General features: G+C 43.8%; 3 protein-coding genes and 1 long non-coding RNA gene across 12 annotated transcripts; 2 read left to right on the top strand and 2 right to left on the bottom strand.

Annotated features, from left to right (window-relative positions):
• Positions 1 to 26,411: 26,411 nt before the first annotated feature.
• Positions 26,412 to 76,747, top strand: PLS3 (plastin 3). Of its 7 annotated transcripts, XM_048318559.1 has the most exons (18): positions 45,242 to 45,331; positions 46,402 to 46,484; positions 56,144 to 56,230; positions 62,942 to 63,105; positions 65,470 to 65,599; positions 66,035 to 66,167; positions 67,427 to 67,508; positions 68,166 to 68,331; positions 69,413 to 69,555; positions 70,779 to 70,805; positions 70,918 to 71,013; positions 71,525 to 71,720; positions 72,366 to 72,444; positions 72,603 to 72,717; positions 72,831 to 72,964; positions 73,811 to 73,934; positions 74,527 to 74,651; positions 75,440 to 76,747. In XM_048318559.1, exons 3-18 carry the CDS (start codon positions 56,164 to 56,166, stop codon positions 75,570 to 75,572), a joined length of 1,914 nt encoding a protein of 637 aa, XP_048174516.1. In that variant the 5' UTR covers positions 45,242 to 45,331; positions 46,402 to 46,484; positions 56,144 to 56,163; the 3' UTR covers positions 75,573 to 76,747. The 7 variants fall into 7 exon arrangements, with proteins under 7 accessions (XP_048174515.1, XP_048174519.1, XP_048174518.1 ...); XM_048318558.1 differs by lacking the exons at positions 45,242 to 45,331; positions 46,402 to 46,484 and adding an exon at positions 26,412 to 26,494; XM_048318562.1 differs by lacking the exons at positions 45,242 to 45,331; positions 46,402 to 46,484 and adding an exon at positions 27,301 to 27,437.
• LOC125333052 lies at positions 42,486 to 44,230 on the bottom strand. Its single transcript, XR_007206743.1, has 2 exons — positions 43,888 to 44,230; positions 42,486 to 43,567 (listed from the first exon to the last, which is right to left on the bottom strand). It is a non-coding gene; the product is annotated as an uncharacterized LOC125333052 (long non-coding RNA).
• Positions 76,417 to 81,094, bottom strand: LOC125333049 (nyctalopin-like). Its single transcript, XM_048318564.1, has 2 exons — positions 80,940 to 81,094; positions 76,417 to 80,827 (listed from the first exon to the last, which is right to left on the bottom strand). Exon 2 carries the CDS (start codon positions 80,781 to 80,783, stop codon positions 79,578 to 79,580), a length of 1,206 nt encoding a protein of 401 aa, XP_048174521.1. The 5' UTR covers positions 80,784 to 80,827; positions 80,940 to 81,094; the 3' UTR covers positions 76,417 to 79,577.
• On the top strand, positions 78,384 to 95,492 carry AGTR2 (angiotensin II receptor type 2). Of its 3 annotated transcripts, none has more exons than XM_048318565.1 (3): positions 78,384 to 78,501; positions 88,287 to 88,497; positions 90,152 to 95,492. In XM_048318565.1, the coding sequence occupies exon 3, from the start codon at positions 90,225 to 90,227 to the stop codon at positions 91,341 to 91,343; it is 1,119 nt and encodes a 372-aa protein (XP_048174522.1). In that variant the 5' UTR covers positions 78,384 to 78,501; positions 88,287 to 88,497; positions 90,152 to 90,224; the 3' UTR covers positions 91,344 to 95,492. The 3 variants fall into 3 exon arrangements, with proteins under 3 accessions (XP_048174522.1, XP_048174523.1, XP_048174524.1); XM_048318566.1 differs by having other exon boundaries at positions 88,349 to 88,497; XM_048318567.1 differs by lacking the exon at positions 78,384 to 78,501 and having other exon boundaries at positions 82,733 to 88,497; positions 90,101 to 95,492.
• The last annotated feature ends 30,219 nt before the right edge of the window (positions 95,493 to 125,711 follow it).

The raw sequence follows: 125,711 nt of genomic DNA on the forward strand, positions 1-125,711 counted from the left end.
TCGGGGGAAGGGACTCGCATGCGAGCAGAGAGACTCCTCTTCCTAAATGTACTGAACAATATTTGGAAGTGGGTGGCTGTCTCGTTGTGATGATGTTTTCATAGCATGAGCAAGAGACACTCTTCTTTCTAAATGGACTGAACAAGGTTATTATGGAAGTGATAAACAGACTGAACATCTTAAGGGTTGTCTTTTTACATTGTCAGTGGGAGAAGGGAGGAAGGTGGGGGGAGGAGGAGAGTTCTGAAGGTATGGTATAATTTTTTTCCCCCCTCTTTTAGGTCTGTTAATAAACTCCTTTATATTCTTTCAAGTTTGGTGCCTGCTTTGCATTTCTCCTAATTCTTATCTCACAGAAGATAAACAGTAATGAGTATTTTGGACCAAACCACTACAGGGCAGGAAACTGTGAGCGTGTAGTGATGGGCAGAGCTGTGAGTGACTGTAAATTCAAAGCTCACATTTATCTTGCTGCACAACAATGATTTTTTCCCCCCACTTGCAGAAATCAATTGTGAATTTGAATTAATTTTTGAATACAACCTGGATTTGTGAATAAAACTTTATGTCTGGCTGAATTTACAGCAGCAGAACAGAATTAGGAAGGTTGCAAAGTCTGAAGTGTAGGCAATGGTGAACAATCCCTTGTACCTCCTTCTCTCTCTGCCCTAAACTTTTTTCTAAGTGAGGAGAAAAATGTACAAAGACTTCAGCAAGGTAAAAAACTCTGTGATTCCAAAAATCTGGTAAGAATAGGAAGAACTGGAACGCTTTTATTATATTAAGCTAAACCAAGACAGAAAGTTTGTATTGCAAAGAGTACTTCTTATCATGCACCTTTTTTTTTTTATTCAACAGCATGACACAGTTTGTTCTGGGCCTATCAGTCACAGAAGCATCCTTGATGGTTTCTAGTTGTTTCCAGTGATACAGGTGGATCTAGCAGCCACCTGTATTGTCTGTATTGTCTTTATCTCCGGGAGCACAGCTTCCTTGATGGGAAATGCTCTTTACAGTAGACTGTACTCCAGCAATCAAGACTTATGACTTATGAAATGTCCATAAAAGAAACAGCTGGATGATGTTGTGATATGTACTGGAAATATTTCCCTGGTGTAAACTGATGCTGCTTCACTCCTTCAAGCAAAGTTCTTTTATTTTACAATAGACAAATACAGAATTGCTTGTACTTATATAATACCAAGAGCCTCCAGACCTGATGACATGGTTAAATTTTGCACAACCAGCACTGAAACTCATCTTTAAAATAGAAAATGCCACACTAGATAGGTAAACTGCTAGAAAAATGTGACACTTTGTGAAAATCTAGATTACTTGGTAACAGGTAAGGACTGTCTAAACTCATGGAAGGTCTTAGTTCTGCCTTCACAGAACGACTGTGAATATTGTACAATGAATCTGGGATTTTCATTTGACTGAAATCTCTCCTACGTCATAAATTGATGGTGGATGAGCAATTGACCTGACCTAGTGCTGCAAAATGTTCACTTGAGATGATATATTCAACTACATGTCACCTTTTCTTGTCCCATTTGTGCAAACATTTGTGGGTGCAGGGCTTTGCCTATGATAATATTCACAGTGGCTGCTGCTCTGACAAATCAGGACACTTGTGAGACAGAAGGGACAATGGTTACTTGATGTCTTCCGGTATAAATGGGGTCAGACTGCTCCATGCCTGGCTGCTCCCTTCATTTACCCAGAGACAGGTCAGTCCAACCACACAGCAGCTCACAAACAACTCGCCATCTCAAGTATTCACAGCCTTTTCACTGAGCAGTTATGGACAGCAAATACATCAGTAAAAAAGTACCTATTCATTTGAGGATAACAGGAAGAGAAAAGCTGGCTTTATGCGGCCTGGTAAATTATTTGCATGAATCATTCAACCAGTCAAAGTGCATTTGCTAATAAAAGAGAATGGGAAAGGAGATGTGCTAGCGGCAACAACGTGTTGTCAAGCCAAGATGAAAATGAAAGCAAGAAGTAGGGCACTTTGTTGCCTTCTCTCTCTCCCCTGCATTAGTACTCAAGGAAGTTTAGACCCTTTGAAAGCCTAAGAGCTTTGCACTCCGGCAGGAAACTCCAGTAATAAAAGAGAGGGCACTGTGTCATATGGTTCCTTCCCTGGGACTCTGGAGTGTGCACAAACACATAATTTCTGTTATTGCACATTTCCACTGAGATGGTGCCCAAAGGCTCCAGTGGGGCTGGCTCATGCTACGTGAGGGGCTGAACAGCATCTCCCCCCGAGGCCAGGGAGGCTGAGGGTGACCAGTGAACACAACAGCTGTGCATGGTAGCAACTGGTGAGACCTGTCCTTTCTGCAGCTGTCAAGCAGCAGGACTGTGCAAACAGTAGCTGATTTCAAACTTGCTGCAGAGAAATTTAGGAGCAGCTGGTGATTAAGAGGAAGGAATTATCACAACAGGTTTCTTAGTGCTCTGTGTGACATGATCAGCTGGATGCAGCATGCTCCCCACCAGCTGAATTGGCCAACACTGTCACTGGCATCAGGGATGCTGCAGGTTTCTGACCCAGTGCCGGTCAAGATGTTGCTTCCATTTGGAAATGAAATATTAGCAAAACTGGCTGGGCATCTGCAGGACAGCATGCCTGGCCTGTGAAGAAAACTGTGTGAAGAACCAACAGTTTTACAGAAAAGATTCCAGGCTTTTCTTTTCCCTCTTTTCACCTTTCACTTGAGCTGTAATATTTAGGATGATCAGATAATTCAGGGGATGTTTCAGCTAAGTCAGAAGGAACATTTCTGTGTGCATGGTAGATCTCAATCTCAAAAGCTGGAAAGAAGAATCTCTGTGTATTCAATGTGCTGCACTGTCACCTTCCTTGTGACAGCATGTCATGGCTCATGATGCCAAGGTGTACTAGTTTGAAAACAAACCAGTGGGAGGCACCAAGTCAGAATAACAATTTAATGGGGAAATTAAAGAAAAGGAAAAACTAAAAGAAAACACTGGTTCAAATTGACAGAGTCAAGATACAACCTGACACCCTGTTAGTCAGGGTGGTGGTAGCAGTCTGGTAGAATGGTGGCTGCAGTCCTCTGAAGTGGTGATCCTGTAGAAAAAGGGTCTGCTCTTCCTCAGAAGGTCCAGTGGTGGCTGTGTAGCCCCTGTCCTCTAGAAGTCCAGTGGAAGGGTTGTCTCTGGTGTTCAGAATCTCAGATTATATCCAGGATGGAATGCTTGGTTCCTCCCTCTGGGTGGAGCATCTCACAATGGGGTAATGAGTCATGAGGCCAAGTGTTGATTAGGCTCATTAAGAGAAGATAGTCCAGAGGGAGTTATCTATGAGTCATGCGGCAGGACAATGATGGGCCATTAACAGCAAGATAGTCTGGGGGGAGGAGGCAAGGAAACACTGCCCCACCTGATTTCAACAGCTCATGAAGATGGTAATAGAATACACTGCAACCCAGGACACAAGGGTGGTGGCAGCCAGACTGTGGGAGCATTAGGAATATATAACTGAGGAATGTTGCCATTTTCATCACATTTTGGGCCATATGTGTTGAGAAGAAGGATTTTGCTACATGCACCTCTGCACTGGGGAGTGTGTGGGGGCAGAACTTGGTGTGGGACAGGAGCTGTCTGTGACTGATAGCTGGGTTTTTTTGCCCAGCAGAGCCTCAGTCTTCTTACCTGTTTTTTGAGCATATGGGGTATTAAACTCATTGATAAAGTGTTTGAGACGCACTGGGGAAATCCCCTTGATAAGATGAGAGGTTGTTATTAAAACATTTTAAATTCCTCCATGACTGTTTTCAGTGCCTGCTTTGCAACATAGTGGAAAAAAAATGTTTGTTAATACCTTTTTCTTCTGTTGGCTTCTCTGCTGCAACCCTGTGTCCTTGCTTTAATACTCTGTCCTTCATGCTCCAGTTTCCTTCTGTAGCCTACCACCACAGTTTGTTGTTACCTACACAATACATGGTTCACCTAACCATATGTATCATTTCTCCTAGACGGTCCTTGCTCCTGGGGCCACTAGAACAAAATATTGCTTGGGAAAAGACCTTGTCTCCTGCAGCTCTCATCGTGATACCTGGCAATGGTAGGAGCCTTCCCCAGGGCAGCAAGTCCTTTGCCGTGTTCTCGATGCCCCACTCCCTGGTGCTGCAGCTCTTCTCACAGCTGCCGGTGCATCTTAGCACATGTGACCTCAGCTGGGTCCTAATATTGACAACTGACAGAGGATGCATATATATCTACCCAATATTCACTGTGTGCACATCAGTGTGCATTAATTCTTTATTTTATGAGAGCTGCCATTGTTTGCTGACTTCCTCTTCTGAGAAGATGAGAGTGGAAGCACCGTGCCTCCTCACCAGAGCCGGACTCCGACCATCACTGCTGTTTGTTATTCACACACCAGAGACCACAACTAACACTGGCTATTACATACATTATTCGAGGCAAGGAGATAGCAATTGTATTAAACAGTGCATGATGAAACAGTTCAACAAAGGGCAACTTTCTCCAAATGAATCTTAAACATCTTAGTGCACTGCTGGGATGCCTAAAATGCTTCTGAATTTACCATATGTATTTCTTTTTTATGGGAGACAGTGTTTTTCCTAGCAAGGCACACAGATTGAAAGCACTTAAGAGCAAGAAAAGCAGGCCTGTTCACTTGATGACTGAACACAGGTTGATCCTGTGATATTCAGAAACAAAAAACCACTTTTGAAACAGAATTGCAGTCAGAGGCAAGGAAAGGGACATCAACCTGCTGTGCTACACAAGGCTATTAGTTTAATTGCCTCCAGGAGAGGGGCAACAGCTCCTGGTTCATGCTTCTCATCAGCCCCGTTTGGGGTCATCCCTGACTTTGCTGTACAGGCCATGGTACCCAGCCCAGAGGACTGGGCTGCTTCAGCTCCCTCCACCCGTGGCATCCCATTTCCCCAGCTGCCTCTCTGCACTGCTTGTGCTCCTTGCAGACAGATGGTGGTCAAGGTGATCTGCCAGAGTAAGATTTCAAACCTTATTATGGTGCACTTGTTCTCAGTCAGGATTTATGTGCCCAGCATACTCCTTTCTTGGCCTCTGCTTTCTCTGTAACCATTAAAATTAAAGGACCTGTGACGGTGATAGCAAAGAAGAGAGCATTAAGCATTTAAGGCTAAGGAAGAAAGCTATGGCAGGACAGCATATTCCCTCCAGGCCTGCAAGTTATTCCTATTTGCCGTTGAGAAAATACAAGGAATTAAACTCTTCAGAGCGCGTGAAAACTTCTTGCCCCAAACTCACATTTCAGGAGAAGCTGCTGGCCTGAGCCACTTCTGTAACCCAAGCCTGAGGCTGAGGCTGCAGCAAAGAGGTTGGTTTGCACCAGGAACCGGGAGACCCAGTGCAGCACCCCGACATCCAGCACCCTGATATCCAGAGCTTCCTCCAGCAGCATGTCTGTGGGGAGCAGGGCAGCACTCCCTTGCATGGCGTGGGTTGTGGAGCTGATGTCCCACGGGTAAGCCTGTCACAGCCATGTGCCTGCAGTGCCTGCAAGTACGCGGTGTTCCAAGGCACCACCTCTGCTCTGCTATTTCCTTCAGTTGACCCCACAGCACTTTCCCAGCTGGAAGCAGCTCCCTCACACCCAGTCCTGGCAAAGTTATCACTGAGTTCAGGGCCATTAGCACCTGATTTTTTTCCTCTGAACTGTCACAGCTTTGTAGCTGATCAAATCTGAACAGGATGCATTTTGCAGACATGCCCTCATTCTCCCCATATTCCCAGGAGCCGCCCCAGGGCCCTACCCCCAGGCTGCAGAGAGGCAGAGCACTTTGGGGGAGCTGCATGGCACTGGAGGGCTTATATGAGCTGGGTGGAAAATATGTTGAGCTGTGGGAAGCAATGGTCTTTCAATAAGCATTGAAAAGTGTACAGTCAGGCATTTAAGAGCAGCCCTGGCAGAAAAACAAAGAGAAACTCTGGGTGAGCTAATCCAAAAACAACAAAAGAAATTTTCCTTTGCCCCTCCTGGCTTAGAGCTCTGCCTTTCCATAACTTCTGCCTGTATTGCTGTCTCTCACACGCACCCTTCTACTCCTGCCCAAAAAGGTTCCAGAGAGGAAACCAGCTCTGCTGGGGAAACACTGATTTGCAGATTTTGCAAGAACACAAGAAGAGAAAGAAGTGGGGAGGAAAGACATGAGATGGCACCCTGTACAGGGTGGGTCAGCCTGCGAAGGCTGCCTGCACTGCTGGGGCCACCTGCCACCTGCTCCTCACCTTGAACTCCTCTGGCAGGGTGAAGGGAAAAGGCTGTGCAGGGAATGGGGGAAGGAAAGGCATCTGGGGAACTGTTAGTCGAGTCTAGTTTAGTTAATCAGTTGAGCTTGGTTTAGTAACTTGTAATCATAACATGTCATGAACGACACAGGGCATTGCCTCATGAACAGCTTGACCTGTGCTCCCACCCCAGACTGGACAGGGTTTGGTCTCCTAAATGTATATATTTGGTAAGGAAGAAAAGTTCACCTCCCTCCATCCTTTCACAGAGGCCTGAGAATGAGGAGCCTATTTGCTTTTGGGGTATAAAAGGTTTTTCGGAGCAAGTCCCAGGAGGGCTGTGATGACTCCGTCCCTAAGCATGGCTCAAAAATTGGACCATGAGCCTGGATCCTTGGTCTGGGTGTTGTTGTCACATGCTTCCTATCACACCACGTGGGCATTTCCAGGCAAACTCTGCCTGACTTGGAAAGTTCCTGCCTGCCTGGAGGTTATTTGCAACAGCACTGGCTGCTGCAGAGCGCTGGATGTGAAAGACAATGCTGCAAGGAGCATCTTCCTCCAGACAGCTGCTTTCTGCTCTGGGCTGCACAAAACACACCACATCTACACACTCAGGAACAACCTATGGAGATGTCTGACGATACCTGCATGGAAATGCCCTGTTCCTCCTGCATTTAGGTGCCTGAGTGCAGCAGTCAGAGCTGCTTTTAGGCTCACATAGCGACACAGAGCTCGTATAGCGACAGCATTCCCAGGGCAGTTCTGATTCCCTTGCATATATGCCTGCATCCCTCTGCTCCCAATTTAGCAGGTCATCTGCAGCCTGCTGCCTGGAGCAGGCAGGATACAGGAACACAGTCTGCCACTCAGTTCATCTCTCATTTGTCCAGCAAAGAACAAGAAAAGAAAATTTTTTTTTTCTGTTTAAACAGATTAGGGAAATTCTGGATTTTTTTTTTACAAAAATATTTTTGATGTCTGGCAAAATGAGAATGGTTGTGTTTGAGCAAATCTGAAGATTTAGAGAAAAGACTGACATTTTTAGCATCCTTTGCAATTCCACTTCCAATTTTGAAAAATGCTGACCACTTTAATCAAAATTTTAAAAAGCAAAGAATAATTATATATGAAACAATAGCTTTCCTGGATATTTCAAATCACTGTGGGAGATGACTTTTTAGTTTCAAGAGCTCTGAAAGAGACAAATTCCTTTGGCCTTGACAGCAGCAAGTGAATGTGACTCATGGCTGGGGAGCTGTAGCCAGAGCAGGATTTGTCCTTTAGGACAGCCAGCAGCTGTCCAGGGGTGCTTGGAGCTTCTTGGCTCAATAGCAGATCCATAACCAATGAATAATTATTTCTGCATTGGTATATAATGGCTATTATAATATTTTCATTGTACTTTTCTCTTTAACAGTCAGCAATGCTGATAAATAAATGAAAACTTCTCTTCTGTCGGAGAAAGGATGGTGGTGTCCAGCGTCTCTGCATGTTTATATGCTCCTGCCCCTTCACCAGGTTCTTTCATGGTCGTTATTTCAGTGAGTTATCTCCTTGTGCCATTTGTCAGCAGGGAAGGCTGCAGGGTTTCCCTGCTGGGTGGGACCATGTGTGGGCTCCTGTGAACACCTTCCCCAGTATCCTTGGGGCACACATCTTATAAAATAGTACAGAAATAGTCAGTAGACAACTCTTATAATACATTGGTCTCTTTTCAGAAATACTCAAGATCTGTTTGAGAGGAAAAGATCCTCCTGTGAACCTCCTCCCTTCGTGAAAACTGCTCCTTTGAATGACTTCCTGAAACATCCACGTGGCTCCAGGGAAAGTTTCATAATTCTGAATTAGAGAGGCTTTGCTCTGCAATCAAGACTTCAAACATTGTCATTTAGCAGCCTTCTGAAATAGAGTATTTCAGTGTCTTTTGCTCTTCTCACAATAGCAGTAATGTGAGGAAATCTCACAAGCACAGCTGGTCTAAATAGTGACATGTACGAAATAAAACAGACTACTTGGGCCTGGTACATACATCCTGCTGCTCTAGATGATTTCTAAACACAGAACACAATGAGCATCAATTGACAACTCATAAACTGTTGAAAGGGGATGCTGGGCTATTTCTGTATCCTGGAAGTGTGCACTGTCTGAAGAAAATGAGAAGGAATAGTTTTCATTTTGAGCTTACATCTACCAAAAGGATTTAGACAGTTAACTACATTTAAAAATATCTTGGAGGCTGTATTTTCTTTCCTTTTCTGGAATACCTGCTAAGTAACAACTTAACCATGTGTTAAGGCCAACACACAGACAGCCCAAGCTCAGAAAGGCTCAGTGAATTCTTTAAGTGGGAGAAAAAGGAGACAATCTATGGGTATGAATCTGGGGGAGGGTTCTCTCTCTGCTATTTTTTTACCCTCCATGGACCCCTTTCCTGTGCAATAGCTGTAGATGGCTGCAGAGTCTGCAGAGCCAGACTGTGTATGCTTCAGGCCCCGGACTTCTGCATGACCCATATGCATAACCCCAAGAAATTAGAACATTATATCCGGGGGATCAGCCCTGAGCCATTTCTGACAGGAGTTAATAAATGGCACAAGATCTGCTAAGGGACAGAGGGTAACAGGCTCATTTGTCAGCCTGTTCGAAGCAGTTGTCTTCTTTGTCTTCAGGATATATTTCAGCATCTCAAATATTTTGCAAGCTGCCAGCCCATGCAACTGTACTAAATTCTTGTAGACGCCACTGCGGTGGCTTCACTCTGGGTCAAGAGGCCACATTATGCTGCCACACTGTAAACCTGGCACTGGGGCACATGCTGAAGGGTTTTGTCCACATAAGCAAGAGTAACATTAGATATTCATTGATTTACTGAAATCACCAAATCTGCTGGTACATTGGACACTATAGGTGGGAAATCAGCTATCTTTTTTAGAAACATAGAATCTATCAAGAAATAGAAGAGGCTGTGGAAGTTTCTGATAAGGGAGAAATCCGTGTTATAATGGCAAAGTCCTGATTAGAGGATCATCTGCATCCAGATACCAGGATCAGCAAAACCAAAGAGAATACTGGAACAGCATTTAATGACACTTTTCTATGTAAGGATTCAAAAAGACAGCACAGTGGAAAAATATGAATTTCCTTGAGATGTGCCAAGAAAATGCTGTGCATATTCCTGGTGTGACTGTGTACTGTGCCAAACATGTGATGTGGGTACGTGCCTTGGGCAGCGAGAGTCTTGTGGCACAAGCCAGGGCACCTTCAATGATCAAATTGTCAGGAAGGGATTTCTCCATTCAGAGTGAGAGTTCAGTGACTTTTTTCAATATTTTGCCTCTTGCCAGAATATTCCTGGCAGAAAACTTGTTTATTTGGATATTTGTATAAGGTAAATCATAACAAAGGAACCACAGATGCAGCTGAAACAGGCTGCTGCTCAGTCCTTGTTCAGCAGCTCATTTTCAGAAAACGCCACTGATTTACTGCCATTGACATCCAAAATCCTATGGATGAATCAGGTCTTTGCTTCTCAGGTACTTGAGTCTGATTTTTCCGGCTATGCTGAGTAACAGGAGGGTTATTATTTAAATGGAAACAGTAAGTACAATGTAAAGAAAAGAAAGAAAAAGAGAGGGAGCATCATGACTGCTGTGAGACCTTCAGCATTGGCAGCACGAAAGTTGTGTGGTCTTTCTGCAGAGTATTAGGCCAAGCAGTGCTGCTGGACCTCCAGCTTACTCTGTAGTGCTGTGTAACACCTTTGCGGGGTTAGAGAGGAGAAGGCAGCATTCTCACCTCCAGCCCAGGGTGGTCCCTGCTGTGCTGTAGGACTGATGCTGGCTGCTGGTGATACTCTGAGGAGGGACTGTGCAGGTTCTTGATACTGTGGCCTATGTCCATAGAATACAACAGTATCAGGCTACAATTTCCTTGAACATGACATCTACACCTACTGTCTGGCAGCATCAGGAGTGTGACACAGCAAAGACTGTAAAGAGCTCGTCTGTTTTGGTGCTGGTGCTATGAAGGGTGATGCTTCCCTATATTTCTAGTCCAAAACCCAACCTGCATTATGAGGAAGATCCACCCTAAACAGCACAGAGTGCTCTGGGCACAGAGTGCTGTTTAGCTTCCTTGTTTAGCTGCAGATGCATATTGTTTTGGGCATCAGATGCTTTGTTTACAATAGAAGCCGTGGTCATCACAGGGTGTCTTCTATGGAGTGAAGGAGGGACATGGCAGGAAAAGCTTCTCAGGCTGCACTGGGGGAAACTGGGTGGCAGTGCTTGGGTTATGTCACAGGTTTGTGCATGTATTGGATTTTGAGGACCAGTTGTCCAGCAGCAGTACAGGGGTGAAGGAGCTCCCCACTGAGTGGGAGCTGGCCCATGGGTTGTGCTCCCAGGATCATTGTGTCAGACAGGGGGAGAGACAGAAGTGATTTCTCCTCTCCGTCACCTCACTACCATGTGCAGGAGTTTCCCCTCCCATGTAATGATGGTGTTGAAACTGAAAGATAATGGTTCAAGGAACTTCTGGCATTTAGCATATGATAACTTAAAATCTTATCAGGATCAAAATGCTTCTGATACAAAAAGCCATTATGAAATTGTTTTTAAGGCTTGACTTCCTTTTCCCGGCAGTGGATACAGTCCAAGGTAAAGTCCAAACTGAGACTGCCACACTGAGGGACACTTTTTCCTAATGCTGACACTGCTTTTCTAATGCATCTGGATGAAGCTTTGCTGTGGGAGTAGATGCTAACTCTGAAAGCTGCCAGTGCAGGGTGGGACACCTTTCCTGAGTGTTCCCCACCAGGCACCAGGATCCTTAGGATGCATGGCTATCAGGGGTGATGCCCCTGGGAAGGGAAAGAGAAAAAGCCTGTTTGTACCAGGATATGCTGTGCTGGAGCCCTGTACACACCCATGCTTGCTCTTCTCATCCATGCTCTACATAATCAACTCATGAATCTAAAACTGCTCTCCAAAACTCTTAATAACCAAAGATCCCTCTTAATTCAGTTGTTTGCTTCATGCTTTAGCTGTTGGAAAAGTTATATCTTTTTTCAGAACAGGAGGCAAAGTACTGTAGAGTAAGTTCCAAGTTCTCCCATTCAAGGAACCTGAAAAACACTGCTACAAAGTCCACAGGATGGGAGGTGTCCTGGCAGAGAGAAGGGAAGGAGAGGTGCCACATGTCGTGTCACACCCTTTGCCCCGAGCTGCACCACCGCCCTCAGGCTGAGCTGCCCCTCACTTTGCAAGTGCTAAAGGGTAAGTCCCACATAAACACTCGAAAGGAGATTAGGCCCCAGAAGGTGTGTCTGGCACCATCCTACCCTAAAAAACATAGAAGCCAAAACCCCCAGACTCCCCTGCTGGGCACATCCTTGACTCCTCCTGGTACCAGCAGCCTCTGAGCTGCTGAGCCTGTCTTGCTCCATGGCAAAGAGGTCCTGCTTTCTCATCACTGCCTCCAGCACCGAATAGTCCAAAAACTAAGCCAGAGGGGGCTTATTGGGTATGAGTCCTTGCCAGGTGCAAAGGCTGATGAACTCTGGCACCCACTGCTATTTGCAGATGCATAATTACATGTTCATAACAAATATGCCATCAGTTCAGGGCGGTCAGGAACGTGTTTCATCACAGGCACACTAGGGCACAGGTACAGGCTTGAGCTGCCTCCTTCTTCTTAAAATCTTTAATGATTTTTTTTCTTCACCTGGATAATCCTGGAGCTGCTGGCCATGAGTGGTTCTCACACCTCCCCTTCACAAAATGAGTGCACAAAGGCATTTGTGGAGAACAGAAAGTACTCAAGATTTTGACAACAGCTACAGCTGAGAAACATGTTTGATTCAACATCTTCTGTTTTTCCCTTTGTCTCACCTGAGGACCTCTGTAACTATTTGAATTTCCAATGAAAGATTTTTAAATGCATTTTTTCCATTACAAGTAACCTTAAGTGTAAGGGAGGTTAAATATAGAGTTAGGAAACACAGGAATGTTCAGGTTGAACAAAATGCTTCTGATTGCTCAAGATTAAATATTTTTTTCCTCCCTGCCTTGTTAACCCAGAAATGTTCTCTTTCTGGTTTGTTTTGACCTCTGAGCTGACAAATGCTCCCTCCTCTGTGCCTGCTCAAGGGTACAGTAAGTGCATCTTTAGTATGTTTCTTGTTTTTCCCCAGGCATTCTCATTTGCCTTGAGCTCTTTGAATTTGAAACCTTGATCTCTGCTTTCCAGCACATTTTCTCCCTTGCCAGCTGAGAAAAGGCATGTTCAGCACTGTGATGGTGGAGGCAGCTGCTCTGAGCCTCGTGGGCAAGTTGGGCTGTGGCAGAGCAAGCTGATGGAGCTGAGGAAACCTGCGGTCCTCCTGAATGCCAGCATTGAGGTTTGTTTTAGGAGAAAAGAAGGACACTTATACTTTCCCCTCGTGGATTCTTTTTGCTTGTAAAAGAGCCAATCTGACCTTAGCAGGTCTTCTTGTACACCTCACCTTGGGCAGAGCCAAGGCCATGGACCTGCATTACCCTTTATACCTTTCTTGTAAGTACTTGCATGGCAGGTGGGGTCACCATCCTCCCTTATCATGAGTTTTATATCACCTACTCATTTGTTAAGTCAGAGAACCTCTTCTGTCATCCTGACTGGGTGGGCAGAAGAAGAAGACACCCCATTCCCATCCTCCCATATGGAGGGTGAGCATGGGAGCAGCTCCAGCTCTCATCCCCAGTGAGTGGGTGGCTGCCTTAAAGCACCAATGGTGCCTAGTTGCATGGGTGTCCCTTGCCATATTGCAGATCAACTCTCACTCCTGAAAGCATCCTCACTTTGCAAGACGTCAGGATTCAGAGGATTTTGAGCTCAGCAAAGCATTTTGGAGATACATTGCGACACATTAAGATTCCTTGTTTTGTGGTTGGCTTTCTGCACTTTGATGGATTCCTGACACCCGTTCACTTTAGGACGGGTGGTTATCACACACTTAAAGCCTCTCTCCAACTCATCAGGGACAGCCAAAAGTGGCAGTATAAAGATACAGACCAGCAGACTGATGTGTGGAAGTTTCAACATCTGCATTGTTTGTCTAATTCTTCTTCTCAATCCCTCATCATGGAGTATTGCCATCCCTGATCCTCCTGCCAATGCCTTCTAAGGGTACAGAAATGTCATGGAAGAGTTCTCATTGACAAAACCATAAACATGGGCAGTTTTACAGGAAAGCTGGTGTATTATACATACAGCAGATAATTGTGCTGCTAGGAGAGAGATAGCACAGGCAATAAAAAGTAAACAGTGAGTGTTTGCCCAGCAGCTTGTGGACTCACAGCAGGCTGCTGGAGGAGGCAGGGAGCAGCTCAGATCAACTACTTCATGGTCAAGGCCAGAGAAGCAGTAAAGGAGATCCTGAGGAGGATCTGCTGACAGCTGGGACCCTGTTGGGTAGATCTGTGTTTGTGGTCCTTTACACACACCTGCAGCCTCTGGTCTCAACCATTCTGCTAAAACAGGCCGTGGACTGACCATGTGTGACTTCTCCCACTGCCTGTCTTCTTCCACACTGAGTGCTGTGTGAGGAAGAGGGAAGAGAAAGCTGATGCAGGTGCAAGCAGTAGTATGGACTGTCCCCAGCTGAATCATGATTTTCATACAGCAAGTGAGGAAGTACTATACTCTTGCATGAATAAATTAAGTTTTTAATAATAGCATTGAAAAATCAGTTTTGTACATGTGGGTGTGCAAGAGTGCTGAGAGGAGCAGCACCCCATGCAACAGGTGATTCCATAAGCCACCCTGGCTGGCCACACCACAGGCAGCTGCCTGCACCCAGGGTCAGCCTACCCAGCTGTTGTCCCAACAGCTGTGTCATCCTAATCCCCTGCCATGTGTTAGTGTTCCCCTGGCATGCCCAGAATTGCCAGCGATGGCTGCAGCTCCTCTTGGCCAGAGCATCTGGGGAAGGGTGGCCTCCAAGAAGTCTTTATTTTCATGCTGATAAAGATCAAAATCTTTCTCTCCGGGGTTTCACAGCAGTTCCCACTGTGGAGGAGGGCTTGCTTGGGAACTGAGTGATCTGTCCCAGGGTGGAGGCAGTGGCCACACTAATAAAGCAGAGCTGCACACGAAGCCAAGGGCAAATCGCAGAGGGCAGTTTGGGACAGAGGCACTGTCAGCCCCTGGCAGATCTGTGTTCAGAAGGAAAAGCTGTCATTAAAGGCCACCCAGATCACAGCATCCGTGTCACCCAGGGGCTTGTCTGCAGAACACATGAATTTGCGTTGCCATGACCTTTCACAGCCCATCACCCTCCTGTACCCCTTGGTGATGTCACTAGTGCCTCCATAATAATGGTTCAGAGAATCCGCATGTGTGGATCAGCACCCACTCTGTTAGATGGCACATGGCCAGGGGACATGATCATCATTATCCCAATTTATCTAGATACTCTGAATAAAGAGTGAAAGGTGGCAGGTAAAAACACAGTGGTGGATTCAAGGAGGTGGCACTGTTCAAGAAGAGTTCAAATTCTTAAAAATCGTGCAAAATATTGCAAGTCTTAACAAAAAATGTTGGGCTGTGCCAAGAAGAATATCCAACTCAGAGGTTGTAAAGATTAAGCAGCTGGGTGGCGTTAGGTAGGGTGGGACTTGATAAGGGAAGAATTAATAATTCTGTTTTGCTCACTTGGAGATTATTATCAAAATGAGAAGAAGGTGCCAGGGTCTCAAGTTGACATTTAAACCTGAGGAGCTGTGTATGCACCAGAAAGCTGCATGTATGTGGAAAAATATTCCTCCTAGCTGGGAATGTAAAACCATTATGGGTTTGTTTGAATTGCAGGGCAAAGATTTTATTTAGTGTGTGCTACACAGCACATCTTCCAGCTCCCAGGTCTGTGAGGCTGGTTCCCAGTGGGAAAGTTAGATTCTTTCTCCCAGTTGCAGGATGGGAAAATCAGAGTTTGGCTAGCAAAACAAAACAGAAAAAGGATAAGTTGTAGCTGGAGTGAAAATTAATAACTCGTTTTGCATCAACTTGAAGATTTTCACCACTTGCAGCCTTCTTTAAGTGTTTAACCTCACACTCAAAAAGACGTGTCAAGTGATTGTGCTTTAAAATATTGCACTTGAATCTGTGGTTAGTATTTGTATTCCCCAGGATCTGGGGTGATTTGCTGAGTTTGACCTGACTCCACACTTTTTGTCATTCACCTGGAGCAGCCTCTTCCTGAAGGACAGACCCCATGGAAGGCACCCATGCTGGAGCAGTTTTTGAAGAACTGCAGTCCATCAGGACTTCTCATAATGTGTGATTTTCAAGTCTTTGTGAAACAGCTCTTTCAAGATAATACTTCAGTAGTTGCATTAATACAGAAATTAAATCCACAGGGAGCACAGACCTTTACAATCACTTGTAAACAAGGTCAGGTTTTTTGAGCTGCCTTCATGGCTAGGTGGCCTGACAAAACCATCAGGCAGTATTGATGTCATCACCATCAAAAAATAGTGTGTTTCAAAAGATAAAGCAAATATGAGCCACTTAGCAGCTATGTGGTACAGAAAGCTACTTCAGATTTTCTTCCAGTACCAATTTGATGGACCATAAGTGTATAATGATTGAAAAAAAACTCTTTTCACAGATCAGGAGGGGATATTTAGTGGCTGAAAAATGGTTTTATGTGTTAATGCCCTTGGCAGTGCTTCATTCTCAAATTTCTTATGACATACATGTGTGAACGCAAAAACAAAGTCAATTGTAAAATCGTTGGGGACAAAATCAAAACTAAAGCCAAATGTTGCTTGCCCTACTTCTAGAAAAAAGCCTTTTATTCATAGCTGTCAGAGCAGTTGATGTTGGTCTGGATGAAACATCAAAAATATGAAAAGTGAGGACAGATAATGCTAAAATAACAGCAACAACAACGAAAAAGTGGGAAGTGATCAAAACTCTTCCCACTGCCAAGTCAAAATAAGATGAGATCTCTGTGACAGATATATGTTACTTTGTCTATCAGAAGAGTGCCCTACTCTATCTGGGGTACTTGGTGCTGGCAGTTCTTAACCCTGTTTTGTCTCCATGGGGAGCACAGGAAGTGCTGAGGTCGGGAGAGCTGTAACAGCAGACACCACCCTGCAAAGCAGCTCCTGGGGATGTGAACTGGGCTTCACATGGCCACCTCTCCTGCAAGTGTGGCCCTTGGAAAAGTCTTGGACCATATACCCCTTGTCAAAAAGCTGCATTTCTAAAGAAATAGAGCTTTGGGCTCTTCTGCTGGAGTGGCTGCTGAGGCAGGGACCCAAAAGAGGGGTAGAGGCCCAGTCCTTAAACACTGAGGTGATAAAATGCCTGGGGCAGATGGTTTGGGGAATATCCTTGGCTTGGCATGGCTGAGAGCAGTGCCATTCTGAGAACCAGTTTGTCCTTTCTGTACAGGTCAGTACGGCCAGGGCCTGGTTATTTCAGGTATCCTCCACACATGGCAGTTGAGGGCCTCTCACTGCTCTCATCTGCCACCCTTGAAAAGACCATCAGTGCCTGCTGCAGAAGCAGAAGGACATGGAATGTCCCTGCTTGAGGACAACACAGCCTGTTTTCTAATTCTGCCTGTGTCCAGCCCACTAGAGAACCTTTTTTTTTTTTTTTCTGCAAGAGTACTGTTTTCTTCTGTTTTTAAGCCTTGTCACAGTTATGAATTCCCTTTGATCCAGTATGTCCCTATCAGCTCTAACAGAGGGAGAAAGAGGAGCTCCTGGGATGAATTCCTGTCTGCAGCTGATGCTGAGAAACACTTTTTATGAACTGTTACTGTCCTTTTCCAGTAAATTTATTACTGGAAATAAACCTTTATTATAGAGCATATTGGTCAAAACCTGAGGACTGTTTTTGGGCTGGAATGTGAAATGCCAGGACAGTGTCCAGTTAAAAGTCCTGTGATGCAAATTATGTGAATGCAGAAGATGAAGTTTCTGCTCACCCATCACATTTGACACAAATGTCCTCCAGTGCCGTGAAAGCAAATATCCATGCAAAACACGTTTTTTTATGAATTCAGAAAAAATTTTCTGTCCAAATGAATTTTTAACTTATGCATCTTCTTCATTGCTGAGCCCTCTCCCCTCAGCCAGGATGCTGCTCTGGCCAAAGAGGATATTTTGGGACACAGAAGCTTTCTGTGAGCTCCTTTCACAGACTGTCCCAAGGCTGCACACTCCTCAGAGGGGTTGAAGCAATGTCTGCAGGACTGGGCTTGCTTTCAGAGGTGGGGACTGCTTTTGGAGAAAGGTTTTATGTTTTCTACGGTCATTGTCATCATAGCAGAGATGTTGATTTGTCCTCGTCTCCTCCTGCCTAGGAGACATTAAACACTAGCTACAGACTACTGGCTGAAGTGAAGGCATATGGAAAAGACTCTCTGCACTACTGGAAATAAGGGTGGTAATGATTCCAGAATGCAGACCAGAGAGAAATTGAGCTGGGCTCTTGACACTTGAAGGCAAGTAATTTTACAACATGGAAATGCATTTTCTTGTTCTCTTTGAAAAAAATATTCCTTGCAGGAGTTTTGATGCTGGTTAGTCATCAGAAGTGGGTATTTAGTGGGTTAACAGCTCACAGACCAATGCAAATGATTTCAGCAGCTGACAGTCACAGACTGCAGTGACCCAGCTATCTAATAACCTTGCCTAGAGTCAGGCACCAAGAGAAAAAGTAATTTTAACATGTCTAGATCAGCAAAAACTAGAACAGCAAGAGCTAAGCAAGGGGAATACAATGGTGGGGTCAGGAAGGCGAAAGCATTGCTGCCAGCTGGATGCAACACTCCACCTACTGCTGCCTGGAGGACTGATCCATGCTCCTGTGCCAGGGGGATGGAGCTAAACACCACTTATGGGGCTGGAAATGAGGTTAACTCCATTGCACACACAGCTTGCAGCTGCTCCATGCACTGTAGTTGCACCCTCTGTGCTGCCTGGGATCCTGCACAGATGCATGGGAGAGGAGAGAAATTCCAGTGTGACCAGCACTAAAACTTGCTTTCCTGCAACGAACAGGAATGACAATAGCAGGAGAAAAGGCTGGAAGTGCCTTGGAGAAGGTAGCTAGTCTGTCCCATATCCTGCAGCAGGATGATGTGAACCTGAACCACCCTAGACTGCTTTTTGTTTGCCCTGTCTCTGTAGTTCCTTATGTTCTTCTTGTATATCACAAGGAGTTCCTTTGCTTTCTGCCTCATCCCACACACAATTACCACAAAAGTCACATTATTTTCAGGCAGTTCTCTCTTTCCTGCTGTGTCCTTGGCAATAAAGTTTAGGGAATGCAAAGCATGGATATGTAAGTATGGGCTGGTGCACCAGCACCAGTCCATGCACTCACCTATCCTGAGGAGGCTGGTGTGCACCAGAGCCTCCTGGTTTTGATGAGCAGGATCATCCCTGCCCCAGCAGCACTCAGCTACCTGGAGATGCAACTCAGGGAAAAGCAGCTTCCTTGGATCTGCTCAGATCAAGGCACCTGGCCTGATCCCTGCTCTGCAGAGACCAGGAGAAGGAAACAAAGCCTTGCAATTGCTGGACCTGTTAAAGAAACTGCTCCACTGAGTTTGTTCTGGCCACTGCATTGGGTTTCATGTGTCCTGGGCCCAAGTGGAGCTACGCAGGGTGTTTGATTTGGCAGGTGTTGTGCAGCCTGGCCTCAGAGCTGGGAACAGCCACAGCCTGGGCTGTGAGACTACAAAGCAACTTCTGTGCTAGGCAGGGTGCAAGGGAGTGAGTGTGTCACAGCTACACCTCCACACAGAGTCCTGCTCCTGTTACATACAGCACAGCTCCTGCAGAAACACACACGTGGCTGGAGAGAGAGCATTGCTTTTAAGGATAGCTTTTTTGTTTCCCTGGGTAAATATCCTTATCCAAAATCAGCATAAGAGAATTCTGTGAGTCTTATCTTGTTCTGCAATTTTCCTGCCTTACACAGTCACTAATAGTTCCCTATTTATTAGCCCTGGCACATGTCCACACCATCTCCCAAGCCCTGGGCTTGCAGGAATGTAGACAGCCCTGCTTCACTTCCACTCACCATAGATTTTGGAAGCTGTGGGATGACTGAGTTTTGCAGGAGCTGAAGGAACTTTGTGCCAGCATGAGTACAAGGGAGGAGCAGGCAAAAGTTAGAGTGGCAAAAAAAATAAGAAAAATCAAGGAGAAAGTCCAGAGAAAATGAGAACTAAATATTCAGAAATATGTTACAGACTAGAAGGACTAAAAAGTCCAAATTAGTTAGAATCATAGTATAATCTAGGTTGTAAAAGACTTTTAAGATCATCAGGTCCAGCCATTAACCCAGCACTGCCAAGACCACAACTAAACCATGTCCCTCAGTGCCACATCTACAAGACTTAAATCTGTCCAGGGATAGTGACTCAACCACTTCCCTGAGCAGCCTGTTCCAGTGCTTGACAACTATTTTGGTGAAGATAGGAGCAAATTAGTAAGTATTAGAAACATAAGAAAAAGTGTCCTTGAGCAGCAAGAACACTTCCTCAGTTATCAAGCACAGCCTCCAGCTCTCAGCCTGCAGCGGATGAATATAATTCATTAGCTGACATGCAGGCTCTGTGTACCTCATTTTAACTTGAGTTGAGCCAAAGGAAGGCAGAGTGGAGAGAAAAATGAAAGCAGGGCCATTGCTGCAAGCCTGACCAGCATGAAGGTTAGCACTGTGCACTCAAGACTCCTCCTTGGAGGCCCTGTAGACGTCCCTGTTCATCCCATCCCAAGCTGTTGATACCATGCAGAATTGCCTGCATAAGCAGCTATTTTGCTTCCTGCCTCCAGTCTTGTCCCAGTGCAAAACCAACTGCATGAAGTATTGACCCACTCCTATCTTGCCAAACCACCAGGCTTTTCCCCCTTCAAACCCCTCCTGAAAACTTCAGTCCAGGGTAATGTTGTCCAGCTCTGAGCACATTGCCAGGATTTAATAATAAGAACCTGCATGCAGAACATCAGGCTCTGGTAATAATCAGGTTACTGCACACCAGTGTCACCCAAGATAAAAAATGAACAGCTATCAGCTACATGGCAGAGACTGTATTTTCTACAGTCTGCTTGGTTCTTCTGCCCCAAACTACCTGTGTCTGACCTTCTGCATCTCATGTTCTCTGAAAACATGATTTTCTTTGTAAGCAGTTGCTTATACCTTAGCTAGGAGAAAGGAAACGTAGATTCAGTAGCTTTTCAGCATCTGGTCTTGATGGGTTGATAAATCAAGTAAAGAGAAGAGACAAAAGCACTTTTTCATTGTCATGCTTTTTTTGATCCAGAATGGTGAAGGAGGGAAGTTCACCCTGTTGATATGAACTGGAAATAAAATCTCACCCGGTGTCCTGTGTGCTTCGAAGGTCGGTGAGGCCTCTATAAGCTCAACCCATAAAAAACTTGTAGTTAAGGGCTGTGCAAAGGCATCATATGTGTAACTCTGGCTTGCCACTGATGAGTTGGAACTGAAGAGCTCTCCTAATGCTGCATGGGTGATCCCTGAAAAACTCTCCTTGACAAGAAAGAACACAATTTTAAACAAATAAAACATACACTGGAGGATAGACACAATATGAGACCCTGGGGAGCCCCTTCACCAAAGTGAGAGCAGATTAAATAGGAGGCACTGGTGGTTTCACAACACAGTCTAGAGTCCCATGAGGTGATGTGTTATCTGGCAGCCAGGACAGTGAGAGGGAAGGCAGCCTGCCCACAGCCTGGCATGCTGTTAACTTTGGTGGGTAATCTGCACTCATGGTGGGGAGTCTCAGAGACTTCTGTAGACTTTGAATATGGATTCCCTGGACTGGACAAACTTGATGGATAAACTTACTGATATTTATTTCCCAAAAGTTGTTTTTAAGTAAAGAAGAGCCCAGAATTATTTGAGTAAATGTTTCTAGTGGGAGGTAAATTCAATTTTCAGTAGTTCAAAATATAATGCAGATTTCCATCTGCTTTCTTGCAATGGGAAAAAATAGTTCCAGATTATTAATCTGTTCACAGTACCACTCAGTTGTTCTCTTTGATTGATGACAAGTGTTTTTGACATAATATCCTAGTTCTAAGATTCTGTTAATGTTGTGGGTAAGTATTTGCAGAAAACAAAAGTCTAATTGAGAACAGATGCCTTAATTCTAATGAAAGAATTTCATACCAACTCCTTAAAGGCCTCTTCTGAACCCATATGAACTCCTACGGTGTGTTTTGCGGTTTCTCTCTCTCCTTGCCATACTATGCATCAGAGACGCAAGTTTTTAATTGCCCTGTCATGCTTCCTTTCCTTCTTCCTGATTGTCACCACCCCTCACTTACGGTCTGTGATGATTTTTATCTTAGGGCAGCTATCTTAGCCATGGGATATCAGCATTGTTCAATAACCCAGCTTTAACTTTTATACAATGGAAAAGAAGTACGGGAGAAGCATCGCTAAGCTGCCGGATAAGAAGCTTACATTTTAATAGAGATGGTAAAAATTCATTTGACTTCTCTAGGCATGGAGTCACACTAACATTAACCTGGCATTGGCAAAGTCTGTTAAGGGCCCATCCAGCTTCTGCTGGAATCAGTAGCAAAATCGTACTGGATGCAGGGCCAACCCTCCATCTGCCTGGTGATTATTATGGCAATAAACTGCATTTATAGAAATCCATATCCTTACAAATTTAAAAAATCCAACAGGCAGTCTCCTTCCATTGTGGCTCTATAGCCAGGTGTGCTGGTTTGGGCAAATTTGGAACTATATCCTCTGAGAGAAGGCAGGTTACAACCACCCCTCTCCCCACCAGGTTCAGGAAAAAAAGAATTTTCCTTGAAGGAAAGTGAAAGAGATAAAATCTATTTATTTAACAAACACACAGGAAAAGAATAATAATGCTAAATGATAAAACCTCTCGCTCTGCTGAGAGAAACCTGGGAAAATTTCGGAGTCCTTCTGCAGATCTTTCTCCCCCTCCTTGGAGCTGGGACAGGGTGGTGGGCCCACCTCCAGGGCCAAGGCCTTGGTGAAAAGTCCTCCCAATGTATTCTGATGTTGAAACTGTCCAGCAGAGAAGAAGGGAAAAATCGGATTCCCAGGAAAACAAAGTTCAACTCTCTGGAGGAGAAGGAGCTGAAAAACTGGCTGAAAGCTGGCTGGAAAGAAAGCAAGCTGGGTGCTTCCCTCCACTCTCGCTCTCCTGCCGCAGCTGAATGCAGAGACCCAGTGTCCTTGAAACATGAAAACAAACTGCAAAACTGCTTTGAAAAAGTACACTTTTCTCTCCCACCTCTCAGGCTCAGTTTAAAGGCATAGAAATTTCTGGGCATAGAACAGCAATATGGGATACAACATCATAAAGTCACCCCAAGACACCAGGGCATTTTCTAACACCTGTTAAATTCACTGTACTCTGCTGAGGAAGAGAATTAATTAAGGACTGTTTAAACAAGTCTTCAAAAAGTATGGCCCATTTCCTTCCTCCTAAGGAAGCACATAGGAGTGTGCTAGTAGTTAGTGAAGTCAAAATCCTCTGTTTGCATATTTTCTACAAGAATATTTCACTATAACTTCATTTAAAAGTCATACGAAATAACCTCAGTCATGTTGTAAGTCAGGTTGGAAATACCTGTCCCCTCTCTGGCCCTAAGCCCTCTATTCTCATGGGACTGTATGGAAAGTCCCTCTGTACAAACAGTACTCTTTGTCATTTTCTAAACAGTAATCTTTCTGAAAGGGCTTTAAAAATGTCCCAAATATAATTTCAGGAATTGGCTAACACTCATATACCAGATTTACTCTGTGCTTCGGTCTCTGTTTATAATCTCCATTGGACCTTTTATAAGAGGACTGGCTTTCCCCTGTGACCTTTGCCAAAATTTCACCTTTCCTTTCCTGGTTACATCACCTGTGGATGCAATGAAATAAGAATCCAACTGCCTGCTGTCAGGTGATCTTGAAAAAGTCTGCCCACTCTTTCACAAAGCAGTAATTGCTGAGCTTCCTGGAGAAAGGGAAACCAGTATCTGTGTGTGCTGGTTTGAGACAAATTTGGAGGAAAATATCCTCTGATAGAAGGCAGGCTACAACCACCCCTCCTCCACCAAGTTCAGAAAAAAAAAATTTTCCTTGGAGGATAGTGAAAGAGATAAAAAACCTATTTATTTAACAAACACACAGGAAAAGAATAATAATGCTAAATAATAAAACCTCTCGCTGTGGAGATAAACCTAGGACGATTAAAAGTCCTTCTGTAGGTGTGGTCTCTCTCCTCCTCCTCGGAGCTGGGCCCGTGTGGGCCCACCTCTGGCACCTCGGTGGAAAATTCTCCCAGTGTGTTCTGATGTTTTTGAAACAGTCCGGAAGAGAAGAAGGGAAAAGATGAAGTCCCAGGAAAACAAAGTTCAACTCTCCATCTCCCTCCGGAGAAAAGGAGCTGAAAGCTGGGAAAAGCCGGAAGGTGTTTTTTCTGCTCTTCTTGCCACAGCAGCAGAACACAGAGGAGTGTGTATTTGTGTCCTTGAACAACTGCTTTGAAAAGTTTGCTCAGTTTTTTTCTCTCCCTCCTCTCAGGCTCAGTTTAAAGGCACAGAAAGGCACAAAATTCAATTCTGGGCATAGAGTGGTGATAGGGGATACACATCATAAAGTCAGCCCAAGACATTGTGTTAGAGTGTTTTTAACAATAATCACCCAAGAACATGCAGTTGTGTTTTTGCAAAGAAGATGTTCACTAGTTATGTGTAAGTGAAACTCCACATTTTGACATCTTATTCAGAATATGGTAATTATATTGAGTACATAATAAAAATCTTAAACTGAGTTTGATGACTATATCACAGGGTATTAAGCAGTTGTAGCTGAATGAATTGATGTGTCTACTATAGCTCAACATTCTTTGTGTAAGAAGACAAGGGGAAATCCTAATAAAGAGGCAACTGGTAAGTGCTCAATATGTTTAATACTTTGCTGCCTCATTTGGAGAACAAAGAGTTGCCTGTTTCATACTACTGGTTTGGACAAAAGCAGGGCATGGAAACATGTAATCTGCATTTTCTGAGTAGTCAAGATTTACAAAGATGATTTAATGTCTCCCGTTCTTTTATGTTGGCATGCTAGCAGAAGTGGACAAGAAGTAATCCAAAGTATAATTTTTCTTTTGCTAAAATACAGAGTCAGAAACATTCCCAGCTCTCTTGTGTTTGTAATGTAGTGTGAAGCATTGGTCTAATCTAAACACAGGACTACCACCACAGAGTGTAAAATTGAACTAATTTTTAAAATCAGTCTAAAATTACCACTCCTATCTCCAAGAGCCAGCCTAACAAACTGATGAATATGTAAGAGCTTCTGATATCCAACAAGAAATCCAACTGTATAAAAAGAATAAAAGGATGATGGGAAGAGAGTCTGATTCTCTCAGGAAACTGCTCCTAATGTGATGAGGAAACTCCCACTGTGAGCCATGTCACTTCCATCATATGGGACAACTTTATGAGACTGTGTCATTTGGTAGCTTTGGAAATACACTGCAAAATGAATTTTCCTGGCAGTTTTGACAACAAAATGCATTTTACTTTATGTTATAATTATCAGACTGACAGCCTTTCTGTAAATAATTAATATAAAAATTCATAACATAGGACTATGCAATTCAGATGCAGAAATGTGCACCGCTAACATTGCCAACACAGAGAACTACGTACTAATTGCAATGGATTTCACTGGGCAGTTCTAGTTAAATATGCCCCACATTTATTTAAGTTTGAAAGAGAAGAGAAAGAATGATCTAATGTTGGTGTGTGCCTTATCTATTAATAGTCTGTTAAGTAACCGTCACCTTTTGGCAAGTTTAATTTTTCTGACAGTGGTGGAAAATAGTTAAACGGCAAAAAATGAGATGTGCTTTTACATTATACCAGAGTTAGCACCTTCCACTAGTGCTCCCGGTTGTTGTATGAATTTATTACTTTGTGCTGTTCTCATCTCCAGGCATGGGAATGTCTCATCTTTCTGGCCTGGAAAGGGTTTTTTGTGCCTGAATGCGTATTTGCTTTTCTCCTAAAACTAGACGAAGACATTATTATCCGAACCCATGTTTTTTCCTCGTCCTGGTGGACGTGCCAGCATTGGCCAAGAGTGTGAAGTTTCCCATTTGGGGAAACAACTTCTGCCTTTTCCGGCCAAGGTCTGAAGTGCAGCTCTGGCCCCATCTCCTTCTCTCTGTTCACCTCCTTCTTCCCACAGCAGGTGTTTGCTTTTCCTTTCTCCATTCAAGGCCTATTTTGGATTGAGTTCTGCTCTCCACCAAGCAAAAAGCATCCCTAAGGCCTTTGATTTCCTGAACCCTTGTAGCAATTTTCGGTGTGAATATCTGTGTAGCAAATGTAGAAATTAGGACAGTTATGAGGTCACCTATCCCAAATTGGACAGCTGGAAGCTGTGTGGGGAAAGGCCATGGCAATGCTCTCTGTCCAGAACAGAATGACAGGGTGCAAGGGATAGGCTCCTGCACTCTACTCACTCCCTGTGGGAGCCAGGCCCTGAGCCAGCGCCTGGCTCCACTCTGTGGGGAGTTCCTCGACCAATGTGCCCACCAGCGCCAGCTTTCCCTGGACATCCTCAGCATCACTCCGCAGTGTTGTTCCTGGGGAGACAAGCGGAATTTGCAAGGGAAGCCCAGAGCTCCTCTGTCTGCGTGGCAGGGCTGAGGCAGCCAGGGCTGCCTCTGCATGGGAGACAGGACACAGTCTTGCACGGAAGGAGGGACGCGAGCACAGAAGGAAGGGATGTAGAGAAGAAAGGATGCCTGCTTGGAGGAGAGTTGCACACAGAAGAATGAGGGATGCTTGCCGAGCAGGAGTGAGGCATGCGCGGGACTCGAGATACACGCAGGGCATGGGGATGAATACATGCAGGACAAGAGGGATGCAGGCAGAGAACAGCGGGGAAGACAGGACGGCAGGGCAGCCCGACGGCGGCAGGGACGAGGACGGGGCGTGCCCTGGCTGAAGCCTCAGCTCTGCCCTGCCCTGAGTGACTCCGCGGCCGCCCATTCGCAGCGCGGAGCACCGTGATGTGCGGACGGGCGACCCAATGGGGCCGGGCTGGCGGGGCCGGGGCGCGCCGAGCGCGGGCAGCGGGCGGGGCTGGCGTGGCGGGACTGCTCGGAACGGTGCGGACGGTGAGTGCTCCCGGGGTTCCTTCAGCGCGGCTCCAACTCGGGGAAAGTTGCAGGCGCTCGCCCCGCCGCTGGACGTGCGCCAGAGCATCCCGGGCGCGGCGGCGGCGGCGGCGGCGGCGGCGGCGGCGGCGGCGGCGGCGGCAGCGGGGGAGGCGCCGACCAGCCCCGGCGGCTCCGCGGGGCCCGGCCCGGCCCTCGCTGCCACCCGGCTCCGCTGCCGACCAGGCGTGTCTCCGGGGGATGCTGGGGCAGTGGGGCGGCGGGGCGGGCGCAGAGCCCGGCGCGCGTGGGTGCCCGGCAGGACGCGGGGGACTTGTCCGTCGGGCGCGCTCCTGCCGCCGCTCCTAGCTCCCCGCGGCGATGAAAAGGCACTTCTCCGATTCATCCCCCTGGAAAACTTCACCCCCGGGCTGAGCCGGGGCGGGCCTGGCGCAGGGGATGCGCTGCGCGCGGCCGCCGCCGGGGCTCGGCGCTGGGATGGAGCCCCGGCGGCGGCAGACTTGGGGCTTTGTGCGAGTTGGTAGAAGCAGAACCCGGCCGAGGGGCGGGGAAGTGCTTCTTCCCGCTGTGGGTTCCCGCAGAGCGGCACTGAAAAGGGGTTCGGTTTGCATTTCACTTTTATCTTTTGTGCAGGATAGTATTCCCAAGGCAGAGAGTGTGAGGAAATGGGAGCGACTTCTCATCTAATTGAAGCGGGGTGAAATGAAGTGAAGTCGTGTGACAGCTGTGTGGGTTTATTTTTATACATCTCTAATTTGGACCGGGAGAGGAAGTGTCACCCTACTCTCCTTAACAATGGCTTCTTGTTGGGAGCCTGGGAAGGGAAAGAGAAGAGCAGGCAATTTTTCAGGATTTAAACCTTCAGACTTTTCCTTTGCTGGGGCACCCCGATGCTGGCTGGAAGTATTCTAATGGATAACATCAAGTCCCAGTGCTCACAGAGGTAACAACTCTGCAGGCATGACTGTGCTCCAGTTGTAAGTTTTTATCTAAGTAGAAATAGTGGTGAAATATGTGGATGGGAACTGACCTCCAGTTAATGGTTTCTTGGGACAGGCTGCATGTGCCTGCTCTGTAAGAGCATCTGTACCTTCAAGCAGGGCATCACTTGGACTTACTGATTTCTTTTCAGGAGAGCTGCTGGTATAGATCTGAACAAATGCCATTGAATCAGCCTTTGAGGTTGTTATTGCTGTTACACAATTTCAGTGGAATGTGAGAGCTGGGTTTCCTGGTTTTGATAAATCTGTAGAAGCGACTATAAAAGATAATAGGTATCTCAAGTAAATTGCTTTTGCATGAGAACTTGGAGCCATTGTTCAACCAGTAACACTTGTGACTTCTCCAGTGAGGCTGGTAACCTGAGAAGCAAAACTCCTTAATGCTGGGAGACTTGCTCAGAGTAACTTTAAAGACAACAGCTGGAACCTGGATATAAAGAGGGAATAGTAACCGAGATCAGTATGTGCTAGTGCTGTGCATAGTGATGTATAGAAATTCAAGCTGTTTCGAAAAGAAACCCTGTGCAAAGGGGAGCTGCTGGTGGTTTGCAAGTGGAGAGCAGTGATTCAGGGGGATTACTGGACACGAGGCAAGTCCCCTGGGTGCAATATTCTGCAGCTGATTTTTGTCCTGGGGGTGTTTGATGGCCTTATGTGGGGTGTATGCATGCAGAGACTTTAAATTCCAGATCTCTTTGTTTGCATCTAAATAACTCTTAAAAAAAAGTAAGAAAATAATTTGTTAAGGGAAACCTTTTCCAAACACTGCTGTTATCACACCCTGTTTATCTTGCCAATAGTTTAACAATTTGAGGATGTTGTTTGGTTGTAACCAAGCTCCTCTGAAGGAATTTTTTGCTTGTGAAAGATGAATTGCTCATTCTTTGTCTGAGTTAAGAGATGTGATTATTAAACTCAGTCATTCAGTGCTAGATATAAAGAATTGTGTTTAATCAGGGTCTTTGTTCTCTTATGAATTTTAATCTGATGAAGTTTCCCCTTCCATAAAATATGCAAACATCTCCCTAGATTAAGAATGCCCCAAACTCCAGAAACCTATTTACCATTTTTGGCTAGATGAGCTTTACAGCGGACAGGGCTCTGGGGACTGATGACTTCGTTAGATATTTGGATAAATGCAAAGGAAGCCCTTCCCCTGGGGCTTCCTTACTGACTTCTCTGCTCCGGGTTTCAGGTGTTGTGAGATTCAGCTGGTGAGTGAAGGAATTGCAGCCTTGTTAAATGAATTTGTCCTTAATCCACTCATGCGGGGTCTTCTAGTAACTCTTTCCTGTGTTAACTTGGCTTTCTAGTGCAGTGACTTAAATGGCTTTAGAGGAGCGGAAATACAGCAGTTCTGACTTGAGGGAAGCAAAGGAGAGTGCTTGCTGCTCAGTGATTGATTGGAAGGGATGTTACGGACAGTTAATTCACTAGTTGTGCTTAAGCAGCTGCTGGTGATCAGAGTGATCTGTGTGCCTTGTGAACGGCTTTATCTGCACTTTTTGTGTAGTTAAACTGCAAGTGCTCCACTTGGAGCTTCAGTATAGTAGTTGCATTTATGACAACGTACAACATAGTGCATGGGAGAAGGTAAATACTTCTCTTTTACATGATTGGCAGTAAGTTTAGGGAGGGTGTGCCCCTGATAGATACTGTAATGCACTTCCTTATCTAAGTAGATGATGTGATCAGTGGCTCATTTCACACCTGAAATTGTCTTGCTGCTGATATTTTAGGAGGTAATTTATTTGGTGATGTGTCCCAGCACACAGATAATGTTCTTGGTGATCCATTTTACACAGCATTAAATAATAGGTGGCAAAACACAAAGGGGCTGTGTTTTCAGCAGAGCCAAAGAGCAGTAAGTTCTGCTTTATATCAGTATGAGCTATTTCTTGTTTGTGGTTGGGATTTGTTTTTTAAGTTACAATATTTTGCATCTCTTTGCTTCATAAAATGCTGACAGATGTGGATTGGAATTCTCTGGGGACATTTGTCCCTCTTTAGAAACAGGCCTGTTAGCTTGATTTTCTTGCATGTGAATTGCCTGTGGCAGAGGAGGTGATGGAAAAGCAGCATCAAGCCTGCTTGCATTATTCCAGCACAGATTTTGTACAGATCCATCACTGCTACAAAGCACAGTCCCGGCTCTCTAATAGTGTTCACAAGGGCAGCTCTCGACCTGCCATGTTCGGAGGCAGTTTAACCCTGTGCAGGTGTATGGTGGTGATTCCGATCACAAAGAGAGTGGAAAGCAAAGGTGGGGAAGGAAGGACGGAGATGGCAGCTGCTACAGTGTTGCTGTGCAGTTTGCAGAGGGTTGGACAGGTGAAATTGATGCAGCTGCTACTTGGTTTTTATCTGTGTACCACCAAGTAGCACTAAGCAGCAAAAGAAACATCGTTTAAGTTGATGTTTTGTTCAGGCTTTGAATATTACTCTGCCTCCAGATATATTAGAGCAGTAATTCAGCATAAAAAAAGCAGATTCTCATCTCTCCAGGCCAGATGTTTAAACATGTGACTGACAAGCTATCAACCTGCCTGGTGCAATAACAGATATTAATTGTTAGCTTTCTTTTAAGTTTCTTGTCAAATTTGGAATAGCCACAACATGAGATGTTAATATTTATCAACCAGTTACTGGCCTTTGCATGCTCAGCACTTTTTGAAGTAAGTACTAGTGTGCATTTAGTAATCTGTGTATCTTTTTGGACATTGACCTCATGAAAGTTATTAGAGTTGCTAATTATATCGAAAAAGCCAAATGTGAATCCAGAAACTCCTGCCAGCAGATGTGTGAAAGGTGGATACTGAATTTTAAAAGTTTACCAAATAGCCTTAATGCATATGCAAAGCAAAACATTCCTGAATATCTTTTCTTTTCAAGCATGTTGCAAAACTGAGACCAACTCTTTTAAAGAGGGTGATGCAAAGTTGAATTAAACCAGTATTTGTTGGGTTACTGTAACAAATGTCACAACATCACCTATCCCTGGTCCCGAAGCCCCTTGATAGGCATCTGTTGACATCTTTGCACATACATTCCTGTTGGGAATTGGATTATTGCACAAGTAGCAGTGGTTGTGTTTGTGGTGGGTAAAGTCTTAGCAGAGCTCTGCCTGCAGCACTGCTGGTAGGGGAGGACTTGAAAGGATCATTTGTCTTCTGACCATCCGAGAGAGTTGCTCAGACTCTTATCCAGAATCAGCTGTCCCTGCTTGCACCATTAAAGCCCTTTTCCACCCCAGAGGTACCTGCTGTCTTGCTGCTGGTGAATAAGTAGGTGGGAAGTATGAAAACTGAAAGCAGTTGGGTGATGGTCCAACATCTGGGCCCTGGGTGCTGTGACTGGGAGAAATCATGCTCAGTGGGCATCCTGGAGGTCCTCTGAGCAGCAGCAGCTCAGCTGACAGTGACTGGGCTGCTGTAATCCCTTTCAGCCATGTGACTGCTGGTCATGAATGAACTACTGTTGTGTCCCCTGCTCTGTACACAGGGGTTTGGGTGTTCCTATGGGTGTACTGTCTCTCTTGGATTTAGTAAATTAAAAACATATATCTCCAGTGTGGTCTGTGCAGGGAGTAGGTATGAGGCGGGTGATGTGTAGACACCGCAGCATTAGTTCAGCTTCAGTCTCAGCAGCTGCCCACTTTGTGCTCTTCAATGCTGAAGTTGTAGGTGATGGGTCAAGCCTGTCCTGTCCTTGCTAGTGTTTCCTGCCCTGGATGTCTTTCCTGTTTCTAGGTCAAGTTTCTCTGAAGTGGAGACTTGAATAACGCCTTTCCATGTGTTGTGAGATTCACTTGGAGCACTGCAGAATGGTCTGTGAAAAGTCTTCTGGTTTGTGCAGATACTTCCCAAGTGAAGGATTTCACTCAGATTTCCTCTACTTTACCTGGGGGGCATTGTCACATTGTGCCATCAGCATGGAGGCAGGGGATCCTGGCTGTCAGAAGTCCTCCTTCCTCATCTCACTGTGCTGCAACCCCCAGCCCACCCCATCTCCACTGGCAAATGGCACTGGCACACCTGGGATGGGTGTGCTGTGACGTTGGGGACATGCTGCCTGGGGAGGGTGATGGAGGCCCACTCTTTTAACTGTTGACTGAAGACATGATTTGATTACAGCCGAAAGATGGGACTTGTGTGTTTGTGGCTGCAGAGCTCAATGTGGGCAGCAGGCACTGCATTTGAGATTTCAGGTATATGATGTGTTCCTGGGTCATCTGCCAGCCATGTAAAGAGCAGCCTGTACCAGCTGAGCAAGCAAATGTGGTGAATTGATGGAGCTGAAGACAGAAGTCCCCACCTAATAGGTGGAGAGCGGGGTGGGAGGAGAACACATGCACATCTGCACTCTGCTAGTGCCACCACTAGTGTTTGATCTGGAGGTGGTGGCATTGGAGGTGATAGAGCTCTTCCCTGCAGTGGGCACATCTGACATCAGTGCTGACCCACAGCTGCCCTGTCAGCAGGACTGTTTGCTTGGCTCTTCTACCCTCTCCCAGCAGTTCTGTTCCCATCAGGGGTGTGGACCTCCCTGGGCAGGGTGCTGAGCTGTGGTGGCCGGCCAGTCCACTCAGTTATTGTGGCATCCACTGGTCTTCTGGGAATCTATATGTTGGCTTTGTTTTGGTAATAGATTAAAAATACCAAGAATGATAAGCAAGTCTTGTCTGGCCTGCTTGGAAGAATTATATCATGTGTGCTCCTCTAACAGCTAGGGTTCCTGTCTGGGTTTGTGGGTTCATGCCTGGGCTACTTAAAAGCTAGTTTTGCCGTGGGTTTGTGAGTGGCATGGTGATGAAAAGGGAGCTTCTGTGCCCCCAGGAGAGTTTCTATCAGCAGAAATAGAGCTATCCACAGTCATTCTTTGCCTTTTGTTTGTTTTGCCAGCTGATTCCTGTTAGTTTATCTCTACCTTTCAGCAGCTGAGCCATGAGGGTGACCACTGCCCATGAAATGCAGTATCTTTGGCAGGTGGGCTGCTTGCTTTAGGTCCCCTTCTTTGTGTTCCCCTGTGCTGACTGGTCTGCACTCTCCAACACCCTGTGCTGCTGGGCAATGTGCACATTCCTGGGGGCAGATTGACGACTCCTGCAACATCCTGGCTGTCCCCATGGGCTACGGTGGTCTGTCCACTACTAACATTTGAGAATTAGTATGGAAGTAATAAAATAATTATTGATTTGACATGCATCTGAGGATGTGGGGAGCAGGATAATTGTCTGAAATGGGAAGCTCTGGTTAGGACTGCTGCTGATTGCTCATGTCAATCCATATGGGCCATATGCTTCTAAGCAGTCTCCTTGTCTCATTTCCTTCTCTGAAATGCTTACAGCTGTTTTTCCTGCCTCTTCAGTAGGTTTTTTGTTCCTGTAGAAGGAGTGACAGCTCACAGATGCTGCTGGGAGTCCCAACTGAATAGCTGGGAAGACAGACTATTACTGTGATCTTCAAGAGAAGATAAAGTGTAGTGTCTCTGCAGGAGGCCTAATTACTGATGTTTTAAGTAAGCTTTTTTGGTTTTTTTTCTGTTTAAAGCTGACTATAGACTTTACTGTCTCATTCACAGTTTCCTTATCACATAGTGCCCTTAGTGGAGGAAGTGAGAGAGCAGGTCGTTGATGAGGTCACTTGTGTTGAACAAGGAAGGACAAAGTGAAGTTGTCGATAGTCATGTGTTAAGGTGTTCAGCATCCAGTTTTGCTGCTATGCTTATAATGTTTGGGTTAAATTTCATAGTGTTGCTTAATGTTGGCTTTTTTTTCTAAAGAAGTCTGTGACCAAAGTGATAGCAGTGCTTGAGGTTCATCACTGCTGGTCCTCCGCTTATCCCAATGTACCATCTCTTCATCTTGCCCTTTCTGCATTCTGCCAAGAGAAGTAATTGCAGACTTCTGTAGTTGGGTTAATGATCCAGCCCTGGCCAGGTGAAGAAGGATCTCTAGAGATGCTGATGCCTATGCAAGTGTTTCACAGTTTATGGATGAGTGGTAAAGGGATACCTGAAGACAGTGAGAAAAGCTATCTGTACCTGCTTTTAGACAAATGACCTGTGCACTGCAAGGAACATGGGGCTAATGTGGGAAAGTAAATGGCTGTGTTGAGTTGGCTTGAATGCCAAGTTAAGACAGGGTTTGTAACAAATAAAACCTGGTGGTATGTTACGTCTGAGGTCTGTGGGATCTTGGGTTTGTTTAGGTGCTGAGAGTACAAAAAATCTCTGCTTTAAGTGGATTGGTTGCCTGTTGACCATAAGCCCTAAATAAACAAAACTTCCCTTCTTTTCCAGTCCTCTACTTTGCCTTTTTTTGCAGTCCCAACTGCACAAAAGAGTGAGCTGTCCCAACAGATTTTGTACTGGTGTCTGAAATAGGAAACCTTGTATGGGATCCTGGTGGTATGTCCATGGCTGGTGACTGTTTTCCTGCCTCATTCTCCCAAGGGTCTCACTGCTGTGCAAGGACCCACGGATTGGCTTTTCCTCTTGTAAAGATATACTGGGGCTGTACTCTCCTCAGCCCATGTTATAAATTATAAACTCTGTGGGAAATGGAAAATAGAGTAATTCTCATTTGTGTTCTTTTAGATCCCTGTTCTTTAGACCAAAATACACATGATAAGTCTGGCCCTTCCCTCTATTCACTTTTCATAGCCTCCTTTGTTTTTAATTTATATATCTTTTTATTCCTCCCATCCCCAAAATAGAATAGACATCAGCCTGCAAGCAAAGATTGCCAGGCATTGGTCTTGTGGATTATAGTGGCTTTTTGGCCTGGTTGGAGACTGAGCCCCACCCTACATAGGCTTGGATTAAAAATAGTCTTCCTTTTAATCAGGCTGAAAACTGTACACAACACATCTGTGTCTTGGTTTCTGGGGTATTGGCAGCCACAGGAAGCCCTTCAGCTATAAAATACCTCAGAAAATCTGTTTGCTGCTAATTAATCCAAAAGTGCTAAGGTGACCACTGTTGGAAAGCTGTAGACCCAGATGTCTGACTGCCAGCTGTGTAGTTGTCATAGATGTTGATCAAAGTTTTAGCTGTGCTTCTTGAAGGACCTGAAAAAATTGAAAACTCTAGTACACAGCCTATGCATTAGGCTGCCACTGTAAGAATGTCTAAGCTCAGGTGCTGCAGGAACATCCAGTGGCCAGGAGACTGCTCCTGCCCCACAGCCTCCAGCTCAGTCCTGTCTGTCCAGGACTGAACTACACACTCCTCCCTCTTCATATAAAACAGAAAAAAAAACATTGAGGGCAAGAGGCTGACTGGTATCTGGTGTGGCGATTTCATTCCCCCACTTCCTATTGGAAAAGCCAAGCCTCAAACCCAGCCTTCTCAGGCAAGTCTGAGTGGTTTGCCATGAGATAGCAGAGGGAAGATCTGAGTGTCTCCTTGCCCTGGGCATCTGTTCTCTGCCTTATGAACGTCAAGTGTTGACTTCTTTTGTTGTTTCATTTGTTTTCCACTGTCCTTGGCCATGCTTGGTGAGGCAGCAAGTCATTTTACAGGATGGTAGGAAGCGCTGCTGGCAGGCTCCGGCCCACTCTGTGGGGAAAGGCAGGATGCGGCTGACCTAGGATCTGGAAACAGGTGGTGCTGCCTGGTAATTCCTTCAGCTTAGCCACAGCCTTTTTGGTTGTTTAGGGCAGGGGTGGGAGTAAATGAGCAGGGGAGTGTGATGGGAGGAGGGCAGAAAGACTGCCCAGTGCCTGTTCCATGGCTGTTTATGAATAGCATGCTCTGTGGGCCTGGTTTACGTGACCTTGGTGATCAAAGGTCTTTCTGTAATGAGAGAAAATGCTGCCTTCTCTTCAGTTTTTGTAGACTCTTCCTTGGCCTGTTCTGTTTCTGGTAATTCTATTCTATTCTAGAATAGAAAAAACATCAAAATGTTGTATTGTCTCATAAAACTTTTGTAAACAGTCATGAAACTGTCTGTAGAAGGACACTAGAAGGATTTTATTTCCCCCAAAGCCTAGGGATGAGCTTTCAGCCTCTGTCTAACTCAGTTGCATGTTTTTTACTTTGAGAGTCAAGGGGCTATTTATTCATATCTCGAATTCTTGAAGTGGAAAAACTGACTCCTACAGTTATGTCTTTACTACAGACTTTTTTTTTTTTTTTTTTTTTTTTTTGGCTAGAGGAAACTGATTTTTTTTCTTGAAAAAAATGCTAGCCAGGCTGTTTTTAAAAATTGTATAAATACAGGAACTTACACAAAGCAAAGTGAGCTGCTGCCCACTGCAGGGTCAGGTCAAGACAAGGAAAAACCTGCAAAACACCAACTTGGCGAAAAGCATGAAGAAGAAAATCTGATAATCTGGTAGATGAGACAGGCTGAGTAACATCAGAAATGCTGCTGGCTTGTGTCAGTGTTTCCCATACAAGGTGCAGAATGGGGCTGTGGCTCAGAGATATGCTGTAGGTAATCCTGCCCCTGGCCTATGCCCTGTTAGTGCAGCTTCTGCTGTAGTTGTGTGTGCTAGAACTGCTTCTTCTGCCTTGTGTCCAAATGATGGGGAGACTGTCTTGCAAGGGGATTGCAGAGTTCTGGGGACACCCTCTTAGATTGCTACTGAAGTGGTTGTCTCATTGAGGTGGTGGGAAAGGAAGCTTTAGAAAAATCCCCTTCGTTTTCTCTTGTTTTTTTTCCTGAAGGTCAACATATGAAAAGTATTTCTATACTAGAAAGCAAATAGGAAGGTGTGTGATTCTGCATTATATCTATGTGGTTTATTTTCTGCCAATATATTAGTGATTAAATTAGAGGCTCTCCAGAGCTGAATGCACAAGATGTTTGAAATTCAGGTTGAAGACCTTGGATAACAAAAGCTTGCATCCTGTTTGGGTTAGATGGAAGGTGATGTGCAGTGGGTTGTTCCTGAAACAAGTTTGCACAGTCACCTGTGTGCCATTTCTGTGTTCTTCCTTGCCTGTTGTGTTATCTGAAAACTATAGCTGAAGTCCTTTTTTCCTATGTGCGCATTCCCTCAAAGTACCTTTTTTTGATCAGATTTGGGGTTTTTTTAATGTTTGTACTGATCTTTGCCTCAGTGATGTTGCTGGTGCATGTGGTACTGTCCCAGCCCTGGAGGTAGGAGCCCACGTACCAGGACTTCTGCTCCATGGATTCTGCTCAAAATAACAAGGGAAGGGGGGTTGCTGATCTGCCTCTTCCACTCTCTCTTGTGTACTGCAAGGTAGAAGTGTCTTGCTCTACTTTCACAAACAGTAGGACTGAACTTGTTGCCTTTGACTCTGCTCTGCTGGGAAGGTCAGTAACTGGATGAGGTCCCATGGGTTTTCAGAGTCTCTGTCTCTGTTTTTGGGGAAGATCTTGGTGCAGCCCCTCTCGGCAGATGAAACTGCTGGGCAAGGACCTAAGTTCTCAGTTTGTCTGGTGCAGTGCTAACCAAGTGGAAACTTGAATTCAAGCTACCTATCCCTGTAATTGGCACTCATATTTTGTGAAGCAGTGCTTCAGCTGGGTCTGAAAGATCATGAATTCCGGTCCTTGTTTATGCTGCCATTGCAATGTTGTGCTCCCTTCGGCTAATCTGCCAGGAAAGGTCTGTGGAGTGTTGTTTGGGTGTGGAACAGGGCTGTGGTTTTGAGATTCCAGGATGCTTAGTCTTGTCCCAGGGACAGGCTTGAATGCTCTCCTGCCTTGGAGCCTCTGCAGCAAGATGTTAGTGAGCAGGCTGATATTCCAGCCCATCTCTGTTTTCCTTGGGCTAAACCAGTGTGTGCCTTCTGCTATAACTGTTGAGCAACTGCAGTGCTGTGGTAGTATATACACATATATATTCTGCTATAAATCCTGTAATTAAACATTTCCTTGACCCAGCATAGAACAAGGTGCTTGTCTCCATCTGGTCACAGAAATAAAGGAAGTGAGTTCCAAAACAATATTGCAATTAAGCTGTTTTTTCCTGAATTTTGCACAAAATGTTTTGTCTCCAAGAATGGATTGTGAGGACTTTATTTTAGGGAATACACAGGGTGTTGTGGGTGTATATAAAGTTACCATGTTGTGATTGGTATTGGGCAGGCTTTCAGGGAGAAAGTTGGCCCTTGCTTTTAAGAACTGTTTCTGAGCTAGCAACAATTTAAAGGTCCGTAGAGAACAAATGGAAATACATTTACAAAAGTATTCATGTTTCTCAGTGCTCCTGGTAATAATAACCAAGTTTCTGAATCCTCACTTAGATAGAATTCACCTTTCCATAAGGAGAGAGGGGAAACCGGGCCTACTGAAAACATTTTGAATAAGCAGCCTTAATGTCTGACCTAAACTTTAGCCTGTTCCTTTCTGCACTGTTTGGCTGAGGTTGGGACTAAGCTTTCTTTGGGGACATGGATAGGAGGTTCCTGTGCAGTCCTGGTCCTGCCCTTCTTTTGCCCACCCCTTTGTAATGTTCTCTTTGATCTAATTTCCAGCTGGGCTCTTGCCACTGTATTATATAAACCAAATGCTCTAGCAAAGGCAGCATAGTCAGACTTCTTGTTGAAAACTTGAAAAACTGACATTGCTTCTGCCCGGCTAAGAAGCTCCCAGAAGTCACTGTAGCTGTGCTGGATGGATGGTTAATGGCAGTACCCAGCCTACATTAGTTAGAGCCCTCACTAATGGCAACAACTTTTATTCCTCCCTCCCCTTCCCCCCCCTTCTCTAAGTAGTATATACACTTTTTATGGGTTATATAGGATTGTTTTAGTTGGTCCTGTTGCTCCCTGTGTTCTGAAGATCTGTATAAAAAGAGTTGTGAAAGTCATGAAATGGAGTGAGATTCTGCCCTGTACAGTCCTTGAAACCTGCTGTTACGCAAGAGCCTTTACAACCAGTACCAGTCAATGATTCACTTTAGCAATTAAAGTTCTGTGCATTGGTTTGATATCAACTTGGCACATAGCAAGGCATTGCACTTTCTTTAGTGCATTGCCCTTTCATGTGTAACACACATAACTGATACTCTTGCTCAGCATTTGAACCTCTTTGGTGTAATCCATGTTGAACCTTGTGGTGTCCTTGCTCCCAGCTATTGATCTACCTCTTCTGCCTGAGCTCCAAAGTTGCTTCATGCCTTCTATCAAATACCATGCCTTGTTTGTCTTTATGTAGGATCTGTAGATGTTTGGGTTTTAGTTTTGTTTTGTTAATTTCTAGGATGAGGGTTTCTTTAATACTAATTCATAAAGCATTAAACTCAACAGCAACAACAGACTAGAGACTATATGAAATCTGTCAAAGACTGGCTTCACAGCACAGAGATCAGTCTGCTACTAGTAGCTGTTTTTTATGGTCTGGAAAATGTGAGATGACTTACTAATGAGCATTGTAATGAGCTGTGTGGTGAAGATGGTGCTCAAGGGACCTAAAGGCTATGGGCAACAACTTACAGTGTATGTGTGAGTGGTAATCCAGCTCAACCCCACCTTTCTACATATTTGAAAAGAGTGCAGTAGTTGTGGGAGTCCCTGGAATTACCCTGTCCAGCAGGTCCATCCGGTCTCCCAACAGGAGACTTTCTGTTGGGGACTGAGATAAAAAGAGCAGTTGGAGGAAAGCCCACAAGCTTCCCTTGCACGAGCTAAATACCAGAAAAAGCTTCAATGTCCCTTGAGATGAGATTTTGGACTAGTTCAACACAGATGAATTTGTAGGCCCCCTTGCACAATATGATGAACCATGTGCCTCTGGCAGGATGTCCAGATGAGATACCAGCCTCTTCCTGGAGATTCTTGCTGGCTGGGCTGGGTGTGTGTGCTGCTGCCCAGGCTGGTCAGTACCTGAAACCTTTCTGATAGTGGGAGCTCACCTGCAGGTGTAGATGGGTTGTGTGGGACTGAGGAGCCACCCAGTGGCAATCTTCCCACAGCCTCCCACCTGGCCAGGAGTGGGTGGAGCAAACTGGTCTGCACAGTGGTCAACAGTTGGCCAAATGTCCATTTGGTGGCCGGAGCAGGCTGTGACTGCAGAGGTGTAATCTCTTCTTGCGTATAGGTGGAAGGTATTAAGCAGTTCCCGACCTCTGGTTCTGCATAATTGCCAGTCTTGCTACAGTCCACAGATCTATTTTTCAAACCACATCTTTTTTACTGTTGTAATCTTATTTTGAAGATTACCCCAATTTTATTAGTAATCTAGTAGGGTGCTTCTGTAGGCAAGTCCCTGGTGGTGTTTGGCATTAGAGAGCTCTTGTTTTCAGTTGACTAAAAAAAAGTTGAAATGAGGTGCAGTGCTTGGCTTTGGTGGCAGTATTTATGTTTTAGTATTTAGAAAGTGAATCTTCCCAGGGGAGAAATCTGGCTCAAGTAGCTGAAAACTTTACACAGGTGTTGCTGCTGCTCAGGCTGCAGAGTATTTATCACTGACAGAAAGTTAAAAGGCTTATGACAGACTTGTATGAAAATACGAACCTCTTCTGAACAAATCTGTACTCCTGTAATTTGCATTGTGCAACCGTTTGCATTAAGATTGGGTCTTTTTTGGTGCTTCTTAAAACTTTTGTGTATGTCAAAAGATCTTAGTTCAAAGAACTACATTCCTATTAAATGGCAGCTTTTCCATATTAATACATTCCATGAGGATGCAGTCCACGTGAATGCTGTATACTTCTCAATTGTAGATGTGTCTAAACAGAGTGTTGCCAGAAAATGGATCAGAACGGTTTCCTTGTTCAGAAATATTGTGTGAACAGTCACTTGTGTTCTGCAATAGTGCAGTTCTAGTGTAAAATGCTATTGCCTTGAGTAGGGACTGAAGGTGGATAGTCATCTAGAGCATGTTCTCCAAAAGAGCAGAGGATTGCCTAAGTCATGTCAAGGACAGACTTGGGTAATAGACAGAGCTGGCAGTAGAAATGAAAGACGAAAAAGTGTGTTTGTGCCTCCCAAGACCCTCCTACCAGACCTCCTGCCACTCTTTCTCCAGCGGCCTGGTCTGTGGGGTGGCTGAGCTGGTTCTAACTGGGGCGCTGTGCTAACAGTGGGCACTCTGCACTGCTTCATCTTCCTTGTGCTTGTGTCCATTTGACCTCTCAGCCAGCCAGGATGGTGGGGGACTGAAATGCTGAGGAGAAGGAAAGGGACAGGATGGCCTTTGGATATCAGCCCTACCTGGGTGCAGTTTTACTGTGTCAGGTCAGTTCTTCTTCCCATGTTTCAGTAACAGTCATTAGCCTTCATCTGATGCTGTCGTAATCACCCAAAGTGTTTTCTTTGGGGTGTGATTGTTGCAAAGTGCACTTCGTGGTTGGTTAGGTGAAGCTGCAAAACTGGCTTAAAAATATTCTCTATTCCAAGTTCCTTCCAATGGCTTCTCCTTTGGCTCAGAGGTGTAGCAGAAAGGATGGGAAAGTGCCTCAGGACTGGTGGTGCCCTGCTCAGGCCTGCAGGACTGGCCAGAGCAAATCCCAAAGGCACTGCAGACCCCTGAAGTGTTTTCAGTGCTGGCTTCTGCCCTGGGAAGTGCAGCTCATCCGGCAATTGCAGCTCATCTGGCAACTGCTTTTCCAGTGGATGTGCAAAAGGGTTTCCAGGTAATCTCTAATTTCGCTCTTCCTTTACAAAAACACCCCATCCAACCCTAGACTCCCCATGGCCCATGATCTCAAGAGAATAACTTGTTCACTTTTTTCCCACTTATCCCGTCTCCACACCCACCTTTTTTGTCTTTTGAATTTAATAAAGTGGGTGACTCAGTACTAAATATAAAGCCTACTGCTTCTGGCATCATCTGCCTCTGGCTCATTTCCTGGAGCTGACATCAGTTGAAGCCTCCTGATTTCCTTATGAAATAGCAAGACATGAAATATCCTTTGTGCGGTGTTCTGGGCATACTTGTGGACTTCTTTGGTGACTGCATGGCTCCCGGATCTAAGCTGGTTAATTGCTAAGATGAGCACTGGTGAAGAACAGGGTAAATCGGGTGAGTCCTCAGATCTGTTTTGCACTGCAAAATCATACTCAAGTTTGCAGCCATTTTTAAAATAAAGGCCAACTTTCAATCCCTCCTGCATATGCAGGGTTTTTATTAAATAAGTGTGAGCCCAGCTAATGTCTTGCTTTCTTCCAGATGAAAGGCTTGCTGACAGATCAGCTCAGGAAGCTTTTAAGGGGGAAATCTAGCAAAGATGGACCTGTTTTTTCTTTAAAAAGACTGTGATAAACTGAGGAGTTAAGGTCAAATGCTTGTCCCTCAGTTGTCACATCTTTCCATAGCTGTTTACATTGATGGGATGTACACTGCCATTGGTTGGCACTGAGGGAGAAAGCCAAAAGTGCATAAACCCTCAATTTGTATCAAAAAGTACAGGTGAGAGTCCTTCTATCTGTTCATAATTTCATTTAAATCCTTATATTTAAAAGAGAATGTGGACAGAACTGGAGGAGGGGAACATCTTGCACATGGTAAATGGTCACTGATGTCAGTCCAAAATGGGGTGGTGGCTGGCCACTCAGCTTAGCCCTCTAAAGCCCTGACTCGTAGATCATGGTGTTCTTTCTCTAGTGAAGTAGACTGTTTAAGTTACCTGGTTTTCTCTTTCAGTTAGGTATTCTTTTGAACCTCTCCTTCTTCTCTCTTCCGTTTTTTTGGGGGGTTTTTTTGTTTTTTTTTCTTTTTTTGTTTGTTTGTTTGTTTTTTTGTAAGGAGAGGGGATATTCCTGAAAACACTTGATTTGCAGCACTAGAGCAGGCAGAGGCAGGAGACTGAGCCACCTTTGCTACTCCTGATGGCTCGCCAAGGTCTGCTGATGCTCTGTTGGCTCTGGGATCTCCCAAGGTTGCTGTGGTCCAGCCCTCTGGCCATGGAGGTTTCTCTAGCATGGGGATGCTGAAGTGGACCAGCATGTCATATACCCCCATGGCTGGTTGACAGTAGACCTGGCTGTATCCCAGCAAACAGATATTTTAGGCAGGAGCTAGAAGTGCCCACAGTTAAAACCCATCCCAAAAATCACTAGGACAGTTGTAGCATGCCCAGGAACTTGTTCATCACCATGGATTTTATCAGTTATTTTAAACAACTTCCAACATTAGCATGGTATCTCTTGGCATTAGTGAGGAAAATACTACTTCTGGAGTGGGCAGGAAAACTTGGTGTCCAGAAGCAGATGGTTGTCCTCTTCTGGACTCACTGGGGAGAGCAGTGGGGCTGCACAGCCTGCCGTAGCCAAAGGCCAGGCCAGCACACTGGATGAGCTCCCTTCCTCCCCCAGAACTTTGCCAAAGGGTCTGTTCTTGAGGGTTTGTAGTGAAAGATGACTCCTGAATTTACCCTCTCTGCTCCCTTGTCACCTGGAAGGCAGCAGCTGCTGCTCCCACAGGCATCACTGAATACCTTCTGGAGAGCAAATGTGCATTAGTGGCTTCCCAGTGAAACTTGGCAGCTGGAGCTTTGGAGGAGATGTGTCCCCTTGTGCAATGATGTGCTAGAGGAATCCTACCAGTGCTGGAAGTTCTCCTTGTGCATAAACCTACATCACAGTGTGCCATGCAGGGGAGTGGATGTGTCACCTGAGCACCTCAGGCACCTTCTTCTTCCCTAAAAGGATTTCTTAAAGCGGGAAGAAGAGGAAAATACACTGGTATACTGGCTCTACCAAAAAATTTCTATTTTGGAAGAGAGTGGGGAGTGGTGTGTGACCAGGTGTGTCGAGGAAGTGGGCTGGGAGTGCCCAGGGAACTCGTTTGCTGCATGCTGTTGCCACACCCTGGTGTGATGAGTCTCAGGACATGATGTGGAGATGAGTGGTGCTGGCACTGCCGTGGTGCTATTTTAGGTTTGACTGTAATTGCAGGTTGGACCGCCAGGACTGGATTTTGAGTATTCAGAGAGCAAAGTGCTCTTAAAGCTCTGGAAAAACTGGCTATCTCTGATCCTTTGCAAATGTGGAAGATGGGTATTTCATGTGCACTGTGCGTGAATTGAACTCCTTGTGGTGGAGCCACTGAGGACCTGTGTTACCTGGTGACGGGGGTAGGGATGTCATTTCCTTGTCAGTCAGAGGGAATGGTTATACCTGGTAGCCCTGTAGGATGCTTTACACTTACCTGAAAAAAGAAAAGTGAGTAAGGAGAGGGCTGAAGACCCATGGGCTTTTAGGCATCTGCCTCTGCAGTGCCAATTTGCCACCTGCACACCTGCAGGTGCTGCTTTGCTGTTCCAGCAACACAGATGACAGAGACAAGGAGAGGAGGCTTTTCTTTTCCCCCCTCAAAAGCAGACATTGCTTGTGCAATGGCTCTGCCACTGATGAAAAGTCACAACCTAGTTTGGGAGCTGGGCTCTGGCATGCTCTCCCCAGGACCTGTCAAGCCCCGAAGCCTCACTAACCCTTAAAGGATAAATTTATGCTGTGCAGTATACTCACATGTAGGACAGCAAGTGGAGACACTAAACTTCATGAGATGAGTTTCTTCATTTTTGTTGCATGTTTGCCCCAAGACTTCACAGGTTCGATGAAGTCCCTGGTTTTGGTCAGAGCAGCCAGTTGGGCTTCCTGTACCCAGAGGCTGATGGGATGCTGAGGCCGGTTGCTGGTGCAAGTCAGAGCAGAATCTCGCTCTTCCGTAAAACCTGTCTGATGTGCACTCAGCCTGGTCTCTGTGGACTGCAGAAGTGTTTTTTCAATCCAGCTTCATTCCTTTTAAGTTGCAGCTGCAGTTCTGGGCATAAAACCCTCTATTTTGGTTTCCATGATGTTAACCATCTTAAGGAAGCTGGCAGGCTATGGGTTTGGGGTTAGGTTTTTTGTTTTGTTTTGTTTTTTGGGGTGTGTTTTATACCTCTTTTGGAACTTCACAGTTGGAAGCTAAATTTTTAGGTGATATCCAAGAAATGGTACCAGGCAGTGACTCACTTTCCTGGCTGATGTAATTTTTAAAGAGAAACAACAAAAAAACCACCCAGTGACCATATTGACCATAATTTTTAGAACAGTCATGAGTTTGTCAAATTTTTCACTAATTCAAATATTGTGTTTATTAGTAAATGGCATCACACAGTACATGATGTTTCTGTTGCTTGTGTCTTCCTGGCTGGCAGCAGATATCTGTCCCTGTTTCATCTAGAACAGACAGGGATTAATTACTGAGGTAATGCAATATATTACAGTATGGGCCAGTTCTGAACTCTGTATTTAATTTAATCTAATCTATTCAGACCACTTTTTTGGTTTTTTCCATTTTTGAGGAACTATGAGGTGAAATAGCAGGCAGTATCCTCCTTCAGTGCAGACTGAGGCCAAATAGGTCTGGATCCTTAGTGTTCTCTGAGCTTCCGGTTGTTTCAAAGACATCCATAAAATAAATACATAAAGCCAAATACAAGCAACTGCGTTGCTGTTTGACTGGACACGGTGAGAACTAGCAAAGAGAAATGCATTCCTTTTAAAGAGTAAAGAGCAGCAGAGGGTTGTTTTGGTTTTTTTTGCTTTGTTTTGGGTTTGTGTTTTGTTTTTTATTAAGGAAAAAAAATAGTTTGCTTACCTAAAAGCTCTGAATCTCACTGCTTCCTGTTCCCAAGTGCCAGACAACAAAAGAACAAGAGCTGGTTGTTGGGGAGAATCCCCTCTGGGTGCTTCATGCTCACGGGATGCTCGGGCCGTCGGGCGCTGGCCGCTGTAGCGCGTCTCTTCGCGACATGACCACATTCCCTCTGCGGCTCTCGGGGAAGCGACCTCCCATCGCTGGGCGGGGAGGGAGGAAGGAATGCTGGCTGCCCAGCTCAGGGCTCGGGGCGTGGGAGACGCTTCAACGCTGGGGCCGGGCGAGGGAGCGATTCGCCTTCCCTGGGAGGAGAGAGGAGGAGGACAGGTAAGGAAGGCTGAGGAAGGGTGTCTCGGGACGGGCTGGCATGTGGGTGCTGCCCGGCGGTGCGGATGCAGGCACATGCCAGAGATTGTCCTGCAACGACTTGTTTTGCTTTTCTCTGCAAAATGTCCTGTGATTGCTACTGCTGTAGTAGATAGACGAAAAGAGCTGAGGGCAGAACGAATTTCAGGTTTTGATGTGTCTAAGTTTGGAATTTATCAGTGCACTTGAAGCGTGCAAACAGCGGCAGCGAGGGCTGCCACCGACTGTGCATCACCGACGGTTTAATGTTTCAGGCGAAGGCTGAGGGTGTGTCTTCCCAGAACGCTGGGGCACAGTCATTCCATCTCAGTCTGCAGCAGGCTTTTACAAAGCAAAACTGCTTAAACTTGCATGTTAAAGTGTTAAATATTTAAACCTCTGCCTTGCAGAAGGTGCGAGGAGCTCAGAGTGCTTTTGGGAAATGGCTGTAGGCTGCTGGCTGTGGCGGCTCCTGAACTTTTTGGCGTCTTTCACCTGGAGAGGTTGGGCTCTGAATGCTGCCTTGCTATTCCAGCTGGAATGGCATGAGGCATTACAGGCTGGCAGGGTTTAGTTTTCTAACTAACAGAGGAGTTTATCTTGCTTGCTGTGGTTTCTGGCTATACCTGATGCTGGAAGCCAATGTAGACTCTCTCTAAATACTTTAGTAGTTGCTACTAGTTTGAAACACGTGCATACCAGTACTTTTAAGTATTGAACTGAAGTGCTGAATTTTTTGTGCTAAAAACTCAACTTGTCTGCAAACCGATAGAACACTTCTAGTATAGCTTCTTCATGTACCTAATTTTGTTTGTACTGCATGTATTGCTCTGAGGTTTTGCTTAGTTGTTTTGTTAAACAGATAATATACTGGTTCTTAGCCAAAAGGCTGAGAAGAGATATTTTACCCTGCATTTATTCTACAAAGCATGTCTCTAAAGAATGATTTCTACAGCTGGAGGACTCTCACACCCTCCTGAAATTCAAAGTAGTGATGAGGTTGCATGCTGTTTACAGTGCATATGTCTCTTTAACCACAACATCTGTCCTAGGGGCATTGAGCACTGGCTGAGCTGTGAAACGGAGGGAGAAGGAGGAAGAGGAGGCAAAGCAGCTTGAAGAGACCTAACGAGAAGTTAGTGCTCGGTTCCAGGAGTTCTGGATGCATTTTCCTAACCTTGATGCTGGATGCATTTACCTATCCTTGAAACATGCTGATTAGAGTGCGTTTTGTGGACATTATTAATGCTTATCCAAAATCCAAGACTCGTGAAGTAGAGAGCTTGCCTGATCCTGAATTGGCGACTGCTGCCTTTGGCTGCCTATTGCTCCTCCCCATATTAAGTTAAATTATAGAGAAGTGTGGGGAACACCCTGCAGTTAGACTAAATGTGATTTCACTGTCATTGCAACCTCCTGGGAGGCAAAGCCAGCAGCTTTCCTTCACTTCTAGCCATTTCACATTAATTTTTGAGATTAATGTTTCTGATTTTGCTAAGAGTAGATGGGATCTATACCATCCATTCTATAGTAAATAAGTGTTGAATTTACAGAGTTTTTTCCTACTTCATGAGCCACTAGGACAGCTATGCAGTGACACTGATTTATTGCAGTCTAATGTTGCTTTCTTGCTCTGAAACAAATTATTTTGACTTCTTTCCCTTTTTCACAAGTGCTTTCTAAACAAGATTACAGATAGCAGGGGAAGAATGGAAAAGGGTTTTTCTTTTATCAGTAGCTTTTTCTAGTTAGAGATCTGTTACTGAAATTCCTCTGGTTTAAGACACTTTTGAAACATAATTACAACATGCAGAGTATGGTTTGTAGTTTCTAGTGTTTTGTTTCTTATTTAAGAAAACATTAATTGACACATTTCTCTGAGTGCTTATCATCTGAGCAGCCAGAATTTCAGCCTTGGCTGTGCTCTTTCTGGACAGCTCTATTTACCTTCAACTGATAAAATAGTTTGCAAACTGCTTGACCACAGCTGTACCTTCTAAAAGGTTGCACAGAACCCACCCTCCCAAATTTAATAGCTGAAACTCCCTATTGTCCAGCTTGCCAGGAATCAGCACCATCATGCCGAGTATTTGGCTTGCAGGAGCTTGTTTGCTGGTGTTGAATAAGCAGTGACTGTACTGTGATTTAATTTAGGGATCTGGTTGATTCCCCCCACCCCGGGTGGGAGGGAAGTTTAACAGACTGAGTAATGCTTCTTGCTTTATCGTGGCACACTGGATATCACTCCCTTTACCTGCCAAAGGTGCTACCTGGGAGCAGAGCTGGAGGTACTGGGGGATGGAGAGGGTTCTGGGCTGTGTGGGCTTTGCAGGACTTTATCCAGCTGTTCCTGAACCAGGGTGCAGGCTCAGGTCTGCAGCTCACCTTGTAAGGAACTGGGCTCCTTTGGGGCTGAATATTTGGAAATCAAGAGACATATGCTTAAAGCATGTTGAGGGTAACCTGCAGGTCTCAGCAAGCAGGTCCCAATTGCTTCTGGGGAAGAAAGTTTGCACTGATTCAGCCTTGTGAACCTCATTCCTCCTTGCTTATGCTGGCAGGGAGCCCACTGTCTTTTACACTGTTGCTCTGAGAGTCTCCTCATAAAATGAGGGATGCTGAGTTTTTGCAGTGGATGGTAAAAGATAAGTACTTTCTTGAAGGCGTTTATGGTTAAGGTACAGAATAAGCAGAAGGAAGTGTTAAGGCTGCTCTTTTTTTAGGGAACTATGCAAGAATAAGAATTACTATCAACGTAAGAATTTCCTGAGAGGCTTGCATGACTTTTCTGTGCCTGAGCCAGGAATTTAAATGAAGCCTTCTGAGTTTCAGTCCATTAGCTGACCCCTGACCTCAGCCCCCCTCTCGTTTACCTTCTTGCACTTAAGTTTAAATAATCTCTGAGTCTTATTTGCTTTTGTGAGTTCCAGGCAGATGAGCGTTCAGCTCTTCCTTTCCTGTGAAGTCTTGAAAGGATCACCTGTTCCATGTTGTACTAGCTAGGTAATGAGAATATTGCTGTTCTGTTTCCACTGATATGAACAAACTATTTCAAAAGTTAGTTAAACCAATCTAGTGGGTTATGATTTCAAATGTTTTTTAACCTTGGAGTAGCTGCTCTACTAAAACTGGAGGTGTGTCAAAATGCAACACTTAGTAAGAGTATTTCTCAAAGAGGCTTTTAAGGTTCATTGGTGCCTTGAGCAGTATTTTATCTGTTTTCTGCTGTGCCCTGTAGATGATAAGTACTCTGTAGATACGTGTAATAGATTTTGAGCAAGGTCTGTGTGCTGTAGCTGTGAGCCTGCAGCATGATGGGGGTGTGTGAGTGCAGTTGGTCTCCTCTGTGACCATCCATCCAATCCACTTGGCCCTGGTCTTCCATGACAGGAGCCTTCAAAGAGTGTAAGGTCTGCAGAAAGCTTTTAGTGCTTCTCCCTTCCATTTGAGTCCCAAAACAGTTTTATGTTTCTGTTGGTTCGGCCTTCTTCTCATAGATGCTGGGACATGAGAGTAACCAAGCATCCATCCACTCTGTTCTAGGGTTGCATATCACCCCATAATGTGCATCAGAGGCAGCTCTGGCTCAGAGGATGGTGATGTATTGGCAGAAATTTCATTGAGGACTGGGGAAGCTTTATTTTTCCCTTCCATGGGCAATTGGAATGGAAGCATTTGTGTTCTTCTGACTTGTGCTTCCCTCCAGCCTCTGGGCAATTTGGTATCATGTGGCCAAGCATCCTCAACTGCTTGTTCTCTGTCTCTTTTCTCTATCTGTGAGACAGAGGGTTTGTATACTTGAATCCCTGTGAACTTCTGTTCATATCCTGAGCTTTCAGTATTCTGGATGCTGCCCTGGAGGACGTGGCTCTCCTGGGCTTTTATCAAGGGGCTGATTCCTATTTGATGCTGTGGGCAGGTTTGATGCTGATTTTGGGTTTTCTCTGGATGCTGGCTACAGCTCAGTTCTGTGTCAGGGTTCTGATCATTATCCAGGCTTCACTGCACCCAAAAGAGCTTCCTTGGCTGTGCAGGACTGTCAAAGGCATGTAAATTGGCTGATGGGTCAGCAGTTGTTTTTACTAAGGATTTAAGATGATTGAAGCTAGTGAATCTGGTTCTGTCATGAAGGGAGAGAAAACACTTTGGCCAGCATGCAAAAGGGGAAGGATCAGGTTGTCCAGGCTGTCAGTGGATGTTGGGGTAATGGTTAGAGTCTGAGCAGAAGGCATAGGAATACTAAATTGCTGCATTTGTTCCCATACTGTTGGAGTGCCCCTGCCTTCTCTGCAGCCCAGATCTCTGCTGGGCATCTACCCAAGTGCTGCTTAGAAAAATAGCTGGCATCACTCCATGCAGGTCTAGCTAGGAGAAATTGAGCTTCTAACCTGGATTTGCTGGAGGAACATACTTGTCCAGAGGTGAATACCCCACTGAGACATGCCTCCAAATCTGGAGAGAACCTCTGGCAAGCTAAGAGCAGTGACTAACTCCAGCATGTGTGTCTGCTCCTGATGGATTTGGCAGACTTTTCCCTTGCAGCAGTGGTGAGTTGTGCAACAACTGGAGCAAAGTTTCACAGTCCACTCCCAAGTGAACATAAGCATAGCAGGGAACTTGCCTCTCCCAGCATGACAGTTTCAGGAGTCTGAAAGAATATAAAGCAGAACCTGCTGATGGGACTTTTGCTGGTTTAGAGGTGCTTCAGAAACAGCAGCTAGAGGTAATCTCAATATGGAATTGGGATGAAGTGATGTGAAGGGTGCCTGTGCAGTGGGAATCCCTATCTGCGGTCCTGTGTCCTTTCCCTGTGATGCAATTGGTAGGCTACACAGCCATCATGGATCAGTCAAAGAGTATACCGTGTGTAAGGGCAGTAGCTTGAGGGAGCTGGAGAACTGGGTCGTGTAAGGTGGTCAATTCAAATAGCCAGGCAAGCTTAAAATAATTCAGAATTAAAACTTAATTTATGTAGTTGGCCTTGGCCTGTTGAGGTGAGCTTTTTGGTGCTTTGCATGGCCAAGAGAAGCTGGATTAAGATTGAAATAAAGCTGCATTTGGGTAATGGCTTTGCAGGTGTTAGAGTACAGTGGTGTTCAATAGTCAAAGCACTGCAGACCTTGAGAGCAGAGCTGTAGATTCATTGTGGTTGAACCTATTGTTTGTGGGGCTGGGAAAACTTCACTGAAGGGGAGATCCACAGATGAGAGACACTACTCAGCCAAATCTGGCACCACAAAGCAATACCTGCTCAAAGCATTGTGTGCCCCTTTCTTCCTGAGGCAGGGGAAACAGCTCCCTGAGTGGATAGGAACACCACAGTGTTTGTGTGCACAAGAACCACGATTGTGCAAAGAGCAATACCAAATTGATTTCAGAATCTGCAGTAGCAGCATCATGCTGATGCTAAGGGGTTAGACACCAACATGGTGCAACCTCTCTGGTTGGGGTAGCATCTCCTAATCACTGCTCTTACCAGGATGACATCTATCACCAAAGTGTGGTGAAGGTCTGGTTTCAGCCAGTGCCTCTGACCAATGGCTGTCTGGAAGGTAATTGCCAATTAAAAGATTATGTGCTTCTGTCAGCTTGATGTTTGCTAATAACCACATGCAAGGTGCGGGTGCTGTCTTGTAGGAATTTGATGAGCAAAACACTGTGATGAACGTTTGATGAGAACACAAACTGATTATGAGCAGGAGAGGATGGATTTTATGGATAGGTTTTAATTTACAGGCCATCAGTCCCTAAACTTTCCTGTCTCCCTCCAAAGCATTGGAAACTATTTACCTCAGGGGACTCATCAGACCAAGTCTGTCACCATAAACTTTCATGTCCTCCTGTCACCATCAGGTTTGGCAAAGTTGTCTGTAAAAACTCAAAGGCTTTGCTTGGACTGGACCAGTAAAAGCAGCTATCAGAGCTGATGATGGAGATGGGAGTGGGTGTATTTGTGCCCTCTCCTGCCTGCAAACATTTCCAAAAGCAGCATGAGCATAGGCCTGTGCCTGTGGAGGAGGGTTCCTGCAGTGTCAAGAGATCTCTGCAGCATCCTCTGTAGCTTCTTAGTCACCTGGGAAGGGATGCAAAGAAAAGGTACGCTTATATCCCTTGCCAGTGACTCTTGCCTCACTATCCTGAGGGTGGTTGCTCTGGGCTGTTGCAGCATCTCTGGAGCTTGCAGAGCCCTTTTGGGATGGTCGCAATGCTGCTGGCCCCTTTCAGAAGGGGCTGGGGAAGATGAAGAGGGGAGTGCATGCAGCCACCCCACTCTTCAATGCAGCTGTTGGCAGGGACCAGCCGTGCCTTCGAAACAGGGAGGAAAAGGAGGATTAGGTGAGCCACAGGAAGCTTGAGGGCTGGATCCTTTGTCAGCTGAATCACTGGGTTTCCTCCAAACTGGCCAGGCAGCTGCATCAGTGCCCAAGCCTGAGGGCTCTGGCACTTGCTGTGGGTTGTGAGGGGACTGAGTGCCTGGCTGTCCCATTGCTTATTCCTAAAGATATGTGCTGGGTTAGTGGTCACAGATATGTGGAGTTTGAGTATTTTTAATTAGCTAATGCTTAACTGACTTGCTTTCTGATGTCAGGAGCTTTTGTCATGAGAAGAGAGCAAAACCACAGGTTCCTCGGAAATGGAGAATACATACGGAGTGAGTCACTGCTCCGGACTAGGTCTAGCTTACTTGTGTTGGATTTTTTTTTAAATAGGACATATTAATACCTTTTTGTTGACACTTTAATGTATCTCTGCATTGGCCTGTTTGAGTAAACAAGTTGATATTGTTAATCAGTCATTGTAGAGATATTAAAGTAAGGCAGGCCTGGAAGGGATGAAGCACTCAGTTTTCAGAGTAACACAGAGCTGCTAAGAAAGTAAATTCTTCCATTTGGATCAGCAGCAAATTCCAGCTGTTTCTGTTGGAAATGTTCAAGTGGCTGTGAGGAAATATTTGGTTGTTATGTGCTTTCAAATTTGAATTAATCTGCCAATTTTCAAGATGTACAGATATCCCCCCTTCATCAGTTTTCTACCAATCCTCTGTGTAGGATGCAGCTTCCAGGGCTTCCCCTCTTGGAGAAGAGTCTTGAGAACATTTTTCTCTGTGCTTGAGTGTTTTTAAGTTGCTGTCTGGGCAGTTAATCTACCCAAATATCCTGGTTAGCTTCTGGCACTTGTGCTGGAAGTGCTGAGTGCCTCAGCAGAGACATCCCTCCAGTGACAGCCCCTGCAGTGGCCTGTCCCCAGGTGGCTCACAGCTGTCAAAACACACTCTGGGACAGCTTTTCTTAACCTGCCCCTATTGCAGTTCTGCAAATAAACTAACTCTGGTTCAGTGACTGCAGTGTGTTTAGAACCTGTAAAATTTGTTTGCACAGGAGCTTTATACAGCCTGTCTCCGGGAAGGAGTTGATATTCCAAAACCTGACGTGTACTTAAAGCAGCTCTGATCTGTATCACAGGTAGAGTCTTCAGAGGAACAGGCTGCACTGTCTGCCAGCCATGCTCTTCTACGTAGGTGCCTTTGTGCATCCATGTGTTACAGAGCTGCCCTTGCTTTTCTTCTGTGGGGTGAGGGATGAAGACAGGATGAGGGATCTGGAGCAGGGATTGCTTCCTTGTACACTTTATCTGTGCATTTACTAACGGGCTGTCAGCCACCAGACTAAAACTCTGCTGTTGTTCTCTTTTTGTCCCTCTAAAATGGTTGTTTAAATGTGAGCCGTTCCCTGGCTGTCATACCCTGGTGGAGTCTTTCTTGCAGCAGGAGTGAGCGTGACATGGTCAAGCATGAGCAGCGTGGTGTGTCCCCACAGGGCTTGGAGTGAGGCAGCTGATGTGTGATCCCTGTGCCAGTGTGATAAAAGGGCCTTTTATGTCCCACAAGACAAAGCCTCTTGTTTAAAAATGCAACTGAATGAAAAACATGATTCTGAATGCCCCAGACTCAGCTACTAAAAGCAAACAAACATAAAAACTCCCACATAACAAAAAAAAAGAAAAGCTCCTGTGCCTTCCAGCCCAGTGTGTCAATGATGGTGTAATACCTCTTCATTGAAGAAAAGCTCTGTAAATTGCTTTGGGAGCTTAACTTTGTGGCCCACTAACCTTTCCATAGACTGTTTTAACATCCTTTCCCCTTCCCAGACAGCACTGACAAGGTCAGGTGTCTACTTTTTCTCTGTTGGTTTGAATTCTCCCTCCTTCTTCTCAAACAGAGAAACAGAAGGAAGAAGTGGTATTATAAAAACTGAGAGGGAAACCTGTTTTATGGACTGAGCTGAACAGTCTAGGGACTGGAAGGAAAAGTTTTTTTAAGTCAAGACCCATACAAACAACTGCAGAGCATATCCAGTGCATATCTCCCTGATAAAGTTTAACAGAGCAGTATTTTTAAAAGCTCTCAGCTTATGGTGGTGTTTGCTGGTTCTTTTGGTGTTAAAGATGTTAGAGATAGCAGCAAATTAAATTCCGATTAAGTGGTTAGATAGTGATGCTTTGGGAAATACCTTTTTAAGGGAAATCCTCATGGTTTGAAAATGAATTGGTGCAAATGAGAATTAGGAAGAAGGCAGAACTTGTGGAGGAGTTTTGGCTAAATTTTCAGTCTGTAGCTCAGCCTCTCCTGCCTGGCAGCTTATGCAACCTGCCTGCATAGCCAAATCTGTCTCTGTTCTTGGTAGCGTTCCCCAAGTGTTTTTGCCAGTTGTGAAATCCATCTCCTGTATCGTGCAACAAGCTTGCCCAGAGCTGATTTTCTTGCTAAGCAATGCCTTTATCCCCTGGAAATAGCCAGGTTCTGGTGGCACTGAGGGTCGGCTGAGGCACCCATGGGAGTGCTACAGGGAAGGAGCTGCTCCAGGAATGGAGCTAGATCCCAGACTGGATGTCAAGCAAGACAGTCAGTGCTGCACATAGCATTCCCGCATCTTGCAGGGACCTGCATAGTAGCTGCACATAGCATTCCTGCATCTTGCAGGGACCTGCATAGTACCACTGCCTTGGTCAGCTAGCCTGACTTGTAATCCATGAAACAGTAAAGAAGTTTACTTTTATAAAAATTTATTTTTTTTACCTCTGTCAGTCAGATGCACCTTTGCTGTGATTCCTCCCCCGCCCCATTTTTTCAACTTGATCCCAGTGATGAAGTTTGTTGTCTTGCTGTTGGTGGCTTTTACTGACTGTTCAACATCTTGTTGTGCCTGCTAGTGCTGGGAGGTGGAGTCTGATGTCTCTGCAGTGATGAAACTTCTTGTTGACTTTCTCTGCTGTGAGCACCTGTCTGAGCTGCTTTCCCAGGCTGCCACACCTGGCCATTGCTCTCATCTCTAACAACTTCATTCTTTCCAGACTGAGTGAAGTGTTACAGAAAATGAATATTTACAGCTACAGGCAAACTTGTATTCTTAAGAGTGCTTGTGAAGGCAGCTGGGAGCCTCAGACAAAAGAGGGTTGCTAATCAGAGCACAGGCATTTATTAAACTGAGTCTTGTTGCTTGAGCCTCAAGCCAGAGCCAGCCCGTTCAGGATCCTGCCTTCTGACAGTCTGTAAACCTCAATCCACTCCTCATCCTTTTGCTTACAAAGGAGGAGGCAGCTGTGTCTGTTCCCATAGGCAGAGGAGGAACCTTTTATTTCTCAGCTTCAGGGATTGTAGTGAACAAAGTGGGAGCTGGAAAATCTTGGGATGCAAATCTCATTTGAAGTTGCACTGAGACTGCCTAAATCCCTATTTCTACAGACCCTGAGCTACAGCTTGCAGTGGTGTTAGAATGTGCTTATCAGTGCCTGTGTTTCTGTTCACACACAGGGCTTGCCCTGTAAGCATTGTTGCATCTATTGCTGCTCTCTCATGGTCGTGTCAGCCAGAGTGCCACCAGGGCATCTGATGCCCTGTCACAAATGTCTGGGAAGGGGATGTGCATAGGTGTCTAGCTTTCTCCCATCCCTGTGGTGACACCTCCTGTCCAGGCTGGCTGGATGGCACCTAATCAGTGCTTGGAAAGGAGGATGATGGCAGATGGGTGGAGGAACTCAGTGCTTCATCCTCTCTGTTTCTTAAACACCAAGCAGATCTGATCCAAGTGGAGTACTCTTTCTGCGTACTCAGGGTTTCAGTGTTTCTCATGCCTGCTGTTCTGTGCTTGCTCGTGATGCTCCTGCCATTCAGGGGATCAGTGGCCATGCAAACAGTCTGTTCCTTGGAGTTTTTTGGGAGTGTGAATCTGGGGAAACAAGCAAGTGTTGATTCAAACAGCTTTCTTGCAGAAAAGCAAACTATTTCCTTTTTGCAAACAGTGCCAGGTATACTACTGTGTGCTGAAAGACACTCTTCATGTACTGTTCAGAATCTTTTTTATTTGGGCTTGGTAGCTGTGTGAACTTGAGACAGATGGGCAAGCAGAGCATTCAGTATTTCTTGCATTAATATTTTAACTCTGGATTCTGGTTTTGTTCAAAGTTGTGGAAAATCTCTGGAGCTGTGAGCTTTTCTGACCTACAGAATACACTGACAGCAGGTACCTTAATATGTGCAGAACAGCATAGTTGTAAAATAATATACAAAGCTAAATATTAACAAGGCTAATAGGCTTTTTGACTTGTTAAAGAGCATTATTGTATTTGTATTTCCATCTTGTATTTCCCTTCTCTGACACATCTGTTTTCTTAGTGGAAAGATAAATGTGGTTCTGGTAACTGTGGTGACACTGGTACTGATTGTTGCTATGCTGCTGTTTGAAACTGCATGTTGTTGAATGCAGCTTGGTTTCACACAGTGTTCTTTTTCTCTAGGTACTTCCTAAATCCATGAGATGGCCAACACCATGCAAATCTCCAAAGATGAGCTGGAGGAACTCAAGGAGGCTTTTGCTAAAGTTGGTAAGTCATAGTGAGGAGGTCACCTTGCTCCTGTCTGCTGCACATTTGAATTGGATTTATCCCACCCCTGTGATAAGCAGCAGTGCCAGCAGGATGTGGGTATTCTGCTGCTCTCGTGATTGTCTCTGTGCAAAGGAGTCCCTTGCGAGCCTTGTTGCTTCTGGCTTGTCACTGTGGCCAAGGATCACAAAGGCAGGGACACAAGCCGTCTGGCTATCAGGGAGCACTGGCAGACAGCCTTGTGCTGTTGCTCCAGGGTGGGCTTTGTTGCTTCCTGATGGCAGAAGAAATATCCAAACAGGTATTGCATTGCTTTGGCCTTGGCAGCACTTCAGGGCTTGCACAGTGCTTGGTTCTGGTGGTGTTGGTTTGGCAGATTGGCTGAGCCATGTGGATGGTCAGTGTAGGTGCTGAATTTTTGGTTTGTGCAGGTGCATTTTGGGGCTTGTAAGCAAAACTGAATTTGTTTACCTGGCCATCATGGAGCGACTTGCGGTGACGATCAATACCTTGTGCTGAGCACACCTCCATTGCCCTCTGGTGGCTCCATCTCTGCTCATCTCCCTCACCCTGTCGTGCTCCAGGGACTGCAGAGCCCCCAGCTGCTCCGCCTGCCTCCCAGCTTTCTGCCTGTGCTGGCATTGCAGAAGCCTCTGGCAGGCTGCTTCAGGAAACTGAAATGGGCAAAAAAGTGACATAATGGAAAAAATTGTTTTCTGTTGGTTTAGTTTCCTGATATGGCTTACTGAAGGATCAGAGAACTAGCACGGAGGGGTGGGATGGGAGTGTAGCCGAGGGGACTGAGGTCAGTGTGTGCAGCTGGGGAACCACACCCAGGACTGGCACTGGCCAGGATCTAGTTGCACAAGTGGTGAGAGCCAGCATTTTGTTTTCCTAACTGGACATGGGCATCACTTGAGCACTGGCTGTATATACAAAATCATAGTTGCCTCTTATCTGTATTGGGTGTTACCACCCTCTAGGGCAGGGTGACTGTGAAAACTCTCACTTGCTCAGAATTTCCAGTCTGCAGAGAGAATTGTGAATTTCAGAGGCAGCTGATTCTCGTGGAGCAGTATCCCCTGTTGGAACTTGAAGCAAGTTGCATTTTAAAGAGTTCCCTCTCCTCTCTCGCTCTTCTCAAGACTTTTGCAGCAGGTAGAAGTGAGTTGCCACAGAGGGAGATGTTCCTTGGGAGGAAGCATAGTGTTTCTCTCTGCCTAATGTGCCTCTCTGTCTAATGTGCCACTGAGTGCAGATCTCAATAAGGCTGGGATATAGGCAGCCTCTTCTGTCCTTGGATGCATTTAAAATTATTAACCTCTCTGGAATGTGGTGGCTTTTTGTCATTAGTGTGGGGGAAATTATTGAGATTAGGTTGGCTGGCTGCCTTTGTGCTGGAAACATGGAGAAACGCAGGTCAAATCCTGGTTTGTTTTAGGAAACCAGCTCACCCTGCCCAGGAGGTGGGTCCCTGTTTGGTTTTAAATTATAAAGGCAGTGTCCGAACTTAGATATTAATGAGAAATGAGCTAATTATCCTGGACATACCCACAAATGAGATAGGATCTGCTAGTTCTTTTCAACTGCCTTTTTGTGTGCTTTAGGCATGGTAGAGACCGCAAGCATGTGGGACACACCTGCCAGGAGTGTCTTTAATGGTCTCATTCCCTTTATTCTTGCCTAAAGGAGCCATGTTTGCCCTGGGATATGGAACTGGTCACTGGCCGGGTGACTGACTTTCACTGTGAACTTCTAATAGCATCTCTAGTGAATGTGAACAGAAGTTGGGCTAAGACTGCTATATAAAGTGAAGCCTGTTTGTCGTCTCCCAGCTACTTGGAAGATTTGTAACACAGCTGAGAAGCATGGTTATAGCAAAACTCAGTTGGTTGGCTTCTAGGATGTCATGAAGGAGATGTGGGGAGAAGGAAACATTTCATAGGGTGATTTATGCTCACCAAGATGTGCCCTGCTCTGATGCATGGCTGGTTGGGCTTCCTGGAGACCTGCTTTAACTCCAGCTTGGGGTAAGTTGCTGCTCTGGATGTGCAAGTTGATGGGACTTTAAAGGTGTGTGTTTGACCAGCTTTTCTGTATACAGCTGGACTGGACTGAGACATCTGGGGATGCTGGAAGGCAGTGAGGTGTGTTACTATGTACTCTATCACCACTTGCCTTCCACACCACTTGAAGGTATTTCCTCTCTCTCATGCAGCTGGTGTGCTGTTCTCTGACAGCCAGCAAAAGGCATGAGTCCCATAGACGTCCTACTGCTTATTAAAACAATCCACAGGTGAGAAACCACTGTTTAAGGTTATCACTAAAGTCAGCTACAGCGCAGACAAGCAGCTCCCACCATCCTACAGGCAGTTACTTGTCTTGGAACTGATCCAACTGGTAAAGAGCAGTGAGGAAAAGAAGCTTTGGTAATGTCTGAAAACAGTCATTAAGTGTGGCATTGGAGCTGTCTAGGCTTTAAGTGACCCGCAGGTTAGTGGAGAAGAGCAGGTTGCTCCAGACCTCATTGGATCTCTGAATTTGTTCTGTGGAACAGGGGCCTGTTAGTGTGTACTTGGCCAAACAGTGGCACTTCAGAGGGGAGGTGTGGCAGAATAAAATCTGCAAACTTGCTCTCTTTATTTGTCTTCCTGCTCATTCCTTCTAAGATAAGCAGAAATAAGCTTCTTTTCTGGAAACACGACATACGCAAAAATCATAACTCAGCTGAACACTTTGTTCAGCGCTGCAAGGTGGTAAAACAATGGCTCTGAAATGTTGGCTTAGGGCAAATAGGGATCTGTGATCCTGCTAGTGTGTCCTGCTGAGCATATGTCCTTAAAAGGAAATGTGTGGGTTACTTTCCCCTCTTGCATCCTGTTATTTAAGCTATTTTAAGTACTTGTCCTCAGGAGGAAGCTGAGGCAGAGCTTGAAGCAGCTTTTGGGATTCATTGCGGCTTTGCTGCACCACCTGCACATGGCAGAGGCCAGTGCTGTGTGTTGCTGCTGTGACCTTTCTCAGGTTTAGCGTGCGGGCATGCATACATCTTTCAGTAGAAATAGGAAACTTCAGATGTGCTGTAGTTTCCTTTCCATCAGGCAGACTATAATGAATCCAGGCTGTAGCTTGTCTGTTAAAACAATTTTGCTTTCTTCCATTAGTAATTCTGGGCAGGCCGCTGAACAATTTCATTTGGGATAGCTTCTATTTTGACAGCCTCTTCAGCTGTTGAATACCATCTCAGATTTTGTTAGAGAGGGATTATAGACCACCTTCTTTCTGAAGTCTGGTCCTGTTGCAGGACATCCAGCAAGGCACCATATGGTAGGCCTGCAGTAATGCTGGAAATAGTTTTGGAACTGGCTGGTACTGCAGAAGTGTGGGTGTTTTTTTTGTTTTTGTTTGTTTGTTGTTTTTTTGTTTTTTTGGTTTTTTTTTTTTTGGTTTTTTTTGTGCTTTTTTAAAATGCTGCTTCTTTGTACATTTGATGCCAGAAGGGGAACAGAGACAGTAGGAAGGGAAGCAGCTGCCCTATGGGATAGGGGTCTCAGGCCTATTGTAATGTCAGGCTTTTTGACATGTTAAGAACAGGTTCATTTTCCATCACATAGTCAATCAGTGACTACTTGACTCTGCTACCAAGCCAAAACCACAGGCCAGCACCACTTTATGGTAAAACCAGCAGGCTTTAACGCTCAAATTTGTCAACCAGCTAGAACTTGAAATGAGAGCATCTTCAGTGCAAAACCAGTGACTTGGTGTGTGGTCTTAGAGTTAAACTAACAGACCTGATTTACTTGTAATTCTCACTCCCAAGTGTCTGGGACATAGATGCCGTTTTACTCTGTGAAGTTAAATTGGTGATCAATTTTTTTTCCCAGAATACTGTGGAAGAGTAACTCTTACAAGTGGATATTTGGGATATTGTTAAGAGTTGCAAGACCTTAGGTCCTGAATCTGAGAATCAAAGGTTTTGAGTGAGTTAAGGTGTGTCCTTCACACTTGTTTTTTTCTGTTTGTCTGAGCCCAATGCAGCGTGATGGGCAAAATCTTTCTTTGTGCCATGCTCCTGACTCATGTGAGGTCCCATGTGAGTGTGTTTTTCAGATGGCTCTTTGTGTGGCAGAGCTCCTATTTCTTATTGCTTTTTTTTTAGTGAGCAAAGGTAAATCTTCTTTGAACTAGGCACACCTGGAGGACTGGGAAGATGCTGATTGCAGGAGTGAATGAAACCATCAGACTGGGCAGATGTTGGCCTAGCTTGGAGTAAATTCCTGATACCAGCCCTGCAGGGCTTCATATGTAGAACCAAGCTCTAAATAGGTTTCAGCATCCTTTTATCCATACGTTCCTTATTGGAGTTGCAGACTTTGGAGCTTGGTTTCCTGATGTCTCACCTAACAGGCCTCTGCCTCCTGAAATACCATATAAGGTTTTATTCCTTTCACATCTGAATAGGCTCAGACATGCAAGCCTGAATCAGAAATACTTCTGAATGCTTAACCTAGACATGTCAAGAGGAAAACCTTTACCAAATCTGAATCAAAATCAGATCCTATCAAGGATACAATATATATTTTGAAGTCTTATTTTCTCTGTTCTTTGCCTGCTACTTACATCTACTCTAACCTTTGGGTAGATGTAGAAGTTAGGTGGTGGATTGATTGGAAGAAGTGATGAACTGATGTTTCTGGATTTACATGCTTAATTTTATCAGCATGCTGAGGGATTGTGGTTGGTTCAGTCAGGCACAGGCAAAAGCAATGGAAGTTGACTGTAGGCTGAGGGTGAAAGCAAAGTTTTGTTTTAGGTTCACAGGCTCTGGAGATTAGGAAATCCCTTCTTGACTTATTTTCCTCACTGGCTGTAAGGAGGGGAAAAGATGCATAATTGTAAAGTTAGATTCAGTAATAAAAATACCGTAATAGAAGAAGCTGTGATTTATCTAGAGGGGAAATAGTTTGCTCATGACATCTCACGCTGGACTGTTAATAAAGCTTGCCTTTGTAAGCTTGTATTATTTTGGAATAAAATTCTAAAACTGAGGGCCAGACAGCGGCCTGTTGGTATCATTAATCACTGCTGAAAACCACTTTATTTCATCAGCGCTATTGTAAACACTGGCTTTACATAAAGTAGTTTAATGTATTTTTTAATCCACTGGAATTGATGCTCTGCCTTAGCCTGAGACTGGGGTGTGGGAGGGAGTACAGGTTTGCTCTGGTTACTTTGGATGTTTGCCACTGAGCAAAGTTTCACTTTCTTGCTAACTGATAAAAACAATTTTAAAATCCCATATTCCCATATGGATCTGGAAAATGAGAATGGTTGGAGTGGTGGTGCAAACGTGCTGCTTGCTGGAACATTGCTGTGAAACAAAACCTAAAAACCACAGACTCCTTATTGAAAGTAAATTGACCTCCACAATTTGGTTAAAAAAAATAACCCTGGACCTTGGAGCTATCCTGATTGTTTTCTTTTATTCTTGAAAATATCTCCCTTTAAGCATAAATACTGACCCCGGTGGCTGTGGTGAGATTCCGTCTTGAAGAAAACCAAATTCTGGGGCTGGTGCAGCTCTTCAGGCACTCAGTTAACTTCCCTGGGCTGTCTGTAGCACTTGCCTACAGCAAAGGGATTTTAGCATCCTGTTACTGAGCCAGTAACAGTACAACATATCTTGAATCCCTGCCTCTCCAAAGATGGGGCTGGAGGGTCATGCTTATGTTTTGAGGTGTGAATCTGGGCTGTGCAACTACTTCAAATACTCTGTCTCCTTGTGGACCCCTCTCTGCTGAAACCTGGGTGCCAGCTGTGCTGTGAGCAGCACTCTGCTCATCCTGATTAGCTTGGGGAAAGGAGGCACGCAACCCCTGTCTGTCCATAGTGGCGGGAAAATCTCACTTCCCTGAAGAAAGGCTGGGGCTGCTGGATTTACCATGTGTGGTGAGTAGATGTGATGATGTCCCCAAAGAGACTGGGATCTGTTGTATGCAAAGCTCCAGTGTCACAGTAGATTCTTGTTTTCTTCCTTGGTCTTGTGGGTGACAATATCTCACTAAACACATGGTGCTGCTGTGGCTTGGTGATAGACTGTGAAAGCAAATGTCTTTGCAGAGCATTCTTGGGCAGCAATAAAGCACCTGGTTGCAATTTGCTGTCAGTGTTAAATGGAGAACATCACTGACAACATGATAAAGATGCAACTGCAGAGCTGATTTGGTGTTTTCAGTTCCGAAAATAAGAGGTGCTGTGTTTCATTACCATCTGTTTTTAACGTGCAAAGGCAGTGGCAGTTAGATGTAAAAAGAGACATTCTGGAGATTGTTTATGAAAATGCAGATGTTCTGTTGTGAAACTTCAACACCAGACTTGTCACATGTGCCCAGAGTCATCCTGGTCAGACTTGCTTTGAAGCTGCTGTTGCCCAGAGCTGCAGGGTTCCCATGGCTTGTGTTGAGACCCTCTCTGAGGATGTGCTGTATTTACTGCATGCCTTTGGTTCCTAGGGGTGTCCTTTGAACAATGATATTTTTGGTGTGGCCATCCTGCTGTGTGTCCATGCCCTCCATGGATTCAGCAAGTCCCCAGTGTGCAGGTTGCTCTCCATAAAGCTCTTGGACATGGGAGTTGCCCCTCTGTTGGGGGTCATTTCTGTCAGGTACAGGCACATTTCTAAAACCTTCTGCTGCCTCTTCTCTTCCTCAGACCTCAACAGCAATGGGTTCATCTGTGACTACGAGTTGCATGAGCTGTTCAAGGAAGCCAGCCTGCCTCTCCCTGGGTACAAAGTGAGAGAGATCATCCAGAAGCTCATGATTGATGGTGACAAGAATAAAGATGGGAAGATTAGTTTTGAAGAATTCGTCTATGTAAGTGAAATTTCTGAATTGCCAGCAGCCTGGGGGACCCTTTTAGACTAAGCTAAGGAAGACCGTAGAAGAGGTCGAACCTGACTTCTTAGCCACTTACCCTAATCCTAATTTTCTTTTGACAAACTGATCAATTCTGAGGACTAGCCATGTAAAAATCAGTTCTTTGTACAGGTATCTGTATATGATCTGTCTTTTGTGCTGTTATTGACAGCCTTTAGATTTGGACAGTGGAGAAATATTGGTTGGTTTTTGTTCAAAAACCAACCAAAAAGAATCCATGTGGCTTTCCTGTATGATAGCTTCATTGGAGGCCAAAATACTGTTTTTACATGAGGTGACAACTGGAAAAAAAGACTTGAAATGGTCCAAGCTTACAGTATTTACTGGAAGCTGTTCGGTTTTTCCAGGCACACAGATGAATGCTTGTTTTCCCCATGTATCAGTATAATTTCCTTTCTCTGTTTAATGGGACTACAAGTATTTACTGAAGACATGAAAGGGCATTTCAGGACAGACTTGGATTTGTGCTAGGTGCTGATCTAGGAAAATTCAAATCTGTTGCCTTGAAAGGGAAGAATAGGAGTAAGGTGATAGGAAAAGTTGGAGGATCAGTCTTTTTTGGCAGAAATAGGTCAGAATTTATTTTCATAAAAGCACAAGACTTCTGAGATAATGGTTTGATGTACATTCTTCATCCTTTTGATGCTCTGATGACTGAATGCTGAAGGAGTAATTAAAGTATATGCAGTACATTGAGGGAGCTGTTTTCATGTCAGTTAGTTTTCTTGATATTTCTTAATTTATCTTCACCTTAATTGTTCCTTAATTGTTTTCAGACCCTCTGAACTTTTTTAGTTTGGAGTCAACTAGTAAGTTGGAGTTTGCAGTTTGTAAACACTTGCATGCTGGCTGCCTGTTTCAGCTGTTGGTTTGAGCTGGTCCATTACTCCTAACTTTGCACTAGGAAGGAAGAAATAAATCTCTTCTGTTGCATTTGAAAGGTACCAGTGATTGAGTAAACACAAAATGTCTTAGGGCAGCTGAGGTGTACATTAGCAACAATGCTTAGCTGTATGATTTTTACAAACTGAACTCTTGCTGTTTTCTAACTGAGCATTTTTGCTGCAGTTATGGTAGAAAGAATGACATGAACTGACTTTACATTGGGATAAAGTGATTTAGTGGTACCTCAGCATTAGAGCACATCTTCTCAAGAAGATATGCAATACCAGTAGTTAACACAGGAAATCTCAAAGTAAATAGATCTGCATCAAAATCCTTGTGGTTAAAGCCAACCAACCAGAAATCCCCCAACTTTTGGGCTCTCAAATCTTCAGTCAGCTTTACCTAATCGACCTCTGCATGTCATCAGGAGATGATTTAACTGCACTGTATCATCATCTTGACTTGCCAACTTCCCTGTGTTTAAGGGACGGGGACAGTAAGGTGTGACAACCAGCAGCCTGGACCTGTGGTGACACCTCTGCAGCCTGGTGTCCTCTCCTTTTAGCAGAAGCACATTTTTGCCCTGCTTTACAGTGCTGTTTCATTTTCTTTTTCTGCGTAATGTTTAGAGAACCTGTATACATTTCATTTGTGTTTTCAGCTTTGTTGAAACTAATTTAGTTCAGTTTTGAGGGAGTTACAGTAGGCTTTCCAGCCACTGAATGTGTTTTTTACTAATAGCTGCTCAGTTCTGTAGGGCCTTGGGGCTGCTAACAGTAACATCCAGCCTGTGCAAATGGCATGTGCAGTCTTCCTGTGCTAAAGCATCTCTTCGGCCCTCCAACAAGAGGGTGTTTTGCCAGTTAGCCCAAGCCTGCTGTTGAGGAAGGGGGAATCTTTACCTGGAGCAGTCATTGTTACACTATTGCAGATTTGACTGTTATATGCTTAAAGAGAATTGTTTCTTGGGTTGTGGACAAAGTCTTTTGTGTGAACTAAAGTCACAGTCCCACAAAAATCTGGCTTACACAGAAAGGTTAAAATTGCCCCACAGCTTTCTCAAGTTTGGCCCTGCAGGAACTGCTGCATGTGTTACCTGTACTCAGACTGCAAAAGTTTCATGTTTTTTTCTTGTGGTCTCTTGAAATCTACTTGTAAAGGTAAATATATGCAAGGTACTTCATGGCTAGTGCTTCTGTTTCAATAGGCACTTGCAGTGTGTGTTTGAGAAAGTGGGATGACTCTGCCCACTATCCATGTCAGATTTAATATCACTACACCCTTGCTGGGCCCTTCACATTCACTGATCTTACTGTGAAGTTTGCTTTGAAGCTGAGAAGAAATAGCTCCTTCTGTGGTCCTTTTTGTTTTATGAAGACAATTTTTTCTTGTCTAACAGAGCACTTTAAATTGTAGATTTTCCAAGAGGTGAAAAGCAGTGATATCGCTAAAACATTCCGAAGAGCCATTAACAGGAAGGAAGGAATCTGTGCCATCGGGGGCACCTCAGAGCTCTCCAGTGAGGGGACCCAGCACTCCTACTCAGGTACCACTCTATCTCTTGGGCTTTTGCATGTCCTGTGCCAAAACCAGCCCATTTCTACCACATCCTGTGCTGTGCTCTAGTTCTCCAAGAGCTGAATGATCTCATGTCAGGGTGAGAGCAGGACAGAATTTATATGCTGCAAATTTAGCAGTGTATAAGTTAAATGTGTTCTTATTTTCTTCGTTAACTGTGCTTGCTGATGAAGTCCTTGTGTCACACTTGAGTATAATAAAGTTGAGTAACAGGTAAATAACAGGAATATTCTGGAACTTGTAAGTGAGAGTCTTCTTTCTTTAAACTTTGTGTGACTAATAAAATGTATGGTAATGATAGTGGGGCTGTTACTTCCCTGGGCTATTGTACTCTGCTTCTTTTAGGAAAATCTTTGCTATGTTATGAAAAAACCTGTTTTAAATTTACAATTGGTTATCTTAGAGGAAGAGAAATATGCCTTTGTAAACTGGATAAACAAAGCCCTGGAAAATGATCCTGACTGTAGGCACGTTATTCCAATGAACCCAAATACAGATGACCTGTTCAAAGCTGTGGGAGATGGGATTGTGCTATGGTAAGTCATGATGGCTTCTGAATTAAAGAAAAAAAAATTAAAAATCAGCAAAATAACGTTCCAAAACTGTAGTTAGGGGAATTTTCATCCTATTCTAGGCTGGTTTTGTGACTGGTGTGTGTGCATAATGTTTTGCAAATATAAAAAGAGGCTCAGTCTTCCAGGCTTTCACTGCCATTTTGTGATACCTCAGCTTTGGTGCCAGCTGATATTTTCATCCAGTGCTTTTGTTTGGGCTTGAGACTTGAGTTTGCTGAGGGGGCAGAAGGTATTTTGTGGGAGCAGGAGTTGTCCTGGTGCAAACTCAGCCTGGTGCTGGGTAGCTTGAAGGTGGTTACATGTGATAAATAGCCCATTCTCTTGGATGTTTAGACAGGCCTTATCTATCCTCTGTGGGAATGTTAGTGACCTTATTATGCATTAACCCAAAAAAGGATTTTCTGGGAATCCTCTTGTTCTTTTTGATAACTGCACTTAGTAAGGCTGCTAAATGCCACCAACCTTCTGTGTATGAGGTTTTTGTTGGTTTTATGGGTTAGGTTCATTTGTTTTATTGTAAGTGAATTAATATAGTGAAGAACTGGATCAACCTGGAATTTCAGTAATTCTGTATCAATACACAAAGTAAGTGTAAGTCAGTTAGCTGTTGTCTTTAATTTTTTTTATTTTTTAACCTTAGCTGATGATACATATTTTTAGTTTATTTCCCAAGTTTCAAGTAATTCATGGCTTTAGGCAAAGACTGAACTGAGTAGGAAGTAGTTCATCATATAAAGTTTAAATTTGCCTTATTTTGTGTTGATTAAAAATTCATTATGCTCACATGTTCCCCACTGAGCTCTCCAAGTGTTTGTTCTTTTTTGGGGCATGTTTTCTTGCCAGCAGTAGTAAACCTTTACAATAGGAGGAAGTTTGTTGTCTTACTAGAATGTGCAGTGGATGTCAACAGAGCATTGAGTCTTCACTAGTTCAGAGACTGCACTGTGAATTATTCATGTGCTCTTTTTGCTCCAGCAGCTGAGATCAGCAGTGGCTGGGAACATGTTTAAAGTTTCAGGCTTAGCTATTACTTACGAATACATTCTCGAGAATGTAAATATTAACTTCTGATTTATACAACCTTCATTTTATGAAAAAAAATTACACAAAACGAAGCAGGCTAAAGGAAATGTGCTGTGGTGTATTGTCACAGTACACTGAGTTTTGTTTGGATTAAATACTAAATGTTGTTCAAATAGAATTGTTTTTCCCCCTAACAGCAAAATGATCAATCTTTCTGTTCCTGACACAATTGATGAAAGAGCAATTAATAAGAAGAAACTCACACCATTCATAATTCAGGTATCATGCGTTTCTGTATTTTATTTTCTGAAATTCATAGTAAGATAGAATTAATGAATGCAGCATGGTGACTCAAGGCATTATTGTGGAATGTTGGAAAGGAGCAAGTTCTATAACTTCTGTTTATTATTAAATGCAGTTTTGTACTGTGCATAATTGACAGTTCTGTGGCCATGGTTCAAAAATGCTGAATTAATGACAAAATGGGTAAAGTGGCTGAAATGCTGTGCACACATGATATTGCTGTGGTGATAATGTACAGCACTGTCTTTTTTAAACAATGTGGTTATTGATGTTGGCTATGAATAATTTCATACTAGGGCAGGTTGTTTTTGTGAGGATGCCTGTGTGTGTGTATAAATTAGCACTTTTCTAGCCTTATTCTTGTTGATACCACTAGATGCAACTAACTTGGAGGCTGAAATTAAATACCAGAGGGTGAAATTAAACCCTGGTGTCTAGTTCAGTTCTCATTGATTCAGCCTGCTGCCACCACAGCTTCCTTAAAACTTCAGGTGGAGAGTGGCCGGGAGTGTTTCCTCTGAGCTACTGCTGTTGGAGCAAGGACAAGGGGCAAACCTCCACTCCGCTGGTGCTGGATGAAAGGGAAAGCAGCATCTCCTTGGACTGTGTCTGACTGGGCTTTGCTGTTTGCAGGAGAACCTGAACCTGGCCTTGAATTCTGCATCTGCCATCGGCTGTCATGTTGTCAATATTGGTGCAGAGGACCTGAGGGAAGGAAAACCCCACCTGGTCCTTGGACTCCTCTGGCAGATCATTAAGATTGGCTTGTTTGCTGACATCGAGCTCAGCAGAAATGAAGGTAATTTAAATTCTAAGTTGTTACTTCTAAAGCATGAATACAGCATTGCTTGTGCTGTCAGCCCCAGCCCTGCCGTTGCCTTTTCCCTCCCTCCTCTCTGCTGGAAGAAGGATCATGTGCCAAGCTGAATGTTCTCCAGCCTGTTTGTAGCTGTGCAGCAGGTTCATGCAGGTGGGTTGTGCCATCCTGGTGATGTGTATCAGCCTTGGAGAACTGGCTGAACACCAGCCTGTAAGTCAAGATGTAGCTTGGCTTGAGCCTGGCAGTGAAGGAGCACATTGCTTGGTGATGCCCTAGGCAGCTCCAGCTGCAGGTACCTCACAGTGTTGGGATGTGGCAAAACTGCTTGCATCCTTTTAGGATTATGGACAACTGCATATCTTTCGCAAAAAAATTCTTAAAAGGGGGCTTCAGCTCTGTGGTAACCATTTGGTTCTAAAATCCTCCGTACTACTGTCAGTGGTGCAGCTTGAGCTCTTGCCTTGTCCTAGGTAGTGAGAGACTGGTGCTGCAGATGTCTCCCTGTGCTCACTTGGTCCTGCGTGACAGCCTCCAAAATTTAAACTTTCCAAATTGTCTGAAGAGCCCTGACATACCTGCATGTGCTATCAGAGCATCCAGAGGGATGGAGGGGCTTCAGTGTCTTTTATTTAAGCTTTCCCATTGCGAAGTGTTGACGTTGTTTGGCTTAGATTGAAAATTCATGGCAAGAGAAGCACTGGCCAGTAGAAAGGGTGCTTATCTTGGCTCCTCTGGGTTTTTTTAATGGTGCTTATGAAACTGCTTGGAAGCATTTTTCATTGAGATAGAAGTGCATTTGCATTTAGCTTCCTGTCATTAGCTAAAAGACTGCACATAAAGTCCAGAGAATTTTGTTATACAAGAAAATGGAAAATACTTTTTTACACATATTTTTCTAGATCATTTCTACTCCTCTCTGTGTAAGAGCCAACTCAGGAAAAACTCTGCTTTACCCAGAATATTTTGACATAATCAGTAATTAGTATTGTACCCCCCTGAAATCTTGCTGCAGCTCTGACATGCAGGTTTGACTCTTCCCTCACAAGCATTTTTCTTGTAGCACTGGCTGCCTTACTTCGTGATGGTGAAAATCTGGAGGACCTTATGAAACTGTCCCCAGAAGAGCTGCTCCTAAGATGGGCCAACTTCCACCTGGAAAATGCAGGCTGGCACAAAATCAGTAACTTCAGCTCAGATATCAAGGTACCAAAGCTCTCCTGATTTGCAATGCCTGGGAAAAGACTGGGAGCCAGACAGGGATGTGTTTGCATGTGTAAATGAGGCCTTTCATCCTCAAACAGGACCTTTCCTGACCCTAATAAACTGAATGGTCTTACCAGGGGGGTTTGCATGTTATATTTGAGGTCCTGCAGTGCTGTTCTCTCTTGCCATGAGGATGAGCCCAGTGTTGAACTGAGTGTTTCTCTTCCAGTGCTGCTGAGGTGTGTTTTAATCAACTACAAAACTGGTATTACTTACATGTTTTCGAATGTTCTTAATCCATATTTTGATGAAGATAATGGGGGAAAATGCTTCACTGTAGAGTGAGACTTCCACATACTCTTGGCAGGTGATGGCATTTCATCTAAAATGTCATGGGCTGGAGAGAGGAAGGGAAGCAAGACCTCTTATTCTTCACTTGGGTTTAGTAGGAATGGGAGTGGGGACTCTTAAAGCTGCTTTTCAGATGTGAGGGGGGCACTGGTGAGAAATGGACTATGGTGACTCCAGGTCAGTGTGGGGCATCCAGACACTGGTCTCAGCAGTTTTCTGGAGCTTGTTCACATGGCCAGCAGTTTCAAGGAGGAGAAAGATTGAGATAGAAAAAAAATTGATAATTGAGGTGTATGGGGAACATAGATCTGACCTGTGTGTGTGCATGTGTGCATAGTCACTCTTATTTCCAACTTCAAAATTACAGTTTTGCTGGTAGCTGTTGGCTTCTCTGGTGCATACCCTAGGCTGCCATGATACGCTGAGGTCCTCCTTAATGCTGAGGACTAAAAGGACATGTAGTTGATAAATAATCACTACAGCTATTGGCTCCTCCTGGTTTGACCATCCCTGACCTCTCTCCTCTAAGCTGTTCTAGCTAATGCACAGGCACAGAAGAAAACATTCAGACATCTTATAATCAGCTTTTTGCTTGGAATTTGTCTTCACTGAGCCATTTTCATTATTGCTGTAGCAGTAGGAATGGCTGCCTTGTTTAGAGGTTAGGGCTGCCTTGGGGCATCTGGGGGCCATGAGTGTGAGCAGCATGGGGTCATTGCCTCCTCCAGCCACTGCAGAGGTGGTTTTGACACCAGAGCATGCAGCAGAGGCAGCTTTCAAACAGTCAAACCACATAATTGTCATCCTAAATATTTCTAACCTATTCCCTTTGTTTCCTTTCCTGCTGCCTGGATTTCTACCTCTCTTTTAAGCTTACAGATTTTGGCAATTCAGTAAAGGTACATAAGCCAATTATGCATGGTGACTTGTTAAAAATGACCTTTAAATGAACTGCTGTGATGTATTCACTGCTGTGCAGGAGAGCTGAATTTCCTTTTTCATTCATTTCAGGATTCCAGAGCCTATTTTCACCTCCTCAATCAAATTGCACCCAAAGGGCAGAAAGAAGGAGAGCCTCAGATTGATATTAACATGTCGGGTTTCAATGTAAGTATTCAGGCTGTCATGTCCTCATCCTGTAGAATCATGAACTACCTGTACCCTATCACTGCCCCATGACATCTGGGTAACCTGGTATCTTAATTTCTAGAGCGTGTACAATGTCAGTGGCCCTGTGCACACCTCAGGTGTGTGCTCAGTGAGTGCTTGCTGCCAGCCTGGTCACTACCCTCCAATTAACAGAGGTGATTGAGCAATTCTTTGTAGGCTTGCTCCATTCAGAGGCATACTGACTTCTTTTGAACCACCAAGTTCCAAAAGCATGAAAATTTGACAGCATGTGAGCTTGGAAAGCACCATGCTAAGAAAAATAGCAAGACAAGCCATGACAGTGGCACAGCAGCAGGAGTTGGTGTGTGTGCCTCATCCCTTTGCTCAGTTAGCAACTGATGCCAGACGTGGACTTGGGACATTGCTCCAGGTAGTGGTTAGGAGCTTCCCATCTGCTTTGTAGCCCAGTCTCTCCCATGACAGCTCTTGTCTGTTACATCCCTGGCAGGAAAAGGATGACTTGCGGAGGGCAGAGTATATGCTGCAGCAGGCAGATCGGCTTGGCTGCCGGCAGTTTGTCACACCGGCTGATGTGGTTAGTGGCAACCCCAAACTGAACCTGGCCTTCGTTGCCAACCTGTTCAACAAGTACCCAGCGCTTACCAAGCCTGAAAACCAGGACATCGACTGGACCCTTTTGGAAGGTGATGGCCGTATCAGTCACAAAATTAGCAGGAGGGGACTATCTAAAGTAAACAGTTGTGTCATAGGAGGCTGTGCCCTACAGAGGTATCTCCATTGAAGTAACACCTATGATTTGAGGCTTCAGTGCTGCAGTGGTTGTTTACTCATTTGGGGCAGATGAGGAGGGCACTTGGCAGCCTGTTCAGCTGCTCTGACGCTGTTGTGGAGCCTGAACCTCTAGGCACACTGACAGCTGCCAGTCGCAATGCCAGAGGATTTGGTTTTGCCATTTCCTGTGATGGGCAAGGAAACCTCGGTAATGGTGAGATGTTCATGGGGAGCGCTAATTGTTGGCCCAGCTAGGACTGGGGCTGTGACAGCAGTTAGCTAACACCCATGTGAAAGACCTTTCTGCTCCTTTTTCTTGAAGAAAGTGCAAAAGGCATCCTCTTCTGAGGCCTGAGGAAATCAAAATGATAGCTAAGACTAGATAGCAGGGTCACCCTCTTCCTTTGAAAAAAATTATAGTAGAAAAAATTACTCTTTCTCTGCTTAAAACCTCGTGGTGAGCTCTGCTGCTCAAAGCTTCCTGCCTTGCAAAGTGGAAATCCCTGCTCAGCTTTGAACTTGCAGAATTTGCAATGAACCTGTTTTCTGTCATGTAGGAGAGACACGTGAGGAACGGACCTTCCGCAATTGGATGAATTCTCTTGGTGTGAACCCTCACGTAAATCACCTCTACGGGTAAACTTTAGGCTCTTGGGAGACCCAGCTTTTTTTTTCTTTTTAGGGTTGTTGAAATTGCAACAATCTGTAAGGAATAGTAATTATTCATGATGTGACAAAGTCAGAGTGCACTCAAATCTTGAAACATTAGACTTAATCCATGTTTTCCACTTTAGTGATCTCCAAGATGCACTGGTAATACTACAACTGTATGAAAAGATCAAAGTTCCTGTTGACTGGAATAAGGTTAACAAGCCTCCGTACCCTAAACTTGGAGCAAATATGAAAAAGGTAAAAATGTCAAAAGACTTTAAAAGAAGTCATGGACACTAAAAATTCCTATTCGAGGCTTTCAGTCAAGTGAGTGTGAGTGATTTTTCTGTTTGAACTCTTGTCCTGTGTAGCTAGAAAACTGTAACTACGCTGTAGACTTGGGAAAGCATCCAGCTAAATTCTCCCTGGTTGGCATTGGAGGGCAAGATCTGAATGATGGAAACCCAACACTGACACTGGCCTTGGTCTGGCAGTTGATGAGAAGGTAGGGCGCCTCTCGAATATGAATGGAGTACAGAACTGGGGAAGTTTTTTCCATGAGAGTGTTGCTGCACCTGGAACAGGTCACCCAGAAAGATTGTAAACCCTCTGCCCTTCAGGGGGTGTCTGAGACACACCTGGGAAAAACTGTGATAGAGCTGCACATGAGAGGCTGGAGCAGACACCTCTGGACAGCCCGTTGGTGGACCTCTGATCATCCTGTGACAAGGATCACCTCTCTCTCACCTGCTCAAGTCTGGTCCACATGCAGAAACTCTGAGCAGGAATATTACAGAACTTTTATGTTCTAATTTTTAATTGGAAATTGAGAGGGAAACATTCTGGGGCTGCTCTGTGGCCCTCTTTTGCATTGGAATGGGGGAAAGAAGAAACTTAGTAACAGAGAAAGTTGATCTTCCTGTTTCTTATCTAGTTCTGAAGAATTGCAAGATTATGCACTTATATGTCTGGAAAAAAGGTGCTTGGGTAGCTCCTAATTTGGCGTTAGAGGTCTGAATGCCAACTCCTGAGTAAATACACACCTTTTAGGTAATGTGTTACCCCTATGGAGCAAATGCTCAATGGTCAAACAGTTTAACAAGTGTCCTGAGCCCAAGCAATTTTGTGAGCTCCTATTAAAGGGCATGAAACGCTAGAAAGACTAAATGCTTTAACAGAAATCACACTTCAGATGGTTCTTTCTTTTTGCTAAAGGAGTTTAAAAATACTCCCAAACCCAGAGCTGAGACTATGTAAAGACTTTCCAAGCTGCCGTGGTTCATGTTGCATCCTGGCTGCATGGCTTTTCTCTGGCTCTGTGCCTAGTCTTGTTCTCTCTCCTGGTTCTCAGGTACACGCTGAATGTCCTCGAGGACCTGGGTGATGGTCAGAAAGCCAACGATGACATTATAGTCAGCTGGGTAAACCAGACCCTGAAAGAAGCTGGCAAGTCCACCTCCATCCAAAACTTCAAGGTGCAGGTTCCCTTCTTGCATACAAAAGGAGATGAGTGCCCAAAAATTCTTTCCTTGGCTGGAGGAACAGCAGGGACATCTTAGAAAGGAGTTTAAACAGGACAGGATTCAGTCTGTGCTGGGATGTGCTGGGAACAGAGTGGCTTCATGCTAAAGATAGGAGACTGTTTAGGACTGCCCATAGCAGGGAGTAGTGGCAGAGGAGGGGAGGGTGGTCAGGATCTGGGGCAGAGGTGGGAGTTGAGATGCTGGCAAGCAAAGGGGCTGGAGCTGGTGTGCGTTTGGAGGTGAGCACTGTGCCTCGGGCTGTGCTCAGCAGGTCAGACCTGCTGCCTGCACAATGATTACTTCTTTGTATTTTCAGGGCACTGGCAGTAAATTGGAGTAATAGTATTGTATTATCACCAAAGGTGAGGCAGCAGTTTGGTTTTCCCTCTGGTCCACCTGGGAATAGTCACTAACACTGCTGCTTTGAAAAGGCTTACTTAAAATTTCTTCGGTTGCATGTTGCAGAGCAGCTGAATTGAGGTGAGAATTATGCTTTAAGGATTGGACACTCTCATCTTTACTTCTCTGTCCCTGTATTCTCTAGGACAAGACTATCAGCACGAGCTTGGCAGTTGTGGATTTAATCGATGCCATACAGCCTGGATGTATCAACTATGACCTTGTAAAGACTGGTCACCTGTCAGAAGATGACAAGCAAAATAACGCTAAGTAAGTTTGCTCTCTCAAAAGCTGTTTTGGATTGAAAGGGTGCACATTCAATGTGCTGGCCTCAAGCTGCAGGTGTTTTGACCACTGTTTGTTGCTGTGGTTTTCAGTCTCTTATAAGGCACAGTACTTTTTATACAGGCAGCACTTACTGAAATCCAGTTGCTGTCCTTGCCTGTGACGCTGGAGGGAGCAGTAGGCTGAACTGTAGCTTGCTGAGAGAAAAGCAGAACAGCTCTGGCAGTTCTTACCAGTGATACTCCATTTCTCACCTGTTTGTTCAGGAGTTTGAAGTGTTTAGCTGGTGGCTTACAATTTTGAAATTGAACCCTTGTGTGTCTTGTGTTGTTGAATCATCATAGATTGTCAAGTTTAAAGTATGCCTATTAAAACATGCCTTTGAAATGTGTGTTCTGTGACTGTTAGCAGTGGCAGAATGACAGCAAAATTTCTGGCAGATAATAGCCTCACTTTGTTATTCATAAGGAGCAAACAGAAGAGGAAATGTTACATAATTAATCCTTCATTATATATGCTATTAGCCCTAACAAATTTTAATTAAGATTCTTTTTTAACTGTTGGTAAAGTGGACTTGACATTCAAAGGTCAATTTGCACATCAAAAAACACTTTACTGGGTGTAAACCAAATGATGTGGTGTGATTAAACTGTTCCACATCTTGAATCTTAATAAAGAATAGGTGAAATTGTGTTGGATGGGGCAGGATTTGACTTGTCATTTACTGGTAGCAGTCTTGGTGCTGACCACCTCATCTTTCCATGGTGAAACAGGTATGCTGTGTCCATGGCAAGAAGAATTGGTGCCAGAGTTTATGCTCTTCCAGAAGATCTTGTGGAAGTGAAGCCAAAGATGGTCATGACTGTGTTTGCCTGCTTGATGGGCAGAGGAATGAAGCGAGTATAAAAGAGACGATCCATGTAAAGAAAAAAACCCCAAAATGCAACAAAAACCCAACCTGCCACCGTGGGTGCATGAGTAGCAGATCAGCTGTGATCATGTTGAAATGCTGTTGGCCTTGGAACTGTTGAAGTTCGAAGGACTTTGTTTTGCTTTGCAAGACAAATTTATCAAAATTCTCAGGGGGAAGGAGTTTTAACCAACAGACGTGCTCTTTTCCCAAAGGAAAGTTTAACTTATCAAGAGCTCACAGAAATGCATTCATAGCAGACCTGCATCTTGCAGTATTGCTCTGGAGCTGTTTTCACTCCATTATTTCTCAGATACTTGATATGTGGTTTTTTACCCCTGAGGGCTATAAGGTGGTTGGTATGAGTTGTAATGGAAACAAATCTAATTTCTATCTGCAGTCCACTTTAATTTCTATCATACAGTCCAAGCATATTCTAGGTTTGACCACATCTTTAATTTTTCAAATAAAGCTACAGTACAAGTTGGGACCTGCAGGCCAGCTCGCAATGCTAAATGAGAAATGTGTGATTAGGAAGATGTACTTTCTCTGGTATTCTTTGTACATGGTGCTTTTTTGTACATCTAACTATTTTGATTACTTTACAAATAAAGCATGGCAGGTTTTTTTTCTCTTGCTGCTTATAAAAAGGGTTTTTTTGGTTTGTTTGTTTTTTAAGGTTATACTACATATGATAATACCACCATCCTTGGACCTCTTCCAGTAACATATGATGATGTTGCTGATGGCACAGTTACACCTGAGAATGGAAGTGAATGCATTTTTGTATGCATCTTGGCTCAGTTCTGTGCACCTAGAAAAAAAATTTTTACAAAAATCTGCATGAAAACTGTAACTTTTTTATTTAAAATGCTGTTAGATACAAAACCATACTACATTGTGGAGAGGTTTTGTGCAGGGAAGAGGCAAATGGTGTAAACAGCAGCGTTCAATAAAGTGAACAGCAAATATGCTGGAACACAAAATTATTTTTACAGATAAACGGAAACATTGTCACCAAAGAAGGAAGATGCTGTATCCATAGGATTTAATACTCTCTTGCTTTGGCAAGCTGTTTGCTATATTTTGAGATCATATTGCTATTCCAAGCTATTCAAAGTGATGTAATATGGTGGCAAAGCATTAGTTGAAATAAAAACATTTAAATACCTGCTTCTCTCCTTATTTGCACTGACGCAGCATAGCAGCCTGTCTTCAGTTGCAGCTGGTGCTTCTGGGCTGCAGTGCCACACACAATCTTTCTTCATCTTTAATGGCCTGATGTAAATCTGATACTAGGTACTGGTCCTTCAGAGCATGTTGAGGGGTTGGTGCTGCTGGGAGCACATTAGGGAAAGGTCCGTTAAAAGCAAAGGCAGGAGACATTTGTTTGAAGCAGCAGCTTCTGTATTGTTGTACCTTGGGGACTTCAGAGATTAACATTTGTATGAGGGCTAATTGAGTGAAAGGGATTTAATTTTTCTATGTGTAGGAGATGAAAAAAGGGAAGGTGAAAAGGAGGAATTTGACAGGGAGCTGAAGTGGGGCTGGTGCACCTGGGAGGAGATGAGCAGGAGCTCTGCCTGCTGCAGGGGTGAGGGCATGTGCGGCGGTGGCACTGGCTGGGAGTGTTCCCTGCTCTGAGTATAGAGTATCAGCAAACTCACCCCAGTGATTCCCTGCATGAAGCCTTGTGCAAAGCTGGCTGGAAACTTTCCACTAGTACAATTTTTTTGTAAGAAAAGTATGTTAACAAAGCTTCCCACAGGAAATTGCATGTTTTCACTCAAGATGGAGCGATACACCGTAAGTAGAGTCACAGCCATTCCACTGAAACAGTGGTCTGGTAATTTATGGCACTGGCTGGGGGTGTGATGTAATTAAGATCAAAATTCTTGGACTCTGGAAGTGGCCATGTGCATCTGTCCTGTCTTGCCTCTTTTGCCTCCTGGTACCAGGTTAAAGGGGGAGAAATGGGTACTTTGACAATTACAGAATGGGAAAGCATCTCCTCTTTGTGCTGAATGTATTTAAGAAAGAAAAGTTTGAGGTCCAAGCAAAGCACATCTCTCACACTGAAGGTCCAGTGCAGGGCAGTCAGGAGAAACCAAGTGCTTTCTCTCCACTAAACACTCTTAACAAGCAGGTTTTCAAATAGTTTGTTTTGTCAAACACACCTAAAATTTCCAACAGATGTAAACTTTAGCACATTTCCTTCTTCCTGCAACTCTTTTTCCTCTTTCATATTAAATTATTTGTTGGTATTTATACTTGGTTTTGCTTCTTCAATTACATGCTTTTTGTTTCCAAGGTTTTTTTAGCAGTGTCAGATTTGTTCATAGTGAATATTTTTTTAAACAGTTGAACTTGCTGCTGCCTTTGTTGGGTGCATGTTGTCCTTACCCTTAATCTCAATGTCCTCCTTCAAATGACTTTTCAAGCCCAGACTGCCTCCTCAGGGCCTGTTTTTTTCTGGTCTTTTTCTTGTATTCCTTGCATGTTTCATTTTTTGTGGATTAAAAATGTAGCCACATGTTCTCCCTGAGCATACTGTGTATAACTTGTTAAATATTTCTATCACTTTTTATCATAGCACAGAGGATGCAACTTGTGCTCCTGTTACTGTTTAATGAGGTGGTGGTGTAAAAGTGGAAAGAATATTTTCTCAAAGCATTCAGAGAAGACAAGGTGCTTGTCCATATAAATTTTTTGCCAATTTACATTATTCAATGGAAAAAATCTAGTATTTTAGGGACTTAAACAATTGCTGAGGTGGACTTTGCTCGCTTTTTTGCTTTTGCCTTTTTCTATTGCAGCTTGATAGAGAGGAATGCAAAAGCAAGAAACCAACTGGAGTTTTTTTCCACTACTTCTCAAAGTATGTGAAGCTGAGGAGAGTGAGGATGGTGAAACAGCACCAACAATGTAAGCAAAAATTTATTGTATTGACCGTTAAATACTTTGCACAAACCTAATCATGAATATAATGAGGGTGAAGCACATGTGGTTTTGTTGTGAAGCCCCACTTCATCCCTTCCCTGGTGCAACAACAAAGGTTGGTCCTACTCTGCACTCCATGGCAGGTTTCCCATGTCAAAATGTGCTGGTATGTGTGTTTTCAGCCCTAAACAAGGGTTTATTTCTCTCTTACCTCTTACCAGCTTGGGATAATTCCTCTAAGGAATTATGTGATGTGTCTGGCACACATTCTGTTGCTTCCTTCTGCGAGCACTCACTAAACATTGGATAAGGGTTTTTAATATACATGCAGAAGGCTGATCTGTGTCTCCCAGCAGCTGGAGGGAGGCAGATTAGGGGTATGGCACTGGGGTGGTGCTGTGACAGACCTCCTTGATGGTGTGCAGGGAGACACAACTCATACAGACCATCCCTGAGAAAAATGACCTCTTTGCAGGGGTGAATGCAGAGCCACATTAGCTGAGGTTCAGTGCTGTGAGGAGCAGCTGAGCAGTAAAATATTTTACATGGTGATGTTTTTGCCCACACCTCCAACACTGTCTTACACTCTTAACAGCAGAGATACCTGTGTGCCCGCTGTGGGAAGGTACCATGTGCTCACAGTGATGCTGGTGGACTGGGCCTTTTCTAAGGACTCCAGATGTACTGGAGCATGTGCAATTTATTCCTATTTCAGCAATACCCACAATATGCCCAATATGGGCTGGGCACAGGAAGGCAGCCCCTCCCAGGGAGGTCACACCTGGCTGTGGTCAGTTGACAAATGGGGAGGACAGAGGGGAACGTGCTTCCCGGCCTCACATCACCAGCACAAGCCCCAGCCCTGAACTCGCCAATGTGAGCATTTGCATTGAATTCTGATGTTAGCATTTCAGATTAAAGTATTGCCCGTGAAGGAAATAATTTATTCCTATATAATAAAATCCCTTTTTTTCCGTATAAAATCCACCTGTCATGAAAACCATTGTTCATAAACAAATTTTAAGAAAATAAGTAGCCTCCACTTTATAATTGAAACACCATTAAAACATGGCCACCACGGTGCCCCATCCCCTCTCATTGTACCACATGTGGCAGGCAAGTGCCAGCAGGATGAGCTGGCCTGGCAGAGGGGGGGGCCCAGGAGCCACACTGGTACTGGCCACTCTGCACTTGTCTTCACTGGCCAGCTCCAGTGGCACTGTGCAGTCCCCCAGGTCCCCAGGGCGGGGGTCCTCAGGTGCTGTTGTGTTGGGAAGGCCCAGGAAGGTGCAGTCCAGCCCCTCAATGATAGCCCTGCGTGTGGCCGTCCAGCGCCAAAACCAGAGCATGCTGCAGTCGCACCTCCAGGGGTTGTTGGACAGGAACACATACTTCAGTTTGGTCAGTTTGGCAAATAAGCCCCTGGGCAGGGAGCTGAGGTTGTTTTTGCTCAGGTGAAGGAAGTGCAGCTTGTTTAAGTATAAAAAAGCAGAGTCTGAGATGGAGGAGATCTGGTTGTTGTTCAAGTACAAGTTTCTCAAGTTGAGCAGGTGTCTGAAGGTGCAGTCGACAGCAGTGATTCTGTTGGCTTCAAGGTGCATGGTCTTGAGCTGGATCAACCCATTGAAAAGCTGATTAGGCAAATCAGTGATGAAGTTGTGTCCTAAATTTAACATGCCCAATCTGAGAAGCTTTGTGAAAGCTCCATTTTGAATGATCCATATCCGATTCTTCCTCAGATTCAGATCGTATAGGGTTTCCAGGTCCTTCAGGGAATCTCTGCCGATGGCTTCTATGTGATTGCCCTCCAGGGACAGCCTCGTGAGGCTGGAGAGGTTCCTAAAGGCTTGTGGGACATACCGCATGTTATTGGAGGCTAAATCAAGCCTTTCTAAAGAAGGCAAGTGTGAAAATAAAAGTGGGTGGATTTCAAAGATATTGCAGTGGGACAAATCCAGGCTGATGAGGTTTAATAGTCCTCTGAATGTGTTTGCATGCAGGTAGGTGAGGCGTGAGTTCCTGCTGAGGTGCAGCTCTTGCAGCCTGCTGAGAGCATGGAAAGTTCCTGGGGTCAGGAAAGTCAGATTGTTCCCGTCTAGCCAGAGGCTGTGAAGGAAAGTCAGGTTTCTGAAGGTGTTGGTGTTGAGAATCCGCAAATAATTGTTGGAGAGGTTTAGAGAGATGGTGGATGTTGCTATTTCTCGAGGTAGGGTTTTCAGTCCAGCTCTGTTGCAGAGGATGGTCTCTTCAGGTGTACATTTGCACATGCTTGGGCATGAACTGGAGACATTCAGACTCAGCCCAGCCTTTGCTGCACAAATAAATACAAATATAACAAGAAAGAACATGACCAGCCACACATCAGCCACAGCATCTAATACCTGATGGATAGTAGAGAAGGAGGCAAGAAGAAGAGCATGTACCTTTTGGGCAGGTGAACCGTGGGCATGGCAGGGTCGGTTGGACTGCGCACAATGAAAATAGCTGGTTCTTCCTGCTGCAGCCCCATGGGGATTAAGTGTTTAGGTACATCAAAGCTGATTAAGTGCTGCCCTGAGAGGCAGGGAGATTTCTCAGCCCAGCATCATGCTCTGATAGTGGTTTTCCCAAATCCTGCCCTTTGCAAACAGCAACAGGTGACAGACTTCCCCTGGCAGCTGTCTAGGAGAAGCTCCTGCTCATGGGTTATCACCATTATCAGAGTCTCTTTGGCAGTTGGCTCAAAATAACTGTTCTGGGAGGAGTTTTTGTGCTTTTCTCCAGCTAGAGCTTCAGCAAAGGCAGTGGAAGGTGGCTCTGCCATCCAGGTGTGAGGTGAGGGCTCTCACCCCGGCGTGGTTGCACATATTGACAGATGGTCCGGGCTGAGACTCAGGGAAATGCAGCTGTGACCAAGCCCTGAGCACAGCCTTGGTGATGGCTGTGACTCCTCTGCAGTAAAATGGGATACTGCCAGGAGCTGTGCAAGCCTCATGTTCTTTGACAGCTGGGAAAATGCAGGGGAGTGCTGTGTCCTGGCAGTGCCTCTTCTTGGGATAAGCCCTGAGCCATCTATGAGTGGTGAAAGATGAACCCTGTGGTCGAAACATGGAGCACCCCAAAGGCACACTGTTCTTCCCAGGGCACTGCCTGTCTCCAGAAGGTTGGAAGATGCCACTGAGCAGTTGGAGCTGGGCTTGGGTCATTAAAAATCTCTGTCCTTGCCCCTGCCCTGGTTTTTGTCCTGTATCCACACTGTAAAGGGAAATTGCATTTGGGGGCCTGATTGATGCACTCAACAGCCAGGGATCAGCAATCTCCAGGCTGATCATTCTGCTTATGACGACAGGAAGACTAGACCCAGGGCTTGCAGCTGATGCATCATTAGGGCAGCCAGTGACACAATTGCTGCTCTTGTTTTTTGTCACTCTTTTAATTTGTCTTTTCCACTTCTCTCTGCTGGAGTTCTTGTGTTCTGATGTGCTTGAAGCACCTTTTGTCAGCCCGCTGCCTTCCAGTGCACTTCCTTGCTCTGAATTTCTCAGTCTGTTTCAGCTTTTTTCTTTTTTCATGTTTTACAGATTGGGTTTTCTTTCTCTCCCCTGTTCTACCAGCTCTGTCCAGACAGTGGCTAAACCCCCAAATGTATAGTATGCCCAACAGGAAGTGCGAACTGGACAAATTTGCAGCTCTGTTTTCTCAGCAGAAGCAGATTAGGTTTCCTGCGCTGTTAAATCACTATGTTGGCTTCAGCTACTTCTGTTTTCTTCGTCATTTTTTCAAGCAACGATCCCCTGAAGGACAGCTTCTCCCTGGAAGCTTGGCCAGGATGATCATGTTGTGTAATGGAGACCATCTTCTAGCTGTAAACAACATAATTTATTTAGTTAGACAGGCTTTGGTGCAGTATTACTGGACCAAAATCTGGTTTCCACCAAGAGCAGCAGTGATGGCACTGTGCCCAGGAGCTGGTCCTGGAAGCCCTAGAGGAAGGTGGAAATGTGCACTGCTCACTCCATCCAGCTGATCATGTCTGGGGTCAGGCCAAAGGTTTTGGTGGGTGAATCTTTGTTTTCTGTATTCCTGGCTCAGCTGGGACTGTTCCTTCGAGGACATCACCTTGGAGGGGTGTCCTGCTGCTGGAATCTCCATGGCTTCTCTTGCCTCCTGATGCAGCACAGCTAGGAGTATCCTGAGGAGCCTGTCCAGCTCCAGCTTCCTGAGCATCTCTACTACCAGTCATTGCCATGCCAAGTGCTGTAGAGACAAGGTAAGGACATACTGCTTGAGAAGAACTGACATGAGTTTTTTCTCTAGCTACCTTTTTAACAAACTTTCCCTTTATGGTCCTTTCAAATATTAGCATCCTGCTCTTGGGTTCCCTTTTCCAAGCTCAGCTCTTTGTGCTCCACGTGCAGGGATTTTGATTGTCTCACTCCATCTGCTGGGAGGGTTTCTGGAGTGCATCGTGTTTTGGCTGAGGTGGTTCATCCATCCAGCTTTACTGGAAAAGCTGAACCACTGCAGGTCTTCTGTTAAAATGTATTCCACCCATCACATGACCATTGTTGTGGTTTTGTCTTTTTTTCAGTCACTGATTTATCTGACATCTGGGATTTATAGCCTAGCATTTTCCCTTCAGAAATTGTTTGTAGCTGATGACAAGAGCCTTGCCTAATACTGTAGGTTTTGAGGAGATGAATTCTCTTTAGAAGATGGAGGCAGCAGTCAAAACATCTACTTTGGGATGGTCTTGCTGGTCTAATAAGTTAAAAGAGCAAGGTTTTCTTTCTTTAAACTTTTTGTTGGGAAAAGATGGAATGAGCAGAATCACTTAACAGCTTTGTTGGTTAAAAGATTGACTAAATAAGGTAGAATACACAAATGTCAGGAATAATCTGACACCCCCAAAGCTTTATCTAGCTGGTGAACTCTCATGTGTATCTCAGTATTCTTGGAACATAAGAGAAATTTCTAGTAAAAGCACTTAAAAAGTGGGAAAGCTATTTGCAGTGGTTATAGTTCAAAACAGCAAAGGAAGATTTTTGTTTTTAAAAGATCTCTGGAAAGAGACCCTTTGGGTGCTCTGTAACTCTATAAAACTTTCTACAGAGTCCTAACTCTTCCTAAATATCACCTTGAGACCCTAAAAAGAAATGTGAAGCATTCTCCCACATCCTTTAAATGCCAGGCTATATACAACTATATTAGTACTAATATAGCAGAAGTTAGACAGGAGGGAGCTCTCTCCCACAAGCTATGGGCATCAGTGTCTTGACTTCTGCTGCTCATCACAGCAACTGGTTTGAGAGAAGTGAGTAGGAGAAAATTACCTGTGATGATAAATTATGAAAGCTGACTGTGGGTTCCTGCTGTCATCTCAGTTGCTGAAATGCTGTGCTTTGCCACTGATGCTGCTATGGGCATTTAGGCTCTGTGCCTGTTGTTGGCAAGCCCTGGAGTCTGGTGGTTTATCTGTGTTAGGGGCATGACTGGGAGCTGTGCAGCACTCAGGAATGGAGTTTTGACCAAGTCCTGCTGCCTTCAGCAAGAGCAGGCATGCCCCAAGAACAGGCAGCAGTGCCAGGGTGTGTGTGCACTCCCTGCCTTTAATAGCAATGGGTGCAGCTTGTTTCAAAATCACTTACATGCTTGTTTTCTTTACTACTTTTAGTAACTTGTAAAATGCTTACAGCCAATAATTTGAACAAACAATGTCATGGATGATAACCTCAGTCTTGGCAGTGCTATTGGCTGGACACAAACATCTCTCATAAAATAAATGCTCTGGATAAGTTTTCTGCATGCTGGAGGTGGAAAGGGCATCCCTCTTCCCTCCTAAACGCCTCTGTCACACTCACTGAACTGCTCCAAAACTGACCTCTTCCAGCATAGAAGGTCCGTTCAATGGGACAAGAGCTCTCTGACCCCATATCTGATGGCCCCTGTCTGGGTGGCCCTTGTGTTCACTGCTGTGCTGCTGTGAAGTGAAAAAGCATCACTTTCCCCAGGCCTACTTAGTGCTTCCATGTGAAATCATGGCTCCAGGAAGGAGAGTGAAACACTGATGAAGGTCTTGCTTTTGAGAATTCTGGTAGTTCTTCCTCTTTGCCAAAACACCGCGTTTGCAGACACCCACTGCCAGAACTGATCATGCTTTAGAGGTACATGAGACAGTGCTAAGACCCAGAATTGACCCAGCAAGAACCATGGATGCTGGATGGGAATAGGACTCACTGCCTTGGCCTTCAACCTTCACGGTCACTGCTCACAACTGCTCCCCTCCCCAAGTCTCCAGAAAGGCTGCAAGCAATCAGCTTTCTCTGCAGGAGTGCTCTGTGGCTGGGGAAGGGTGAGGTAGGTTCTCCAATCTTACTTGAAGGACTGAGCAATGAATCCCTAAAGAAACCCTTAAACAAACAAATGCAGGAAGGAGGAATGCTTAGAAAAGTTTATGGAATGTGGGGAACCCAGCTGCAGGCAGGATGGTTTTGGGGAGCACGTGCAGATGGCCTGTTGTTTGGCACAACACACCCCAGAATCACAGAATATTCTGAGTTGGAAGGGTCCCACAAGGATCATCAAGTCCAGCTCTTAAGTGAATGGCCCATGCAGGGATCAAACTTGCAATCTTGGCATCCATCCAACTGAGCTAATCCCAGGGTATGGCATGATGAAAATCATCATTGCCCTGGCAATGCATGCTGGATCCCCAACTCCTGCTGCCAGCCCCGGGACCAGGGAGTCAGGAGATCCTGCTGTAAATCAACACCTATGTTGGGTTATGCAACCTGGGGAGCACATTTATAAAATATTTTTTTCCCCTCTTGGTTTCTGCAAAAGGAACAAATCAAGGTCATGAATACAGTTTGCATCTGGATCTCATATTACTTTGAGCCTTTGGCAGGCTGGCAAGGTTTAGCCTCAAGAGGTGGCTCTGACAGCCTCCTGGCACAGTCAGGCTGCTTGTTTGAAATATTCCATCCCTGACAGTGGCAGCACTTCCCTGCAAAATCCAAGACGTAGGACTTGGAGTACATGGATCCTTTTATTTTTACTTGTACAGTTGATCAGAAGTTGCTATTTGAATTGTGTGTGGTGGTGGTTTGGGGTTTTTGGGTTTGATTTTTTTTTTTTTTACACACTTCTGTTGATCTTTTGACCTCTTTAGGTGCATAGGCTTGAGGATAGAAAGACAAACCTAAGTGCTATATGTGAGCCTGCAGCAAATTTCTTGCTCCTCTTGAACTGTGAATTTTTTTAGTTGGTATAAAAGACATACTTAAAATCCTTCCCCAAATCCAACCCCCAGAAAGCTCAAGCTTCTACTTATTTAAAATCAAGCATGTCTTGTGTTGAAAACTCCCAGCTTTTGTAACTTTGCAGCCAGATGAGCAGTAAAAAGGCTCTTCCCTGTGCTGAGCTGTGTGCTGGGCACTGCTGGAGCAAATCCATGTGCTGGATTTACCAGCCTGGCTGTGGAAAACACATCCCACAAGCTCAGGGGGCATTAGCTCAACTGCAGCACTACATGGCAAGAGGTTGTTTTGTGCACAGACAACTTGGGCATCCCTTTCACAGCCATACAAGAATGCTCAGAAATAGTGAGAGGAAGAAAGAAATGGCAGAGGAAATAGAAGAGAGAGGGATTTGTACATTAGTGAGAGGAAGCTTTGCAGTGAGAACTTGGGATCAGATAAGGAATCAGATGCACTGAGCATTGGCAGGGGAAAGAATGGGAGCAGGATTTGTCAAAGGGCAGCCTGAGGTATGACCCCCATTACACTGAGTGCATCAGGGCCATTTCTTGTCTGCTAAAGTCTCAGTTTTGCAGGCAAAACAGAATAAACACAGTCAGTATCTGTAAGGATCAAAAGTTGTGTGGAAAGGAAAACTTTATATGTAAGTCTAAACAACTAGTGTTTGTTATTTTTGGAAAATAAACATTCTTGTGCATTTTTCCTTCACTGGGTATTTGCTGAGCAATGGAGCAAAACCTTTTACCAATTGCTTGTGTGCAACTAGCAGCAAGGACTACTGGCTGAGGGTGTCCTGGCGCGTCCTGTTACTAAAAAAGTTAATAAATATGGTTCAGAGTGAGTGCTGACATCTCAGGTCACTCACCTGTGAGCCAGCAGTCCTGCAGACCCCAGGCAGGATGTGTACAGGGGAAACTGGTGGCAAAACATGCATCTCTTCTCCTTTGCAGCAGGACTCATTACTTTATCTCTCTTCCAATGTTTGCTCCAAGCACAGACACTGTGTGCCTGCAGCCTAGCAGTCCTGACCACCGACTGCTTTGTCATCATGTCCTTGAAGCAGTAAATTGCTGCACTGTGGAAATAGAAATGCTGCGTGGAATTCCCTTTCTTTAAATAACTCCGTCTCCTTTTAGCACAGAAAATGCTAAGAACTGGACTTTGAATTATGAGGCAGATAAAGACAAAAGCTGCCAAGAACTCTTCTCTCCGTCTTGAATGTAGTACTCACCTCCAGGGGATGAATGTATGTGAGTTTGCTGATAAACTTCTTCAACACTCTCTGAAGCTTTTTCTGGTCAAAGACATAGCTGGGCTATGGTGAAACTGGTGAGACTGTTCTCCACAGCCTGCTCAGCCCTTGTTTCCCCTGAAGATGCTGGTAAAAAGCTGTTTTCCCTGTTCCATCTCTCCTCTGGGTCACTCTGGTATGAACAGAGCTGATGACACCTGTTGTCTCTGGTGTGCTGCACAGTCCTGGAGCAAGGGCAGGCACTGGGGTTTCCCCAAGCCACCACAGGTGCATACACCTTGTTCCAAGGCTGTACTGGTGTTCAAAGGATGGGATGTGCTTGGGTGCAGCACTGGCTAGTGATTGAGAGCCAGCCAGCAGCACCTGGCTGGGGGAAAGGGACACGTCACTGGCCACAGGGTCTCCAGTGGTCGATTCTGTCTGGCACATGAAGCCTTGCTGGGGAGCACAGCACATGTATCCCCAGTAGATGGATGGTTGTTGCAGAGGAGATCACACTCAGGTATCACGGCAAAATGTTTAAGCCTATGGGTGCTTCCTTTGCCCCTTTCTTATCCTCCAGGAGCCCCCTTGGAGCTCCTTCCAGGGAGAGGAGGCTGGGGCCAGGCACAGTGTGTGATGCAAGAAGGAGCAGATGTAAAAACTCTGTGTTATGTGAATGGGAGTTGGCATGAGCTCGTTTTGGTGATGTCCTACCCCCGTTCAGCCTCAGAACCAAGCCTGCTCTCAGCCATGTGGATTTGTCCTGCTGCCCTCCTTAGTCCCAGCAGTGTGCATGTCTTTGCAAGGAATAGGGAAGTGGCTTTCCCATCCTAACTAACTGGGAGATGGGATCAGCCCCCTTACGCAGGCAATGCTGTTGTGAATGCAGTAATGTTCTTCCACTTTCTGTCTCTCTGTGTTCACATGGTCAATTCTGCCAGGACTAACAGCCAGTTAGTTTCATTCTCAAATGTTGTTTCATTCTCAAATATTATTTCATTCTCAAATGTGTTAGCCAGTGCTAGGACTCCACGGACTGCATGGGAATCCCCCTGCCCTCAGAGATGCACGAATCCTTCCACAGAGGATCCCACATGTCTTCTGTGCATGTGGAGGGCAGAAAGGGGCTGCATGTGGGTGTATCCTCCTGGACCAAGAGCTGCAGTAGAAAACCACAGGGATATTTGTATAAATTTCCTTTTTCTTGCTTGCTTCATTTCTCTTTTTTTTTCTTTTTTTTCTGGCTGTCTTGTTGCTCTCTCCTGATTTACTGCATGTGCTCACGTGGCCTTGGAAAGGGGGTTTCTCAAACTATTTTGCTTCCAAAAGGAAAAGAAGCTGGAAGGCATTCATATTTCAGTTCTCAAGTTATTTAGGTTAAAGTCTCCCAGTGGGAAAAGGGAAGATATGAGAGAGCAGATTGCTGGTGGCGATACTCACGAGAAGGAAAACGGAAAAAAGGCGCACGGAATTCTAGAGCTGCATCCAGACAAATGTGGGGTTTGACAGGTAGGTTTTCTATCTGCCCTTAGAACATAATTTCGAATCGTGTCTCGTGTCTGCAGTAAGAGTAGAATGAGTAGCTCAGAGCAGATCCTAAGGCACCAGTTGTTCATGACCAGAGGGGGGAAGTGTGTTTGTCAATGAAACCTTGGTCTCTGTAATGCAGCTACAAGTAATTATGGTGTGGTCCCTCTACTAGGAGTCAGCGAGGTATTTAATGCTTTGTGACTTGTACTGAGATTTCAACTTCTATATGTTAAAGTGAAGGGCTCAGCACATAAAAGTTAAGGGTGAAATGTGACTCCAGACCCTCTCTGATTATCTGTGTTCCCAAACAAAAAAGCTTTCATTGGGTTTAAGACCTGTTTGAATACAGAACATAGGCTTATGATCAACTATTTGTGACTTTAAATACTGGCACTCTGCAGAAATTCCCCGGCTGAATTTTCATTGTTGAGACAATATATTTAAAATTAAATTTTTCTCAGTATATCCAAAGTAGTGTATTGCATATTTTGCATTGAGCAAATGATAAGCTACTGTACATTAAACTGTTGATACAGAAAAATATGTTTGAAATGATCAGTTGCCTTCTGTTAAATGAGAGATCATTACCCAAATCTGTTGTCTTGGTGAAAATTTCTGTTACTTTTAGGGCTCCTTGGGAATTCTTAAATGCCTGACTGGTTCCACAAAAACTTAATTAAAAATTAATTGCGTCTTTCTAGTATGTAAAATAAAATACTTGGGTATGATATCTTCTTTATTGACTTAGAAAGTCTTAAAGTTTGCAAAATATCCTGCTCAGAGTGCAGACACAAACCGTTGAAATGCAACAAAGACAGACCTGTCAATTAACTCTCTTATTTTAGCTGTTTTATAGCTACATTTTCCCCTAGTGAAATCCAGTCCTGATATTTCTAAATGAACAGCACATAGAACTGTTAAATCCAATGTCTGCAAGGACTGAGTTTATTGCTTGTGTCTACATTGAAATTATCTCTTTCACTGTTCTGATTAAAGCTGTCATGAGGGAAGGAGATGCAGATATGTTTGAGAAGGACACAGACAGTGAATGACATTTTGCAGACCCTTCAGTGTCTTTGAATTCAGCCCTGTGAATTGGAAAAAAAAAAAAATCACAGCTTGGTTTCCTAATAGTCTTGTTAAAAGGCTGCATTCATGCCCATGGAGTCCCAGGAGACCCTCAGGTGTGACACACCTGATCTCCAATGGCAACTGCTGCCTTTTTATATTATTTTAACTGTTCAGAGTGCTGGAAATAGCATGAGAAAACTGAGAAAAGGATCATGAAGAGCTTTAGTGTGGCCTTGGGGTCACAGAAGTTCCTAAAGTGTCTCCAGCTCCTGAATCCATAATCTTTCTGCTCTGCTGGTCACAGAAAGCACCATGTGTAATCATGGATAAACCCCAGCTGCTCTCTTCTCTGCCAGGCTCATTAAAAAGTGCTGTGACCTCCCTAGGGCTAATTGTATCTTGTCAGTGGGATGGAGGTAAGGAGTTCAGCAGGGCTGCCTGCTATTTCAGCACTCAGCTTACTGACATAACTTCAAATGGTTTTTATTTTATTGTGACTGTGTGATTTCAGAGCTAAGACAGCTGCAGAATGCACGTCTAACACACGGTTTCTGATCTGCAGGTGAGTGATGTGATAGAAAAGTGCTGCCAGCCCATGAATTTCCTGAAGAAACTCTCTTTCCACCAGTACCAACATGCAGAGCAACTACTTCCCAGTTGTCACCACCATGGAAAGTCTCCAAGTCCTGTCTACAGCACTGACAAACTCATCGGCTGTGTCGCACTCGTCCCCTCCCTGCCCCCTTACCTCTTCAGATTATCAGTTTTCTCTAATTCCAGCCCTCTTCTCTGTGGTTTTTATTCTGGGCTTGGTTGGCAACAGTGTGGTGGTTGTGGTGCTCTGTCGTCACACTGGCCCCAAGACAGTTGCTAATATCTACATTTTCAACCTGGCCATGGCGGACCTGCTGTGCCTGGCCACCCTCCCCTTCTGGGCCACCTACTACGCACAGGGATACAACTGGCTCTTCGGGTCTCTCATGTGCAAGATCTCCAGTTCTGTCCTATGTCTGAACATGTTTGCAAGTATTTTTTTCATTATGTGCATGAGCATGGACCGGTACCATGCCATTGTCCATCCTATTCACTCCCAAAGGAGAACTCCACAACAAGCTTATTTTGTAGCATTGGTTGTGTGGGGCCTTGCCTGTTTGTCCTCCCTCCCAACTTTTTATTTCCGAGACACTTACTACGTTGAAAGCTTGGAGGTCAACGCTTGCATTATGGCCTTTCCTTATGAGAACTATGCAAAATGGTCTGTGGCAACCGCCTTCCTGAAAAACACCTTTGGCTTCTTCATCCCCTTGGCAGTGATCACCACCTGCTACATCTGGATCAGGAGGCACTTGCTTAAAGCACAGGAGTTTGGGAAAAGCAGGCAGAAGAGGGACAAAGTCCTAAAGCTGGTGGCTGCTGTTGTCATGGCCTTCCTAATTTCTTGGCTGCCATTCCACGTTTTAACGTTTTTGAATGCTTTGGCTCACATGAACATCATTACCAGCTGTGAGGTGATGGGAGTCATTGACACGGCGCTGCCGTTCAGCATCTGCATGGCCTTCGCCAACAGCTGCATCAACCCCCTGCTGTACTGCTTCATTGGCAACCAGTTCCAGGAGAAGCTCCACCGCTTGTTCAAGAGACAAGTTTATCAGTTCAACAGCCATCGGGAAAGCTCCTCTGTGAGGAAGGGCAGCTGTTTCAGAGATGCCGAAACCCCCATGGGCAAAGAAGGGGAACCTGAGTCTTTCCTATAGGCATTGGGGCATGATGTGGGGTGATGTCAGTGAAGCTGGATGTCCCTGCAGTGGTGACATTCTTCTCTCCTCTTTCCCTTGTTTTGTGCCCATTCATTCACTAGCTGTTTGAAGGAGAATCTGTTTTGTCATACATGGGGATTTATTCCTCCTTCCTTTTCACAACAAGAAGTCAAGTTTTACACAGAGGGAAGGGTCCAACAAATAACTATATTGATGGCATTTTAAATATCAGCTTTTTGTATGGCTTAGTTCAGGCAAGTGTTAAGTGTAATACAAGAAGTCTAAATATACTGAAGGACCATTACACCATAGCTACAATTGCGTAGGTGCTGAGTATTATACCCTAAGCTGATTTTCTAAAAGAGATTCTCACTAGAGAATGTGTAAATAAAGCAGTGCAGATACTTCTGTACCTATCTGTAAGAAAATATTTTGACATTTATTTTGTATATTTTCGTTTCTTTAAATATATGGCTAGAGATGTATGTAAAATGCATCAAATATATTTCCAGCTTGCTTCAGCCTGGGATCCTGAGAATGTGTCGAGACATGGTTCTGCAGACTGCTGAAGGTGGGAGGGTATTATTGTGGGAAAGTAAAACCACAAAGTGCACGTTTTTATACCTTTCTCATATCAGGTAACATGTCCATAGCCAGATGGTCCTTTCTTTGATTCAATGTGGTCACTTGTCACAAAAATACTGCAGGAAGTGAACATGCAGTGTCCCACTGCTGCATGGACATGCTGAGCCCCACACACTGTCCAGCAGCCTTTGTGGCAAGGACTTGCTGATTGTGTGGACCTTTTGCATTTTAAATGTCAATTGCTCCATGCTGGCAGCTGTAAATTTGGAGTACTGCATACAGAAATCCTGAGTGACTCTGTCTTGTCACCCAGAAGAGAAACCACAGTGTGAGCTTACTCATTTTAACTAAAAGAATGAGTGAGGGAAAAAAGTATTTGGGAAATACTATTCTATTTTGAGGTTGCTTTTGTTGTTTATTTGAAATTTTATTTTGCTGGAGACATACTGGTCCTCTTGGACCCTTTGATAGGCTCAGTCTAAAAGAGGGGGTCTGTTAGCACCTTTTTCCATTGCCTGCAGGTTTTCCTCAGGCTGAGTGACCAAAAGACCATTAGTTTCAGGAAATTGTCTCTGATGAGTTACTCTTAAGGCTTGCATTCACAGTTTTGATCCATGGGTCAAGCTGGCCTCCCTGGAAGTCCCAACTCCCTGGAAGCCATGGGAACCTGGTGCAGGAGCCATCCTTCACTGGTAGGGTAGGGGTAAGTTTCTTCACTGGATTACACAAGAAATGTGCCAGTCTCAGAGTGACGTGAGATGAAAAGTTTGTGCAGAACTTGGCAAAACAGGGCCTGACCATAAGTAAACCCCTCTCCCTGTCCTACTCCAGTATTCTGTAGTGGGGTATGTGGCTGGAGAGATGCTTATCCCTGAAAGTGGAAGAGCTACTAATGCAGCTCCCCTGGAATGTTTTTGTTGAAGATGTTCTGAGGAGCTAATAGTGTCTGGGACGTTGGATATTTCTGGAAGGACAAACTGTTAATTACTTAGCAATGAGGACAGCAAGGCAGCTGTGCTACAGCAAAACAAACCAACAAACTAAGAAAATCACCAGGTGTTCAAGGCAGCAGACTCAGAGGGGCAATAAGGTTGTGGAAGCTTTTTACCTTTGCTGCAATACAGGTCAGTAATGAACACAAGTGGGACATTAATTGACGTCTTTAGAGTCTCAAAACAAAAGCTAACCTGCACCATCTGACCTCAGTGATACCTGTGCTTCAGATGTACCTGTCTCGAGAGGAAGCACAGGCTGCACATTCTCTACATGTCAGGTTGGACCCGCTAAAAACCAACAGTGTTTAATAAGGATCGTGCCTTTTGCCTGGTGTGCAGACTTATGCTGTTAGGGAAATACTACAGGAATCTGAAATCCAGTTGCATTTATAGCTGTGAGAGGCTGGAGAAAATGAGGATTAAGCTTTCCCAAGGAGAGAGCAGCAATGCAGCATCTCCCACTGTTGTGGGACAAACTCATGTTTGGCTGCTGGAGGGCAGAGATTGATAACCACTTGCAGGGGCTGAGGCAGCTGCACCCAGTGTCACTTTCCTAGAAACAGGGAAACCAAAAACGAGTATTAAACGTGAGGTGAACTGAGAGGGGAGGAAAATTCTTTCTTTCAAAATGCAAAATTCAAAATTCAAAAGAATTCTACCCTGAAGGTCATATTCTGCAAGAGTGACAAACTGAGTGACCCCAGTGTGACTTTTTTGTTTGCTAGATATGCCTTGTACCTCTAATAGGTCATGAATTTGAGCAGTGTGGTTAAACAAACATTCCAAAAACTCTGTCTCAAGGGGTTTGCGGGGGAAACAGGGTGGTGCTGTATCAAGGGTTTTGCTTTATTTTTAGAGCAAACTGATTAACGTTGAGCTCTAAGAATTTCTTCCATCATACTCAAGTTTCTCATGAGATTTTTGAGGGACTTTTAAGGAAAATGTGTGTGGGGGAGGGGTTTCACAGTTTCTGCATGTTGTGTTTATTTTTTCATTATTTTCAGCAAAAGAATGTGGATGGAAATTTAAGTAGTTTTTTTTCCTTGCAATTTAGAAGCTTCTTTTTTCCTTTAAGGAGAAAGTTTAGCTGATATTTGAAAATGATTCTGATAGTTGTGCAGGACTGCAACCTCTGTCAGTCAGACTCCAATATACCTCCCACTCTGGTCCTTTGTAAGCCCTATGTTGCCTTAAGGTCTCCTAAAAATGCAGACCCCTCTCCAAGGCAGGAGTCCTGCAGCCCTTTCATGGGGTGTGCAAGCCTGGGCCCCCTGCTCAGGTCAGCCTGGCCATCCCACAGCACCCACCCAGACTTTGGGACTCTACAGGCATTCACACAGTTTTGGCAGGGACTTTGGGAGTGTGTGTGGTCGCTTAGGGTTGCCCACACTATAAGTGCAGAAAGATGAATTTATGAGCAACAACTGGGTTTTGGCTGTGCTGTGGTGCAGCAGTGTCAGTGGAGAGGAAAGCCTGCTGTGGAAGGGGTGTATTGTGATGTACCATGGCGAAATTCTGATGGGTTTGGAGAGGGGAATGTCCTGGAGCATTTCTGGACCTGTCAGATGGTCTTTCCCCAAAAGAGATGGAAGGGATGGTTTCCATCTGTCTCTGATGTATTTGCTCAGTAAAACCTGTTTGTGGTTTCCTTTTTTAGCTCTAGTTGATTACTCTCAGTTTAAATCATTGCTCAGACCACTTTGAGCATCCTGTGCATGTCCCTGAGATTACTTGACTACACAACTTCAATACACGCACCAGAGAAAGCCACTGGCATTTTTTATTATGAGCTAGTGCTGGGTGGTGAGCTAAATGTTTTGTTTATGTAAGATATACAATAAGAAATGTTTGGTACAGCATGTTCTCCCTGAGAAGTCAACATGGCCTGACTCTTGTGCTGGCACCCACTGAGCACACTTGTCCCTCTTCCTGCCAGATTCTGAGCAGGAATATCATCTTTCCACTCTGCAGCCAACTTCCACAACTTGGCTTCCCCTCACAGCATGTCTCCTTGTCCTGGCTGAAGGGTGAGGAGGTGCCATGGAGCAAGTGAACTGCTCATGTTTCCCTATGAAAATGAGGCCTTCTGGATAGTCTGAGTGGTCCTGGCAGGAATGCATGAAACCTGAAGCGCAGGAATTGGGGTGGTCTGGCAGCCTTTGCTCCATGCTGGCAGCCTTACTGATCTCATCTGAAATCTCCTTCCCGTGGAGGAAAATGACTGCTGTTGTTGGGAAGGGCTGCTCTGTTCAGCAAGGTCCTGGGATGCGCTTTCCTCACATCTGCCTGCTGCAGGATCCAGCTGAGGATTCAGACAGAGAGGGGCTTGTTCCTGTGGTCCATGGGCTCTGCCAGGAAGGGTTGTGAGTCTCCCATGGCTTTGTCGTACCAGATACCTGTCTATGGAGGGAGCCCAGGCTGCTGTCTTCAACATCCCATATCCTCTGGTTTGGGTACAGTGGTCAGCCCATTGCCATGCTTCTGGCAGAGCATCCAGGTGAGGTACCTGTCTGAGAGAGGATGCTCCCTCCTGTTTGCCAGGTTTCACTAGAACCAAAATGGGAAAGAAAAATAAATAATAAACGGGTAAAAAAAGAGATTTATTTATTGAAAACAGTGGGGTCCTGGAGTGGAGAGTCCTGGGATAGGGAGCAAGCCAACCTCTCTCCTTGCCGCTTTCAAACGTTTACTTTCCACTTCCTCTTCAGCTGAGGCAGAGCCTGGATTTGACACTGTAAGCTCCGGATAGAACTCTGTTAATCCTCAAAGCACTTCAGAGGGACAAAGCAGAGGGATATGGAAGTGGATGAGCGTCATGACATGAGGTACATCTGAACTTGCCCCCTTATCCCCTTCTGACAACCAGTAGCTCTTCAGAGTAAGTAAACATAAAATCACAAAGCTCTGCTTCGTTCCTGTAAGACAAGCAGTTATGGGAAGCCAGGATCCAGTGTGATTTTTGGCTTCAAGTATTGTAAATTCAAATAAGAAAATCAACAACTGCAACAGTGCAAATGTGACTTATCCGACACAGCTGTCAAGTCTACGTGACAGACAGCTAAAATGGAACAGAGACAAGGCTGTCTCTAGAAATCACACTCACCTTGCAACAAATGTAAGAAGCATTTCTTTCAGGAAGGGAAATGGTGTAATCGTTAAATGCATTTAGACAGAGATGTATTGGATATATGAGATACAATTACTCTTGAATGATGTGTGGGAGAGCTTGTAGAGACTTAATGCAATGAAATAAAAAGATGTCACCTTCATATAATATATTCATGAGGAGAAAGAACCAGCATTTAATTACTAATGTTTCAACTTGGGTTTTACTGTGTCTTCTGCATTCCCTGGTGATGCCTCTGAGGTTGTGCTCTGAATCTGTCTGCCCACACGTATTGCAGTTCATTCATCATGGAGGAAGTACATGCATGTAGAGGTGTTTGCTGTGCTGAAGGCATGGGACTGAACTCTGAAGTAATTTGTATGTTGCCCTAAACTTGCTCCTTTGTGCTATCAGCCCTCCCAGCCTCAGGCACTCTGGAATGCCCCACTAGCCAGGGTGCAGTGACATACCCAAAGCATAGCCTCCTTCAACAAGCACAGCAAAACATCTGCAGGAACAGTCAGGACAGCATCCAAATATGAGCTCTTTCGCAATGACAGGAAAGTGAAAATGATGAATACAGTGTGTGCTAGGCATGCAGCTGTGTCATGGCAGGGCGGAAAATATGTAGCAAGTACCCGGTCTCTGGAGAAAATGGAGCACTCCAAGAGGTGATGTTTATGTGACATACAACTCTTTAGGGCCTTCACTTGCAGGGGAGCATGGTAAGTTTTCTCAGTAGATGCTGAGCAGCATTACTTTGTGGTTTTTGACTTGCTCTAATGAGTGCTTTGAGGGGTTTTACACATAGTGAAATAGATCTTGTGATACTCGTGCTCCATCTCACCCTGCAAACACTTCCACTGATCACAGCCAGGTTTCTTCCAAGGGAAGGACTTTGAAATTTGTCTCTCTATACAAATCTCTACTGTTGTGATCTCCAGGGTTATAGAGCATGATGAATCCTTTTTTATCATAAGGTGCTGAGTGTCCTTGTTTTACTGTATTAGCTGTCTGTTGTTAGATAAATACAGTGCACAGAATTTGTTCTTCAAAGTGCTTGTGCTTCTTTGCAAGAGGATTCCTCCATGTGCATTCAGTGTGCAGTAAAAACATTTGACAAAGGTCTGCTTAAGAATGTACTTCCAGACCAAGATAGACTTTGTAATGTAATCAATGTGTTTAATAGTGAAAAGATTCATTTTTCTTTCAAATCTGTGCTAATAGACTGCTGTAGTTCAGTATGTATGGGCTTTTACTAGGGAAATTATACAACCCAAGGGAGTTGTTTTCAAGGACAAGTCTAAGAAAAAAAGACTTTATAGTATGACACTAAATATGCTGTATTAATTGGGTAAAGCCCTGTGGACATCGCTGGTTCTCAGCCTAGAATCTGACAGTCTTTCATCTGATTTTATTTTGATCTTCATCCCCTGCAGAAATGCTGTCTCTGTCTTTGAGACAAAACTTAAGGAGGAAACATTCCGGAGTGAGTGTCTTCTCCGAAGGGAAAAAGGCCTCCCTTTTTCCTCCGTCAATGAGACAAATGGGTCACAAGAAGTGAAAGTGGGAAAAAGAAACCCAACTGTTTATTAACACACAAACAAAACAGGGTAGAACAGGATAAAAAAACCCCTCAAAATACAACAAATTCCCGGAGAGGGAACAGACAACGCGGGCTCGGACCAGCCGGGGCCACCCCGCGGGCCCGTCAGGGCCAACCCACAGGCTCCCTGGACCGGCGAGGAGGGAAGGGAGGCAGTGAGGCAAGGGGGAGGGAAGGGAAAAAAGAACAAGAAAAAAACCCAACAGAACCTTTTCCCAGCTAGCTGGAACACAAAGAAATCCAGAAAAATACCACAGGGCTCCCAGCGCACTCCCTCCCCAGCCCTGCCAAAACCCTGGAGCCGTTGGGCCGAACCATCCAACTGCCCCCTCGGGTCCGTGGCTCCGGCCCCACCCCTGGGTCCATCTTAAAGAAACAGCGTCCTTGGGCATTAAGCAGGTGGTTAAGGAATAAAGCGGCTTCGTAACATCGCCCCAGGACAAATGCAAAGAGATTTTTCTTTCATCCACTGGAACACCTGCAGAAGAAATTACCCATAGGAGTCAGGAATGTTTATTCCTTCAGCTCTGAGTCAAACATGAATCTGAACTATGACACAACAAGCTGCTTTTCTAGCTATTTTTATTCTGAGGTTTGATACTTTGCAGGTAACTTTAGGATGAATGAGGAACACACACAGGTAATGAAAACAAAAAAGTAGTTAATGTTGGGCTACCCTGTAGCTAATTCAACTGCAATAGTACTCAGAGCAGTCTTCATGCTGAAGGCGGGAGCAGATTTTAGCCATACCCAAATGGGTGGGAAATTATGAACTTGTTGATTGCGAGGACAGCACTTGGGTTAAGCAAGACTCTTGTAAGGCATGCCATCAAAAAAATTCCACCATTTAAAAAATGTCAGATATTCATGTGGAATAAACAAGGTGGATTCAGCACAAGGGTCTGTTGGAAGCCTCTGAATAATTACTGGAATTAATTACTGTGAACAGGAATGTTCACAGGTTTTCCTTGGGTTGCAGGGCACATGACAGTGCTGAGGACTTGTTGCAACACTGGTAACATGGGGCCAGGTGACCCGAGTTAGATGCGGTTGGAGACACATGAGGAATTGAGAGGTTGATCCCAGAGTTCCCTCCTACTGTGGATCCTGTCATAAATCTTTGATGTGTTCATGATGCCACCTGTGCCTGTCCTATAATCTTTGTTATAACATTACTGAAGATGTGCAGTAGTGTTCAGACCAGCTAAACTCATAATAAAATAGGGCAATGCTGGCAGCTGACACCTAAAGCTGTCATACAGAGCATTTCCTTTGGCCTTTCTGTCTCAGACCCAATATTTAATGACAGTACGTAGAGGAAATCTCTCTTCAACTTCACTGGGGTTTTAAACCCTTCCTTTTACTTGTTGGAGAAGAAAAATACTCCAAAGGAACAGAGGAGTTAGGTCAGAGGCACAGCAGCACAACAGGACTAAGGGACAGACAGCCACGTGTTCTCCTTCATATGGCGACCAAAAGAAGTCACTACTTTCCTTTTCATGGGGCTGTCCATAGAACTGCTCAGAGAAGCAGCCTTTCATAAATCACCCTTTTGCTGGCTCTTAATTTACTAGCTCTACAGGCTCCAGTCTTCATTCTTTGCCTAGCAAGAAGCATTTACCTGCTCTGTAAACAAATTATCCCATTTCAACTGATGGAGTAAGTTGCTGTTCATCCATGGCAAAACATGTTGTATTTCCTCATATGATCTCACCTAATCGCACTGCTACAAGCATTTGTTTAGCACAAAGCTTCCTGCAGAAGCACAGTGATTTTGCAACGAAGTGATTGTGCTTTTGGTGGTTGGGAAATTCTGAAAGGCAAATTAAGAACCCCTTTCCTGAGGCCATTTTGCCAGAGTGCTCTCTTGCTGTAGGCAATGCTCATTTCTGTGTTAGCCTCTTCAAGAAAGCTAAATGCTCCAATTAAACTATTATGCTGGTCTCTGCATTAGAAACCTCAATTCCATTAGATTTTTTTACCATCCAGGAAAGTCTCTTAAATGCTTTGTGATTCATCAGAGTTTTCGGCTTTTGCAGACCACTTGGCAGAAAGAACACACACTGATGGAGTGTATGAGCTTTATTCAGAGCAGGGGAGGTGAAGCTCTGACTGTTATTTTGGATCTCACCTGGCAAAACCTAAATCGAGTAGAATAATTATTTTATCTTCACATGCTCTTCCCCTCTGTATGCTCTTGCATCAATGAGTTGGATAAAGGCACATTGTGGTTTTGGGCTTTTTTTTCAGGAATAAAATGCTATGTGTACCTCCTTGGAAGTTGTGTGGATAAAACGTTGCTCAAGGCTCAGGCTGCAAGCCAAGTTACAGATAATCAGTTCTGTATTTTGAGCTACAGAGACTTCATTCCAGTTAGGAAACAATGAGCAGTTTTGCAATATTTATCTTAAAATCCTACTGGACAAAGCTCTTTAGATTTGCCTGAGGTTAAGGCAAAACTTCTGGTTAAGTCCTGAGGTGATACAATAATGTATCAGACCTTCTCTGAAAGAAGAAAGAGGCCACCTAGTGCCGAATTAAGGGCTGCTGTAGAAAACTGTTTGCTTGGAAGGTATGAAAACAACTTTGATGCAATAATAATACTATTCGTGGAAGGTATTTTTTTAAAAAAAACCAAGAGTGTTAGACATTAAAAATCAGATCTCAATTAGCCATACTTTAAAAATTCAGTGTGTCTGTTTTATAGGTGGATCCACTGCTTGTCATAAAAACTGAGTGAAATTTGGCAGTCTTTAGTGTAGCACTCAGAAAACTCTGATTATTAAACTGACACACTTGTGAACACTCCACTGCCCCACAGAACACTGTCACACCTGAGTGAGGGGTGAAGGGCAATGAAGCAGATGTTCATGAAGGTTAACTGCTGGTGCCAGACCAGCTGCTGGAGCACCACAGAAAAATCCCTGTGGGCTGCAGAGATACCACTGGCACTGCAGGATCTCTGGCTCTCTTTATATTCAGTGTTGAAAAAGGTACCCCCACAGTTTGTTATAAATCTGATTACTTGCTGGCATTGCTTCTCTTTCTGCATTGACTTTTATGAGAGCATGGGGGTACTGGTATGTTTGGAGGAGGATCTAAACTAATGGGGTTTTGACCAAAGGTCTTTTTGTTGTCTTCTGGAGATACTTGGCTTTTCATGCATTGTCTGCAGGAGGAAATGTTCTCCTAGGTGACTGTGCTTAATCATACTTGGATAACTAAGGTAGATGGCATGAATAATCTCCCAAGGCCTGTATCAGGTATTGCATGCTCTAGTGTTCGTTCAGGGTTCCAATGACACCCTTTGCTTTCAAAAGCAAATCTACTGTATAGAGTTCAGGGTAATTTAATACATACAGGTAAATGCCTGTTTTTATCTGGAATGAGTCATCTACACAACATGAAACAATTTTCTTGAGAGAAGAAAAAGCACTTTTCCATGTCCCCTTCTGAGCCAAGGTGTTGTCCAAAAAGATGGCTGAAACAAAGTTCTTGAATTTTAGATACGTCATAGTTTGGTGCTTAGTTTCACTCATCAGTCACTGATGGCTGGAACCTTTTGTAAGTTTAGTACTTTCTAGATTAGACTCTAAGTACCTTCTTTGAAATATCCAGAAATGGAGGTGCCCAAGATCAATGTCTCTATGCACTTGTGCCCATATCAGTTTATTCAAGCAGTATCATGAAAATACCTCTTCCCTACAAATATTCACTATGCACATCAATGCTTTAGTAATTTCTGCAAGCACAGGAAATGCCATTATGAGACTGCACAAATTGGTGCGTGCCCTGGTGACATGGAATTCCAGTAGGTCAGTTTAATTTGTTGTGTAGCTGTAATAAGAATGGGGTTCTGGTGTACAAGTCTTCTCAAAAAATAAAATTACATAGAAGTAAAGGGTAAGACAGAAGATAAGGTAAGATTCCATGTAAGATTACATATTGATGAAATCAGCTTTGTTCTGTGTTTGAGGCATTTTGCTGCAGGCATAAATTGTTGTGTACCGGATTAGATGGGGATAGCAATATAATAGCAAAAATAGTAATACTTTTTTAAAGTTGCATAACTTCAGAGAAAAAACTATGTTTAGCAAACTCAATGTGTCAAAATCCACAAATATAAATACGACTTTATTCCTAAGTGAATTATTTATTATGTTTGGAAAGTGTGGCACTTCCTTTTCATGCGGCAATTCCAGCTCTTTTACATATTTCAGTAGAAGCTCTAACTTAGTCTGGCATTTATGTGGGTAATAAATAAATTCCAGAGCAAAACAGTTAGATTACAGCAAATAAAAGACAAAGTTAGTCAAAAGTTAATAGGGACAGATGTCCTTGGAGCTGGGTTTTAATGCCTCCCAGTTACCTGGCCCATAATATCAAGTCTATCTCAAGTGTGCTTTTGGATACGTGCTCTATTCTTGAAGAGGACAGTTCACACAGGCTAATGGGAGCTTAAGTGTTTCACTATGTCTGCCTAATATCTGAAATGCCAAGATTTTAAGACATGCAGACTACTCTTTTCTCCTGCACAGTCCTACTTCAGCCAGGTTGTGTTTTTCTAACTGTTTGGATCTAGGAATCCTAAAAAAAATCCTACGAAAGTGCAAGACCAAGAGAGTACTACTAGACTGTTTTTTTAATAATTATTCTTTGTAGAAGTAGTCCACTGGTCTGCAGGGATCATGGGCAAGAGACGCCAAACCAAGAGCTGTGTTTTCCATCAGATTGGAAAACCATGATGTATGTGGTGGAACGTGGTTTGAACATGCTGAAAACAAAAGTGCACGTGACCAGGTCTGCACACACAAACTCACACACTCTTAAGTCAAAAGGTGTCATAGGCACCACTGCTGATCCTTCTATGTCTACACAGCAGTGCCTCCACCCATGAACCACTGATATCAGTATTATTTACAAAACAGATGGGTTGATCATGGAGAAGAAAAATATTTGCCATATGGAGGTCAATATACTTCAGGTAAATAAATAATTTCCTGATGATGATCTTTATCTGTTAGGATATCTTGTTGGAGGTTTGTCAACTTCGAAGGGAGCAGCAGACTTTATCTTCATGTCCCCTACCTAAGCACAGTCCAGGAATAATGCACTATAATCAGTCTACAAATGGTGTGTTTGACACTGCAATGAGCAGTCCCTCCTCTGGGGACCGTCTGGACTGCAACTGAACTGTGGTGTTCTTTTCTATACATATGGTCATAAGAAGCAAATTTGCCATGTCTTTCTCTGGTACCTTTACAAAAGCTGTTCTCCTTCCTATCTGAAGCAAAGTAATTACTTGAGTAAATAAATACCACCTGGTAGATTTATCAGCAGCTCTAATTTCTGCCTGCAGAATCCTCCAGTCTTCTGTCTTATGCAATTGAGGAAATGTTCATAAACCCTTAAGATACAAGAACTGAAGGAATGATCTAGACCTTTTCTGATAAGCTTCAAATTTCCCTGGTACTAATGTCTTAACTTTCCAAAACTGAAGAATAATACAGATAAAAATTGCACTTAGAAGGAACACACACAGACAAAAATGGCATGTTTCAGCCAAGAGAGAACATTCTTCTGTAAGATTCTGTTTAACACCATACTATCGATTTTTTTTGCCGTTTACAACAAAAAGTAAAGCTAATATTGAGAAATCGTATGCTGCCCATTAGTATCATACACTGCAATATCTCCTGATGGAAAACAGAAGCAGCCAAATCTTCTTTGCATTCCCTTTTCTCCCTTTTGCTTTTGTGCAGCCTACCAAAGCTGTCAGGTCAGCGATTCAGCTCTGAACCTGTTTGTCCTTGTTGGTTCTACTCCTCTTTTTTTAAGATTACCTCTTCTGTTTTGCAAATCTCTGGCCATCTCTACTCGTGCATCTTCCTATTTGGTTGACAGCAATTACAGAGCTTTAGTGCTGCATTCCTCAAACATGAAGTTAAATTTTCTATCTGATTTTACTTGTCTTTTGTCTCCTGTGCCACGGTCACTTTATTTTTCCTGTCTTTGCTTGGTTTCAGTAGAATCGGTAAGCTTTATTTGTGTTTTCCTTCTCATAAAAAACATGTTTTGCTGAGTGATTTTAACATTCAATGCAATAAGTTGCATATGGTCAGACCTGAGAGCTGGTCGTTCACAGTGAGTTTCTTCCGAATTTGTTAACCTTGTCCTCTTCCTTCCCTCAAACCCCACCACAAAGATGATGAAAGTAGTGCTGGGATGGTCCTGGCATATGTAACTGTTACAGAGTATAATACAGGAGTCCTGCCTTGTACTCCTTTAAATAAACAACCACATCTCCTTCAGTTGCTGGAGTTTGCTGCTTCATTTACAAAGTGGGATGCTATGGCTTCTTTCTTTCCTTCAGCTTCTTCCTCCATTACGGCTTCAGAAACTGAAGTTTCTTGCAGTTGGAATGCTTGGTAATACCAGTAAAGCCTGTAAATCTTCTTTGAGAAGAAAGGGTGTGGTGGGCTGTCAAGGCATCTCTGACTTCCAGCATCAAACCCTCTTTCTCCATTTTCCAACATGTAGAGAAAAGGCTTATAAGACAAAATACTTGCAGTTAGAATTTTCTTACTTTTTAGCAAATACATTTCTTTAGTGCACTGAGAGAAATCCAAGGAAAACACTAAATCAACCATCCAGTAGTTACGCCTGCTTCTAAATTTGTCCCAGGCTCTGTACTGGAGAAGAAGACACCTCCCCAGAGGATCTTTCTTTAGTTCATCCTAATTGTCTTTCCGTGTTTTGGGGGTTTTTTTGATCACTGCCTGATGTAGGAAACATAGCGGTGTTTGTCCAAGATTTTTGATCTAATAGCCTTCTATGGGATAGCTCTTTTTTTTTTTTTAAATAGCCTTCTAAACTTCTTCTGTGAGTCACAATAACCAATTTTTTGTGTAGGTGTAACTGTGAATGTTCCTCTGGGTCTCTGCACAGACTGCACAGAAAACTACCCTCAAAAATTATGCCATGAAAAACCTGTGTAGTACTTCCTGAAGAATTGGTCAGATATTATTTCACAGCAATCCTCTAACCTTTTTGCTGCAGGTGTTAATCCTCCAAACAGGTATTTCTCTAATTCTCAGTAATGTGCCTTGGAACACCATTCAACAAAGTCAGTGACATTGCTTCCTCTTCTTTCTCCCATCAGGCAAGAGGCCAGAGGTTTTACTGTTACTTGTTTTTTGTATGGGACAGAAACTTGCTGGGAGTACGTGGGGGGTATGTGGGGGGGAAGGCTGCTGTTGTATTTACCTTTGAATGGAAAGAGGGAGAGGGACCACTCAGTGTTTGCTTTTAATCTGGCAACCAAAGCATTCCTGGTTTCCTTCCAATTTCTTGGAAGCTTTGTCTCATATGCTCACAAAGCTCTCCCTATTGAGCAACAGTTTTGTTCCTTCTCTGGAGCAGGACTACCTTGGGGAGGTCCTGCTGGAGCACAGAGTAACCACAAGGCAAGGAATTGCAAATCCAACATCTGCCACGGGCTGTTCAGTGCTGGAGATGGTGACCCTCTACAGTCTGTGCCAGGCCGTGGCATTGTGCTCAGCTGGCAGGTCTCCAGCACCACTTGAGAACTGGTGTTGGGAAATCAGGCACCATTCTGGTCAGATTGTGATTCCTAGACCAACCTCAGATGAGTGGGAACATTTCTTCCCAACTACAACCATGTATGAGTCAGACGCTCCCAGGGGTGTTTATCAATTGATCAGTTTGAGGAGAGAAGCCTTTGAGGGAAGGACTTTCCTACACAGGAGGAAAGTTGTCTGTATTCTTCTCACTGCAGCACTGCAGTGGGGAGGTGACTGTGCCTTGGCACTCTGGGAACTCACTGTGCCAAACTGTACTAAAGGCATAAGACATCACATGCAGTCTGTGTGGGTGGGCTCCAGTCTGGTGGAGACAGACTGTGGGGTTTTAACTTTCCTGAAATGCAGGGCCATAGGGGAATCCTAACAGGGGCAAATATGGTGGGTTAGGGGCCTGGAAGAAGGTGGAAGTCTCAGTCTTGCCCTTACTTTCTACTACTGCAGGAATACTTCTATCTTTTTGTGAAATCCTCCTCACTTTTCTCCACTCTTTCAGTGAGGTCAGTGGAGCTGAGGAATGTGTACATGAATTTTGGGAGGGAGAAACTCACCCCTCTCCCACACCCAAATATAGCCCTTAGAGCCTACACTGTCCTAAGACTTAATTGTACCCTGTGGTATCCTGATAATTTAACAAAAGATTAAGCAGTTTCTTCTGTTGTTGGTATTCCTCCCCAGTCTGTCTGTGTCTGCTATCAGCTTCTGAGAGGCTGCCAGAAGTTCAGCTTTGTTGTCTTCAAGGGCTGTAGAGTCCATAGTCATTCCCCTAGTATGTGGTCTTGGTATTTTTACCACTGGTGTGATCCTCAAGCAGCCATCAGGGAACAAGCTGGCAACTTGTCAAGCTTTGCTTTCAGACAGTGTTCTGCCAACACATGCCATCATCCCACAGGTGATTTGGTATCTGTCCCCAAATTCCAGGGCAGATTGGCTGGTGGATAAGGGAAGAAGGAAGGTTAAGGAGTTGTAGCTTTTGGTCATATGATGAACCTCTGCCTCTCTTCGTGGCACTCAGCTTCTGGAAGGGATGTAGCAGCAAGAGCTCTGGGCTCTGCCTCTGTGGAGACACATCTGCTGTCAGGACTGAGGAACACACATTTATACACAGCTTTTTTGAATAATCAGACATAATCTTTAATCCTGTACCAGTCCTACTGATAAATCAAACAGGTACAAAGTCTTGAGTTGCTCTGCACTACAAAATGCTGCGCAAGGATAATCTTAGGTTAAATTTGTAGCTTAGTAGTTCTCCCAGCTCCCATACAGGAGGAAACAGAAAGATGAAATTGCCCTCTTGAGCCACGTGTCTGCATTCCAGGCATGTCCCAGCCTCCCACAGGCTCTCTGTGAGCTGTGGGTGAGAAAGAAGGTGGGAGCTGGGAAGCAGTGTCTGTGTCAGACTCAGGATGGATGTTTGCAGTTTCCAGTTCCCTGTTGTGCCTGGCAAGCTACATGGTCTCTGATTTAAAATTTGTAAGAATGTACTATGAGCCATGAGAAACTGAAATTATGCCAGTAATTCCATCAATCTCACCTGCTTTTAGAATGTAATAAAAAAATGAAAAATTTTCTGACTAGAAGTTCTAAGAATTATTTTCTTTGGAGTCATTATGAAAACCTGACTTTTTTTTATTTACAACAATTAATTTTTTCTGATACATTTTACTTCTAAATGATCAAGGTACAGATCTTGTTTTTTACTATATCAAGGCATTTCATGACTTTTTCAGCAGTGTTAACCCCAAGATTTTAAAATCTATTGGACTAAAAGAAACATTAACATTGAATTCTTTGAAGTCAAAACAAAATATTTCTGTAGAGAACAGATACAAAATTAATGTTGCCGTAGACCCCTTACACAACACTACCAAGTTACTGCTCTTTTGGAGAATTGTTCTGTGGGTGAATTTCCATCTAGATCTAACAGCAATTGAAAGAATGAGACTGGTGGGCTTTTTCCATAATTTCTAGGACTCTGTGGCAAATAATTTTTATAAGAACTTAGAATTAGAGGCACCTGTTAGTAAGAAGGCAAATAATTTTTATAAGAACTTAGAATTAGAGGCACCTGTTAATAAGAAGTGCCACAGCTTTTCATGGCAATATGGTAGAAACAAACATAAAGTTATGAAACAAGTAGAACATTCAGAGTATTTAGTTTGGCAACTGCCAATTATTTTTAGAATAGTTTCTGAGTTCATCCTTGAAACTACTGTGGGCATGGCATTACTGAGAGCTGTCTGTGCCCCTTACTGGAAAGGCAGATGATTGGTTTCTCCTCTGCAATTGCCTTGGATCCAGTCATGTGCCTGTGGGGCAAGGGAGATTGTTTTGGTATTCCCTGTGGGAAATGCTCAGACTGTCTTTTCCTAGAGGTGATGAAATCCTGATCCTACAGTGCCAGTTCTGTTTGAAGCTTTCTGATGTGTGCTTTTGTTTGCCTTTCCCTGGCCTTGAAATAATTTCCACTGAATCAGGTCGGGTTATTATTACACTGGGGAAATCCAATTCTCAAGAGAGTAAGTGGTTCTGACCTGACAGTTATTTCTAGTCTTTTCCTTCTTCCTTTCCCAGAATACCTCCCCTTGCTCACTCCCCAAACTTCACAATCAGTCTGTGATAGTCTGTGATAACCTTTAGAAGTATTTCCTTCCCAAAAGCCAAACCAAATTCTCCCCACCAGTTAATATCAATGCAGCACTGTAAATAGTCAGTAGTGACCTTTGGTTTTGTTTAAGCTGCCTTCTGCTTAAGACCGTGTACATGGCTTCATACAAAATTCTTCATCAAATATGATTCCCTACCAGATTTCTAATCTAATTGAACAGTTCTGTGGAAGGACATGGCATTTTACCTAAGGCAGATTGAAATTCAGTCATAAGATCTGGGTTGCAGTCCAGAACTCTGGTTCTGAATTTGTCTGGTGACCCCACTTCTGAGCTTGACCTTGTTTCCTAGTTGTTGTTCAGATAGACCAGCCTTTCCATAACATTTCATCTCTTTAGAGAATGAAGAAACTTATAATGTTTCCTCTATGTACAGTCCCAAGAAGAGTTTTTGAAGTCCTGACAGCCATCTTAATGAATCTAGGTATTTGTTGGAGTGCTCTCAAGTTGAAAAGGGAGCACTGTACATAAGCAGTCATAAATTCTGTTCTCAGTAAACTTTGGAACATTGATGGATTTATTTTTTGCACATTATTTAATTCTGAAAACTATACAGATGGTCTTTCAGAAGACGTTCAAAGTATGGAAATACTGCTGTATTAATAATGAGTACAAAATGTCTTCACAACATACAAATCATTACACTGTGTGAAGAGCACGTACTCAGTGGCAAAGTACACTTCAGTCTGAGAGCTGAAGTATGGGCAGAGGTTACTGTAATCAGCAACCGAAAGATCTATATGCATGTAAGACCTAGGGAGAAGCGTGGATATTGCATCACAGGATGAAGGGCTTTTCATTAGTGTTTTGCATAATTTGTAAGAGTTTTCACAAACTGTAAATCCTTGCTTGAAAAAATTGTTCATTGTCTAATGTCAATGTCCACTCCCATTTCCTACTTTAAATCCCTGTGACTTCAGCCAAAGCGAAATATCATTCTGAAGTTTTATTAAATCTTTAGAATTTTCATCTGTCTTACATTTTATCAGTTTTACAAATAATATGAAGCAGGAACATTGTATTAGAAAAAAATATTAAAATTGAAGTTATTAGGAGCATATGGAGCCTTTACCCATTAAGTCCATAACGATGCACAGGGAATTTTACCTGGCTAATTGGGCTGACCTCCATGAACCTTTTTTTATAGACAGGCACTTCTGTCTCACAGGTTTCTGTATTATGCTGTTGGCCTCAAAGATTGTCTCAGTCAGAAAGCCTAGATCTTAAGAATCATATGGAATAAAATTTGGGAGGGTTATAATTAACAATGAAATTAATGACTAACTAAGACTGACAGCAATGAAAGCTTCCTGATTAAGAAGGCTGTAGCAGCTTATACAAGACATTTCTTTTTGTTTACACATTCTCTCAACAGTGTGTGTGTGTGTCTGTGGTCTCATAACGTTTTTATAAGGTGCTTCAAACAAACTATCTTTGTATTGCCATTGCCATTTGAGTTCATGTAATGTTATCCCTCTTATATGCACATACAGCACCAACAAAATCAATATCAGAAGCAGAAATGGAACTTAAAACCCAAACAAACTCCTGCAGCTGATATTGCTACATTTAGTAAGACAAGATTGAGGCACATGCTAACCTTGACCTGAATGCCACAGTGATGGTGATGAAAGATGGTACAAGAATGGGTGCCCCTCCCACACAAGCTGACTCTGAACTCTGCCAGACAGCCCTACAGGCTCTGGGTTTCTATGGTGAATCTGCTCCTGCTGCCCATACTTCTTCAGCAGTATAAGCGCAGAGGTATTATGGTGGGCAGGAGTAGCATACATGAAGAGTAGGATAGGGAGGGTTGTCACAGGGAGAGAGCTCCTGTAGGAGAGGGTCCTGTGTGTACTTTTCACCAGGAATTACGTGTTGGTTGCTTATGAAAGAATAATAAGTGAATTTTGTGTTGCTCTGGCAAGGGAAGCGCGGCTTGTCTGTTTCAGTGTGTGTATCTGTTACCTAATTTGTTTTGATTTTGATACTTTGGAAGATGATGATTTGCATTCAATTCTTGCTTCTCTGTTAGTCGTGGCCTTGTGGTCCCTTTCCTTCCAGGGATCGATCCCTGCCATGGCCATGAGCTCTGTCTGGTGTGAGCAGCACTTTGCTACATGCTCATGTGCTCTGTTTGCCACCGTGATATGGTTCAGGTTTATAGGTTAGTGTTTAGGACAATGTAGAAATATATGTATGGAAAGTTTTTATCTATGCAAATAAAGGGAAAGGGATGACTGCTTCATGGGCAAGATAATGGAGTGTTCAGTGCTGAATTTCCTCTAACAGGTGCCAACTCCTCACCACTCACAGGCAGCAGCTGCTGGGCACTCACAGCCAAAGTAGCCAAATCTAGTCACCTGTAAATGAGAAATGGTAGCTCTGTGGTGTGTTTATTCAAACCATGTGACTTCCAAGATCCTTTGTGTTCAGTATGATTTTAGGCATGTTATTTCTAATACAGAGCCTTTTTCTAGCATCAGTAGTTAAGCTAATCTTGTAGGCCAGTTACTTACAGAACCAGGTATGTTTTAACTGTGGTAAATCCTAGGGACAGATCAGGTCATGGCAAGGGCAGTAAGTGAAGGAGAGACCAAAAAAAAGTGAAAAATTCTTGAACCCTGCTGCTGGCACTTATGGAAGAACATTGCATGTCTTTAAGGCTGTGCTGGGTGGGAAGAGGAGGCTGCTGGAGGGAGCACAAGCTATAAGACATAAATCCTTTTATTAAGCAATACAGGAGCTTCTCTTATCTGAAGAGAAGGAAATAGCAAGAAAGATATACCCAAGCAACAGGTGAAGTTCCATGTTGCCTAAGTCAACAGAATCCTACCTTGTATGTGTGTGGTGTCCTTAAATGCCCAGGATTTTCTAGGCTGATGGAAATTTAGGGAGTTTGATATTTCTTTATCTTCAATCTTCAGAAGATACCAATCAGATGCTGTTTGGAAAAACGAAGTTGCTATTTCTTGCAGGTCTTTCAGCATGTTCCTGTTGACTCTGGACACTTAACTTCAGGCAGTTGGCAGAGAGACAATGTAGAAAAATAATCAAGTTGTTAATGTTGTTAAAATTTTGTTTATTTGTGGGATTGTCTGCCTAGATTCTTCTGAGCAGAACCCAAACCAAAAACTGACTGATTTTGAGTCTTGCTTTTAGACTTGGAATGCTGATATGAGCTTCCAATTACATAAAAAAAGTTGAATCTAAATCTCAGCACTGTAATCTCTTTTGACTCAAATTTAGGTATGAGCTTTTTGCCCATTTTTGAAGAAAAGTTCAGCAAACAGTGAATACAACTGAGCTACAGAGAACTAGCAGCAAGTTTGTACAGGAGTGTTAAATACATACAAAATGAGCTATGAGGGATGTATACACTTCCACCTTCATTACTACTTTATCTTTGCCCTGGTGAGGTTATGTCTCCGAACAGATGAAATAATGACCTTCTACAGTAATTGTAGTTGTTGTTATAACACTGTTCTTTATTGCAGAAAGATGCCCCATGACATCATGCTCAGTATATAAAGCAGGGGAAAGAAAGAGGAAGGGGAGGACATTTGGAGTGATGACGTTTGTCTTCCCAAGTCACCATTATGTGTGATGGGGCCCTGCTCTGATGGACATGGCTGAACTCCTGCGTGCCCATGGAAAACAGTGAATTAATTTCTTGTTTTGCTTTGCTTGTGTGCATGGGGTTTTTTTTCCCTATTAAACTGTCTTTTTCTCAACCCATGAGTTTTCTACCTTTTACCCTTCCAATTTCTCTCCCCGATCCTGCTGGTGAAGCAGTGACCTGAGTTGCCTGTGGTACTTGGCTGCTGTCTGGGGTTAAACCACAACACACCCAGAGCTACAGGAGAGGCTTAAGCGGACAAAACTGAAGAGCCAAGAGCTGCCTCTTGTGCCAAGGATGGGGAGAGAGCCACCCTGAGCCCCACTTGTGATTTTACTGGAAGTGGGAATTGCAATAAGTCCCTGCAGTTTGCAACACAGCACATTCCTCCTGATTGAGCTCAAGTGCTTCCTTTCCTCGTGGTATCAGACTAAATCTTGTTTTCAGCTTTTTGTTTCAAAGGCTGGGCCAGCCCCATGCTGTGAGTGTGTGTTTCACAACTGACCTGGTCCCCAGACCTTTGTGAGGTGACAATGTTACCTACTATCTTGAACTTTTCACTGTTTGGCCTTTACTCTGTGACTGCTGCAGGTGGAACATGCACTAATCCATTTATGCCTCTTCCTGCTCCCAAGTCTGTGGGAGGAGAGGGTTTGATAAAGCCTTTCAGTAAATTCCTTCTGGGTAAAACAGAGAAGGAAAAGTTATCTTGGGTCATCTTTGTGTCTACACTCCAGCCCCTTCTACGTAAATAAATTACCTTCCTCAATGCCAGACCAAGTAACTTTAAGGAAAGTTTAAAAAAAATAAACCTCACACGTTCGAAACAAACCAGCCAGAAAACAGAAACAGAGCCAGACAATTAATAGTATCTGGGAGTTGCCTCTTTACACAGCTGCATGACAGCTATTAAAGCCTCCTACATTTACACCTAGCAGGGCTTCACAGCATGTGTGTGTTTCTGGGACTCTGTGAGCAAAGTGGTGTTGCTGCATTTAACACCTGCCTGTTGGTGGTCCCTCTTCTTACATGGGATGGTGAGCACAACAAAACAGATCTTGTGGCATCTTGAAATGGACAATTCTAAGCAGGCATCCCTGCTCCTCAGGCCTTTCTGAGTATTTTAACTTGGGAGAACTGTACTGGGGTTTTGGGTTGATGGCAAGCTGAATATGTCAACCATGTCCTGTGGTGCATCAACCCCAGCATCAGCAGCCATTTGAGGGAGGGGATTGTCCTGCTCTGCTCTGTGCTGGTGCAGCCCCACCTCGAGTCCTATGTGAAGTTTTGATGCTTCTTTGTAAGAAGAACATCAAATTACAGAGCATGTCCAAAGGGGGGCAACAAAGATGGTGAAAAGACTCAAGGGCAAGACTTGGAGGAGCGTCTGAGGCCATTTGGTTTGTTCAGCTTGGAGAAGAGAAGGCTGAGGGGGACCTCACCACAGTCTACAGGTTCTTCAGGGAAGGCAGTGGAAGAGGAGCTGCTGATCTCTCTCTGGTGACCAGCAAAATATGAGGAAATGGGATGAAGCTGTGTCAGGGGAAGTTCAGATTAGACATTAAGAGAAGGTTCTTCACTGGAAGAGTGGTTGGTCACTGGAAGAGGCTCCACAGTGGGATGTGATCATGGCACCAAGCCTGTCAGAGTTTAAGGAGTGTCTGGAGAACATTCTTGGTCATATGGGATAGCTTTAGATAGTCCTGTGAGGAGCAGGGAGTTGGACCGATCTTTTTCGGTTCTTACATTCTATCATTCTATGATTCCTTTAGCTCAGCATGGGCTTGCAACACGGGAGACTTTTAAGTTTTTCTCTGTTCAGGACTTGCTGACAGAGTCAGAGTTTGAAAGAACAAGGAAAAGACATGGCAACCGAAAAGATTTGGCTTAACTTGGCAGGAGGTTACTACAATATTTAAAGCAATTAGCATGTCTTCACAGGGTCCATTGAATAGGTTTTGTGAAAGTAGATATAATTAAATGGAACCTAAGCTAATCTGGCAACTTCCATGGGGACCTACTGTGTCCCATTTGGGGAATAAAGGAATTTTATGTAGCCTTTTGGAATCCAGTTTTCCACCTGCTCTACGATTACTCTCTTTGCTTATACAGAAGTCCTGTGATCTGAATATACTGCAAATAAAAAAGAAAATGCCTGTTACATCTGTTAGGCATCCACCTGACAGATGATGGTGTAGTTTAACAAAGAATTAGAACAAGCCTGACATTTCCTTTGTGGTCTAAATAGTCTAATCCAGAGAAAATATAGTAGGCACAGAAACACTACATTATTTGAATTTTTCAAAACAGAATCTAAGGAATAGAATTGAGTGGAAGAAAATGAAATGCTAATAGAAGGAGATTGATGATAATTTCTCATTTTGAATATATACAAGAATAAAATAATCACATTCTTTTACAAAAGCTGTAAACACCCTTTGACTATTAGCTTAAGCAAACTATGAGTCCATTGTTACCCAACTTCTATCTTACCTTTGAAAACAAGAGGGAAAAGTTTATCTCAAAAGGAAGTTTTCTTCACTGAGACTCTACCTCTGATGGTATCCAAGTGTTTTGTCATAAAAAGAGCCGAAGGGGGACAGGAAGAATAAAATATACAGAAGGGTGTTTTGCCGTGGATTGCTACACATGATTATTAGGTTGTACTGGCATTTTATCCAGATGCTGACTTTGTTCAATAGACACAGTTAAACTGGTGTACATAGGAGCTTGTTCTACTACTCAAATGTTGCTATTGAACAAACAGCTTTATTTTCAACTGGCTCTAAAATTGCCCCTCAGTAGAGCCAAGAGTCATCGTTCCCAGCACTGAAGGGCTGCCTGTGTGCAGGTGCTGCCTTGGCAGACAGCACATTCATCAGGCTCCATTGCAAGGTGTTTCAAATTGCCTGTCCAAGAAGGTCCCAGATCATTTCTGGGGTTTGAAAACTTGGCCAAGGAGAAGGAGGAGGAGACTGGTCCTGTCATCAAGAAAACCAGTCCTGTGGGTTTCAGTCCTCTTACCACATCTTGGTTTCTTCAGCAACTGTAAACACGAGTGAGTTGTCATGGAGCTTCTGGAAGAGGAAGAAGTAGGTATTTTTACAAAGAGCTTGGAGGTCATCTGAATGTCTTTGACCAACGTGGCCAACACAGGCTCCAAGGCTCATCTCAACTTTGCTTGTACACAGGCTAAGCTTGGCATCTCATCAGAGGGGTGAGGAATGGAGATAGTGTTAGTAAACAAGTTGTGCTTGCTATCCTTCTTCCACAATCAAGCTTGAACTTTGTCTCTTTCTCACCATCCTGCTGTGAAATTGGAATTTCTGTTGTGATTGCATGTGGCTTAGGTTTTGTGTATGTTGGTTAAAGTGTGTCTGGGTTATATATCAGTTGGTCCAAACTGGAAAAAACAAGCGTAGATGCAAAGGCATTTCTTGAAGATCAAAGGAAATAGCCAACACATACCTCCCCCTTATCTACTTAATTTGCAAATTCTTCTTCATTCACAACACAAAATAAGTGTGGCCAAAAACCTTATAGCCCAGCAGATTTCAGTAACAGTGAGAAATCAGGTATTGTGACCTGATAAAACAGACTTTGAAATATATTTAAATCCAATGAGGATAGATACAACCAACTGATGCAGAGAGAGAGAGAGTTGCAGAAAGACAACTGAAGGGTTTGGATGACATCACAGTGTTATTATTTCATTATTGTAAGGTTTCATTGCAATCACAACATTTGCGTATGTGACAAATCTACCATATTTTTTAAGCATGGGATACACAACAGTCACTCTGGAGCAATAGGAGCTGTGATTTCTTGTTCTAATGCCTGCTCTCAAGTCTTCAGTTTCCCATGTCATCTCAAAGAGCTGAGGCGGGGGGAAATGCTTCAGGCCTTTACTGGGTTTGAGCTTTTTTCTCAGAAGAAAAGTATCTTCTCTTTTCCTGGCATTAGTCTGGCAATAGTTTCTGTTTCATGGGGCATGAGGAGATGATCTATGTACTGCTTTCTGCCTGCTGAGCCTGAGAAGTGCCATAATATATCCAAACTGCATCTCTGGGCTTCAGAAAGATTAGCGACTTTTTTTTGCCTTTTCCTGTTGAATTGCTTCTCTATGACTGCCAAAGACCTGTTTTAATTTTTTTCCATAAATTTAAATGATTTTAGGGTGTTAGAAGCTTTTAGTTGTTCTATTTCACTATTTTTTCTTTCCCTCATCTCCAGCAGGCTTTTGATTTGGTATTGACTTTTGGAAGTTTTTCTAAATTTCTCTCTTTCGGGAATTTCATTTGCATTACTACAGGTTTATTAAAATAGATCTCAGGACTTTAAGCAGAAATGTTTGTTGTGACAATATTAAAACAGGTCACCTCTGATTGCCTCTGTTCACTCTGAGATAAGGATAAGCTATTTCTCCTGGCTATCTTCTGAAGGTAAAAATAGTTTCAGTATAAAGCAAAAACTAACTTCTTGCTTCAGCCTAGATTTCCATCCTCGGTACTTAATTTCATATAAAAAAGGCAGAAACCTGTTCACCTGATAGACAGGAGTCTGGACTAGAGGTACTTTCCTGCCTGAGTTGTTCTGTTTCTAAACCTGTTGTCATATAAATGCTCAGGTTAAGTTGAAAGAAAAAATAAATAAAGGCAATTACAACAAAATTTAAAAGATATTTTGCAAATAAAATTTTAAAAATTATGTTACAGTATTTTTCCCTTTCAAATTTTTTTTCAATGTCTCAGCTTTTTGTTGAATTTGAGATGAATTAGTTCTTTGGAAATTCAGTTCTACTGAGTTTGCCATTTAAAAAAGACGTCTCACCTCCAGTGACTTCCTCCTAGATACTTTTCTCTTTATAAAACAGACTAACGTGATCTAATCCTCTGCAAATATAGTTAAGTTTGTTTTGTTTCCAGTGGGAAACTACCTTCAAACAGTAACCAAAGAAACACCTTAATAAATAAATGTATTAAGCTGATAAAGACTTTAGCCTTACTGGTTCTACTTTATCACCCTGCTAGGATCAACAGCTTTCCAAATGGTTTGAGAATGTGCCTCTTCTGTTAGGGTTCTCATGTAAACAGGATGCTTAGGTTGTCTTCAAAGTTTGCATCCTTACCCTCCCTGCTCTTTGTCCCTGCCTGTGGTTACCCATGTTCAAAGGAGCTTAATCCAGACTTGAAGATGTGCAGAGAATGGATGTCAGAATGACCAGGGGAACTGAGATGTGACTAGAGGAATTTGGTTTATTTACCTTAGAAATACCAGAGTGAGAAAGATATGACAGGTCTCAATAAAAAAGGGCAAAAGGAAAGACAGGAGGATAGAGAAGGGGGGAAAAGCAAAGGAGGAAAAGAAAGTTAATTAAGCACAAGTGCAGTTGTTAAAGGTACATTTCAGCTTCAGAGGTGTCAGATTGTGGAAATGCTCTATTTGGAGTAGCAGGTGGAAAACTGTAACAGGTTAAATTGTGGTTTGATCATTTTGAGAGGAATGGAACAATGCTACTGTCCACAGAATATTGGATTGTATAACCTAGATCTACCTGTCTTCTAACTCCTGCTTTGTGCCTTCTGACACCACTGTGACCCTTCCTACTAAAGAAGCCGACAAGGATAAACCCTTTGCAGATCATCAATTCTAAAAAATTTTTGTAGAAATACTTACGTCTTTTTTCCTGACCCTGTAATAGGAATGCTTGATACCTCCTTTTGGTAAAGAAGATCCAGGTGTCAAGTTGGAATATATCCTTTCTATTTTGGAGCAAAGCTAGCAAGTTAGCCATTTGCAGTCTGTTTTATCATTTGTGACCTTAGTGTGCCTGTGAATCTCCTGACCTTGCTCAGAGTGCCATGTCGTGATTGTATTCTTGTGTTTGCCATAATTCTCTTTCTAAATGAAAGGCCTAAAACAAGTGTCCATGTCATTAAATATTGTGCTTGAAATATTCAAACTAGTGGAGATGTTATCTGGCCTTGATTTAGGCAAATAAGGAAGGACCTGACTTCAATGTTTATATAAACAGCCAGCAGTGTAGCAGTAAATCTGTTTGCCAGCGTGGCAGATGGAACTCTTCTCTAGGGTTCAGTTTCCTCTCCACCATCCACATCCACTTCATCAGCCAATGCATGCCCATGGAGAAAGCATATTCATTGTCAAGTGAAAGCCTTAGGAAACAGTCAAGATAAATGTACCAGGATTTCTGATTGAATTCATATCACCAGTAGTCTTCTAGTCCTTGATGGGAAAATGTTTCTTTTACAGCACCATCAACCTCCTTGTAATCTTGTTGAGGTTAACAAATGAAAACATCTATTTATTCAGTGTTTCAGATATATACACCCAGAGTAAGTCCCAAGTGCATGTAATTTGAATACAATGGAAAAAAACCGTGATTGTCTTCTTAGTTAAGCAGGTGAGTAAATGCAGCCCTCTTGTCTGGCTTTATTTTCTACTACAATGTTTCCTCCCCCGCTTCAACATTCACTTAGCTAGGAAGGACACTAAAAGGAAGGACACAAAGCTGTGTAATTTAGCCTGTAAAACCACACTGTATATGGGCAAAAGCCAAGACGTGGGAAGCATTGAAACATTGGAAAAAGAAAGCAGCCAGTATTAACCCCTTGCTGGAAGGACTCGTGTTCATGTGTTGCCCCTTTTACTACTGGTGCCTAATTTAGTATCAGTGTCATCTTAATGCTGCAGACATACCTGGGACCATCCCTCAGTGTCCCAGTAAAGAAGGCAACCATGACTTATACCCTAGGAAGATTCAGATTCAGATTCAGGCAACATTTTTTTCTATTTCCATGCACATGTATCAGAATAGAGGTGACCAAGTTATGTGCTGAACAATTCCTTCTAAATGGAACTATATTCCAACATTAAAATTCACTTTCTAGGGAGCAAATAAAAAAATAACAACAGCAAAGGAACCCCTCACTCCAAAGTGAAAGCAAATTTTCATGTAACTAACAAAGCCCTGCCTCACACTCTTTTGTAACCACAGAATCTTCCAGAAGCAAGATTGGCATTTCTTCCAAAAACTGGACACTTGCTGGCACCACAAGCACCACTGGAAACAATGCCGTAAATTGACCTTTTGGTTAATATCTACCACCAGAATGTCCTAAATGAAATGCTACCTTGAAACGTCTGTAGAAGGAAGTGATATGTGCTCAGGTAATGAAGTTCTGCGAAGTGATGATCAATAAACATACAATCTTATGGTTTGGACATAAATTATCAATTTTTAAATGAAAATTAACACTCAAAAATTATTGTTTCAAATTTTCTCCATACTGCAACAGCTCTGGAGTGATTGTACTAAGCCTTGAAATATCAGGACAGAAGTGCATGGGATTGGGTGGAATAATGGAGGGAAGTTTCCTTGGACTTTTTCCAGGTACTGCACTGTGCAACTGGAAAATTATCATGTTACATGATGTCAGTAGGACAGGATCTGCTTTGATTAAATCATCTAATCACATTACTTGATTAAATTCTTTAATCAAGGCGGGTCCTCTCTACTCAATAACCTGAAAATATAATGTTTTAACTGCATACTTCAGGCTGCTAAAACAGGGCAAATACTCCTATGTGTACTGGCATGGGAGGTATGGCTGCAAAGCATGTATCTGGATATGCAAACAAATACAGTCTCTGTGCACATTTCTTGGGTTCGAAGTAGCTGTTTTCTGTAAACTCTGGGCTTGCTACTATTTTTGAATTCCTACTGGCTAGCACGACTCAGCAATAAATCTGTAGGGCATCTTTATGTGGTCCTAAAAGAAGTTGCATATGCTCTGTGCTGTGTGGAACAGTCCTGGAGACTTCCCATCACAGACAGAAAACCTGGTTCTCTCATTTGACTTTTGCAACTGTTCATAAAAAACCAAAACCAAACCAACAGAGAGAAGGTGAGCTTTTGGGAATAAGAAACTGAGCATTGTACAGCCATCCCACCCAGATTGTCACTATAAACCAGAACATTTCTCAAAGCTAGTCCCCCACGGATCAGTATTTGCTGTCCATCACAGTTTATATGGTAACTTTCCAGGGACTGCTCAATCCACTGGTTTTAGTAGTCTCTGACTTGTCCTGGTGTTCCCTGACAAGTGCATAAATACAGGTTCTTGTGTCTTGCTTCACCTCATGGGAAGGATATCAGCGCACTTCTTTACTTTGCCTTCCTTTACTCCTGTTCAAACTTTACTCCCTTGTTTGCCAGTCAAGGAGAAGTTTGTAATGAGGAGTGCAGGAGATTATAGGATTACCAGACCAAGATTATACAAAGAAACTCATGACTGTATAAAAGTTTGCAAAGCTTCACAATCCAGAGGTGTCTGGATGAGTGCCAAATGTTGATATACCAGATATCAGCCTTTATATAATTGCCTCAGCTTTAAGAAAAAAACATGTCTTCATAATACTTTTTTCACTTGAACATTAAAACCAGCCACAAAAAATGCAGGTCCTTCAAGAATAAAAAAATAATAGTGTAAAACTTCATACACTATTCTTCAGCTTTCAGGAAAGTGGAATGTATTTTTTTTTATCCTCTGGAGGAAAACATTTGTAGAAGTGGGCACCCTTTGCACTACAGAGCAGCTGTGACTTGGTGGAAGCAGGTTGTTGCCATTGGGTATACTAATAATTTTAGCAATTCACCTTTCAGAGGTACATCTGCACTGAGACCTCACATCAGGACAGTACTCAGTCCTTTACCTTTCTTTTGAGACTCCCCCAAATAAATTACCAGTCCCAAGTGGCAATTGGGTGGAACACTAATCCAAAACTGTAATCCTAGAAGCTTCATGCTGAGATGCTGCATAACATGTTTAAAATCTATGGGCCCTGAGTTTAGGGACAGGAAGTCAGGCAAAGTCTGGAAAATCTTCAGTGTTGGGAGTTCTGAGTGGCTTGGTTAAAATCAGTGCTTCATTAGAAAATGGCATCTCTTTGGCTGTTGGGCCAGGTGAGAGTGTGCTGAGAGGATCCACCTCCGAGCAGGTGTTGTCATGTTGCCTTGCTAACGGCAGGGCCACAGGAAGCAGGGAGTTGCCTTCACATCCCCGGCTGATTCTCTGGGCTTTTGGGCTCAGGTATGGCTGTTCCTGATACTGCAAGAGGAAAGGATGGTCTGGGCTGTGAGAATGGGCTGCTCAGGAGAGCTGGAGCCAGAGGGAGAGAGAGCCTGAGGGCCTGGAAAGGAATGTCAGGGGAGTGACCAGGTTTATGGCAACCAGGGTGAGTGTCGTGGGTAGTAAAATAACTTATGGTGTTTCTTGTTAAAGCTTTTTTTCAGTTATGGATTATCTTGGGGTGGTCAGCTTTCTTCCCTGCTTGAGGGGAATACAAATGCGCTCCCTGATTTTAGAGGGGAGGAGGTCCTGTGGTGAGCCTAAAGAAATTATGGGGTCTAGTGCTTGTGTCCACTGCAGTCCACATGCTCTCTGCTAAACTTGTGCTATATTAAATACTTGAGCCCTACCTCTGCTATCATCCTTGTGACAAGGTAAAAAGACCAGTTTCTTTTAGAAAGGATTTCTAAGTCTAATGATGAAAAGAGTTGTAGGAGATCTAGATAGTAGAAGGAAGAATGTTAATACCTCTAGTATTTAAATTCTTTTAAATGCCTTTTTTTTTTCTAAATTGTGAAAATGTTCAGCTAAGTAATTGTTCTAGTGTCCCTGCAAATCTTGCTTTTTTGTTTTGGACTCAGAATCGTGTGATTGCAACAGGTGACTTTATGGCATTGTTACTTGATATGAGGTTGATTTTCTTACGTGAGAAGCCCCACTGACTTGGATGAGCTCTTTCTGAGAGTAATTGCTAATCTACAGAAACAGGTATCACACAAAGGAAAGTGTTGATGGAGGTATTTCCATTACAAAGATATCAGGCAGGACTAACAGCCTGGCTTTTGTCCTTTTGTGAAGGAGGACAATCACAAAGATAATTCTCTTGGCTATCATGTAGCAAGATTGCATGTCAATATGTAAAATTACCTCAAGGAAAGGACTGAGCTGAAAGATCTTCTTTTTGCTGTGTGATAGCCAATGCCTGTATTTCAAAGCCTTACTGTTAGTCAAAAGCTTCTCAAGAATATGCATTTATGTTATCTGCTGTGAAAAGTTTTTTTTTTTTTAGCAACTAGCAAGAAAATATAGAACTGGGGATTGGGGAAGAAAAACTACCTAGCAGCATCTCTTGGTAGTGCTGAACTCCAGAAATATTGGTACTTGGTGCTGGGGAAGAATTTAAAAATGAAACTGTTAATGAGATTAATGAACTCAGTACAGCATATTTGAAAATTACTACTGTACTCACTCCTAGGCTTTACTTTACTCAATTTAAAGTGACTCCTTAGTTTCTACTGGCCCCACCTCTGAAATATTTCCTAATAGGAAAGTCATTATATTCTGACACCTATGTGCTCCCTGATCATTGTTTTGGTAACTGCACACTCCCAGTTTTTCATTTTCCCATACTTTATCTCTTCCCTTTTCTTTGTTGTATCTGTTGTTACATCTTCCATCATGTGATACCCAAGGTTTTGTGCTTATAGAGTGTTTCAGTTGCTCAAAGACAAGTTGAATGTGTTTGGAACCTGCCTCTAGGATGGTCAGGGAGGGGGCACGTGGAGTGATACCGGCTTGATGCATCCTGGAAAGGCTTGGATGTTTGTTTGGCACAAGGCTGCATGATTCATGGAAAACTGAGATGCTCTGTACCAAAAGTGGAAGCAGAACTGGGGGAATTAGGAGACCTGGGCCACAGATGTTGTTCACTGTGATTTGGTAACTCTAATGCAAGTCTGGATTTCAGCAGAGATTTTCAGATGGTTGTGTGATTTGAACATCTAAGACCTTTTTCAACATTTAGTCCTTTTTGGTTGCTTTTCTCCTTATTCTATATGGAGCTCTGTGTTTGAGAACAACGTTATTTTCCTGTATAGCAACTTCAGTAATCTCTGACAAAATGATGAGCTCTCAGGGACTGGAGAGAGACAGTGCTACAAGAAAGACCATCCTGGAAAGAGTTTTGTTCAGAGAGTGAACTGTTTGAGGAGCACATTCCAACTCTTGAATAAAATCAACTAAAGTGGAGATTAATGTACCAAGATACAGAATCTTGCCAAGAGTCATGAAAACACCTTGATTAATTTTGTGGATGGAGACCTGTGGCTTCCTCTTGAGTGGCTGGCACAGCAAAATCTTCCAGGATCAGTGTAGCAAAAGTGTAGTTCCGCAGAACCTTTCCGTTTTATTGGTATATTTAAATTTATTTCTGCCTTATAAGTTTTTCCTCCGTGCATATGTAAACTTCCCATCACTAACTTGATTAGTGCATATAATATTAAGAATTTGCAGGATGCAACCTGCTGAAAATGCCTGAAGGCAAATTTGCTTTCCATATAGTTTCAAGTCTCCACCCATCCTACGAGCATGACTTCGAAGGCTTAAGCATTTTGCATTTATAGCACTTTTGCAACTGTTCCATTGGGAGGAGATAATTGAATGAGGTTTCAGCTGCTTCTTTTGGGTTATGATAGCGGACTGTCCATAGAGGCAAGTAGGAGTGACCTTGCTGCACTTCTCACCTTTGATATGGCCTTAGAGATGAATTCCAAAGTCCTGAAGTTGGGGGAAAATTGGATTAAGCACCAATCATTGAGATTTTGCCAATACAGGTCTTTAATATGATTACATAATTCATAATAGAGTGTATTATTTACTATTATGTTAGTGAACCAAACCCATCTTTAAAAGTTTCTGAAAAGTTTACTGAATTACTGAAAAGTTTCAATGTTCCTCTTTTTAAGTATCTGAATCAAAATTTTTCAGGATTTCCATTTAATGAAAACAAATTCGTGGGTAGAGATCCATATTGATTAGATATGTGTGTCCTGGTGGCCTGTTGAGCAGCAGCAATGAACATCCCAGTTATGCAGAAAAGCACAAAACTGATAAAGAAAAATAGATCCAGGAAGGATATATAGTATGTCAACTCCTTTTCCCACGAGCAAAACCTCATCACCCTGAAGGCAGAGTTGAAAGCAAAATTTGCTTCATACCTTGGTTGCACAAACTGTTGGATGGGGGCCATTAGAACTAGGCAAGCCAGTATTGGCAAGAGGCCTTTTCAGTAAGTAATTCCCACACTGTGTTTTGCTATAAACCCTGTCTGCTTCCATAGGTACCTCTCTGAAGTCACAGATGGCCATTTCAGAAACTATTGCCTTTGTAATTTGTCTGTGTCCTTGACATCATCGCCTCTCCATTCTGTCTTCTAAGCAGAAGGGCCACTTCTTGACATGCCCCCCTTGTAGATACACTTCCACCTTGCCTTACAGCAGGCTCACAGTGAAATAAGACAGCTCTCACCAGAAGAAGAATGCTGCCTTGCTTTCATGGGTTACTAGACCAATGTTTGATTTTTTTTTTTTTTTTTTTTTTAAAGTTAGTGGCAAAGGTTTCATCTAAGTTGCCGGTAGATCAGCTCAACCCCAAGGAAATTCTCACTTGTTATCACTTTGTCTTTAAATCAAGGTTGATGCTTTCTTAGGCAGAAAGCATTAACTTAAATGTGAACTGTAGGGCTTGATTCTGTTCACCTGTAGAGGAGAGGATAATTCCTGCAGCTGCAGGAGCCAACATTCTAAGTTTTCTGCCTTGCTTCACCTGTCAGTTTATAGAAGTCCTGTCTGTCTTTCTGATCCTCTCTTCTAAAGAGTGTAACGTTGCTTATGAGTTCTGGATGAGAGTAATTACATGCTGTTGATACGACGATTAAATGATTTAGGTCATCTTCCTAAGGTCCTGAAGGCCAGCATGGGGGTTTTTTGTGGTGGTTGGTTGGTTGATTAGTTGGTCTGTGCGTGTTGGTCTGCCAGGATTTAGTGAATTCTAAAGTGATTTGGAAACTGGGTTTTCTGGTCTTTAGCTCATGCCCGTTGGGGAGAGGTAAGTGAGCCCCAGTTTTGTCTACTGAATCAGTTTTGGATGTGTGTGCCAGGTGCCAATATTAGTAAGCATTGCTATCACAGAAGATATAGGTTAAGAACAAAATTTACTCATTGTATTCTTAAATAAGCACATCAAACACAATCTGCTGTATCACCAGAGCTGTTTGTGTTAGCTAAGGGCAATACCCAACACCTGATAATAGCACTGGTGCAACCAAATGGAAAACATGGGTATCTTGCTGCTCCTAGGAAATGTCAGAATTGTTTGCTGTATTCTCAGCACATTATGATTATCATTAATTTATTTTTAAATTATTTTTTCTCCTATTGGATTAACAGAAGATACATTAAGTGGAATTGAGAGTAATCCAGGGGTGCTTTCCAAATTAGAAAGATGACATCAGTTAGGCTGCTGGCCAGGAGATGGGATATCTCATCTATGGTAGAGCTAAACTGGCTCTGGTTTGCTGGCTGATAATTCTGTATTCCTAGCTGAGACATTCCAGGTGTAACTGGCTGGCATGGTGCTTAATTGGTGGGTAGCTATCCCAGCTGTGAGGAACCAGCCTTCAGGGATCAGCCTGGTGGACTCAGCCCCTAGTGAATGCAAGTGGAGCTGCTGTGCTGTTCAACTGCATAACTAACAGGAGAAATACAGCCCTGCTTCAGGCACAATCCTCTCTGGAGACACTCATCTCTCCACTGCTCAACCGTGGGTTTATCCCTGTCCTGTGATTTTCACTTTTCTCCTTTAGATACAGAAAATGCATTTCAAACAAAACTTTCATGTGGTCAGAAACAAAACACATCTGAGAAATGCTACCTCCAGTATAGTTTTACTTTTAGTCATCTTCAGTTACACAGAGAGAATGACACTGGCAGTGACTCTGCAGCATTACCACATTTGCTTAATCCTGGAAGTATGGAAGGAGAGGCTGTGGCTAACAGGTTGTTTTTAATGTAATTTCATTTCTAAACAAGTTGCTAATCAGTTCTGAATCATGAGTTTGGAAGAGAACTTAGAGCTTTTGTTAGGCCCAAAATTGTTTATTGTAAAGTTTCTGTTTCCCCCTGGGCAGATAGTGACCCGCACATATTGAAGTTACCCAGAACTGAAAGTAAAATCAAATTCTCTCATTTTATTTCAAATTCTTAACTCAGATCAGGATTGTCAAAAAGGCTCCTTTAGTTTATGTATAGTTCAGACA

The sequence above is a fragment of the Corvus hawaiiensis genome, chromosome 14, assembly GCF_020740725.1.
Source record: "Corvus hawaiiensis isolate bCorHaw1 chromosome 14, bCorHaw1.pri.cur, whole genome shotgun sequence".
NCBI lineage: Eukaryota > Metazoa > Chordata > Aves > Passeriformes > Corvidae > Corvus > Corvus hawaiiensis.

What these genes read in the sequence shown, in the direction of transcription:
- PLS3 (XM_048318558.1), top strand. Translation starts at nt 56,164, where the DNA reads ATGGCCAACACCATGCAAATCTCCAAAGATGAGCTGGAGGAACTCAAG. An exon ending in GGAGGCTTTTGCTAAAGTTG is followed by an intron (nt 56,231 to 62,941) that starts GTAAGTCATAGT and finishes TCTCTTCCTCAG; the next exon opens with ACCTCAACAGCAATGGGTTC. An exon ending in ATTTTGGCAATTCAGTAAAG is followed by an intron (nt 70,806 to 70,917) that starts GTACATAAGCCA and finishes CATTCATTTCAG; the next exon opens with GATTCCAGAGCCTATTTTCA.
- LOC125333049 (XM_048318564.1), bottom strand. Translation starts at nt 80,783, where the DNA reads ATGTGCAAATGTACACCTGAAGAGACCATCCTCTGCAACAGAGCTGGA.
- AGTR2 (XM_048318565.1), top strand. Translation starts at nt 90,225, where the DNA reads ATGCAGAGCAACTACTTCCCAGTTGTCACCACCATGGAAAGTCTCCAA.